This window comes from Geotrypetes seraphini, chromosome 7 (assembly GCF_902459505.1).
Source record: "Geotrypetes seraphini chromosome 7, aGeoSer1.1, whole genome shotgun sequence".
Classification (NCBI taxonomy): Eukaryota; Metazoa; Chordata; class Amphibia; order Gymnophiona; family Dermophiidae; genus Geotrypetes; species Geotrypetes seraphini.
In genome coordinates this window covers 179,081,497-179,202,676 of record NC_047090.1, presented here as the reverse complement: position 1 = coordinate 179,202,676, position 121,180 = coordinate 179,081,497, and the positions used below count along the sequence as shown (strand labels likewise).

Genomic DNA, 121,180 nt, shown 5'->3' with positions numbered 1-121,180 from the left:
TCAGGTTTTCAGGATCTCCACAATAAATATGCATGAGATAGATTTGCATCTCAAGGAAGCAGTGCATGCAGATCCATCTCATACATATTCATTGCGGAGATCCTGTAAACCTGGCCTGGCTCCGGCTCTCGAGGACCGGAATTGCCTACCCCTGGTTTAGGGGGGGGGGGGGGGAACCTCAAGCCATAATTGTGAACTTTCACCACAGGAAATCTTTACACTGAAAGGGGGGAGACGGGGACATGGGGCAGAAGCGATTAGAAACCGCAAGGGTAGCACACACCGCAGCACATCCTCTCCTGACGGCTTGTATCGCATCTAAATGTCCACAGTTCATCCGTTTGTTTCAAAATAAAACACCGCTACCCACAAAACCCTTTCCCGCGGCTCCTAAACCCACCACCTGCACGTGCACTTCCACTGAGGTAAAAAAAAAAAATACTCCTCCCGCCGCCTCGTTCCCGCTCTCGGAGAAAACGGCCGGTGGCGGGGTCCTGGTGCCTCCATTCCTGCCTGCTTCTCTTGCGCATCGCTACAGCTTTCAGACGAATGAAAAAAGCGAGCTATTGGGTTTCTTCGCAGGGAGACGCTTGCCGCCGGGATTTTACTCATTCCTGCTTTACTTATTTATTCTCTATACAGGACTCGTGTTTGTAGCAGGCAGCGCGTGAGGCTACTTCACGGCCTCAGGGCCCTGCTGAAGGGTTGCTGGGCGCTGAGGACACCACAGGCCCCGGGTCTCTGGGAGGGGGGAGAGGGAGAGAGAGAGAAAGGCGCCGCGGCCTCCCGGGCTGGTACAGAGCCGGGGATGGGCCTGGACATGGACCCGCTGCTCCAGGCTTGGAGTTATTTCAGGCGCAGGAAGTTCCAGCTCTGTTCTGAACTCTGTGGCCGGATTCTAGAGAAAACGCCCCTCGATCAGGTAGGGAGATGGACTGGGAGAAGTAGCAGCAATGGATGGGGATGACGGGGGAAAAAAACCCCCACAACAACTTTTGAGTGCTGAAATGCGCGCGCAGTTTTGTTCATGTCCATTCTAAGGCAGTGGTTTTGGGGATAGCCCTAATGAATATGCATGGGGCAGATTTGCATGCCGGTCACCTCCATTGTATGCAAATCTTTCTCGTGCATATTCATTAGGGCTATCCCCAAAACCCGACTGGCCTGGTGGTCCTCCAGGACAGGGTTGGGAACCACTGCTCTAAGGCACTGGCTCCCCACCCTGTCCTGGAGGAACACTAGCCAGTCGGGTTTTTGGGATAGCCCTGATGAATATGCATGAGAGAAATTTGCATATAATGAAAGGGACAGGCATGTAAATCGGGAGAAAGTTAAGTTTACTCTATAATGGAGGGTTCCAACCCTCCCCCACGGCAGCGCGAAAGTATGAAGTAAACTGGGAGGGGGGTTCCTCACTCACACCCCGCGTCAGAGCTATTTAAAAGTAATTTTTTAGGTGGCGCGCTGGGGTCTTGCGCCGATTTGTCAGCACGCCAAAGTCCCACACGTGAATGACTATGAACCGGGAACCACTGCTCTAAGGGGTTCATAGTCTAAAGTGCGCGAGGACAAAGGTGCGCCGACAACCGAGCGCAGGACTTCATCGCACCGAAGAAAAACCGTATTTTAAAGGGCTCCGACGAGGGGTGTTGGTGGGGAAAAACCCCCCCCCCACTTTACTTAATAGAGATCACGCTGGCGTTGTGGGGGTTTTAGGGGGTTGTAACCCCCCTCATTATACTGGAAACTTAACTTTTTCCCTGTTTTTTTAGGGAAAAAGTTAAGTTTTCAGTATAATGTGAGGGGTTACACCCCCCATGCCCCCCCAACATGGCAGCGCGATCCCCCCACACCCCTCATCAGAGCCCTTTAAAATATGTTTTTTCTTCGCCGCGATTAAGCCCTGCATTCAATTGTCCGTGCTCGGTTGTCGGCGCGCCTTTGTCCTCGTGCACTTTTGACCCATCACCGCTCTAATGCAGTGTTTCGCAACTCGGTCCTGGAGTAACCCCTTGCCAGTCAGGTTTTCAGGATATCCACAATGAATATGCATGAAAGAAATTTACATATGCTTACCCATCATTGACTTATAATGACCCCTATAGTCACGGCTGTAGCAACTTCCACAATCCCTATGTACTTTTGGGCTGGGTCATGACCCAAACACAGCCTGTGCGACCTAGTTTTGGAAGCCCTGCTCTAGGAACAGAGAGGAAGATTCTCCAATATTGGCTGCTGTTGCGGCCGTAAATGTAATGATTTCAAAAAGGTAAGTTGTTCTCGAAAAACCGTGCATGCAAATGAGGTTTGCAGAGGGTCGAAAAATTTACATGAGATGAGTCCCTGCTGATAGCAATCGGCATGTGCACAGAATAGACCACATTAAGAGATGTGCAGGTGCCGGGGAAACAGCCGTATACACTAACCCCCTGTTTTACTAAGGTGCACTATGCATTTTAGCACGCGCTAACTGCTAATGCGTCCATAGACTAACATGCACGCATTAGCATTTAGTGTGTGGTTAGCGAGCGCTAAAATGCTTAGTGCACCTTTGTAAAAAGAGCCCTAAATTTAACCAAAACAAAAAATGTACTATTGATTTGTTTAGCAGGAATTCACATTAATCCAGTAAAACAATCAAAAAGACAGAAAATAATAATCAATACAAAAACTGAAGAAAAACTGGCCTCATATGGACAGCCAGACAGAATAATAATAATAATAATAACTTTATTTTTGTATACCGCCATACCAAGGGAGTTCTAGGCGGTTCACAGCAATTTATCGAAGTTATAAACATATCAGAGTTACAAATAGTGCACAAACAATAATGAACAATTGACAAAGAATGATGTCGTTAAGGTTAGCTGGAGAAGGGAAGTATAGGTTATTGAGGGTAGCGGGAAAGGATAATATAGTAAAGGAGGGGGGGAGGGGATTTCAGAGCATTGAAGAGGGGGTGGGAGTAGTGGGGGACGGGGTATCAGGGGTTGTGTACGTGGAATAGGTGAGTTTTGAGTAGCTTTCTGAAGTCGAGGTAGGTGGGGGCCTCGAGTACCATTTGGGCTAGCCATGGGTTCAGTTTAGCCGCCTGAAAGGCGAAGGTTTTTTCGAAGAACCTTTTGAGGTGACATAGTTTTAGTGAGGGGAAGGCGAACAGATGAATTCTGCAGGAGTTCTTAGTGTTGTAATTCAGGTTGAAATGTGGGTTGAGGTAGGTTGGAGATAAACCGAGTACTGTTTTGTAGCAGAAGCAAGCAAACTTGAATATGACTCTGGATTCAAACGGTAGCCAATGAAGTTTGAGATAGAAAGGGGTGATGTGTTCCCATTTATTTAGGCCAAATATAAGGCGGACAGCGGTGTTTTGAATTAGTTTTAGTCTTCTGATGGTTTTTTTTGTGGAGCCCAAATAGATAATATTGCAGTAGTCCAGGATGCTGAGAATGGAGGATTGTACCAGCAGTCGGAAAGAGGAGTCGTGAAAGTGTTTTTTTATGGTGCGGAGTTTCCAGAGTACTGAGATGCTTTTCCTGAATGTAAGATCAGTGTGTTTCTCTAGGGATAGGTGTTTGTCTAGCGTGACTCCCAGTATTTTTAAGGTTTGTTCAAGGGGGAAAGCTGATCCGTTCACTTGAATTTTGGTGTCTGATTTTGTCATTGGGGGTGGCTAGGAAGAATTTAGTTTTGTTGGGATTTAGTTTTAATCTGTAGAATATTTATGTATGGAGTTTTTTCAGATGATATGGATGGCTTAGAGCACTGTTCTTCAACTCCGGTCCATGGACTGGTGCTGGTCCGCAGAAAATTCCTGCTGGTCTGCACAGGACCAGCAAGATCAATGAGCTGCAATTTCCTGCCGGTCCGCGCAGGGCCAGCGAGATCATGGAGAGCCTCCGACAGTGGCTTTCTCCCCTCCCAGCAGCTCTCAGTACTTGACAGCGCAGTGATTCACTAAGGCAGCCTTGGGGCTTTTGCTGAGTCGCAGCCGCCTCTGATGATGCAACTTCCTCTTTCCTCAGAGGCAGCGCGACCCATCAAAGGATCCAAGGCTTCCTTAGTGAATCGCTGCACTGGCAAATACGGAGAGCTGTTGGGAAGGGAGAAAGCCACTGTTGGAGGCTGGGAAGCTGCTGGACAAGGGGAAAAAAAGAGACAGCTGCTACTGGACTTGGAGGGAGGGAGAAGGAAACATAACTGGGGACTGCAAAGACCAGGCAGTGCTTCTTTAGCTTCCAGCTAGCTTAGGGCTCTCTCTGACCAGGGGGCAGTTGCCCAAGTTGCACTCCCCTAACACTATACCTGTCATGTGTGACTGCAGTATTCAGTTAGCATGATATTTCTGTTTAGCATTGTGTAATAATTTGGCTTATTCAGTTTTCTTGATAGTAGAGAGGATATATGTGAAGGGGAGGGGAGCTAGGGGTTTTGTTGATCCTTGCTCTGTATTATTTGTATTTATAAAATGACAATTGTACAGAATATTGTTTCTTTTTATACTTTAATAAAATATATTCAATATAAAATCATAACTGAGGCTTGTGCGGATGGGATCAGATGGGTTGCGGGGACTGAGCTCGTGGAGACGGGGCGGAAACAGGTTTTTAAAATTTCAGTCCTAGTAGTTTGCCAGTCCACAAAATAATTCTTTTATTTCCGCTGGTCCATAGGTTTAAAAAGGTTGAAGAACACTGGCTTAGGGTACAGTGCAGTCCCAGCTGTCTGTGCATGTGGTCTGGTTTTCTCCAGTTTTTTATATTGATTATTATTATGATATGCACACATCATAGGATGGTATGGGTGGATATGAAGGGCGGAGAACTATCAGCAAACGCAAAGTCATTGTATCAATCGTAGGTGTTCCACCACTATTGGATGAAGATGAAGGGAGGGATTGGTGCAAGCGTCAGCTTTCAACAAGCGCACATAAGATACATCTATACACGCGCTCAAGAAGTGTGCTTTTTAGATCTTTTTTTCCCCAAAAACTACTATAATTTATGTGAATGATGTATTTTTCTTTTGAGGAGCCACAGCCAGAAACACACGCCTGAGACATACTTTGCACAGTACCGGCATCCCCAGGCCAGAAGGTAATTTTTGGTCGTCAAAAGCCAGCATTGTGCTTAAGGAATCACCCGGCAATTATAGAGAATCGCCTAGAGTGCTCCTTTAAATATTGATGAGCCCATTTTACTACTACTTTAATAATTAATTTATTACCTTGTTGTAAAGTCAGAGTCTGCCAGGACACTTGGAAAAGGGCTATTCTGATAATCGGCTAATAAAATACTGCCATGCTAAACTGGAGAGATGGGGATTATGACGAACCTCCCTCCGCACAAATCATTAGCATACAAAATTTTTAGTGCACCAATAGCTCTTTTAGAATCAGCCAGAAATCATATTGGGGTGGACTCACACGATCTTTACTGATCCTGTTTAGTGCATCTGACCCCTAATTCCTTCTTCTCCAAGATCCTGGAAAAAACAATGTTAAACCAATTACACTCCTTCATCAATGAACAAAGGGCCCTATCTGCCTTACAGTCGGGATTCAGGAAATTCTATAGTACTGAAACCGTCCTTCTCGACATGATCGACGACTGCTGGATACTCACGGTAATGATGTCCTGGTGCTGCTGGATCTCAGCATGGCGTTCAACACTATTGACCCTTAGCTGGATAGGACGAATTTTCGCAATCAAAATGATGATTCTACCTAAACTGCTTTGTTTTTCTGGCATTACCAATTGCGCTCCTGGAGGATTTCTTCTGTCCAATATCTCACAAAATTTTTCTGTACATTTGGCGGAAGAAGCATCCCAGGGTTCGCCACGAGGTGTTGTATCAGGCAAAGTTAGATGGAGGGATGGGGGTACCGAAATCTAGCTTGTACTACGAGGCAGCACTGTTACAAGAAATAACAATGTGGGTAACCTATGAAAATCGCCCTTGGATACATATTGAACAGCATTTTGTACCTCAAATTTCCCTATGGAAACTGCCTTGGGTGCCTAAGAAGCGATTACGAGCGACAGTGCGGCTCCCTAATCCCTTTTTGAAAACAATACTTGCAGTCTGGTACAGACTTAGGAAACAAATGTTCCCTGAGCGCCATTATTTCTTTCAGATGGCAATAGCGGTGTTACCTGATTTTTCACCAGGGAGGGAAATAGTGATCAGTCATAGGTGGGTAAAAGCCAGCTTACGTCTCTTGGGACAGCTTTGGGGAGAAATGCAGATGCTCCCCTTTGATGTCTTGCAGGTACAAATAGTGATGCAGTCACATCTAATCTAAGGCCCTCTTTTACTAATCGCTAACGTATGCATGTTAATCTATGGGCGCGTTAGCGTTTAGTGAGCGCTAATCGGTTAGCGCACCTTTAGTAAAAAAGGGGGTAAATCTAAATCTTAGACTTATATGTAATGTAATGTAATTTATTTCTTATATACCGCTACATCCGTTAGGTTCTAAGCGGTTTACAGAAAATATACATTAAAATTATAAGTAAGAAAGGTACTTAGAAATTCCCTTACTGTCCCGAAGGCTCACAATCTAACTAAAGTACCTAGAGAGTAATAAAAAAGTGAAAAGTAGAGATAGAGGAAAAATAAGAAAATAAACATTCTAACACGACTGTATTGAACTAAGTACTTTGGAAGGTAGAAGAGAGGAGAGAAAGGAATAGATGCAGAAGGAGGAACCGTTGAACAAAAGAATTCTGGAGAAATTTAAATGATAGAAATAGAACAAAACAAAAACAAGTGGCAAAACAATGAATAAGATTAAAAATAATTCATAAACTGGAAAAAAAGAAAAAGAAAACATTGTCTTCAATCCACGCAAGTAAGTTTTGGAGGAACGATGACGTTCCCAGAAAAAGGACTTCTTCAGGTAAGAGATTTGGTTGATATACCAGATAAGACTAAACTTTTCCAGCCCTCTCCACATAATTGTGAAGACAATAGTGTGATTTTAAATAGGATCACTTATCCCATTCTATCCACCATCAAAATATTAGCTGTCTGTTTGGACAGGAATTTATCTATGACTACTCAAGTTGATTCATTGCTTAAAAATGCTTTTTTTATTCTTTGGAAACTTACCCCCCTGTTTTACTAAGGTACGCTATACATTTTAGCATGCGCTAACGTGTCCATAAACTAACATGCACGTGTTAGCATTTAGCGCGTGGTTAATGTGTGCTAAAACGCTTATCGCACCTTTGTAAAAGGAGCCCATAGATTGTTTAGATCATATTTACATAAGAACATCAGAATAGCCTTACTGGGTCAGACCAGTGGTCCATCAAGCCCAGTAGCCTGTTCTCACTGTGGCCAATCCAGGTCACTAGTACCTGGCCAAAACCCAAAGAGTATCAACATTTCATGCTACCAATCCAGGGCAAGCAGAGGCTTCCCCCATGTCTTAATAACAGACTATGGACTTTTCTTCTGGAATTTGTCCAAACCTTTCTTAAAACCAGCTACACTAGCCACTTTTACCACAACCTCTGGCAATACGTTCCAGAGCTTAACTATTCTCTGAGTGAAAATTTTTTTCCTCCTATTGGTTTTAAAAGTATTCCTTGTAACTTCATCGAGTGTCCCCTAGTCTTTCTAATTTTTGATGGAGTGAAAAATCGATCCACTTGTACCCATTCTACTCCACTCAGGATTTTGTAGACTTCAATCATATCTTCCCTCAGCCGTCTCTTTTTCAAGCTGAAGAGCCCTAACCGTTTTAGTCTTTCGTCATACGAGAGGAGTTCCATCCCCTTTATCATCTTGGTCACTCGTTTAGACCAGTGGTTCCCAACCCTGTCCTGGAGGACCACCAGGCCAATTGGGTTTTCAGGCTAGCCCTAATGAATATGCATGAAGCAAATTTGCATGCCTATCACTTCCATCATATGCAAATCTCTCTCATGCATATTCATTAGGGCTAGCCTGAAAACCCGATTGGCCTGGTGTTCCTCCAGGACAGGGTTGGGAATCACTGGTTTAGACTATTGGTTCAGTCTTTTGTTTGAGTACCTTAGACTATTGAAATATTGTGCGTCTGGCAGTCAACCAAAAAAACCTGTTTCGACTTCGATTAATACAGAATACAGCAATTCGTCTGATTTTTAAATTTAAAAAATCAGACCATATAACACCTTATTACAGGGAGCTGCTTTGGCTCCCTATGGAAGCTAAAGTGCAGCTTAAGTTTGGTTGCTTGTGTTACAAAGTAATATCTGATATGGCTCCAGCCTATTTAGTTGATCAATTTATTTTTTCCCATCATAGACGTTCTACTCAGATAGCTTCCCTTTTTGATTTTCCATCGCCCAAAGGTTACCGCTATAAAATATATAATCGACTACTGTCATTTCAATCAGTTACTTTGAATATTTGATTTTTGGCAATTATTATTTATAGCTACATTATATCAAAATTTTAAGAAACTATTAAAGACTTATTTATTTAGGAAATTTTTGAAAGATTGAAAATGTATTTCATTCTGTATTGTAGCAGTATTTTAGTTTTGTTAAACTGCATAGATCTGAAGGGCAATGCAGTATACGAGAAGTGTGGCTTCTTCGTGGGCGCTAGAGCGGTCTCTCCAGAGGAGATTTGCAGGGCAGTGATGTGGTCCACTTTGCACATGTTTGCTAAATTTTACCGAGTGGATGTGGCAGCAAGACAGGACTCTGCCTTTGGGTCCAAGGTCTTGAGGGCCGGCACAGTCAGCCCGCCCTAGATCTTTGGGACCTGTCTAGAGTGTCTCACCTATTGCACTGGAAAAAGAAATTATGTTCTTACCTTACCTTGATAATATCTTTTCTAGTAGATAGGTGGGATATTCTAGACTCCCGCCCTGTCCTTCCTGCGCCTGCATACTGTCTCATTGTCTTTATGCTTCTCCAGCCAGCCCTTCGGGATTTTGAAGACTTCTGTATATATGTTTATGTGAATGCAGGGGTCTTTCCTGAGCTCCTTTAATGCCTTTGTTAGCTGTTTTTGAGTTGATGTTTTCATGTTCCTTTGTTGAGCAGAACAGTTGCTTTTTGGAAATGTTCCCATTGGGGTTTCTACTTCACGTACTTTCCTTGAAACTCTTTGTGCTTGGGTACTAACTACAGGTGGTACTAGAGCTCCCAGTGAAGTAGAAGAGTCACATAAAAAATCTGGAGTGAATTCCTTCTGCATATGGCACGTGGCCATTTGGAGATAACCCACAAGTTTAGAATGTCTTGCCTGTCTGCTGGAAAAGATATTATCAAGGTAAGAACATAATCTCTTTTTTTAGGTAAAAGAGCAAAGCTCGGATCCTTAATGAAGGCTATCCTGAGTAATTGTTAAGGTATTAATGTTGGTTTTATTTTGTGGAAAGTAATATAGAAACATAGAAACATAGAAATAGACGGCAGATAAGGGCCCACGGCCCATCTAGTCTGCCCACCTTAATGTCCCTCCCCTACCTTTGCCCTGTGAAGAGATCCCAAGTGCCGATCCCATTTGGCCTTAAAATCAGGCACGCTGCTGGCCTCAATCACCTGTAGTGGAAGACTATTCCAGCGATCAACCAATTTCCTGGTGTCACCTCGTAGTTTCCCGCCCCTGATTTTCAACGGATGCCCTCTTGTTGTCGTGGGACCCTTGAAAAAGAAGATATCTTCCTCCGCCTCGATGCGGCCCGTAAGATACTTGAACGTCTCGATCATGTCCCCCCTCTCTCTGCGCTCCTCGAGCGAGTATAGCTGTAATTTGTCAAGCCGTTTTTCGTATGGTAGATCCTTGAGTCCCGAGACCATCCGGGTGGCCATTCTTTGCACTGACTCCAGTCTCAGCACATCCTTGCGATAATGCGGCCTCCAGAATTGCACACAGTATTCCAGGTGGGGCCTCACCATGGATCTATACAATGGCATAATGACTTCCGCCTTACGACTGACGAAACCCCTTCGTATGCAGCCCATGATTTGTCTTGCCTTGGACGAAGCCTGCTCCACTTGATTGGCAGACTTCATGTCCTCACTGACGATTACCCCCAAGTCTCGTTCTGCTACCGTTTTTGCTAGGATCTCGCCATTAAGGGTATAAGACTTGCATGGATTCTGGCTGCCCAGGTGCATAACTGCATTTTTTGGCATTGAAGTTGAGTTGCCATGTCCTAGACCATCGCTCCAGTAGGAGTAGGTCGTGCATCATGTTGTCGGGCACTGAATCTTCGTCTGTTGTGCATAGTTTGTATTAGTGGCTGTAGTATGAATTAGTTACCAAGTTATAGAGAAGGTAGAGAGGGACAGATTCTTTAGACTGGCGGGAGAAACAAAAACTAGAGGGCACTCAAGAAAATTGAAGGGAGACAGATTCAGAACAAATGCTAGGAAGTTCTTCTTCACTCAGAGGGTGGTGGATACCTGGAATGCGCTTCCAGAGGAGGTGGTAGAGCAGAGTACGATTTTGGGTTTCAAAAAGGGGTTGGACAAGTTCCTAAAGGAAAAGGGGATTGAATGGTATAGTTAGAGGGGTACTATACAGGACAAAATGTCTTAAGTAAAAGGTCACTTACAAGTCAAGGACCTGGGGGGCCGCCGCGGGAGCGGACTGCTGGGCACGATGGACCTATGGTCTGACTCGGCAGAGGCGATGCTTATGTTCTTATGTCCCCTAGCAATAGTCTTAGGGTACTACCACTAGGAGTCATCTTTCCACATTCAAGTTTTGTTGTTTTTTTTTCAAGTTTTTTATTAGGATTTTATATACCGCCTATCAAGGTTATCTAAGCGGTTTTACAATCAGGTACTCAAGTATTTTTCCCTATCTGTCCTGGTTGGCTCACAATCTATCTAATGTACCTGGGGCTATGGAGGCAATGAAATTATGGCAATGAAATTATACTTGCACAAAACTAACCTCCTCTTTTACAAAACTGCGATAGTAGTTTCTAGCGTGGGAAGCCGCGCTGCTACTGATGCTCATAGGAACTCAGTGAGCGTTGAGAGCAGCGCGGGCCATTCAGCGCGGCTCCCTGTGGTAGAAACTGCTATCGCAGTTTCATAAAAGGAGGCCTAAAGTTTAATATAAACTACTTGTTTTTCATAGATGTCAATATCTTTTAATATGCAATCCCCTTTTCAGTGTAATCTGGAAGAGATGAGCTGTCAATATAGGCAGAATATCTCTTCTGTTTTAATGTTGCCTTTTAGAATATTTTGCTCTGCATTAAAACAGTTGATCATCTCAGCTGCATGTAAACATCATCCACATTTTTAATTTTAAAATGCCCCATTTGTTTGTTCATTTGTAAAATGTTCAAGGCTTTCATGCTTAAAAGTGATGTGACCTAGAGAGAATCCTTGTTTTCAGTTGCTGACTGCATTGATCATCCTGATTAGATACTTAATCGGATTACTGTTCTCTTTGTGTTCCATATGTCATGTGCATAGGACTAAATCAGCAATGACTAGCTTAAAGAGAGATCCTGCAGAATAGTAGACTTGTTCATGTATGTAATGAACATGGATTTCTTAATCTTTATCACTCTTAAAACCGCCATTTTATGAAGAGATTCACCCAAAGCGGTTTACAATACATTGAATAGTAATCAGGTACTCTTAAGTAGTTTTCTTATCTGTCCCAGCAGATTCATACTCTAACTGTGGTACCTGGGACAATGGAGGGTTAAGTGACTTGCCCAGTCACAAGGAGCAACCTCGGGGTTCTGAAGCAGCAGCCGTAACTATTATACCACTCCAGTCCAATCCAAATTATGTCTTTCTAAAGATTGAAATATTTGATTTCATTGTTCATAGGGATCATTTTGTGCTGATTTGGTCAATGCTAAAAATTATTATCAAAAATAATTATTCCTTAATGTCCAACTGCACCATCCTAACAATTGGGTTTTAGAGATCTCTTACATCTTCTTCTGTAAAGACCAAAGCAAAAAATTCATTCATTCTCTGCGCTAAGTCCTTTTCCTCCCTGAATGCCCCTTTTGCTCCTTGATTCTTCAATGGTCCCACGGATTCCCTCACAGGTTTTCTTTTTTTGGCTCTAATAGCCTCTTTCACTTCACCTTTTAACCATGCCAGCTCTTGTTTCCTCTTCTTTCCACCTTTGTTGATAAGTGGGATACATTTGGTCTGGGCTTCCACAATGGTATTTTTTAAATAACATCCACACCCAGTTTATAGTCCTAACCTTTGCAACTGATCCTTTTAGCTTCTTTTTAACCATTTTCCTCATTTAATCATAGTCACCCTTTTGGGGAAATCCTGAAAACCCGACTGGAATACGGCTCTCGAGGACCGGAGTTCCCTACCTCTGCTGTAAAAGAACACAATGAAATTGTTTTAATGAAAACAATACATTTATTTCACCTATGAATGTGTACAAGATTCTTGCAAAATATTTCATATATAATATATTTTCAAAAAATTAAACAAAAATTCTGCCATCCTAGTGAAAAACAAAATTGTCTTACCTTCCAGAGTTTTTATTGGCAGTGCTCACTTGTAAAGTGAGGTGCCCAAGGTTTGTCTTGATCCCCAACAGGCATGCTGAAAATATGCCTTGTAGGCATTGTATATCTTAGTAGAAGCTTCTATGGCAGCCTCTCTCAAACTGTTTTAGCTCCGGCACACTGAAAGGATCAAATGTTTTTCATGGCACATTATAATTGAAATTATAAAATTATAAATTTGAGAGTTATTTATTTAAAGTGAAACTAAAGTAGATAGACTTGCTAATCAATGTGATGGTCGTGCTTGTTTTTGAGTGCAAATTAACTCAAAACGCAGCTCAATAATCAACAAGCACATATGCATTTCATCATGCATTTGCAGTTGTTCTCTTTTTTTAATTGAATTTCTGTCAAAGCTGATATTCCAAATTTGCAAAGATAAGAAGATTCACACAGCAACAAGGCCTTGAATGCTTTGTTGCTCAAGTTAGGATAACTACTGAATAAAAATAAAATTACTTGTCGTTAATTTTCAAGGACCAATCAAGTCAAAGAATGATGCTTGTCTGGATGGTTGTATCCTTATGCATGCAGACACTCGTAACATTGACAGACTGTTGCGTATGTAATGTACATGTCATCTGTTCTAGTGTAATAGAACACACTTTCACAAAAAAGAAATCAATGTCATCTATGAATGTAGGCAGAGCTGCTTTAGTTCAAAGGAGAAAGTTCAAACTGAACTGGAGGAAAAGCCTCAGACAAAAGCCCTCCCACCACCACAATGGTGGATAGAGGTGGTAGTGTGGTAACCTCACTGGCAAAAACCTCCGTTTTACTCCCAAAATAGAAAGCTATAAGCAGGGCTGTCTATGCGTGGTAGATAGAAGAAAAAACTTTCCACTTATCTCTGTTGATTGGTACACCGACAATGGCCAGCGTTTCACTAACTTGCTGCCTCAGGGTGTATCAAAGTCCGATCAAAACTAGGGCCAGAAAAGAAAATTACTTAAGCAAGACTTCACGAATTACTTACGAAGCCACTATGACATACCTTATAAGCAGGACACCGTAACGTCTCATCTGATCAAAAAGATGGCTGCACCATAACTGTACCAGGTTATGAACTCCCGGGGAATAACGTCAAACCCCGGAAGTGGTTGTGCTGTAAAAATGCTGACTGAGTTACTGACAAAGAAACTGACAAAAAGAAAGGATATTGCGGTCTGAAAAGAAAACTTACTGCTGAAGATAGTTTGTCATGTAATTTTATTTTTATTTTTATATTTATACGTTATTATATGTTGATTTTATTATTTTCATTTTTAATATTTTCATTTTTAATGATTTTTAAATTTACTATATTTCAAGCAAAAAGGGAAAAGTGACAATATCTGACAGACTCCGCATTACAATCCAACAGTAAAAAGTCAGAAGGACCAAAAGAAAACGATCAGAAGAAAACATTCCACTCTAGTTTTTGATTGAGCCCATTCGGTTCCTCGCTGTTCAGTTTATAAATCCATGCTTGTTCAGCCCGCATAAGTCGCTGTTGTTGGTCAAAGCAGCTGTCAATAATGTGATCAATCACACAACATTGCAAATCAGTAAATAAATAAATAAATCAGGCTTTAGATTAAGTGGGGATGGGCGGACCCGCTATGCCTAAGGCCTGATTGGTCCAGGCTTCTAGAGCCTGGGCCAATCAGGCCTTAGGCTTCAGTGGGATGGGCCGGGAAGGGGCGGGCCCGCCTCATTTCGACGAGGCAGGCCTGCCGGCTGGACGGGCAAAAACCGGCTGGCCTTAAGAAAAGGTTAGTTTGGTGGGGTGGAGGTTTGGGGGTTGTTAGCGCCAGGGGGGGGGGAGGGTGCGTCTTCGGGCAGGAGGGATTGGGCACCCTCCTGCCAGCGATCGGTAGTGTCGGGGTGGGAGGGAGATCGGTAATGTCCGGGGGGGGCAGTTGGTAGTGTCGGGGGGGGGCGGTCGGTAGTGTCGGGGGGGCATATTCTGGCAGGAGGGTTTGGGCACCCTCCTGCCAGCGATCGGTCAGGGGGCCGCGGCCCGCTATACTTATAGCGGCAGAGAGATCCCTTGCCGCGATAAGTGTAGTGGGCCGTGTCTAATCTAACCCGATTCTCTAACCAGCGTCTGTAACATGGATGCCGGTTACAGACTTGGGGTTTAGTATAGGCCGATTCTGAATAGGACGCCTCTCCCGGGCGTCCTATACAGAATCAGGGCCTAGGTGTCTTGCGGGCCTCGCCTTCAATATAGGCGGCCTGCCTGGGGAGCATTTTTTTAAAAAAACGTGCATCCCGATTGGCTGATTAGACAGCTGTAGGACGCCTACAGCTGCTTAAAATCGGGACGCACTTTGGAGAATCAGGCCCTAAGTGACTTGGCCAGGGTCACAAGGAGCAGCATGGGTTTGAACCCACAACCCCAGGATGCTGAGGCTGTCGCTTTAACCACTGCGCCACACTCTCCCCCTATGTTAGTTAGCCACCATGAACTACTTTGTAGATTTAACTGAGATATATACAGGTAGCCATTTTGTTTTTATTTGGTTTAGGGAGGTTTTTATTGATGAATTTACCCACAAAAAGAAGATGAAATGCTGTAGCTATTTCTGGTTTGTTACTCTACATCCTCCTAACAATCCCCATGAGCATTTTGATTCTGTCATGCTTTTGTTGTAGTCATGTCATGTATATATTGTTTGATTACATTGTTAGTACATTTTAATGCATATTGTTTCATTAATCCATACCTATCTTTCCTTAAGCTTTTGCTATTTCTTGTTTCATTTTTCCATTTTCTTCTTAATGCATCCTAGGATCTTGAATCTGAACGTTTTTTGACCCAGGTAAAAAAAATTTTCAGGCAACTAAAAGCTGTTAAAACTGAGCTCTCAAAAATGATTTATTTTCAGAACTTTCTGTGTAAAATGTTCCTATATTTTAAAAATAAAACCATATAGAGTGCCTACTGTAATTAATACCTGCAAAATCTCCTTTAATGGAGGCTTTAGTGGAATAGTTGAGCCCAGTAAGGCAGTCTCTTAATGGCAGAAGGAATGCATTATTCAGTAGATATTCTCTTTTTTTAAATTTTTATTTATTGAAAAATCAAATAGAAAATAATCCAAGTACAGCATAGCATACAATTGTAACTTGTCTCTTAATTACAATGCAACGTACACCTCGACATATGTACCACTACCCCCACCCCTCCTCCCCCAGTGGCTCTGGACCTAAGAAAGAACAAAAAATACCCTAATCCAATATTCTAGACAGCAATCCCCCTGCGCTCATTCAGTAGATATTCTAATCAAATCTTCTCACTTTACATATCACTCTGAAACTGGATGTTATTTTTTCCCCCCACAAATGCCTTCCAAGAGGTAGCATTTCTTGTAAATTTTCAGTTTTTGTGTTTTGGTGAACTAAGGCCTTCTTTTACTAAGGTGCGCTAACTGATTAGCGTGCTAATCACTAACGCGTGCATGTTAGCCTAGGGACATGTTAGCATTTAGCGTGCGAAGGTGTGCTAGAGGTTTTAGCGCACACACCGGATTAGCGCGCGCTAGCCGAAAATCTACCTCCTGCTCAAAAGGAGGCGGTAGCAGCTAGCACACGGGGCATTTTAGCGCGTGATATTCCCAGCGATAAGGCCCTAGCGCGGCTTTGTAAAACTCATTTGTCTGAGTTTCAAATTAAAAGTACCCCATCTCTCTCTGAATCACATTCCCTCAATGAACTCTTCAGCCTTTATACAGAGGCCTTTACTATAACAGTCTGGATTTTTTTCCCTTTAATGTAATTTGTTTGCTTGCCTTTTGTCATTATAGTTGCAAAAAGAACATTAAAAATAATTATAATTAATAATAATTTAACATATAATAATAATTATAATTTTATAGCTTAAGCCAGTATTTTTTCAATTTAAATAATTCAAGTTTCAAGTTTAATAAAATTTTGATATACCGCCTATTGAACTTCTAATTGGTTTTACATAATAAAATCATTAAACAGGGTAACAAACATTAGACAAACGGAACTTACTGGAACAATAGGGTTGGAGGTAGGAAATACATTTTATATTAGTAAAGGTAATCATCTAAGGGAAATACAAAAAGGGGGAAGGGAATCTCATCTGAAAGTTAGCGCAAGAAGGATGACTGTTGACGTTTGAGCGGAAGGGGTATTAAAGATTAAACACATCTATGAAGAGGAATGTTTTTATTCCTTTAAATCTTTCTAGAATACTTTCGTCACGTAATTCAGGGGGTAATGAATTCCAAAGGGTCGGGGCAGTAACTGCGAAATTTGATGAACGTGTAGTGGTATTAATACAAAGTGAGGGAACAGTAAGAAGGTTTTGTGACTGCGATCTGAGTGTTCTGCATGGGGTATATGGAATTAAGATATTATTCAGGAAATCTGGTTGATTTTTCTAGGTTATTCTATGGGGTATAGGAAACCAGTGTGCTTTTAATAGAAGTGGTGTAACGTGATCAAAATTTTTTTTTGTATGATTTGTAAACGCCTGATCTCCTTCTGTGTTATTCCTTTGTATAATGAGTTGCAGTAAGCCAGGCATGAAATTACCAGGGAAACATAGAAACATAGAAAGATGACGGCAGATAAGGGCTATATAGCCCATCAAGTCTGCCCACACTATTTACCCACCCTCTTAAGTCTTCTGACCCCTTAAGTATAATTGTAATTATACTGTCACTCTACTGACCCGCTCATTCAAGTCCTAGTGACCCTATCCCTTGGCATGACCTCGTAGGGATCCCACATGGGTATCCCATTTGTTCTTGAAGTCTGGGATGCTGCGTGCCTCGACCACCTGCACTGGAAGCTTGTTCCAATGCTCGATCACTCTCTCCGTGAAGAAGTACTTCCTGGAGTCTCCATGAAACTTCCCTCCCCTGAGTTTGAGCGGATGTCCTCTTGTGGTCGAGGGTCCCCTGAGAAGAAAGATATCATCTTCCACCTCGACCCGTCCCGTGATGTACTTAAATGTCTCAATCATGTCTCCCCTCTCCCTACGCTCTTCAAGAGTGTAGAGCTGCAATTTGCTCAGTCTTTCCTCGTACGGGAGACCCTTTAGCCCCGAGACCATCCTGGTGGCCATCCGCTGAACCGACTCAATTCTGAGCACATCCTTACGATAATGTGGCCTCCAGAATTGCACACAGGTCTCACCATGGCTCTGTACAATGGCATCATGACTTCAGGTTTCCTGTTGACGAAGCTTCTCTTGATACAACCTATCATCTGCCGTGCTTTAGATGAAGCCTTCTCCACTTCAGTGGCTGCTTTCATGTCAGCACTGATGATTACTCCTAAGTCTCGTTCTGCTGTAGTCCTGGTTAAAGTTTCTCCATTCAGGGTATAAGTTCTGCAAGGATTTTCGTTACCGAGATGCATGACCTTACATTTCTTGGCTTTGAAGCCCAGCTGCCATATCAAGGACCAACTTTCTAAAGTACGCAGGTCTTGCTCCATAGCATCCTGTAGATTATAGCCGTTTACTATATTGCATAGTTTGGCGTCATCAGCGAATAAGGTTACCTTGCCTTGAAGCCCTTGAGTCAGATCCCCAATGAATATGTTGAAGAGGAGTGGGCCCAGGACCGAACCCTGTGGCACTCCGCTAGTCACCTCCGACATTTTAGAGAGGGTACCGTTAACTACCACCCTCTGAAGTCTGCCATTAAGCCAACGTATCGGGTAATGTAAGGGAATGTATCGGTGCGTTCAGAGCAGAGGACTCGAAAATCTTAGAGAGTGAACGAATTAAGCAAAGCCTAGGGAAGCTTTTTTGAACAACTGCACTGATTTGCTGGTAGAATGTTAGTTTACTGTCCAGGATAACACCCAAAAGCTTTATTGATGATACAATAGTCAGTGGTGTGGAATTTAGGCAGATAGGAGAAGGCAGGGCCGCCATCAGAAATTTCTGGGTCCCTTACTGAGCAATCCTATTGGGCCCCCCACGCACCCCTTCCCCCCCCCCCCCGACCCCCCTTCTTCCATGGGCCGAATACACACATACTTTTCTCTGTCGCCGCACTCTTTGACCAAAAGATTTGTAAGCCTGCAACCACGTCAAGGTAGACTATTTCAGCAGGGCCCTAACCTAACCTAAACTAAACTAATCTATACCTATCTATTCTAAACTAACATATGTCTAATACTGAAGTAATAACAAACTAACAAACATCTGCATAATAAATAACTAATAAATAATAGTGCTAGTAGTTATAATTCACTTTTAAATGTAAAATCTCAGTTAAGGTTCTTTGTAGGCCAGAAGTAGATCACAATTGCACAATATTTTTTGTAACAAGTATTAAATGTGTTTTTATAAATATTGTAAGCTTAATAAATATATCAGAAAAACTACACATCTGAGCGCATATCTGAACATACACATCTGTATGATCCCATCCTCCTCAGCTTGCCTATAGCTGCATCATGCATGTTAAAAATGTACGATATGTTGATATGTGCACCTTCTTTCCTTCCCATCCATCCTCCTCAGCCTGTCTTTACACATCCACAGCTGCATGTTAATGATGATATGTATATGTTATGATGATAAATAAGTGCATATGAGCACATCATTAACATGCAGCTATGGATGAATATAAAAAAGAAACAATATTCTGTACAATTGTCAATTTATAAATCAGCGTCTTCTCCCCATTCTCTCTTCCCCATTTCCCTTCAGCGTCCTCAGCCCACTCTCTTTCCACTTTCCTTCAGCTCACGCACAAAAAAACAAGCAAGTAATTTATATCATTTTCATTCTATTCATTCATAGAAATTAGAGTCTAAATAATGACAGTCACATAACAAAACATGATTTTACAAAAATAATTCCCTGCACAGTCAAGCCTGCAAGGATTACTAGATGTCTTTCAGCAGCTACCCTCCCTCCCTCCCCCTTACCTTTGTGGCCAAGTCAAAATGATCTACCAACAATAAAATTTTAAAAACACAAAGCATGCTGTACGCAGAGAAAATGTTAATTATCATTTATATTCCGTGGGTTTTCAAAGAGGTCAAGGCAGATGACTTTATGCAATGTCACCTCAGTAACAACTATACAAAAATAGACAAATATTTCCCCTCCCTTTTTACTAAAACGCTATAGCGGTTTTTAGCGCAGGGAACTGCGCTGAATGCCCCACGCTGCTCTCAACGCTCATAGGCTCCCTGCGCTAAAAAACACTATTGCGGTTTAGTAAAAGGGGGCCATAGTGCAAAATATAGACAGCATATATAAATTCTCAAAGCAGACACATTTTGATCACTAAATTGAAAATAAAATCATTTTTCCTACCTTTGGTAATTTCATCAGTCTCTGGTTGCACTTTATTCTTCTGACTGTGCATCCAATATTTCTTCCCTTCTTTCAGCCTCCTGTATGCTTCCTCTCCTCCAGATCTCATTCCCTCCCCAAACTTTTTCTTTGTTTCACCCTGCCCCTTCTTTCTTTTTCTCTCTCTCCATACCCCCTTTCTTTCTGTATGTCTGGTTTTCTCTCTCACCCTACTCCCTTCTTTCTTTCTCTCTCCACACCCTCTTTCGTTCTGTATGTCTGTCTTTCTCTCTCTCTCCGTGCCCCATTTTTCTTTGTTTCACCCTGCCCCCCCTTTCTTTCTTTCTCCCTGCCCTCCCCTATGCCACCACCATTGGGAAAATGCTGCCACCGCCACTGGGGAATAGGCTGCTACTGCCGCCATCGGGAACAGGTCGGCGCCGAGTTCGCCCTGCTTCGCTTCCCCACGCGGCCGACCAATTCTCGCCACCCGACGTCAATTCTAACGTCGGAGAGGACGTTCTAGGTCAGCCAGGCAGCAATTGGCTGGTCCAGAACGTCCTCTCCGACGTCAGAATTGACGCGAGTGGCGAGAGTTGGTCAGCCCCACAGGGAAAAGCAGGGAGAACTTGGCGCCGGCCTGTTCCGATGGCGGCGGTGGCACTCAAGTGGCTATAGAGCCGCAGTTTGCCGGCCTAGAGAGAACACTGGAGGGTGGCCAGCTATGCACCCCCTTGGGTCGTAAACTCGGGGCGGGGCGGACCGCCCCCCCCTCCCCCACCTTGGTTTGCCACTATCTGTACCTCACTCCCTCCCTATGACCAAAAATTCTCCTTTCTTCTATTCCTCATGCACACAACCATCTCTTTCCCTCCCTTCCTCACTCCCAAGTCCATGCCTTCTGTGTCCAAAAATACATTCCCTCCCCCACCTCAGCATCTCTTTCCCTCCCTTCCTCTCTCCCAAGTCCATGCCTTCTGTGTCCAAAAACCCATTCCCTTCCCCACCTCAGCATCCCTTTCCCTCCCTTCCTCTCTCCCAAGTTCATGCCTTGTGTCCAAAACGCACTCCCTCCCCCTTTTGTGTTCCGCGTTTGCCTCCCAGCCCATCTTTGCAACTTTCTCAGCAAAACGAAGCTTGAGCCGAGAGGCTTGTCTCCTGTTTCCTGCCTGCCCTGCCGCGCACAAATAGCCGACCAGAAGTATTTTCCGATGTCAGCGCTGACGTCGGAGGGCAGGCTTTGCTTAAGCCCTCCCTCCGACGTCAGCGCTGACATCGGGGAACACTTCCGATTGGCTATATGTGAGCGGCAGGGCAGGAAGAAACAGAAGACGAGCCTCGCGGCTCGAGATGTATTTAACTTCGCGGGTCCCCCGTCTAGCTCTCTCCTGCGCACCTGGGGCGGACCGCCCCCCCCCCCCCTGCACCGGTCCGCGGACCGGCGGTTGAAGAACTGTGGCCTAGGACCCTGGGGGAGCCCGGGCCCCCTGTCAGCTCCGGGCCCCTGAATGCAGGACTGGTAGTACTGCCCTGATGGTGGCCCTGGGAGAAGGAAGAGTAATTCCTTCCTTGCACGGGAAAAATATTGTTGAAGATTTTGCAATGTTTTCCATATTTCTAACTGAATCCATGCAGTTATTGGGATCCCAGTTATACAGTACTAATAGTTGATCATGGCTGGTATCATCCCTCAAGTGCTGCTACTTTAGCATCTAGCTGCCCTTTGTAGATGATTATCTGTATATTATTTATTTATTTATTTAGACTGTCCTTCCAAAAGACCCCAGAACGGGTTTTGCAATAAGATCTGTTGCTTCATCTGTTTGAATTTGCATGAATTTATTTTATTGAAAGTTAAGCCAGAGTAAAATTAAACAGATGTCTGTAGGCTCTAGTATTAATTACAGGCGCTAGGGCAATGCTGTTAGTGTAGTATCAAGGACATGGTAATTATGATATTATCAGACTTAAATTTCAGCTTTCTTTTCACAATATCTTATCACCAGTCCATAACTTTAGGCAATCTGGAAATGGAGTTGGGGGGGTGTCGGGTCAAAAGCGCGCCGGGACAAAGGCACGCGCAGACAACTGAGCGCAACGCGGAGGCGCGTGCCGAAGAAAATGACTGTTTAAAGGGCTCTGACAGGGGGTGTGGGGGGGAATCCCCCCACTTTACTTTATACAGATCGCATCGCGTTGGGGGGTGTTTGGGGAGTTGTAACCCCCCACATTTTACTGAAAACTTCACTTTTTCCCTAAAAAATAGGGAAACAGTTAAGTTTCCAGTATAATGAGGGTGGTTACAACCCTCCAAACCCCCCACAACACCGCCGCGATCTGTATTAAGTAAAGTGGGGGGGGGTTCCCCAACAAAACCCCCCATCGGAGCCCCTAAAAACACTCTTTTTCATCGGCGCGCACTTCCATCTTGTGCTCAGTTGTCGGCACGCGCCTTTGTCTTTGGCGGTTTTGTCTATGAACCATTGGGGTGGGGAGGAAGGGTCTCAGCAACGCTGTGCACCCTTATATAGAGGGCTTAGGTTCTATTCTCAGCGCAAATTTTCTCACTCAGTGGGATGACTGAGAATACCCTTTTCGAAAGGTATTCAGGGATTTCCTAATGATCAGATTTAGAACCCATGATTGTAAGATTCCAGAAGGAGCCCTTGTGAGTTTATCTGGCTGAGAAGTGTTTGACTGTGCTAAGTGAGTACGGAGACCATATAAAATAAGAGTAGTTGTAAATGAAGATTCATGGCACCTGATCTCCCATCCTTGGTTCCAAGTTTGATGGAAGTCCAAAGAAACAGGGTAAAACTACTATACCCACCTAACCCCTCTGTTCCCACACTCCATCCAAAATAAAATCTGGTACTTTTTAAAATAAATAAAATGGCAAATTTTCTATTTAGTATGTACCTGTTATATAATATTTAGGGCTCCTTTTACTAAGGTATGTGCGCACTACAATGCCACGCGCGCTAAACGCTAACACCTCCATAGAGCTTGCATTAGTCTTTTTCATTTAGCGCATGGTTTGCGCGCGCTAGTCTTCAGCATGCGCTAAAATCTCTAGTGCTCCTTAGTAAAAGGAGCCCTAAATATTGCACATAAAAATGGGCAAATAAATCATGCAATTAGGTAGGCTGCATTATTGTGGAACCTATGTTGAAGTTTCTCAGTTCTTGATTCACACTTTTGGCAGCTATGGCTTAAAATAAAATCTCACCCTCTTTGCTGAGGACACACATCAGCCATGCCAGTTTTAATTGGCTTCATAATACTAATCTGTATCTTTGCATATATGCCAACTGGTTTCAAGGCAGCTTTTACAATTTTTGACACATCACACAGCAACTAGATTACACAAAGATAGAAGTATATTAGCTCTGCGGTGGCACATATATCTCTTCGCTTTGTTTATCATTTGGCCACTTACTGATGAAAAATAATAGCCAAATCATCCTTTCTGGATTCCAATTATTTCTATCATAGTACCTTTCAATCTCCTGGGCTCTTTTGTAAACAAAGAAGAAACTAGCAGGGAGGAAATACTCTGAAGACTAGCCCTTGGTCACTATTCAATGAAGGCTCTCGACAAAGTATTCAAAGACAAGGAGGTAACGCTCCAAAAGAAGATCAGACTTGTACACGCACTCATTTTCTACTCTGTTGCAGATTGTGGTATCATCCGCAAAGAGGCAAATCTTACCTTGTAGCCCTGCAGCAATATCATTTATAAAAATGTTAAAAAGAACAGGCCCAAGAACAGAACCTTGAGGCACACCACTGGTAACATCCCTTTCCTCAGAGCGATCTCCATTTATTACGACCTTCTGTTGCCTTCCACTCAACCAGTTCTTGACCCAGCCCGTCACTTTGGGACCCATCACGGGGGCACTCAGTTGATTTACTAGACGTCTGTGTGGAACACTGTCTAAGGCTTTGCTAAAATCTAAATACACCACATCTAGTGCACATCCTCTATCCAATTCTCTGGTCACCCTGTCAAAGAAATTGATCAGATTTGCTCTGACAAGACCTATCTCTAGTGAATCCATGTTGCCTTCGGTCCTGTAATCCACTGGATCCCAGAAACTTCACCATTCTCTGTTTTAAAAGCGTTTCCATTAATTTGCTTACCACAGAAGTCAGACTTATTGGCCAGTAATTCCCTACTTCTTCTTTACTTCCACTTTTGTGGAGAGGGTCCACATCCATCCTTCTCCAGTCCTCCGGTACCACTCCAGACTCTAGAGACTCATTGAAAAACTCAGTCAGCGAAGCTACAAGAACTTCCCTAAGTTCCTTCAGCACCCTCAGATGTACTGTACACCATCTGGCCCCATCGCTTTTACCTACTTTTATTTTATCTAGCTCCTCATGAACACAACCCTCTAAGAATTAATCAGGGTCTACAACTCCTCCATCCCTATTCATGTTTGTCTTCTGTGGTCCCGCTCACTGCGCTTCAGCAGTGAACACAGAACAGAAATATTTGTTAAGCAATTCAGCCTTTTCTTTATTAGTTTCCACATATTTCTCCCCTTCACCTTTGAGTCTCACAATGCCACTTTTGCACTTCTTCCTATCCCTATATCCAATATCTAAAAAATGTCTTGTCTCTCTGTTTTACCATGTCAGCTATTTTTTTTCTTCCATTTGCATCTTTGCTTTCCTGACCACACGACCAGCCTCTATTAACTTTTCCAGATATTTTTGCCTGTCTTCCTCTTTCTGCGATTTTTTGTAGTTTATGAAAGCTAACCTCTTATTCCTTACTTTCTCAGCTACTACTCTTGAGAACCAAAAGCGGCCTTCTTTTCCTCGTACTTTTACTTACTTGCCTCACAGAAAGGTTTGTAATTCTTACAATTACTCCTTTCAGTTTAGCCCACTGCGTTTCCACTCCATCCAGACAACAATTCCTTGATGTAATCCCCCCATCCATATAACGCTACTCCCTCTCCTTTTCTTCCTACTCTGTCTTTTCTGAACAGATTATAGCCCGGTATAACTACATCCCAGTCATGGTTATCCATGAACCACGTCTCTGTGATTGCCACTTTATGCAACTCATCTTTTTCCATCACAGCTTCTAGATCTAGAATCTTGTTTCCCATACTTTAGACAGTGCCCCCTTTCCCATCTGTTTAGAGGTTTTCAGTGATTTACTTACCTGAGAGGTTATACTCACCTGGGGTCTTTGATCACCCTGCCCCATCACTTCTAGTTTAAAGCCCTCTTCATTAAATTAGCCAGCCTGCTGCCAAAGACACTTCTTCCCGTCCTACTCAGCAGCCCTTGGAAAATCATCCTATGGTCCAGGTAGCCAAACACTCTCGATGACACCATCCATGTAGCCATGTAGCTTCTCTGCCCTTTGTTCTGCAATTCAGAACAGTAAGGTGCCAAAGCTCTCCTTTTTCCAGGGACTTCTGCAGAGTAATCATTGAACAGAAGCAATGGGGTACCATTATACTCTAAACCGTCCCTTCTTCCTGTACCAGGGCCATTATGCACTCCTTGTCTATGAAGTTGAGAATGTGGGTCACCACAGGTCTAGGACTCGGGGCACCATCTTTTTGGGGGGCCTTCCCTATGAATCCTCTCAGTCTGCACATACATGCTCGACAGCATGAGGTGCACCGCCTCCGGTATCCAGGATTCCATGAGGGATTTCAACTCAGAGTCCTTTATAGTTTCCGGGAGCTCCACCAGCCGAATGTTATTGCTCTGGCCCTGGTTCTCTTGGTCTTCAATGCAAGAGTGCAGCACTTGACATCGTATCTCCAACTCGCGTAGCTGAGCTTCCATCGCAGTAGACCGATCTTTATTGTGCGAGAGCCACTGTTCTGTTTGAGTGAAGCGACATCTCCGACACTCTAGTCTAGACCATCTTTAATTATCCTCCACCATCACCTGCAATTTCTAAAGGCGATAATCTATTACTGCAAAGAGGCTCTTTTAGTTCTTTGACGGCCTCATCTTGCAGGGTAACTATTGGGGTTGGAGTTCGTGCAGACGCCATAAGAACATAAGAATTGCCTCTGACGGGTCAGACCAGGGGTCCATCGTGCCCGGCAGTCCGCTCCTGCGGCGGCCCCCCAGGTCCATGACCTGTAAGTGTTCCCTACCTAACCTAAAATGTCCATACCCTGTTCGTTCAATGTCCTGTAAGGTAAACCTTTATCTGTACCCTGTTATCCCCTTCGCTTCCAGGAAGTCATCCAGTCCCTTTTTGAACCCCTGAATTGTACTCTGACCTATCACCTCTCCGGGAAGCGCATTCCAGGTGTCCACCACCCGTTGAGCGAAGAAGAACTTCTCTGCATTCGTTATAAATCTGTCTCCTCCCAGTTTTTCCGAATGACCTCTTGTTTTTGTTGTCCCCGCTAGTCTAAAGAATCTGTCCCTCTCCACACCCTTCATGACTTTACAAGTCTCCATCATGTCCCCTCTCAGTCTCCGCCTCTCCAGGGTAAAGAGCCCCAGCCCGTCCAACCGCTCGGCATATGAAAGGTTCTCCATGCCCCCTATCATCCTCGTTGCTCTCCTCCGGACCCTCTCGAGTATTGCCACGTCCCCCTCGAGGCACGGCGACCAGTATCAGACACAGCACTCCAGATGTGGGCGCACCATCGCTCGATACAGCGGCAGGACAACTTCGCTCGCTCTGGCAGTGACACCTCCCTTGATAACGCCCAACATTCTGCCCGCTCTCCTTGAGGCCGCTGCACACTGCGCCGCCGGCTTCATTGTGTTATCCACCAATACCCCCAAGTCTTTTTCTAGGTTGCCTTTCCCCAGTACCCTCCCTCCCATCGTAGAGCTGTACATGGAGTTCCCCTTCCCTATGTGCAAGACCTTACATTTCTCCACATTGAAGCCCATCTGCCATCTTTTTGCCCACTCACTCAGTTTGTTCTATGAAGTTTTAGAATGTGAGCCCCTTGGAGACAAAAGTACTTGTGTATACCAAATATAAACTGCTTTGGGTTCTTGCATAGAAAGAGAGTATATCAGATCCATGACTTAATAAACAGTCTCCCTCTCAACCCCATCCTGGTTAGCATCTAGTTCACTAGATTAAATTGTTAAACTAGGATTGGATCACAGACAGTAAGTGGGGGGCCATCTTGATAGAATCCTCCCTGCGCTTCTCTCTAGTTGGCCTTGGAGTTTTCATTTGCATACAACGGAGTCCCAAGAAAGAGATCCCTCCACTGCCCCAGGGATCAATCTGTCAAGTGTCCTGTACAGTTAGCAAAGGTTCTTGTGCACCGTTTGCAGAAAATAGCTTGGTATAAGGCAAGATTTAGATGGAGGGGGTCAAGAGCTGAAGTGAAGAACCACCGCTCAGCTGTATATGATTCTTTTTAATGTTTTTGTAAATGAATATTGTGAAAGAGCTGTTAGGTATATCTCTATATAGAAAACCATAGAAGCATAGAAAAATGAAGACAAATAAAGACCATTTGGCCTATCTTGTGTGCCTATCCTTTACATCTACTATCCCTTGCTCTCCGTTAGAGATCCAGTGTACCTGTCCCAAGCTTTCTTGAATTCAGATATACAATACTGTGGTGGGACCGAGATATGCCAGCCAGGCAAGGGCCTGACTCAAGCTACCGGCGCACAATCCAGTGCTCCCTGGAATGCCAGTCAGCCCAATATCAGTTCCAAAAAAAATATCTTTATTTCTCAGTTTCCAGCCCATGGGCCTGACCTCTCCATAAGTCTGATAATCCTTATTTCAGACATCTACCGTACTTTAGCAACACAGTTCATAACTGAAACCTTTTAAAATGTTCATCATGTTAATCCACTTTATGTCAAAATACCGGCTTTCTGTGTACAGTCCGTCTGCTTGCTTTAACTCAGATCATGCAGCCGTTTGTGCAAGGACTTCCTCTCCATGTTCATTAGCTACCAGGCGGGGCCTGGCAGTCCCCTGCCTTTACTTTTCCTTCTTCAACGTGGACCTTAGGAAATTGGAAGACTGGGCATCCAAATGGCAGATGAAATTTAATGTGGACAAATGCAAAGTGATGCACATTGGGAAGAATAACCTGAATCACAGTTACTGGATGCTAGGGTCCACCTTGGGGGTTAGCGGCCAAGAAAAGGATCTGGATGTCATTGTAGACAATACGATGAAACCTTCCGCCCAATGTGCGGCGGTGTCCAAAAAAGCAAATAGGATGCTAGGAATTATTTTCAAAGGGATGGTTAACAAGACTAAGAGTGTTATAATGCCCCTGTATCGCTCCATGGTGCGTCCTCATCTGGAGTATTGTGTTCAATTCTGGTCTTTTCTCAAGAAAGATATAGTGGCACTAGAAAAGGGTCAAAGAAGAGCGACCAAGTTGGTAAAGGGGATGGAACTCCTCTCGTATGAGGAAAGATTAAAACGGTTAGGGCTCTTCAGCTTGGAAAAGAGACAGCTAAGGGGAGATATGATTGAAGTCTACAAAATCCTGAGTGGAGTAGAATGGGTACAAATGGATCGATTTTTCACTGTCAAAAATTACAAAGACTAGGGGACACTCGATGAAGTTATAGGGAAATTCTTTTAAAACCAATTGGAGGAAATTTTTTTTTTTTCAGTCAGAGAATAGTTAAACTCTGGAACGCATTGTCAGAGGATGTGGTAAGAGCGGATAGCGTAGCTAGTTTTAAGAAAGGTTTGGACAAGTTCCTGGAGGAATAGTCCATAGTCTGTTATTGAGAAAGCTACAGGGGAAGCCACTGCTTGCCCTGTATTGGTAGCATGAAATATTGCTAAATCTTGGTTTTTGGCCAGGTACTAGTGACCTGGATTGGCCACCGTGAGAACGGGCTACTGGGCTTGATGGACCATTGGTCTGACCCAGTAAGGCTAGTCTTATATTCTTACTATAGAAACTATACCAGCATTCCACAAACACTCTGGCTGCTTTCTTTAACTCAGTTCATGCAGCCGTTTGTGCAAGGACCTCTTGTCCATGCTCATTAGCCACCAGGTGGGACCTGGCAGCCCCCTGTCTTTACTGTTCTTTCTTCAGTGCTACTATAAGTACTATACTACATTTTTTGGGCACTATTTTAGGAGACTCTGTCCTGACCTCCTAACACTTTCCCACTACTGAGCTGTCTCTAAAACCTGGGCTAGTGTGGAAGGGATCCGTGCCACCCTTTTATTGATATGATAGTCGATATCCTGCCTAAGTTCTCACTGTACAGTGCCTCAGTGTCTTTAAGCCAGAATTCCTACTACCACAGTTCTGGCTAACTTATTCACCCTCACCCGAAGTCATGTCACATTCACTTTTAAAACATTCACTCACATTCACAGACATGAGAGAAGCCACTACTTGCCCTGGATCGGTGGCATGGAATTGGGTTTTTGCCAGGAACTTGTGACTTGGATTGGCCTCCATGAAGACAGGATACTGGGCTAGATGGGCCATTGGTCTTATGTTCTTACATCTTTATATTTCACCTTTAACCTATTTATCAAGTATATTTACTCACTCAGTTCTCAGGCATACTTTCTTCAGCTTCCGAGATTTGTTCCATATCATATTCCTCCTGATACATATCTGTGAAACTTCCTTCTATTTCCATGAAGTTTTCCTCTCCAGGCAGCTGTTCCCGAGGGGAGGGGGGGGACAAATGTTGCCATGGGACAGCTTCTGGACAAACCTCCTCTAAGGAACCCTCCCTCCAAGTAAGCCTTTCACTTGGAGCTCTATTTCTGCCGACTGTCCCCTTTACGAGGCGGAGGTAAAAGAGCTAGTTTCTTTTCACAGCGTTCTAGCGTGGCTCTGAAGTTTTCCTCCCTCAGCGTTCCAGGCTCACAGTTGTGTCTGATTTATTCCTGTAGGGTTCCTATGCTGCTCTGTCTCCCGTGGCAACAGAAGGCTGTACACTGAGCACTGCGGCTCTCCCTGTCGCGCCGCTTCCTTTAAACCTTTTCATGGCAGATACTACTGTGTGGGTTAACGGGAGATTTTGCAGACTGCTTCTAAAAGGAACGATAGGGAATCATGGCAGGACCTTTAGACTTTTCTGTGTTATCCCCTATCAGCTGCACTTCTGGTCTGTTTCTAACATTCATAACTGGTTTCAGGGATCTGTTCCCTTCCCTAGGAATGGGAGCAGTTTTAGCCAGAGCTGGAATTGTTTCAGGATTTACGCTAGGCTCTTCCCTGCCACCATTTCCACGCATTCGCCACCCTTTCTGTGGGAAAAGTATTTTCTTTTCTTTTTTTTAATATGGTTTTATTGAGAATGGCAAATGGCCCAGGCAGGCAAGTACAAGCAGCAGATTAACAATAACAATAGGTTACTTCTGATTCTATCTTCTTTTACCTTCATCCTATGCCCTCTCATTCCTGAGTTTCCTTTCAACAGAAAGACTCGCCTCATATGCATTTATGCCATGTAGGTATTTAAACCTCTCTCGCATATCTTCCCTCTCCCACCTTTCCTCCAAAATATGCATATTGAGATATTTAAGTCTGTGCTCGTATGCTTTATAACGAAGACCACTGACCATTTGTAGTAGCTGTCTTATAGACCAGTGGTCTTAAACTCAAATCCTTTGCAGGGCCACATTTTGGATTTGTAGATACTTGGAGGGCTGCAGGAAAAAAATAGTTAATGTCTTATTAAAGAAATGACAATTTTGCATGAGGTAAAACTTTTTATAGTTTATAAATCTCACCCCCCCCCCCTCCGAAGGCCTACATGTTCTCCCCCTGCTTTGCAGCATCCTCCAGCTTCCCCCTGGCCTCCCAGTCTTAGTTTTAGCTAATTACCACAGCCTGCAGAGAGGATCACCGGTGCTGTAGCATTCCTTGCAGGCTGCTATCGGCCTCCGCAGCATGTTCCCTCTGCAGCAGTCCCACCCCTTCCCTGACGTCAGGAGCAGGATCGTGGCAGAGGAAACGTGCTGCTGAGGACTGCAGTCTGTAAGAATCACTACAGCACCAGCAATCCTCTCTGCAGGCTGCGGTAATTATCTGAAGGTAAGAGTGGGAGGCTAGGGGGGAAGCTGGAGGAAGCTGCAAAGAGTGGGCATCACTAGTACAGACCGAGGGCCGCAAAATAGTATCTGGTGGGCCGCATGTGGCCCCCGGGCCGCAGGTTTGAGACCACTGTTCTAGACTGACCATCCCGTTTTATATCATTTTGAAGGTGCAGTTTCCAGAATTGTTCTCGATATTGTAATCAAGCCTCATAAGTCTAATACAGGGGCATCATTACCTCTTTTTCCTACTGACCATTCCTCTCCCTTTGCATCTGAGCATCTTTCTAGCTTTCGTTCAACTTTTCTACCTGTTTGGCCACCTTAAGATCATGCGTATAATCCTACCCAGGTCCCACTCTTCTCTTGTGCACAGAAGTTCCTCACCCACTAAACTGTACCTTTCCCTCGGGTTTTTGCAGCACAAATGCATGTGCCTGCATTTCTTAGCATTAAATCTAAGCTACCAGATCCAGGTTTTGCTAGTTCCTTCCTCATGTTATCAGGGATGTCTTCCATATTGCAGATTTTGATATCATGTACAAAGAGGCAAACTTTACCAGACAGTCCTTTGGCATACAATATCTCTTAGAAAAAAGTTAAAAATAACAGGTCCAAGTACCGAATCTTGTAGCACATCACTGATAATATCCCTTTCCTCAGAATGAGCTCCATTTACCACTACCTTTTTTGTTGCCTTCTCTTCAATCAGTTCCTAACCCAGTCCATCACTTGGGGCCCATACTGATACCAAAAATACTCAACAGAATAGACAACCTGGAAAATCTGGATAAGATGAGGAGGGATCTAATGAATCTTAGAATTTGGCAACTAAGATATAATGGTCAAAAATGCAGGGTATTGCATTTGGGCTGCCAAAACCCGAGAGTGGACTAGGGAGTAAAATACTTTTGTGCATGAAAGAGGGAATGATCCTATAAGATGCTCTTAAAATGCCCAAATGAATAAAAAAAAAAGTCAGAAAGGTGCTTGGGAGCATAGGAAGAATAATAACCAATAGAAAAAGGGAAGTGATAGTGTCTGTCTTAAGCCACTGTTCAGACTTCATTTGGATACTGTGTACAATTCAGGAGATAGTACTTTGCAGAACAATATAACCAGGATGGAGTCAGTCTAGAGGACAGCTACTAAAAAGGTCAGTGGTCTTTGTCATAAAACATGTGGGGACAGACTTAAAAGTCTCAATATGTATTCTCTGGAAGAAAGGCAGATGAGAATAGATAAGATAAGAGACATTCCTCTGGATAAATGCACATGGAGTAGGCCTTTTTCTACTGAAAGGAAGCTTTGGAGCACAGGGACTTATGATGAAAGTGAGAGGAGACAGACTCAAGAATAATCTACAGCAGTGTATCTCAAACTGTGCTTCCTGAGATTTCAGGTGTGCCACGGCACACTGGGAAGGAGGAGAGGCGCTGGCACCAGCGACTGCCTACAGGCGGCGAGAGGCATGTCCTGTAGGCAATCAGTGGGTGCTAGCACCTCTACTCTCTGGCCCTCTTCCCTGCTAGCACCCCCCATTGGCATCTCAGGGCCCTTCTGTAGGGCCTTCGTGCATGTGTGGCCATCGAAGTGATGAAGTCGCACATGATGTCATCACGGTGACATCTGCACACTTCCAGGTGCCTCGTGCCGCGGCCAGTAGCTTTAGTGTGCCATGGCTCAAGAAAGTTTGCGGGACACTGATCTATAGGAATTGCTAATGGAAAGGGTAGAGAGTGTGTGGAATAGCCTCCAGTGGAGGTGATGGAGATGAGGACCATATGTGAAGCTAACTCAATGATTAAGCTAAAGCACTTCATTCATGTGTAGCAAAGTGATAACTCCAAAACAATAGGCAATTGAAGCAAAGTAGCAAATCTCTAAAATGGAATGCCACTTAATTGAAGCTCTTTAACAATCTTAACAATGAGATCCATCTACAAGCATTGAAGTGGCAAAAAAAAAATAGTGACTCTCTAATAAAGAAAACCACTTAGCTCAAAACTTCAAAAAGACATCTTGAGCTCCTTCATGAAACTTTATAGAGGAGCAGAGCCGCACCAAATGTTTGTACTGCTGATGCTGTGTGAACCAATGATTCGATGGGACCCATTTCGCCAAAAGAGGCTTCTTCAAGGTAAATTATTAGCCCTTGTGTTTTACACACAGAATCCGGCAACCCAAAGAAAGCGCACTACTTCATGTTGTTCTTCAATGGTGCAATCTTGCAATGGAGCGTCCATGTTTCTGACCTCGTGGCTGCCACATGACTAAAGGCCGAGCGCTGCACTGTGCATGGACGAACTGTCCAACATAAGAATTGCCGCTGCTGGGTCAGACCAGTGGTCCATCATGCCCAGCAGTCCGCTCACACGGCGGCCCTCTGGTCAAAGACCAGCACCCTAACTGAGACGAGCCCTACCTGCGTACGTTCCGGTTCAGCAGGAACTTGTCTAACTTTGTCTTGAATCCCTGGAGGGTGTTTTCCCCTATAACAGCCTCCGGAAGAGCGTTCCAGTTTTCTACCACTCTCTTGATGAAGAAGAACTTTCTTACGTTTGTACGGAATCTATCCCCTTTTGCATTTCGCTAGCTTTGTTCCGGTTATTGCATAATTTAGCAATTGCCTTTTAATTTTTGATTACAAGTTGTTTGTCGTACAAGTTACTTGTTATTGCCAGTATGAAATCTGCCGACGACTACTTAATGGTTATAGACCAGAAATACATTGTCTGCAGACTTTGCTACCTACCCGTGTGGACTAGTTAAAACCAGTTCATCAATACTGTACATGTCTTCCTGATTTGTGGATAGTAGTCTAGAGCAGAATAATGTTACTATGCCTGGAACAGAATGAGAGGAGATTCTCTCTCTTTCACCACAGACTAGGGAAGCGGGATGTGCTCATGGAAATTATCCATTTAGAGGAGAAAACCTACACCACTATTTTTAAAGACTGTATGTCATATAGAGTTCAGAGCTCCATATCATGTTGCACAAAGGTAAAATGCCAGGTCAGTGTACAGAAGGCTTCATCAGATAAATCTCATAATGTTCCAACTAAATAAATATTTCAGGATTCTAACTGGAGCTTATTTCAGTAATATATTCATATTGTGCGCTAGTCTTTTTTTCTTTTTCATGTAAGTTTCGTGGGTAATTCCTAGGCAGGCAGGAAGGTTTGCTCTATAGTTTTTCTTGCAACCAAAAATGTATTGAGGTCACAGGTGTTTTACTACTCTAAAAACCTAGGATTGGCAAAAGAAAATGTGGTCTGTACTAGAGCTTTAGGGATTAAACAGCTGTGGAATAATGTCCACAAGCAAATAAGAGTTCAGAGGTATGTGCTAAGATATGCCGAGATGCTACAGGTAATATGAGCTCTATCTGCATGAAATTGTGAAATGACCATTTTTTATCATTTTATTTTAGAAGGAAATGTAGAAGATATTGTCATGTATTTTGCCATAGCTTCAATTGTATTTCTCGTTAAAATAATGTTTTAAGTTGCTTTGCTAGCAATGTACATGTTTGTCTTCTGCTTTCTAATGCAGGCTGCTTGGAGTCTGAAGACAAGAGCACTGACTGAGATGGTTTATGTGGATGAAATTGATGTAGATCAGGAAGGGATTGCAGAAATGGTCTTGGATGAGAATGCTATTGCTCAAGTGGCACGTATGTATAAGATTTCAGATTAACTAATTTCAGAAAATACACTTTACAGCACCCAAAGGTACTAGGGTAGAGAACATACCTCTGATTCATTAACACCGTGATTGAAGGATTGAAGCCTGAGAGGCCAGCAACGTGCTCAAGAGACGATTGGACAAATACATGGGGTTGTTACAGCGTTATGCTTAAAAGATGGATTCTCGTAGGAGAGGGGATTCTAGAGTGGGCAGATTTGTTGAGGGAGGGTTCTTGAATGGGCAGACTTGTTGGGCCGCCGGCCCTTATCTGCCGTCATACTCTATGTTTCTATGTTTCTAACCTTCTTGGAGGTCACCCCTTCCTCCCGCAAAGGAGCCAACTGAAATTCCTCTGAACATTTGGATTTTATTTTTGCTTGGAGCTTTCACATGTCATCCAAATAGTGTTTACCAAAATCCTAAATAGTTGGACCAAGAGGGATTTAACGCCAGCTTATACAAAGCTGTGTGGGCTGGCAAGGTAAATGCTTCGCCGCTCATAGAATTCCTATGAACGTCGGAACATTTACCTCATCGGCCCATGTTAGAAACCTCTACTGCAGCTTTGTAAAATGAACCCTAGATCTTCTATGGAATAAACAAACTCGGATGTTGCAGCTACCATCTTTCAAATAGCAAACAGGATCTGCAATGTCATCTTTTGCTTTGACTACATTTTAAGTTGAATGTTAACACCTAAATGCTAATCAAATAATGTCAGGGAATAGGACTTGATGCACCGCCTTTCTGTGGTTACAATCAAAGCGGTTTACATAATATATACAGGTATTTATTTTGTACCTGGGACAGTTGGGGAGGGGTGTTAAGTGACTTTCCCAGAGTTACAAAGAGCTGCAGTGAATGAACTGTTGTACTTTCTCTTACTGTACAGGTCCTGGAACATCTCTGAAGCTCCCTGGCACTAGTCAGGTTGGAGGACCCAGCCCTGCTGTAAGGTAACAGCACAAAAGTTATGTGTGAAATGTTTTGTATGTTAATTTCCAGCAGATCATAACCAGTGACCACTAGAAGATACTGTCTTGATTTTTTTTCTAAATAATGACGCCCAAATGATGAGAGAGATCACTGGAGAAGGACATCATTTTTGGGAAGATCAAAGGAACTAAGCAAAGAGGGTGACCTGCAATTAGATGGCTGGACACATTGAAAACAACCATGGGGATGACGCTGGAGGACCTTTCTAGACTAGTATAAAACCGATTTCTTTTTAGATCCGCAATTCATCAAGTCACTAGGACTCGAACACCATTTTTTGTTATGGAAGCTTCGGATGATCAGACCTTATTTCACTTTCGATGCATTTAGACTTTTGGTCCAATCCTTAGTTTTAAGTACTCTAGACTATTGTAACCTGATAAATTTAGCTACAAATAAAAAGAACATCAAAAGGATACAGATCATCCAAAATACAGCCATTAGATTGATATTCAACTTAAATAAATTCAGTCATATTTCAGAATACAATACTACCGACGTTTACACTGGCTGCAGATAGAGGCCAGAGTACTTGGTTGCTTGTGTTATAAGATAATAAATAGTCTGATTCCAATTTATCTTCCTGATCATTTTAAGTTTGCAGGTACCTTGCATTCTGTTCGAGGCCCTAGATCAGTGTTCTTCAACCGGTGGTCCTGCGGACCAGTGCCAGTCTGCAAAAATTTCCTGCCGGTTCGTGAAGAATTTGTGTCCCCTGTAAGCGGTCCCCTCCATGCAGTTACCTCGACCGATGGACACCGTCTTCCTTCCAGCTTGGCTGCTCCTTATCTTCAGCACCAGCTGCAATTGTTTGCTGGGACAGCACACAGTGGCTCTTGCACGCTGCACATGGCTGTCCCGGAACTGAAACCGGGTCTGGAGCGTGCAAGAGCCACTTCGCGCTGTCCCAGCAAACAAGTGCGACTGGCGCTGAAGATAAGAAACAGCCAAGCTGGAAAGAAGATGGTGTCTGATGGTTGAGGTAACTGCCTGGGATAATCGGCTCTGACATCGGAGGGAAGCCCTCCAGTCGGCTTCAGCGGGGCCTGGTTTGAGGGTTGGGGGACTTACTATATGAGGTCATCTGATTTGCTTTATTCCTTGATTGCTGGCAGGGCAGTGACTAGTTGAATTTTAATAATGTCTTATCTCATGGACTGGACTCAGGGGCAGTTGCAAGAACGAGGGGAGCTGCCAGTCCTGCTCCGGCTTTGGCAGAAGGGGGCATGCCCAGCTAGATGGCCCTGAATAAGTAAGGGAGAGAAGGGATAATGTGGGACAAAGGGAGAAAAGAGGAGGGGAGGAGTGCGTTGGGACATGGGAGGGGCATGAATTTGGGACAAAGGTTGGAAGGCAGGGAAGGAAGACATGAACTCTGGACACAGAAGGAAGGGAGGAGGCATGAACTGGGACACAAGGAAGGGGATAGAAAGGGAGAATTGTTGGGGATGAGTATGTAAGTGAGAGGGAAAGATGGTGCACATGGGGAAAGGAAGAAAGAGGAAAATTGTTGGGCATAGAGAGAGAGGAGTGAGGTAGAGATACATGGGGAAGAGAAGGATGAGAGGGAGAAATGTTGGATATGGTGGTTGAGAGGGAACAGAGGGACAGATGGAAGGGGAGGAATGTTGGACATAGTGATGGAGGGAGAGGTGTGGCATGGTGCTGGAGAGGGGTGAAAGAAGGAAAGATGTTGGGCATGGGGCTGGTGGCAATAGTGAAAAATGCTGCACATTATCAAGGGAAAAATGTTGGACGGGATAGGGACTGAGCTGTGGGAATGGGGGAGAGACGGGGTTTTTTATTTCAGTCTTAGTAGTTGGTCCGGTCCACAAAATAATTCTTTTATTTCCGCCGATCCATAGGGGTAAAAAGTTTGAAGAACCACCATATCCATTATTTTACTCAAATAATAGGAAATAGGTATCTATATTTCCATTCAAGTTTCATCATGGTGCTTTGCCGTCTCATATTTTAAAGATTCACTCATTATAATTAGCAGTGATCCACACGTCTCTTCATAATGGACATGTCTGATTTTAGCGTTTGAATTTTAGTACTATGGGTTTGGTCTTTTCTGGTTTCCCTTCTGTAGTTTTCTTTTCGTCTGGAGTCTTTTGAGTTTAGAATTACATTTTATGACATATTTTTGTGGTTATAATTGTATGACATGTCTAAATCGGCTTGTCAATATTAAGGTTACAGTTATCCATTCTTTTTATTATTTTTTGTCCCCTCATACAGTGGCATACCAGGAGTGGGGGGTGCAGACCGGGTGCCGGCCCTAGGAGGGTGCACAGCCGGCCGGATCCGGAACCTCCCGAGCTGTTCTAAATGGCAACTGCACCTCAGCGTGGCTGCTGTACTTATTCCGAAGCAGAGTTGGCAGCCACACTGAAGTGCAGGAAGGTCCCGCGATGACTGCATCCACTGCCTCTGCCTCCAGAAGATGTAAGTGACGTCTGCTGGCCCACCCCTTCTGATGTCACTTACATCTTCCGGAGGCAGAAGCAGTTATCATGCGACCTTGCTGGTTTGGAGGGAGAGAGGAGCATAGAAGGATGGTGGAGGGAGAGAAAGGGGGTCAGGGTGGTATGGAAGGGTGGTGGAGGGAGAGGAAGGGGGTCAGGGTGGTATGGAAAGGTAGTGGACGGAGAGAAAGAGGTCATGGTGGTATGGAAGGGTGCTGGAAGAAGAGAAAGGGGCAGGGTGAAATGGAAGGGTGGTGGAGTGAAAGAAAGGGGGCAGATGCTGATGGATTTGATGTGCAGAAACAGGAGAGAGAGAAATAAGGGGGAAGGATACTGAATTAAATTGGGTTGGAGGTAAAGAAAGGGAGCAAATGCTGATGCAATTGGTGTGCAGGGAAAGGATACTGGGTAGAATTGGATTGGAGGGAAAGAAAGGGGGCAGATGCTCATGGAATTGGTGTGCAGGGAATGGATACTGGATGGAATTGGGTTGGAGGGAAAGAAAGGGGGCAGATGCTGATGGAAGGGGGGAAGTGAGAGGAGAGAGTGAAATGCCAGACCATGGGGGTGTGGGAGAGGGAAGGGAAGGAAAGGAGAAGAGAGAGATGCCAGATCATTGGAAGAGGGAAGGGAAGAAGATGGATGCCAGACCAATGGGGGTGAAAGGAGAGATGGAAGAGGGAGGCATAAAGTTTCTGGAAGGGGAATAGAAGGAGAGAAGATGCCATATAGAAGGGGCAGAGAAAGGGTAGACAGTGGATGAAAGGAAGAGAGTGACAAGAAGATGAGGAAAGCAGAAACCAGAGAAGATAAAGGTGGAAAAACATTTCTATTTATTTATTGCTTTAGGAGACATGTGTCATTGTTACTGTGGTGTTGCATTGTATGCAGAGTCCAGCTTCTTGGTGGTTCAATTTAACCTTTGTCTACGTATTTCTATTTTATCCTCCCTTTTAAAAAACTGTAGAGCGTTTTTTAGTGCCGGCCGTGGTAGTAACAGCTCTGATGCTCAGAATTCTATGAGAGTCTGAGCTGTTACCACCATGGCTAAAAACCACACGACAGCTTTGTAAAAGGGGGAGGGGATAGTTTGTGATTACATATTCCATACTAGGTGAAGGTGTTTTCTGTGTTCTGTGTGTTCGAAAGACACGGTTTTCAGTTAGGATTGACTGTGTAGGATTGATCTGTACTAGTCTGGCTTGTTTAGTTTTACAATGGGTGTATTGATGTACTGCTCACTGCAGTATGTAAGATGCTGCTTTTTTCTAGATACACTCTTCTGTGACGTGTGGATTGTTACTAAAAATCATGTTTTTCATACAGATCAAGTTTATTAGTATTTGATGAATCGCTTAATCGGTTTGCTAAGCGATGTACAAAATTATAAAAGATAGTTAAATTACAAAAAGACAAACCAAATGACATAATTTGTAAAGACGAGACAAACTTGAGTTGTGAGGAAAGTGCTAAGATAGTTTGTTTAACTACATCAGTTAACATGGATGTTTAAGCAAATACAAGAATTCATATGCTATAATGTTATTGTTTTGGTTAAATAAAACTATTTAAATTGTTGTTAAGGTAATGATTATTTTTCTCCTGTCAATAAACTACAGCAGAAATGTTAATTGGGGATAGTTCACCTTGCAATAATTTCATAATTATATATCTATGCATTTCTAGTAGTATAACCAAATCAGTAATTTTTGATATAACTGTAAAACTAATCTGAAAAGTTATTTTTCAAAAACTGAAACCTTCATCTGGTTATAAATATTAAGATTATACCAGCAATAATGAGCCTTTATGTAGAAACCCATGATTTAAATCAAGTCATTCCTGGCATTAAAACTCTGCCATTTGTTGCTCCAGCAGCCCAATGAACTTACTGGACTGTGCTTATACTACAGTTTTCTGATAGTCCTATCAGGTTATCTGAACCTAGCATAGTATTGTTTTGAGTGTGAACTATTCACCAATAGGGAAATTGAATTTCCTAACTTTGAATCATTGAAGCAGAATGATTATAAATGTTAAATATAAATCTTAGAGCAAATACACTTTTATATATTTTGTTCTCTGCGCTAGACATTTTTATGGCCTATTGTCTTTTTTGAACTGTTTTCAGTGTGACACTGGTTTGTTCTCTGCAGACCTATAACTCAATCAGGAAGACCCCTAACTGGGTTTGTGCGTCCCAGTACCCAATCTGGACGACCAGGCACTATGGAACAAGCCATTAGAACTCCAAGAACTGCCCACACTGCTCGCCCTGTTACCAGTGTATCTGGAAGATTTATCAGGCTGGGAACAGTAAGCAAATATGGCAATGCTACTACAAAAATGATTTTGTGGTTTAATTTGATACCTACAAAGCCAAAAACAATCTAAGCAGACGAAGAGGTAGTTTTTCAAACTGTTTTCTTCCACAGGTATATAGCCATTCGCATATGGAAATTTGACAATTGCTCCTCTAAATGCTAAATTATGGTCTTGCTCCTTTAATTTTCATTTAAGTGATAATATAAAACTGGGCCCTATCTACTTCGAGAGCAGGAGAGGGATATATGGACCGGGTCTGAAGTAGTCTTCTGCTTTTCTCTTCACATATTTAAGTGTTAGACTGGGTCTTTGTGAGGGTGTGTCTGAAGGCTCATCCTTTGGTTTGTGTGAGGGTGCGTCTGTGCAGGGCTTCTTATTGACAAAAAAAGTGCCTCTGCTAGGTTTTGCAAGTATTTGGGAGCGTCCTCCAGTCAGAGGACATTCTAGGGTCAGAGACAAAAGTTCAGGAACACCTGGGACTTCCTAGAAACAACAATGATGCCAGGACAGCGTCCATTGACCAGCAGGTAGAGATAGAAAAACACAGAAGTGTGCCCTGGTTTATGATTTATTAAAATTTCCTTTACTGCTAGACTTGAACAGATCACAGCTGTTTATCAGTCTTTTAAGAAAATATATAATCAGACTGTGAAAAGTAACTCCATTTATAATAGGAAAGATAAATACATCCATTCAGAGTCAAACAATAACAATCTAACCAAACTTTGACGATGCACTGCATTCTCTATTCAAGCACTAAATGGGAAAATTCACCCATTGCCCCTTACCTGCTAGATTAAATGCTAATGTAAAGATATAACTTTTTAACAAAGATTTAAACTTCTTAAATGAGCATTTGCTACAAATAATATTGGTAACCTATTCCATAAAATTGACACCAGCCATAAAATACCCCATCTGGTGTAGCTTTCCATCATATTTCGCTCATGGTAAAACAATCTATGTGTAAGAGCTGATATTAACACCCTTCCTGTAGTATAAAGTACTATCAATGTAATATAAGGAGGTTCCCTATCGTATAAAGCCTTATAAAGTTTTCATTCTAAACTGAAACTTACATCATCATCTATGAGACAAACTTGGTTCTTTTTATTACATAGAGCTTTTTGGACCCCTACACGTTTGCAAAAATTAGACAGTTCTAAGTCCAATAAATGCTGGCACTGTAATCTGGAACCAGGGACATTAGATCACTTGCTATATCATTGTCCCTACATTAAAAGTTTTTGGAATTCAATTTGGCCACAAATTAATAAATTAATGGAAATCATATAGCAATATCATATGATACAGTATTATTTGGAATGATGATGAGGAAAAAAAATCAAATTTCACCAGAAAATAACAAGCTTTTATTAATTATGACAGGGGTTGCCATTCAGCATATAACCAATAATTGGAAGAATTATAATAACCTAAATTATACATTTTGGTGGAATACAATATGTCATATATTTAAAATGGAAAGAACAATAGCAATACAAAGAGGGACATATACTAAATTCATAAAAATATGGGGGCCATTGACAAAATATTGCAATGAATAAATAGTAGAATTTTTCTTCTTCTTTTCTTCTTTTAAATATCTTCTTTGTGACACACATAGAGGGAGGGCAGTAAAAATAATTTTACATAATAGACTATAATATGATATACAATATGTAATGTATGATTGAAAAGTAATAGAAGGGTGGGGGGAGGGAGGGGGGATAAAATACATTTAGAATATAATGTATTAGATATAAAAGTGATATTGTGTATATATCAATTGTATTTTAATATTTTGTACACTTTATGTAAAATTTGAAAATAAAAAATAATATAGAAAAAAAAAAAAGAAACTTACATTGTGTGAGTAACCAATGATAGCACAAATAAGAGACGTGACATGCTCTTAGCTATGAAGATTCCTAATTGTTGAATAGCTGTATTTTGTAGGATCCATTTCTTGTGCAACAGGGCTGGATGTCTTGACCATTGGGTTAAACCTTCATTAATCACAAAGGTTGTAGAGAGCTCACTGTTTTGTTTTTGTGCTCCTTCCAGCACTTTAGGATGAGCTCAACCCCTTCAGTCTTATTCTCTACAAGTGAGGAGTAGAGAGTCTTTCTGTTCTGCTGGAGTTTAAATGTCGTTATTTTGGAGGGATTTTATTATCTGGTCAGAGGCTTTCGGTGCTGCAGAGGATCCTAGTCACCCCAGGGCATCTCTAGCTGTGAGAAAATACATACTCTTAGGGCTGAGGTCTGTAGCCCACAGGCACATGCCTCACGTGATTCCCGTGTAGCCAGTCTGTATCAGTAGTTCTCAGAGCTCAGGGAATATTCTTGCTCAGGTTCATCCAAAGTGAGCTTGAACACAGACTGAGTGGTTCCCTTGGCTGTTTAATCCAGGATTGGTGCTGACTCTGGGGATCTGAGGACATGTCTGGAACTGGATGACAGTCCGAAGAAACAAGTTATCTGTTGAACTCCAGACTTGTCTGAGGCAGAAATCTTCTTTCTTGTACAATCCCTTTGGAGGCTAAATTGGTAGGATCTTGCATCCTCTTTAGCCTCAGCTGCAGGGCTAATAAAACTTGTTCCCTCCCCTCTAGGCTATCTGCCTGGTAGCTTCCTGTCATGCTCAGTTTGTCGAAAAGCCACTTATATCCAGTGCAAATAGGAAACAGAAAAAGAGAAGAGGGTAGGGGAACTCCTACTACCAGTCAATTCTGCTCATGAGAACATCAAACACAAAAAACCATGGCCAAAAAGGCCAAGTTTTATATATAAGAAATAGAAATGTGAACATGTACAAATTGCAAAACAGATAAATCCACCTAAAGTAGACACAACCTGAAATTCAGATGGGGCCCCACCCAGGAACCCCGGCAACCCTTGAACCCAACTTAAGGGAACATATGAAATTCTTAGTGAGTCTGGTCAAAGACAGGAATCCAACTTTCCAGGAACTGAAGAGGCAATCTGCGAATCGGACAAAACAGATGGGCGGAAGTTCAGCCTCCAGAGGAGATTTACAAGAAGGAAGATTAGCAGAAGTAAGAAACCTAATCTTTCATTCTTGTACAATCCCTCTGGAGGCTGAACTGGTGGGATGTATCAAAGCAGTCCCAATACTCAAGGGGGGGGCTCATTGAGCTCGCCGCCAGAACGAATCCCACCAGTTCAGCCTCCAGAGGAGACTTACAAGAAGGAAGATTAGCAGAGGTAAGAAACCTGATCTTTCACTCCCCTCTGATCAGAGGTTTCCCTATGCAGGCAGCCAAGCACAGCAGCATTGCACAGTGAGTAAGGCCTATGGGAAAAATTGGGGGGAGAGGGGGTCCTTAAAAGTAATTCTTAAAGGTTTCTGTGGTTAGGGTCAGGTCCCCCACTTCCCAAAATCCCTTCCCTGCATTTTTTGAGTTTGCATTTTTTTTTTCTTCACAGGCTGTTTTAGGTACCAGAATCACTATTATGACAACCATCTTGGATTTCCAATCCAGATTTGTGTTTTAATAGCCTCCATCTACCTCAATACCCCTCATTTTTGTCAGAAAACAGTATAGATGGACTCCTCAGGTGGAGATACTTTGGATTCATGCCAGAGGATGTCTGTCTGAAGGGGTCATTATTCTATGTGCCATGCTGCATGTGAGGGGGTTGGTAGTTTTGAGCTTCACCTCCCCTTATGCTTCTGGTAGCTTAGATGCTTAGCTGGAGCGTTTTCTGGCCCAGAAATTCCAGTAGGTGCCGTAAAAAGTGGACTTGGTATCCCCAGTGAAGCGCAGCTGCAGGCCAGTGGACAAATACTAGAGGCAAGTGCAGGAGATCTTGCCAGGAACCCCTGGACAACCTGGGAAGTGGTTTGCTTCCGAATTCATACACATGATGTATGAAGCCTTTTTAAGTTTCAAAAAAAGTTCCAAGAAGTGGGGTGGGGATTTCTTGGTTTTCTAGGGAAAAGAGTCCCAGTTTTTCCAATATGCTGAGAGATTGGAAAAACTGGGACTCTTTTCCCTAGAAAAGAGAAGATTAAGAGGGGATATGATAGAGACTTACAAGATCATGAAGGGCATAGAGAGAGTAGAGAGGGACAGATTCTTCAAACTTTCAGAGAATAAAAAAACAAGAGGGCATTCGGAAAAGTTGAAAGGAGGCAAATTCAAAACTAATGCTAGGAAGTTCTTCTTTACACAACGGGTGGTGGACACCTGGAATACAATTCCAGAGGAAGTTATAGGGCAGAGTACAGTACTGGGGTTTAAGAAAGGTTTGGACAAATTCCTGCTGGAAAAGGGGATAGAGGGGTATAGATAGAAATTTACTGCACAGGTCCTGAACCTGTTGGGCCGCCGCGTGAGCGGACTGCTGGGCGCGATGGACCTCGGGTCTGACCCAGCGGAGGCATTTCTTATGTTCTTATGTTCTTATGTTCTTTGAGAATAACAGTGTGGGGAGGGGGGAGGTTATTATATATTTGTCTTGAGTTGAATGTTATTGAATAGAGAAGGGGAGGGATATGAAATTTGAAATTGAATTTTGTATAATATTAAGTGATGTATGTAAGACCAAATGGATGTTATATACTGTTTCACTTATTGTGAGTGTTAAAATGAATAAAGAATTATTAAAAAAAAAAAGTTTCAAAAGATGACCTAACCCTGTGGAGGTCTCAGTGGAGGTAGCATTGGGGGTTTTAGCGAAAGGAGTCACGCAGAGGTCACGGGGCCCCACACTGGTTTACTCAGAGTCCATGTTTTTAATTCCCCATTCAGAATCCTCAGCTTGTAGAGATTCAGCATCCCAGCTTTGGGGGGGGGGGTTATGCGCTGACCTTGATCAGGTGACAGCCCTGGATCTTGGAGATGACCCGAGGGTGTGAAGGTTGTTCAAACACTCCGGCCTACAAAGCTTAATTGTGGAGGTGCTCCACGAATTAAAGTTGGAACTGCCTCAAGCCTCCATGACTCAGTGCTTGCTCATTAGCAGCACTAAGGAATGGGATACCTGTTTTCCTTCGCATCCAGAGATCACTAAGATGTTAACAGATCACTGGGATGTTTCTGAGGGGCCTTTAGGTGTAGCTAAGTCCATGGCTAAGCTCTTATTTGATGGGGGAGTAGTCCTCAAGTACTCACAGGACTGCAGGATCGACTTTGTCCTCAAAAAAAAATTTGAGGCTGCTGCACTGGGACTGAAAGCAGCAGCAGTGGCATTTTATGTTTTCCAGGCTCTCAGCTAAGCCATGCTCCGGATCTGGACCGGACAGCAGCACTAATCCCCAGTTCCTCTTGGAGGGGGATGGCTATGTTGCAGATGCTCTCTATGACCCTTTCAGGGTCCTGAGCAAGATATCTGCTCATGCCATCTCCGCCCGCAATGGAGTGGACAGGAGACTTGGCTTCTAAGGTAACCCTGAGCAAACTCCCCTTTCAAGGGCAGTTGCTCTTTGGCAAAGGCCTGGACAATCGCATGACTAGTGTGGTAGATCATAAGCCAAAATTCCCACCAGATAGTAGAGCCTGTAATGTGAGTGGATCCAGCAGGGGAAATTTTCATGGCTCTAGATGGTTTTCCAGTATTTGGAAATTTCTGCCATATTCCAACCCTTCAACAATATTGCTTACAAAAATGCTAAAAAGAACAAGCCCAAGAGCTGAATCTTGAGGCACACCTCTAGTAACATCCCTTTCCTTCATTTCATAAGGAGGACATTAGTGTGGAATTTCAGTCCATAAAGTACTTGGATGTATGGAGAGCCCTGATGCAGTATATGGAAGCAAGAAATTAATTTTGTAAATCTATTTGTCCTGCTTGAGAAGAGTAGAAAGGCTGAGGTGGTGTTGGTCAAAGAAGCTGATTTTGTCAGATTACCTCCTGGCAGGGAAACAGCTTCCCTCATTGCTAAGGATGCATTCTTTGAGAAGGGCTGCTATATCTTGGGCAGAACTTAGAGCTGTCTCTTTGCTGGATATTTGTAGAACAGCAATATGGTGTTCATTGCCCACCTTTTTCCAAGTTTTATAGAATAGATGTTGCTGCTAGGCAACAAATACTGGGAGCAAGGATCCCTGATTTCCTCCCTTCGTGAAGACTGCTTTATGTCCCTTGTGCCTTAAAGTGGTCTGGTTAGGGAAGGAGAAATTAAGGCTTACCTGCTAATTTTCTTTTCTTTAGTCTTACTAGATCAGTGTTTTTCAACCACCGGTCCATGGACCAGTGCCGGTCCGCAGAAATTTCCTGCCAGTCCACAGGGCCAGCACGTGTATCAGGCCCAAAACAGTGTTCTTCAACCGCTGGTCCACGGTGCGATCGATGCGGCGTTATCTTTGAGCCAGCTCCCTCTTCCTAACTGATTCAGTGCACAAAGTCACGGGCAGTGGCTCCTTCGGGCATCCTGCGCCTGAACCTGAAGCCTTCTCTCTGACGTTGTAACATCAGAGGAAAGGCTTTCAGATGAGGCACGGGACGTGCAAGGTGCAATTAGTACTATTATGGAAGCGGGGTCTGGGGTGGAGATTGGGTAGAGATGGGCGGGGTCTGGCCCATGACTTAGCCCCGTGTTCTTCAACCGCCGGTCCACAGAATAATTCTTTTATTTCTGCCGGTCCATAGGTGTAAAAAGGTTGGAAAACAGTGTACTAGATAGTCCAACTTCCCACCCTGATTTAAAAATTATATTTCTTCCTCTTCACTTTAATAAATAAATTTGATGAGCTCTTCAATGAAGAATGGACTTAGAATTTCTTAGCTGGATTTCCCACTGCTTTGTTTTCAGAATATTGAAGTGCTAGAACTGTAGACTAGCCTTATCCAATCGGTTACACATCTATGGTTTTTCCATCGCCACCTCCTAATTGATAGACATAATACCCACATCTCTTAGACTAGTCTGGTGAGACTAAAGGAAAGAGAATTAGCAGGTAAGCCTTAATTTCTCCTGCACTGTAAAAGAAGACATTTGAGGCAGGCAAGATGAAAAATTTTCTTTTAAGGGTAACAGGTGGTACAATCTCTATCATGGAAGGGTTTTAGGACCTAAGTGGCCAGGAAGGTTTACTATATACAATTATTTGAGGTCCCTTCCGGCCCTATATTTCTGTGACTCCATTTTACAAGACTTGAATGTTTTAATTCTAATTTTTTAAATTTCATTTCATATAATCTAAGGTGAAACCTTTCGGTGCATTTCATGTGTGTGCTTGTGTATTCTTATAGTCTATATTTATATTTTTACTACTGTAGATATTTTAGGCTCCTTTTACAAAGGCGCGCGACTTTTCATCACGCGCTAACCCCCGCACTGGCCAAAAACTACCGCCTGCTCAAGAGGAGGCAGTAGCGGCTAGCGCGTCCGGCGGTTTAATGCACGCTATTACGCGTGTTAAACCGCTAGCGCGCCTTTGTAAAAGGAGCCCTTTGTTGTCTTCTTTCAATAGATGTTATATTTTTTTCCATAGGCTTCAATGCTTACAAATCCAGACGGACCTTTCATTAATCTGTCTAGACTGAACTTAGCAAAATATGCTCAAAAACCAAACTTGGCAAAGGTATGTACTTCCTGTGTTTATGCATTTTCATTTTTTTTCACTCACAAACTGTTTTGGTCTTAGGCACACAATGAATTTTGAGTTATAACAGTGAACAGCGAGTCCTGGTACAGCAAATGCGACAAAGCTCATTCAATTTCTATGGGCTTTGTAGCATTTGGTGCGCTGGGACTCACTACTTTGACTTTGCAAAAGGTGCCCTTAATTTATGCCAGGTCAAGCAGGCAGCATATTCTTACAGATGGGTGACGTCATCCACGGAGCCTGGTACGGACAGTCCTAAAATGTGGTATCCTTTAACTCTTCAGAAGTCTCAAAACGGCCTGTACCGCACAAGCGTGAGTTCTTCCCGCTCAATGTTGGCTCGCAGGACCATCAGTTTTTCATCTTTTACAGAGCTAAAATAGTTCTGTTTTGGAGTGTCTCCAAAAGCACAGTTTTTCCTCCTAAATTTTTGCCTTCCTGTTGTTTTTATCTTGTTATTTCTTCATACTTCTTCTTCTTTAAGACTCTAGTGATACATTGTTGAATTTTTATTATTTTCATTTTTGGGGCTTTAAGGCGCCTCTTGACGTTTCTTGTCCTCTTGGCCTCAGTGCATCAATCTTCTAGAGCAGGGGTCTCAAAGTCCCTCCTTGAGGGCTGCAATCCAGTCGGGTTTTCAGGATTTCCCCAATGAATATGCATGAGATCTATGTGCATGCACTGCTTCCAATGCATATTCATTGGGGAAATCCTGAAAACCCGACTGGATTGCGGCCCTCAAGGAGGGACTTTAAGATCCCAGTTCTAGAGCTATGAGCAATTCACAATGCTTTTCAGACCTTTTAGGATCGCCTTCTCAACCAAATAGTACTGATATGGACAGGCAATCAAGTATCCATGTACTATGTAAACAATTAAAGGGGTACAGGGTCTCACCCACTTTGCTAAGAAGCAATATAGATCTGGAATTGGGCAAGTCCGCAAAACATTTTTCTCAAGGCAGGCAAACAAAATACTCTGGCAAACAGACTGAGCAGATTCCTTCAACCTCATGAGTGGTCACTCAGCTTAACATTCTCCTCTTTGTTTTCCATTCCTGTCCTGCTAATTCCTAACATTCTATTTGCTTTTTAGCTGCCGCCGCACGTTGAGCTTAGGGTTTCAAAGTATCCTCAACGATGACACCTAGCTCCTTTTCCTGGGCATTGACTACTAACGTGGAATCCTGCATCACGTAGCTATGGTTCAGGTTCCTCTTTCCTACATGCATCACTTTGCACTTGCTCACATTAAGCGTCATGTGCCATTTTCTAGTCTCACAAGATCCAAGTTTCCAAGTTTATTAAATAATTTGATTAATCGCCTATTACAATTTCTAGGCGATGTACAATTTCTTAAATAATCAAGTACAGGTAACAAATCAAACAAACAAAAGTCATGTCAAATTAAAATCACAAATATAAACATTCCTATACATAGTTTAACCTATACATATAATATCAAAACAAAGGGAAAATTATTAATGGATTACAATCAATATTTAGTTTAAATATATTTAGGGAAAAAACAGTAGGAGGGGAAACAAATATAGTTTGTAATAAAATATAAGATAAAAGGAGACAGAATCTTTAAGTTTATTCACTAAAAGCATCTATAAAAAGAAAACTCTTAAGTTTGGTCTTGAATTTATCCAAATTCTTTTCCTCTCTAATAAATAATGGGAGGTCATTCCAAGACTGGGGAGCGGTTATTGAGAAAATAGTGTGACGCCTCGTATTGATAACTTTTAATGAAGGAATGGCCAACAGGTGTTGGTCTTGTGATCTCAACTGTCTTGAGGTAAAATAAGGAATTAGGACTCTAAAAATAAAAGCAGGGGTTTTAAATAATAATGATTTGAAGGTAAGCAAGCATAGTTTGAATAAAATACGGTGTGCAACTGGGAGCCAATGTGCCTTTTTAAGTAATGGGGAGACGTGGTCAAATATTTTGGCTTTATAGATAATTTTAATAGAGGCGTTCTGGATAATTTGAAGACGTCTGATTTCTGATCCTCTTGCAATTTTTCGCAGTCCTCTTGCGATTTAATAACTTTGAACAATTTTGTGTCATCAGCAAATTTAATTATCTCACTAGTTATTCCCATCTCTAGATCATTGATAAATATGTTAAAAAGCAGTGGTCCCAGCACAAACCCCTGGGGAACCCCACTATTTAACCACCAAAAATATATACATCTCACATAAGAACATAAGAACATAAGCAGTGCCTCTGCCGGTCAGACCATAGGTCCATCCTGCCCAGCAGTCCGCTCCCGCGGTGGCCCAAACAGGTCACGACCTGTCTGAATCACTAGAAGGGGCTCCCTTGCCACCTTGGTATCTCGTTTAAGTCCTGCCTTCCTATCGAAGTCCTAGCCCTCCAGTCTTGCACATGCACGACCTGGTTGGTTTATACTCATTACCTGGTTAACATTCTATACTTGTGTTACATCCCAGCTCCTCCCTCAGTATCCCACGATCCCTTTATCCGTCAGGAATCTGTCCAATCCCTGTTTGAATCCTTGGACCGTGGACATCCCAGCTCCTCCCTCAGTATCCCATGATCCCTTTATCCGTCAGGAATCTGTCCAATCCCTGTTTGAATCCTTGGACCGTACTCTGCTTGATCACTTCCTCCGGTAGCGCATTCCAAGTGTCCACGACCCTTTGGGTGAAGAAAAACTTTCTTGCATTCATTTTGAACCTATCTCCCTTCAGTTTCTCCGAATGCCCCCTCGTACCTGTTGTCCCCTTCAGCCTGAAGAATCTGTCCCTATCCACCCTCTCTATGCCCCTCATGATCTTGAAGGTCTCTATCATATCTCCCCTGAGCCTCCTTTTCTCCAGAGAGAAGAGCCCCAGCCTTTCCAGCCTTTCCAACCTTTATCAAAAACTTCTAAGAGAAACTCTTAACTGCTTAATGTGTTTTCATTAATTAATGAAAACACATTAAGCAGTTAAGAGTTTCTCATAGCAGAACAACGTTCCCGAGTGATTCTGTTCAAAATTTCTTTAAAGTTTTTGAGAGAGGTTTTTCGTGAGAACCCCACTATTTACCCTTCTCCATTCAGATTATTGACCATTTAAACCTACTCTGTGTTTTTCAACAAGTTTTTAATCCATAATAATCCTATCTCATGGCATTGTAATTTCCTCACAAGTTTTCATGAGATACTTTGTCAAATGCCTTTTGAAATCTAAATACACAATATCAACCAGCTCACCTTTATTCGCATATTCATTCACCCATTCATAGAAATGCAGTATATTGGCGAGACAAAATTTCCCATGACTAAATCCATGTTGGTTTTCTCTCCATCCTCGCTTGTGTATATGTTCTGTCATTTTGTTCTTTACACTTCCCCTTCCAAATTCGCGGATTTAGTTATTCGCAATTTTTTTTTTTTTGGGGGGGAAGCTTTGTTTTGGACCTTCCCTGCCTCCCTTCCGCCTTCCCCCTGGTATCCCGGCCTTACCTGGTAGTCTATCAGGCTTTCGGGGCAGGAGCAATCTTCTTACACTTCTGCCCCTTGCATATCGCCAATAGGAAATGGCTGCCGTGAGCTCCCATCGTAGTCTCGAGAGACTACAGGAGCTCATGGCAGCCATTTCCTATTGGCAATCTGCATGGGGCAGGAGCGTAGGAAGATCGCTCCTGCCCCGAAAGCCCGCTAGACCACCAGGTAAGGCCGGCACAGGCTGCCCAGCCCAGAGAGGAATGATTTTCACTCTGCCCGGCCCGACACCAAAGCAGAAAAAGATGAGACCGAAGCACCCGCACTGGCCCCTGCAAACACACATGGAAGGAGACGATCAGAGGCGAAGACCACCAGGTAAGGTCCGGGGGTAGGTCAGAGCCGGCACAAAGTTTATTCATGATTTTTCACACTTCGCGGTCCAGCTCTGTCCCGAACCCCCCCGAATACTGAGGGAGAAGTGTATAATAGTGTCTACCATTTTGCCTGGCACTGACGTCAGACTCACCAGTCTATAATTTCCTGGATCACCTCTGGAACCCTTTTTAAAAATCGACATCATGTTGGCCACCCTCTAGTCTTCCGGTGCAATGCTGGATTTTAGAGAAAAATTGCAAATCAGCACATAGGTTAAATATTTAAAAGGATTTAACTAAGTATGAGAGCACCTGCCTGGTTCAGTCAAGCTGCCTAGCCCAAACCCATATATTCAGTGGCACTTACTCAGCCTGCGCTTTCTGAGAGGCGCAGGATTGAGAAAGAGCTGTTTTGATCTTAATTGATCAATAGTTCTTTTGGCAAACTCAGTCTAAACTTAACATTGGATATAATTTGACAACCCCTGAGACAGGAGGTTTCCCGTCAAAACATGGTACTGTTGGGTTTCTTGAATGAACAAAAAACTTAACCCAATAACAAGGAAAAAGTGAATAGTGCAACAAAATTTCCTCCTATAGATGACAAATACACTGGGAGATCACTACCGAGAATAAATAAATAGTGATAATAGGTTAAATTAATTAATGAAATTGTGATGGATCCTCAGTTTACACAATTCGCAATCAGGACCAGCCTGTAATATGGAGTTGAGAGAGTGTAACATCCCTGGACCCATTGTGAATTTTGTGAAAAAGGTGCCAAAACACATCATTCATCAATTGTAATCTCTCCAGTGTATTGTGTGCAATAAAAATTGCTACAAAATCCAAAATGGTAATATTCAACTTTCAAAGTTTTGTCCTCCTCCAATATTGAAACAGTTATATAAGATGTGTCCAACTTTAAAGAACTAAAGAGTACTTATCTCACAATCGCTGACAGTCCGTTTGTTCCTGCCTCAATATTCTCCATGCCAATCAAATTGAAAAGCTCTACAGGGCTCCGTTTCGGAGGATCTCAACCTCCTTCGTCTGGAGCTAAAGCACAGACCTCCGATTCAGAAGGGAACTGCGTTGTAAGAAGTTGATTTCCAAAAGGAAAATGGCGCTTCGGGTTTTTTGAATGTACATGAGATGCTATCATATCAGGCAGCATTAAGGGGTAAAGATCTGGAACAATTGCATCTGCTTACTAACACTTATAGGGAATTTAGGAGACACCTCAAAACATATCTGTTCCTGATGTACTTAGGTAGCTGATTTGTTTAATCTTATTACACAATAATTGATCTTTACGGCTCTTAGTTACTAGTTCTTAATCTTTGTAAGTTTTACTTAATTTGTAGCATTTTTAAACTATTATAGAACTTTACGGTCCTGCGGTATATAAAATTATTATTAATAAACATTGATATTGAACACTAACCCAGGAGGAAAGTCATCTTTACTACCCTACTCTCATTGCTGCACACCACTGCAATATCTGGGTAGACCACTATGACATTATCCAAGGCAAAGTCTGGACAGAGCCAGGATTTACCTGATTAGTGCCAATTTTCAGTCTATTAACAGGGTTAGTCCCTTTAAAAAGGTTGCCGGGTATTATTCATGGACTGATTTGAATATTGGCTGGTACTCGGATAACTTTCCACAGCTGCCGATGATCTGCATATTCAGTGATGGAGGCCTGGATTAGGTCAGGCATTGAATATTCGGGTCAAATTCAACCAGCTGCAGTCAGTGTCTTTGAAAATTCTGGCTGCTGCCAGATGAATGTGGGAGGAATAATTTATAAAATATGTACATATTTCACTCATGTACATTTTACACTTGCATTTTGGCAGGTTTTGTGAGGCTTTATTTATTTATTTATTATTAACAGGTGCCTGTCTGGCCTCCCAACTCAGGCCATCTCTTATTAAATTATCCTCCATGAGTATATTTAAAAGGAAATGCCTTTTGGAATTCGATCTGGGATCAAATAAATTCTTTATTAGAAAATCCTGTAGCGTTAACTTATGATACTGTGATATTTGGCATGTCTATGAGGAAAAAGAGTCGGATATCGGCAAGTAATAACAAACTTTTATTGATTATGACAGGAGTTGCCATTCAATATATTACTAACAATTGGAAAGATCACAGCAGACTTAACTTTAATTTTTGGTGGAATTCGCTATGTCATTTATATAAAATGGAACGTTCAATAGCGGTACAAAAAGGAAATTATAAAAGTTTTATTAAAATATGGGAGCCATTAACATTGTTTTGTAATGAATAAACACCATTTTTCTTTTGAAGATAAATTATTTAAGGAGGGGTGGGGGGAGGGGTTGTTTGGATAAAATGTTGAAATTTAATAATAGGGATGGAGGGTGGGTTATGGGTTTATATATATATACAATTGTTATTATCTTGATGGATTTATCAAGTGTTGTTTTTGAGCCTATGTATGATTTTTCTTGTACACTTGTTGAATGATTAAAAAGGAATAAAGAATTAAAATTAAAAAAAAGGAAATGCCTTTAGAGATACATCTTGTTATATATAGGGGTGCAGTATTTGTAAAGCCTTTGCAGTAAATGCAAGGGGTATTCCATGCCTTACCAATTCTACGCCATGATTTCTTTCCACTTCTCCTGACCCTTTTATAAGAAACAGTCCTGTAGTGGTTTCATAATGATGCCAGCAATTAATTCCACTGTTTTAGACAGAGGTAAATATTGAAAGACTCACTGAGTGGCCAGCATAACTCTCATTTTACCGCTTATGTTTAGGCAACTATTCAGCTGAACCTAACCAATTTGATTTAATCTAGCTGGTCAAAATTTGATTCGCTAGATTAACTACAGCTAAGCTAATCTTTGCAAAAAGTAAATTTGACCACAAGTATAGTATGTCAGGTGTAACTCTGGGAAAGACCGAACAGGAAAAGGACCTGGGTGTACTGATAGATAGGACCCTGAAACCATCGGCGCAATGTGCGGCGAAGAAAGCAAATAGAATGCTAGGCATGATAAATAAGGGGATTACGAGTAGATCAGAGAAAGTTATAATACCGTTCTACAGAGCCATGGTCAGACCGCACCTGGAATACTGCATCCAGCATTGGTCTCCATACCTAAAGAAGGATATAAAACTGCTAGAGAGGGTGCAGAGAAGAGCAACGAAGCTAGTGAAAGGTATGGAGACTACGAGGAACGACTTAGGAGACTGGGGTTGTTCTCCCTTGAGAAGAGGAGACTGCGAGGGGATCTGATCGAGGCTTTCAAAATACTGAAAGGATTTGACAAAATAGAGCAGGGGAAGCAGTTATTTACAATGTCCGATGTGACACGGACAAGAAGACATACACTGAAGCTGAGGGGAGACAGGTCCAGGACGAATATCAGGAAGTTCTGTTTCACGCAGCAAGTGGTGGACACCTGGAATGCTCTCCCAGAGGAAGTAATTGCAGAATCCACCGTTCTAGGTTTTAAGAGTAAACTAGATGGCACATCTCCTTAAGAGTGGCATAGAGTGATACGGGGAAGGGTAAATTAGATACACATCTCCCTTGAGAAGCATACGGTGATATGGGGACTAAAACTAGGCCAGGGTACACCTGGTGGGGCCTCCTCATGTGCGGATCACCGGACTTGATGGACCCAGGGTCTGATCCGGAGATGGCAATTCTTATGTTCTTATATGTCTCCCCGCTTCTGTCCAAACTTCACTGGCATCTACTTAAGTCTAACCAAGAAAAGCCTTCAAAGACTTCAACGGATTCAGAATACCGCGGCTAAGCTAATCTATGCAAAAAGTAAATTTGACCATGTCTCCCCGCTTCTGTCCAAACTTCACTGGCTTCCAGTAATCTCCAGGGTTCACTTTATTTTTTTTTTTCAAAGTCTTTATTCATTTTTCAACTTACATCAAGTACACATTATTACATCATTTAAATTTATACACATCATTTGAACTTCTTCCAATTATTATCTTAAAATACGTAAATTTATTCCCTCCCCATCCACCCTTCCCACAAATATTTTAATCATAAATTCCACCCCTTCCCCATATTATAAATGTACTTTCAGTGGAAAATGGCGTCTAATCATTGCAATAAGTTGTTAATGGCCTCCATATCTTTTTAAAATTATTATTATTTCCTTTTTGTATGGCAATTGTTCTTCCCATTTTGTAAATATGGCACAGCGAATTCCACCAGAAAGTTCACCAGGGTTCACTTTAAATGCGCCTGCCTAACTTTTAAGATCCTTCCTCCCCTTATTCTTGGAATTCCTTGAACCCTGATACCACCAGATCCACCCAAAAATTCAAATTGTCCTTCCCCTCGTTAAAAGATGTATTCTATGCAAGAAAACTAGGGACATCCCTCTCCTTTAGAATCACAGAGCTCTGGAATAACCTTACTATCCCACTTTGGAATCTGGGCTCCCTCCAACTATTCCAAAAATATCTGAAAACTTGGCTATTCTCAAAAATGTAATACTTCCTCCCTATTTCATCTTTATACTAAGTTCCTGTAACCCTTACTTTGGAGTTCCTTCTTTATACTAGTTCCTGTAAACTGTGCCGAGCTCTACGATTGTGGAGATGATGCGGTATACAAACTTAAGGTTTAGTTTACTTTAGTTTAAGCTTAGCTTAGCAGTAGTCACTTGTTAAGCATCTTAAAACTGTTCATCATTTGCTCCTCCTCTGACCTAGCCCTACTTGCATGTCTAATTTGGAAAACAGTACCTATGGTCTTTACACGGTCTGGAGTCAGGAAGAGTATGGGTATTTAGGGTTTTTTTTGTAGAGGGTAGATGGTGTATAAGTACTAAGGGTTATACAATGAAATTACTAAGTAGTACATTTAAAACAAATTGGAGAAAACATGAATTTAAGCTCTGGAGTTTTGCTAGAGAATGATGTCAAAGCAGTTAGCGTAGTTGGGTTTAAAAAGGTTTGGGGCACATTTCCTAAAAGATAAGTCCATAAACCATTATTAATGTAATGTAATTTCGAAAGTGCTATATAATGTCGCTGTCTGTATACAGTCTCTTCCCTTGTAAACCGCTTAGAACTGTTTGTGGTATGGCGGTATATCAAAATAAAGTTGTTATTATTATTATTAAGCTGGACTTCAGGACAATCCACTGCTTATACCTGAAATAAGCAGCATGAAATTTATTTTACTCTTTTGGATTCTTGCTAGGTAGTTGTGACCTGGATTACACACTGTTAGAAACAAGATACTGGGCTTGATGCTCTTATTGTCTTTCCCAGTATGGCAATGAGAAGGGGATTTTAGTATGGCGTGATGGAATTTACCTTGAAAGAATAACAAGGCTCCCAGTGTGTAATCCTTATTATCCACTGCTGCACTGTCTCCTGGTGGAGGCACATGTGCTATTCAAATTTTCATGCATCTGCTGGTTTGGGGATATGCACCAAATTACCTTTTATCGCATTTTGTGTTATATAGTCCAACAAGGATAACTAGGAATTCTAGTTTATTTGCTTATCCAAAAATTATTGGGTTGCAGATATAAGACTTTTTTTTGATAGGACTCGCATTTCAAGCAAGTAAGCATCGGTCCTGGTGGGGTAATTGTATTGGTGGAGTTATGCTGTCTTATGGTGCATTTCGAAAAGTAATCAAGTCAACGTTGTTTGACAAATTTATTTCCTAAATGAGGATATTACTGTTAACTAAAATCTTACATTGAATATTTTAGGAAACTTGTTGTATGTTAATGAATTGTATTTCACTGATTGTCCAGCCTTCTTCTGTGTAAGCCGCCTAGAAATTGTTTGATTATGGCGGTATAAAAGAATAAAGTTATGTTATATTATGTTATGTTCTTTCTGGTTGTGTCTGTGTCATTTTCTTATGACCTTGTTTAATATCTTCTTTTCACAGAGCCTGTTTGAATACATTTTCCACCATGAAAATGACCTCAAAAATGTAAGGCCCAATTTCAAAATATGTTTTGTTCTTGTTGTGGGTTTTGCTTTATTATTTTTATTACTTCCTGATGAATATAACAAGTAAACTTTAATCATCAATATGTACAATTTAGAGAAATCTGTCCTCTGTTAAGCACAATGTACAATCCCCAACCAGAACATAATGTCCGTCTTATCCCATCTCTTAGCACCCTTTATTGGGTTGGGTTGTTTTTTTTTTTTTTTAATATAACACTTAGGAAGTATGACCAATTATAAATTCTAACACAGTGTCTCTCAAACTGTGTGCCCTGAAGAGATTCCAGAATTTTACTTTATTTTGTAAAATTCCCTTCATAAGTATGCATTAGAATAGATGACATGTACGTCACAAACATAAGAATCTGTCAATGTTATGAGTATCTGTGTTCGTAAGGATACAACCGCCCAAACAAGCATCATTCTTAGACGTGATTGGTCCTTGAAACTAACAGCAAGAAATTTTATTTTTATTTTTATTTTTTTATGCAGTAGTTATCCTAACTTGAACAACAAAGCAATCAAGGCTTTGTTACTGTTTGGATCTTCTTATCTTTGCGAACTAGGATTTTCAGTTCTAATGAAATTAAATTTTAAAAAAATAGAACAACGGCAGATGGTGGGTGATAAAATGTGTGTTTGCTTGTCAACTATCAAGCTGTGTTTTGAGTTAGTTTGCACTCAAAAACAAGCACATCCATCTCATTGATTAGCAATGCTATTCTTTGTACTTTAGGTTCACCATTGTTACAATTACCCATACATAGCTTAAAGAACTTTAAATAAATAACTCTCAAATTTAATTTTTTTGTTGGTTTTGCAATTTTAGAATTTCAATTATAATGTGCCGTGAAAAACATTTGCTTTGTTTAGTGTGCCGGAACTAAAAAAGTTTGAGAGACATTGTCTTAACAAGACATACCCAATTCCACCAGCAATGGAAAGAAAAGTTGGCATTATCCTTTCAGCTAGTAATTTATCATCTTCAATGCTAAGGAAGGTAGAAAATCCAGCAGAAGAGAGTCCTCAGATGACAATTTATCCTTTAATACAGTGGACTTTCAGATTATTATGTTAAGGGATAAAGCCACCTTAATTTATAAATCGAGGAGACTATTCTAAAAATAGAAAAAAAATGAACATTGATACAATAACTCTGTCTAGTCTGCTTTAACAAATAAATAGATAAAAACCTGAAATTTTAGCATAAATTGTGTATTTTGCTTAAATTATAAGGCTTTGGATTTAGCAGCTCTCGCAACAGAGTACGCTCAATTCAAGGACTGGTGGTGGAAAGTGCAGCTTGGGAAATGTTACTACAGGTAAGGGGAGAATTTTTAAATTCTTGCTTTTGTTGTGACTCATCTTTCCTTGCCCTTCACTGTGACTGCTTGTGTGGTGGCAGTCTTGGATCAAAGAGTATGCTAGATTGTTCACAATTATTCCTTCTCAGATCCTAATGACAAGTGTTTTAGTTTATGGACTGTGATCAGATTAAACTCAGCACCCTCCTGTGCCAGCAGAGCTAGAATGCACAATTGTTAATCCCTTAGATAGGACAATATAATTCAACTATACAGGCCAGAAAGCTTGTCTTTTTTTCTATTCTTTTCATCTTCCATTTCATTGTTTCTGCAGGTTAGGATTGTACCGGGAAGCTGAAAAGCAGTTTAAATCATCCCTCTGCAATCAAGATATGGTAGATACGTTCCTTTATTTGGCAAAAGTAAGTGAAAAATGACAGTGCTAGTTGCACTGAATTGTCTTTCTTAGAGCAGTGATTCTAAAACTGATTTATTCACAGGAACTAGCAGCCATTTGTACTGATAGCTTCTTAGTGAATGCTTCGCTCAAAATGTCTCCATGTCAAGAATTATCTTAACAGAGCATGCTGATCTAGTCTTACTAAGATTCCAGATCAGTGATGGTGGCTACTAATTTTAAGATGTTAAATGGATTGAATTGCTTTTTAGCAAAGTTTTTTTTTTTTTCTGTTTAAGTTTTTTTATTGATTTTTTTTCATTTAACAACAAGTGTCATAAATTTTCATACAATTATCTTAATAATACACTTGATATTTCTATAATGTATTTTATACATAACATTTCTTATCTTATATTTCTTATGATTTTATATATCATATAACTGTAATTATTTTTCTTAGCAAAGTTTTAATCTAGGGAAAGTGAAGCTAATTTTCATCCCTGGGTAGGAAGGAAAAAGATTTGATTCTTGGTGATCAGATTATTATCCCAGGACAAGCAGGCAGCATATTCTCGCATGTGGATAATGTCATCCACTGTGCCCGGTATGGACAGTGCAAAAAGTGTACTGTCGCTATACATTTTTTGAAGGTCTCGAGAATTCCCATACCACGCAAGTGCCGGTGACTTCCTGCCTGACGTTGGCTTGCGGAGCCATCAGTTCTCAGTTTTCCACGGAGCTGAGAAGCTGCTGTCTTTTGGAGTCAGTCCAAAAGCACAATCAAACTTAATTTATGAGCCTTACCAATAATTATTTTTGTCATTATTTTTACTTTTTCTTTTTTTCAACTTCTCTTTTTGTATAAATTTTAACTTTTCCCAGTTTTTATTTTTGGGCCTTCTGCCTCTACCAAGCCTGTTTTTAGGCTAGGAGCATCGAGCCTTTTTTGGGTTCAAATTTACTCGATCTCTCAGTACCATTGAGTCCTTTGATCTTGCGTTGGCAGTCTTCCCCTCCATGTCAAAGCCTTCCATTGGCTTTAAGCGGTGCACTCAATGCAACAGGACCATTCTGTCACTGATCCACATAAATAGTATCTTCAGTGCCTTGGTCCTGCTCACTGTCGAGACTCTTGTCAGCGCTGCTCTACACTTTAAAAAAGGTGACTGAAGGCTAGACAGCTTCAGTTTGGAATCACCATCGGGAGCTTTGAGGATGTCCACTACGTCCAATGCCAAGCCACAAAGACTATCTTCTAATCTAATCTAATCTTCCATTTGTGAGTTGCACAAACCTATACAAGCTCAAGGCAACAGATCAAAGAAGAAGTGGGAAAGTAGAGGGGGGGCATGGAGAAGCAAGGGGAGGGGCCTAGAATTCAGCACCGATGACGTCCTTGCCGCTACCACCATCGGGAACACCTGGTAAAAAGACTAAGAAGCATAAGTATGCTTTTCTTTCCAGGCATGCATCAGTATCATCTCAAGTGTCCATACTAGTGCTGCCTGATTCAAATCAATTCTCCGATTCACTTTGGGTGAATCGATTTGAATCGGTTTGCTATTGAAAAAAATTGGTCTTACCGATTCGTTGGCCCCCTTGCCTCCGCTGCTTTTGCCTGGCCAGGGAGGAGAGGAGAGAGTCTTGCTGCCCCGATCTGCACCAGAGACCTGTTCGGGCTTTCTCTCTGCCACCGGAGTCCTTGCTTCTGATGTAACTTCCGGTTTTGCAAACCCTGTGAAGGTTGCAAATATAATTACTGCTGAATTTTCAGCCATAGTGGCTCCTATTCATGCAGAGAGAGAAGCTTAAGGAGGTGCCCCAGTCCTGCTGGCTTATTAAAGTTATCCTAATTGCTGTTGTCATTTAGCTCCCCCTCTGTGGAGCTTTTAAAGCATAATGGAAAGAGCCAGTGCACATGTCCTTGCTCCACAGGGTGAACTTAATGTTCCTTATTAGAGAAGAAAAAGACCTTACTTTGCAAATGAGCTGCAAGGACCCTTTGATCCTGGTGAGCTGATTCCTGGCATTTCTGACTTGGATGCTTTTCAAACAAGACAGATGCTGCATATATTAGAGATGGATTAATAATTTATTTATTGATGCACCTGTTTTGAAATGAAATAATAGATTATCTCTGACATATTAATGCCACCTGCTAGTTCTCTGCTTATAAAAAGCAGTTTCTTAACTAATTGAAGGACAATATATCACATCAGACTATGGGTAATGGTATTTGTCACCTGCAGTAAAAAAACAAAACTTTATTTCTGTACTCATTTGTTTAGAAACAAGGGTGAGCAAATAAATTATAAATAATACATTTTTATTATCTTAGGATTCATGTTGAGTCTCACTTTCCTATATTCAGGTAAACTAATGGGACAACCACACTCTTCTATTTAAAATATAGCCCATCTGCATGAACAACTTTGTGATTCTCATCTTAGTCAGGGGCCTGAGCTATAACTGGTCCTAAACCAAATTCTAGTGTAATGTGTCTAGTAGTCCTGAATGCTATGGTTATGTATTTGAACCCGCAAGTTGCTTGCAGAATGTTGTTCCTGTCCCATCAGTTTTTTTTCTGCAAGCAAGTTGCTCAGAAGTGTTTCTGCTCTGCTCTTTGGTTTTATTATTTTCTGGTAATTTTTCTTCATGATCGGTCGGAGGCTCGGTGCCCAGAGGTTCACACTTGTTGGGACCTCTGCCTGTGAGAAGATGCAGACTCGCACTGCAAAAGTCTGCTGCTTTCAGGATCAGCCCTTGGGGACACCTAGCTAGCCAGCCTGCTTTTGCATTTTTTGGAGCTCATGGGTCATCTCCTGTGTAGCTGTTCAAATTACCACCCAATTGCCAACCTCCCCTTCATCGCAAAAATTACAGAAAAATAATATTCAATCAACTTTCCAAATTCGTCAAAAAAACTAACGTGTTGCATCCCAACCAGACAGGACTTAGAGCTAATCACTCCACAGAACATTCATTAATCAGATTAACAACTACAATTTTATACCATATCGAACATCGGAAATCAGTATTATTAATTTCTCTTGACTTTTCTGCCATATTCGACACAATTGATCACTCACTCCTCATACAATGACTGAAAACTTTAGGAATCAGATTTAGCATTAGATTGATTCATTTCCTATTTTTCGGAGTTCGGATTGTTCACCTAAAGCAGTGTCTCTCAAATTGTGTGCCATGGCACAGTGGTGTGCCTCAAAGAAATTCCAGGTGTGCCACAAGAGATTCCAGAATTTTACTTTAGTTTTAAAAATTCCCTTTATAAGTATACACTAGAATAGATGACATGTGCGTCGCTTACGCAAGTCTGTCAACGTTATGAGCATCTGTGCGTAAAGATACAACCGCCCTAACAGGCATCATTCTTTGATGTGATTGGTCCTTGAAAACTTAACGGCAAATAATTTTAGTTTTAGTTTTTATGCAGTAGTTATCCTAATTTGAGCAACAAAGCAATGAAGGCTTTGTTACCATTTGGATCATCTTATCTTTGCGAACTTGGATTTTCAGCTGTGACAGAAATTAAATTTTAAAAAGAGAATGATTGCAGATGGTGGATGATGAAATGTGTGTTTCCTTGTCAACTATCGAGCATCGTTTTGAGTTAATTTGCACTGAAAAACAAGCACATCCATTGCATTGATTAGCAATTCTATTCTATCTACTTTAGTATCACCGTTGTTATGATTATCCATACATAACTTAAAGAACTTTGACTAAATAACTCTCAAATTTAATTTTTTGTTGGTTTTGCAATTTTATAATTTCAATTATAATATGCTGCAAAAAACATTTGCTCCGTTTAGTATGCCGGAGCTAAAAAAGTTTCAGAGACACTGATCTTAAGTAATCAAAGACAAAACCTCATCTTTTCTTAAGTTTAAGATTAATATTATGATCTTTTCATTTTATCTCACTCTATTGAAGTCTAGGATCCAATAATTGTGGATTAGAGATTGTCTTTATAAGGAGAAGATGTTATGATATTTAATATCTTCTATATTGTATTGTAATTTGTATTCTTTTTCTTCATTTGTTTTAATACAATCTTACTGTACAAGATGTTTATGCTTGGGAATAATGTATAAAATTATAAATAAATAAAATAAGACAAAACCTCATCTGATCCCATTCAACAGAATTATGGTATACCACAAGGATCAATTCTATCTCCTCTGCTATTCAATATCTTTACCGCCCCCCTACTCACCCTGGGACAATCCATAGGTTTCACAATTTACGCTTATGCTTACGATATACAGATACTACACCCCATAGATGCAATTCAAAACATCAACCAGAAATTGGAACAAATAAGCCGATGGTTCGACAAAAATAAGCACATAAGCATAAGCACATAAGCATGGCCTCTGCCGAGTCAGATCATAGGTCCATCATGCCCAGCAGTCCGCTCCCGCGGCGGCCCCCCCAGGTCAATGACCTGTAGTGATCTATTACTCAAGAGCATTTTGTCTTGTATAGTAACCCTCTAATTGTACCCCTGGATTCCCTTACCCTTCAGGAATTCATCCAATCCCTTTTTGAAACCCAAAACTGTACTCTGCTCAACCACCCCCCTCTGGAAGCGCATTCCAGGTGTCCACCACCCTCTGGGTGAAGAAGAACTTCCTAGCATTTGTTCTAAACCTATCTCCCTTCAATTTTTTTGAGTGTCCTCTAGTTCTTGTTGCCCCCGCCAGTCTGAAGAATCTGTCTCTCTCTACCTTCACTATACCCTTCATGATCTTATAAGTTTCTATCATATCCCCTCTAAGTCTCCTCTTTTCCAGGGAAAAGAGCCCCAACTTCTCCAGCCTCTCAGCATACGAGAGGTTTTCCATGCCCTTTATCATTTTTGTCGCTCTTCTCTGGACCCTCTCGAGTATCGCCATATCTTTCTTTAGGTACGGCGACCAGTACTGGACGCAGTACTCCAGATGCGGTCGCACCATTGCCCTGTACAGCGGGAGGATAACTTCCTTGGTTCTGGTAGTGATATCTTTTTTGATAATGCCCAACATTCTGTTCGCCTTTTTTGAGGCCGCTGCGCATTGTGCTGCCGGTTTCATTGTTTTATCCACCAAAACCCCCAAGTCCTTTTCTAGGTTGCCTTTTCCCAATGTCATCCCCACCATCATGTAGTTGTACATCAGGTTCCCTTTCCCTATGTGCATAACTTTACATTTCTCCACATTAAAACTCATCTGCCATTTATCTGCCCACTCACTCAGTTTGTCCAGATCCCTTTGGAGTTTTTTACATTCCTCTACAGATCTAACCTTACCGGAGAGTTTTGTGTCATCCGCAAATTTTATAACTTCACACTTTGTCCCTGTTTCCAAGTCATTAATAAATATATTGAATAGCAGCGGTCCCAGAACTGACCCTTGTGGGACGCCACTTGTGACCCCTATCCAGTCAGAATAGTGTCCCTTTACTCCTACCCTCTGTTTCCTGTTTGCCAACCAGTTTTTGATCCATCTGTGTATGTCCCCTTCCACCCCGTGGTTCCACAGTTTCCTTAGAAGGCGCTCATGAGGTACCTTGTCGAAGGCTTTCTGGAAGTCTAGGTATACTATATCTATGGGGTCACCTTTGTCCAAATGTCCGCTTATCCCCTCAAAGAAGTGCAGTAGGTTTGTTTGGCAGGATCTTCCAGTACAGAAGCCATGCTGGCTTGTTCTCATCAGCTTATTTTTTTCTATGTGCTCACTGATACTGTTCTTGATCAATGATTCGGCCATCTTCCCCAGAACTGAGGTCAAGCTGACCGGTCTATAATTCCCCGGGTCGCCTCTGGTTCCTTTCTTGAAGATAGGTGTAACATTTGCTATCCTCCAGTCTTCCAGTATTACCCCTGTTTTCAGGGATAGGTTACAAATCTGTTGCAGTAACTCCGCTATTTCGTTTCTAAGTTCTCTTAGTATTCTTGGGTGAATTCCGTCCGGGCCTGGCGATTTGTCAGTTTTTAGCCTATCTATCTGTTTGAGTACGTCTTCAAGGCTTACCTCCATGCACGATAATTTTTCCTCTTGGTCCCCCTTGAAGAATTTTTCCGGTTCCGGAACATTGGATGTGTCCTCTTTTGTGAAGACCGACGAGAAGAACGTGTTTAATCTGTCCGCCACTTCCTTTTCCTCCTTTACCACTCCTTTCCTATCCCCCTCATCCAGGGGTCCCACTTCCTCCCTCGCCGGCTGTTTCCCTTTCACATATCGAAAGAAAGGTTTAAAGTTCCGTGCCTCCTTTGCAAGTTTCTCTTCATATTCTCTCTTTGCTGTTCTGACTACGCGGTGGCATTCTTTTTGGTGCTTCCTGTGCTTTTTCCAATTTTCCTCAGTTTTATCCTTTTTCCATGTCCTGAAGGATTTTTTCTTATCTCCTACCACCTTCTTAACTTCTCTTGTTAACCATGCTGGGTCCTTTGCTTGATTCTTTCTGCCCCCTTTTCTAAATCTGGGTATATGCTATCTTTAAACACATCCAAATCACAAATAATGCTTTTCCCATATAAAGACACACATTCCATATCGACACCTGTTTATCTTAAGACAACACCTATTCAAACAGTCCATACCGTAAAATCCTGGACCAGAGGGAAGATCCCACAGTGCACCAACTGTTCAAACTTCTGCGCTCTCAGGCATTATATCTACCTCTCTGTGAGAATTGAAACTGGAAGTTCCTCCAGCCCCCTTGTTGCGGTGCTCATGTATGAGCGTCTCAGCTGCATGGGCATAGACTCAGGCAATTTCATCTGAGGAATCTGTAGAGCAGGTACATGGTCTATTCTTCTTACCTTTACCAGGTTCTATACAGTAGACTTAGCAGCCAAGAAATACGCCACTTTTGGGTCCTCCATTTTGAAAGCAGGCTCAGTGGGCCTGTCCTATACTTGGGGGACTGCTTTGGTATGTCCCTAGCATTCAGGACTACTAGACACATTGCACTAGAAAGAAAGATTAGGTTCTTACTTTGATAATCTTCTTTCTTGTAGATGTCTAGTAGTCTTGAAACCCTGCCCTATAAGTGGGCTTCACCTGGCTTCTGCCTTAGGATCAGTCTGGATTTGGAGACTTCTTTGTCTCTCAGAGAAGCTGAAAAAAACATTCAAGAAAGTAAAAGCTGTTCTAAGTTTCTGCTTGAAAGCAGGACATGCAAGTAGCTATGAGCTCTATATAATATTAGTGCTGGTTGCACAAAGTTTTGGTATCTACTTTGATGAGTTACTTGAAGGTTATAATGTTAATTGATATGTTCATTACAGCTTCCCTCTTCACCTAATCTCTTGTTTATTTCTATATGAGGAACAATGAAAACGAAAGTTCTCTTCCAGTGCTTGCTTTTGAATTTTCAGTCTATGTTCATCCTTTCTGGCATCTGAAATCTGGCTAGCCAGCTGAGCCTGGACCTTGCGTAAAAAACTGATTTCTGTTTGAAGTCTCTCAATCTTGCCTTCTAGGTGGGACACATGATCTGTCAGTGGTGGATGAGTATGAGCACATTCCTTGCGACAAGGTTGACTAGAGTACCGCAAGATGAATTTGAGTAGATTTGGAAGGTTGATATCTAAGTCTTCAGGGTATTTCATGCTAAAATCCTTCCTAAGGGAAGAAGTATACAGATAAAATTTTCCAAAAAGTTATACTGTTTAATTCTGATTCTGGTCAAATCACAGAGACCTAAATCATTCTTAATAAAATATTTGCTATTATATCTAGAAAATAGTGACCAATAAAAGTACCAGTTAAGCCTATGTAATTTGCTCAGTTATTCTGATCTATACTATGAGTAAAATGATACAGTACAGGCTTTGGAGAAGATCTACAACCCAGTCTGGCCCTAGGCAGAGAGCTGTTGTGTAAGGTTAGTGTGGTGTAGTGACAGCATTCACCCTGTTTTTGAAGAATGCTTGCTGAATATATTAAATGTATCAGGTTAAATATGTGGGAAGTGTTAAAACAAAACCACCTAACAGAATTCCCTGTGCACCGCTACAGTCAATGATGAGGACTTGGATGTAGCTCTAAAGAGGTTAGGACTTATATATATCTTTTTGACTTAATTTATGCTGCAGCTTGACTGCAGTTGAAGTTACTCTTCATGATCCCAAATGGGCATTTGCCCTTTTAATAGTTGTGGCAAAATACTGTTAGCAGTAGACTTACTGAAAGACAGTTCTTAAAATTATCTATTCGAGTACTTTCATCTTTGTAGAATTGATAAAAGGTATGGAAAACCTTTCATATGCTGAAAGATTAGAGAAACTGGGGCTCTTTTCCCTAGAGAAGCGGAGACTTAGAGGGGACATTATAGAGACTTACAAGATCATGAAGGACATAGAGAAAGTGGAGAGGGACAGATTCTTCAAACTTTCAAAAACTACAAGAACGAGAGGGCACTTGGAAAAATTAAGAGGAGACAGATTCAGAACCAATGCAAGGAAGTTCTTCTTCACCCAAAGGGTGGTGGACACCTGAATGTGCTATCAGAGGGTGTAATAGGACAGAGTACTGTATTGGGGTTCAAGAAGGGATTAGATAACTTCCTGAAGGAAAAGGGGATAGAAGGGTATAGATAGAGAATCATTATACAGGTCCTGGACCTGATGGGCCGCCACGTGAGCTGGGCACGATGGACCTATGGTCTGATCCAGTAGAGGCACTGCTTATGTTCTTAAATATAATTAGAAGAAATGTATATTGGCACTAGATCCCCTGTATAGAGCAAATTCAGATGAACATATTGTTTGTAAATATATCAACTGTAACCTGTCTTGACTGTTTTCTATGTATGTTAAACTGTCATGACTATATTCTATGTATGTTAACCTGTAACCCGTTCTGAGCTCATTGAGGAGAACAGGATAGAAAACAAAGTAAATAAATAGATTTCCCTCCTTCCAGTTATGTCTCTCATTACAGTACTGCTTGATTGCTTTTGTACAAACTGAGGGGGCAGGAGCAACTTCCTGGGAAGGAGGCGGAATTCAAAGATGATTGACAGCATTCTGCAAGCAACTTGCGTTCAGTTGCATAACCCTAGTGTTCAGGACTACTAGACATATCTCCAAGAAAGATTATTGAGGAAAGAACCCAATCTTTCTTTTTAGTGCAATAGGTGTGTCATTCTAGACAGTAGGGTATTCTCCCCATGTTTGCAAGCTGCGAAGAAATCCATTCCAGGTTTTCAGCTCCTCCTCCTTAATCGAAACTTAAACACGTCTAAAAACCCACCCAAGTCGGCACTTGGACAACCTAAAAGGCAGGTCATCCAAGTGCCAATAATAATCTATTTTTTGGGTGTATCCAGGAACTTTTTAGGCCTCTGAATGCCACTGTGCTCCCAGAGCTAAAAGGGGCGTATCTGGAGGAGTGGTTAGGGCAGGATGTGGGCCGACTTACACTTAGTTGTCCTGCAGGGTTTTACGAGACTTATACGTTGTGACAAAGACAATTTAAAAACAGGTATAAGTGCCCAAAAGATATCCAAAGTGGCCAGATAACCACTGCAGAGACAAAGTAAAGACTCCCACACACTCTGCCAGTATTCACTGACCCCCTCACACCCCCTCAAAGATCGGAATAAAAAAGTACATACCTGTCTTCAGAGCATCAGCACCTAGTATAGGAAAGCCCATAAGCTACTCTAACCTAGGTCCTCCTCTCTATGGGGTCCTCCTCTCTATGGTTTACTAGCCCACCCCCCATGCTATTTAAGAAACCTGTGTGCAGATCTACTAGGCTTTCCTATAGTAAGTGCTGATTTTTTGGAGACAGGTTTGATTATTGGCACATACATGGCCTGCCTTTTAGATCGTTCAAGTGCCGACTTGGGCGGGTTTTTAGATGTGTTTTAAGTTTCAATTTTGAGCCCCTTAGGGCCTGATTGATATCAAAATCTCAGTTTTGACTCAAACTTCCTGACTTAAGACAGTAGGCAGGCGGAAAAATACCGACAGGGTAGAGTTCCTATATAGGACTATCACCTTCTTTGGTACAAACTGAAGGGTGTAGCAGAGCCTTCTGGAGAAGGAGGAAGAGTTGTTGAAAACCTGGAACAGATTCCTTCTGCACGGTTTCTGAATGACACACCTATCTACTAAAAATGATATTGGCAAGGTAAGAACCTAATCTCTTTTTTTCCTCATTAAGTTAAACAATTGGAACAACTGAAAATGTATTCAGAATAATGTTCATGTTGAATAGGCAGCAGTTTTGACAGAATAGTATAACTAATTTTGTTTGAATGAATAGCATGACAGGAATAATTCTGCCCGTTATATATAATTAAAATCTTTAAAATGATGGCAAAAAAGAGGCAGTAATCACTATTTGTCAGAATTAGCAAAATGCCTTAAAGTAATCAGTTCGGAAAGAAATTTTCATGGAATTGCTAAATATGATACAAATTTCTTTTGTAGTGTAACAGAATCGTAAAGTGTTATTGCAGGCTTGAAGTAAAATTTGAAATTTTTTGTGTTAAAAAAATGTTTCCTTATCCATAAGCTGTAGTCTTTCTTTTTCATAACTAATATTTTCACTCAGGAACTTGCATCCAGATAACATTGTTGTGGTTATAGATAATCACTGTATTGGGTATTTGTGTGCTTCACATTTTTTAGGTATATACACGCTTGGACCAACCTATAACAGCATTAAATCTTTTCAAACAAGGGTTGGATCGATTTCCAGGAGAAGTAAACCTTCTATGTGGCATTGCCAGGATTCAGGAGGTGAGTATTATTACTGCAAACAGAGTTAATTAAGGAATGTAGGTATCAAGATGAAGTTGATTGCATGCCTACCGTGCCCATGATCTGAGTTTGAATCTCATGCTGGGATTTCTGTCAGGTTGTGCTGGCCTCCGGCAAACTCAGCTGTCCATCCACCTAGTAGATAAATGCATTGCCAGCCTTAACCTGGGGGTAGAGATTGACATGAGGACAAAGTTTGGCCCTGACCCCATCCCGGCCCTGTATCCATCTCTGTGGGATCTGTCTCTGCCCTATCCCCATGAGCTCTATATCTGTCCCTCTCCCCGCAGACTCTGTCCTCATTTGCAGGGCTGTGGAGTCGTAGTCAGTGAAAATGTGCCAACTCCGACCATTACCAAAATTCATAGTGATTAAAAACAAGCCAACCCTTTTCTTTTCTTTTGTTGGTTGGGGAAACAGGAAATGAACATGACAACAGCCACCGAGTGCTACAAAGATGTTCTGAAACAGGATAACACTCATGTGGAAGCTCTTGCATGCATTGGAAGTAACCATTTCTACTCGGATCAACCTGAGATAGCTCTTCGGTTTTACAGGTACACCCAGTTAAGTTCAGATAGACGAGCACAGTTGTCCCAGAGCAAAACTGTGCTCTGTAATTCCAACAGCAATGGCTTGCTGGGAATAATTTTGCTAAATTCTTATGGGGGAAGCACTGAAGAAAAGAGACAGACAAGCAGATTGGTGACTGGAGTAGAAAAGTGATTGATTGGATGATGTCGAAATTCTGGTTAGACACACTGGGGTCAGTTCCATAAAACAGCATTCAGATTAGCATAATGTGGGGGATGAGTCTCTCAATGGGATTTGTGCAACATATATAATTTGAGGGAACATTCTTTTTAGTCGGAGTTGAAAAAGGCAATGCTCCATAATTTTCAAAATAAGTCTACATGGAGAACATCTTTCTGTTGTGTTTCTCTGTTTGACATCCGGATTTGATAGCAGGCAATCCAGCAACCAATATATGGAAACAAACCAAAATTATTGCAACAATACAATTTTTATTCTTTGAGAGTAGCCTGAGAAGCCTTTACTTGTTGCCCTCTTGTGCTACACACCTACCTCCTGACTTCAGAAGAATAAGCAACTGTGTGACCCAGAACCTGGAGCTGTTTACAAGTAAACATAGAAACATAGAAAGATGACGGCAGAAAAGGGCTATAGCCCACCAAGTCTGCCCACTCTACTGACCCACCCCATCAAGTCTGAGTGCCTTACTAGGCCTCTGTAGGGATCCCATGTAGATGTCCCATTTATTCTTAAAGTCAAGCACGCTGTTGGCCTTGGCCACCTGCTCCGGAAGCTTATTCCAGTGCCTCACCACTCTTTCCGTGAAGAAATACTTCCTGGTGTCACCCTTAAATTTCCCTCCTCTGAGTTTGAGCGGATGCCCTCTTGTGGCCGAGGGTCCCCTGAGTAGGAACATAAGAACATAAGAAGTTGCCCCCGCTGAGTCAGACCAGAGGTCCATCCTGCCCAGCGGTCCGCTCCCGCGGCGGCCCATCAGGCCTAGTGCCTGAACAGTGATCCCTGATTAATTTACCTCTAATCCCATCCCTATAATATACCTCTACTCTTATCTGTACCCCTCAATCCCTTTGTCTTCCAAGTACCTATCCAAAGCTTCTTTGAACCCCTGTAGCGTGCTCCTGTTTATCACATCCTCTGGTAGCGCGTTCCATGTATCCATCACCCTCTGTGTGAAAAAGAACTTCCTAGCATTTGTTCTAAACTTCTCCCCTTTCAATTTCTCTGAGTGCCCCCTTGTACTTGTTGATCCCCTTAATTTGAAAAATCTGTCCCTGTCTATTTTTTCTTTGCCCTTCATGATCTTGAAGGTTTCTATCATGTCTCCTCTAAGTCTTCGCTTTTCCAGGGAGAAAAGCCCTAGCCTTTTCAGTCTGTCAGTATATGAGAGGTCCTCCATACCCTTTATTAGCTTAGTTGCTCTTCTTTGAACTCTCTCAAGTACCTCCATGTCCTTCTTGAGGTACGGCGACCAGAATTGAACACAGTACTCCAGGTGCGGGCGCACCATAGCACGATACAGTGGCAGGATGACTTCCTTCTTTCTGGTCGTGATACCCTTCTTAATGATACCCAACATTTTGTTTGCTTTCCTTGAGGCTGTTGCACACTGTGCCGACGCCTTCAATGTTGTGTCTACCATCACTCCCAGGTCTCTTTCAAGGTCGCTCACCCCTAGCGCTGATCCCCCCATTTTGTAAGTGAACATCGGGGTTTTTTTCCCTATATGTACGACTTTGCACTTCCCTATGTTGAAACTCATTTGCCATTTTTTGGCCCATTCTTCCAGTGTTGTCAGATCTTTTTGGAGATCTTCGCAGTCCTCCATGTTATTTACCTTGCGATATAGTTTGGTGTCATCCGCAAATTTAATAACCTCACATTTTGTTCCTGCCTCCAGGTCGTTAATGAATATGTTGAAAAGTAGCGGTCCCAGCACCGACCCCTGTGGAACTCCGCTCGTGACCCATTGCCAGTCTGAGTAATGGCCCTTTACTCCAACCCTCTGTTTCCTGTCCGCCAACCAGTTTTTGATCCATCGGTGGACCTCCCCTTGCACCCCGTGGTTCCATAGCTTCCTTAGTAGTCTTTCATGTGGCACCTTGTCGAAAGCTTTTTGGAAGTCAAGGTAAATGATATCTATGGATTCCCCTTTATCCACCTGGCTGGTTACCCCCTCAAAGAAGTATAATAAGTTCGTGAGGCATGACCTGCCCTTGCAGAAGCCATGCTGGCTCGACTTTAGCTGCCCATAGTTGTCGATGTGTTCCCAGATGCTGTCTTTAATCAGTGCTTCCATCATCTTTCCCGGGACCGAGGTCAAGCTCACCGGCCTGTAGTTTCCTGGGTCTCCCCTTGAGCCTTTCTTGAAGATGGGCGTGACATTTGCTATTTTCCAGTCTTCCGGAATCTCTCCAGTTTTTAAGGATAGGTTGCATATTTGTCGAAGTGGTTCAGCTATTTCGTGCCTTAGTTCCTTGAGTACCCTTGGGTGAATGCCATCCGGACCTGGCGATTTGTCGCTCTTTAGCCTGTCTATCTGCCGGAGGACATCCACCTTGCTTACCTCTAGTTGGACCAAATTTTCATCCTGCTCCCCCTTTACGATCTCCTCAGGTTCCGGAATGTTGGTTGTGTCCTCCCTCGTGAAGACTGACGTGAAGAACTTATTTAGCCTGTCAGCTATCTCCTTTTCTTCTTTTACCACTCCCTTTCTGTCCCCATCATCCAAGGGTCCCACTTCCTCCCTTGCTGGTTGCTTCCCCTTAACGTACCTGAAGAATGATTTGAAGTTTGTTGCTTCCCCCGCCAGTCTCTCTTCATATTCTCTTTTTGCTTTCCTAACCACTCGGTGACACTCCTTTTGGTGTTTTTTATGCTCCTTTTGGTTCTCCTCTGTTTTGTCCTTTTTCCATTTTTTTGAATGATGCTTTCTTGTCACTTATCGCCTTTTTTACTGCATTTGTTATCCACACTGGATTTTTTGTTCTATTTTTTTTTGCACCCTTTCCTGTACTTGGGGATGCACAGGTTCTGTGCTTTGTGCACTGTGCCCTTGAGTAGGGCCCAGGCATTTACTACGGAGTCCATCTTCCTTGTGCTGTCGTTGAGTTTCTTTCTCACCATTTTCCTCATGGCATCATAATTCCCTTTTTTGAAGTTAAGTGCAGTCGTTGTAGTTCTTTTTACCTTTGATGATCCAATCTCTAGCCTGTACTGGATCATGTTGTGATTGCTGTTTCCTAGTGGGGCTAGTACCGCCACCTCCTTAGCGGGTCCCCCTAGTCCGTTGAGGATTAGGTCAAGAGTGGCATCACCCCGTGTTGGTTCCGTGACCAGCTGTTCCATGAAACAATCCCTCGTGACCTCCAGGAATTTGGTCTCCCTCATGCAATTTGAGTGCCCAATACTCCAGTTTATTCCCGGGTAGTTGAAGTCTCCCATCACCACCACACTTCCGCTTTTGCATACCTGCCTCAGTTCAGCCTCCAGATCCTGGTCGATTTCTTCCGTTTGTCCAGGTGGGCGATAGTACAGACCCAATTTTGTGTCTGCTCCAGTTCCTCCTGGTAGCTTAACCCATAGTGATTCCAAGTCGCCCGCCCTTACTGTTGTTTCCATCCTGGTTGAAGGTATGGATTCTTTTATGTATAACGCTATTCCTCCACCCTTCTTGTGTGACCTATCTCTCCTATATAGTTTAAAACCTGGTAAAGTTACATCCCATTTATTGTCATCAGTCCACCACGTTTCTGTGACTCCAATTATGTCTAGTCCCTTTTTGCTGGCTAGGACTTCCAGCTCTCCCATTTTAGCCCTTAGGCTCCTAGCATTAGTGTATAAGCAAAGTAAGTCCCGTTTGTTCGCCTTTCTTGCTGTTTTTCCTCGTGGTTTGGCACTCCTGGTGTCCCCCTCGTGAGTAGCCAGACCCCAAGCCTCGTCTAGGTCATCCTCCTCCTGTGGTGTGTCTGTTTCGTCCTCAGCTTGTTTCCCTGCTTTTGATTGTCATCTTCCACCTCGACACGACCCATGATGTATTTAAACGTCTCAATCATGTCTCCCCTCTCCCTGCATTCCTCCAGAGTGTAAAGCTGCAATTTGTTCAGTCTCTCTTCGTACGAGAGACCCTTGAGCCCCGAGATATTCCTAGTGGCCATCCGCTGAACCGACTCGACTCTAAGCACATCTTTGCGGTAATGTGGCCTCCAGAACTGCACACAGTACTCCAGATGAGGTCTCACCATGGTTCTGTACAGTGGCATTAAGACCACTGTACAGTAATAATGTAATAATGGAACAGTCAGTTTCAAGTTTATTATAAAATTTGATTAATAGCCTATTCCAAATTCTAAGCGATGTACAAATCGATAAAAATTACAGAGTTAGGGGAAACAAATACAACTAACAAAGGGACTAAATCTACTAAACATAATAAAAACCAACTTATACAAACATAATAAAACACAAGGAAAGGCAAGGAAAGAAATACAATCTGATTAATAAGAGAAAAAACAATTAAGGTTAAAAACAATAGGAAAGGGAAGGAAAAAACTCTCAAAAACTATAAAGATAAAAAAGAGAGCCATAAGCAATTCATTTAGTTATTGAATGCATCTTTAAAAAGAAAGCTCTTAAGTTTGGTCTTAAATTTTTCCAAATTCTTTTCCTCTCTTAAATAAATTGGAAGTGAATTCCATGTTTGAGGAGCTGTGATGGAAAAGATAGATTGCTGCCGTGTGTTAATAATTTTGAGAGAGGGAATGACCAATAAATGTTGGTCATTCGACCTCAGTAATCTGAATGAAGTATAAGGTATCAAGGCTTTAGAAATAAAAGCTGGGGTTTAAAATATAAGAGATTTAAAGGTGAGCAAGCTTAATTTATACAATATACGATGTGCGACTGGAAGCCAATGTGCTTTGTTAAGTAAAGGAGTTACATGATCAAATTTCTTTGCTTTCCCCGGCAAGCTCCCATGAGGACATTCACCTCAGAATACCAGGAAACAAACGAACAAGAAAAGGACCTGGGTGTAATGATAGATAGGACCCTGAAACCGTCGGCACAATGCGCGGCAGCGGCAAAGAAAGCAAATAGAATGTTAGGCATGATAAAGAAAGGAATCGCGAGTAGATCGGAGAAAGTTATAATGCCGCTTTATAGGGCAATGGTCAGACCACACTTGGAATACTGTGTCCAACATTGGTCTCCCAACCTAAAGAAAGATATAAAACTGCTGGAAAGGGTGCAGAGACGAGCAACGAAGCTAATAAAAGGTATGGAGGACTTGGAACACGAGGAACGACTTAAGAGACTGGGATTGTTCTCCCTTGAGAAAAGGAGACTGAGAGGGGATAATAATAATAATAATAATAACTTTATTCTTATATACCGCCAACAATCTTGCGACTTCTAGGCGGTTTACAGTGAGGTGAAACTGTACAGTCGGTGAATTACAGAGTATAACAGTGACCATCTGATATTAACAACATTAATAATAACAATAGTTTATATACTGCCGGACCGGGAAGTTCCGTGCTATTTACAATGAGTTAGAAAAGTTTCATTAATTGATTGGGACATTCATAGTTTAGAGATTAGAGGTTAGAGGTTAACAGTTTGCAAGATCTGATATGGGTGGAATTACGAAGGGGGCTTTTGTCCTTGTTCGTTACCTATGTAATTCAAGAACAGGTATGTTTTTAGGTGTCTCCTAAATTCGCTATAGTTGTTTGAGTGTGTGATTAGTTTTCCTAGGTCTTTGCCCCATAAGGCTGCTTGGTACGATAAAAGTTGTTGATGATGTCTCTTATATCTGCATCCTCTAGCCGGTGGGGAAACAAATTTCAGGTGTGTGCTTCTCTCATGTCTGTTAGTTGGGAATGAGAAGAGGTCTATTATATATTTAGGGGCTAGACCTGATAATACCTTAAAGCAGAGACATCCTAGCTTGAACTTCGTGCGAGCCTCCATTGGCAGCCAGTGCAAGAGTCGGTAGGAAGGGGTTATGTGATCGGTCTTCTTCAACCCGAAGATCAACCTGACTGCTGCATTTTGTATAAGTTGTAGTCTCTGCATTTGCTTCCGAGAGATTGCCAGATGGGTAATGTTGCAATAATCAAGGTGGCTTAGTATTAGGGATTGTACCAGAATTCTGAATGCTGAGGTGTCGAAGTATGCTCTAATGGTCCTAAGTTTCCAGAGGGTAAAAAATCCTTTTCTGACTAGGGAGTCTACATGGTCTTTCATAGTTAGACCTTGGTCCAGTATTACCCCTAGAACCTTCGTTGTTGGTTGAATAGGGTAATTGAGTTTGTTAATGCGTAGTGATTCTGTCGTGTTATGTGGGTGTGGCGAGGCTATAAAGAATTTAGTTTTATCTGAATTGAGCTTGAGTTTGAATTCTGTGGTCCATTGTTCCATCAGGTTTAGTGCTTCTGTTGCTGTGGGGGTGATTTCGGAGGGAGACGTAGTAAACGGGATAATGATTGTAAAGTCATCCGCGTAACTGAATACTTTTATACCTCGCTGGGCCAGCTGCATGCCTAGTGATGATATATAGACGTTGAAGAGTAGAGGGGATAATGGGGACCCCTGTGGAACGCCTGATGGGTTTCTCCATGTTTTAGAGAGGTTGCCGTTGAAGCGTACCTGATAGGTGCGGGCCGTAAGGAATCCTCGGAACCAGTCAAGTACCTCACCTCCAATGCCGATCGCGTCTAAACATTGTAGTAATTTTTTGTGGTCCACTAAGTCGAAGGCCGAGCTCATGTCAAATTGCATGATTAAGGCGTTATGGCCCTTGGTGAATAGGTTGCGTAAGTGTTCTAGGATCGCTGCTATCACCGTCTCAGTGCTAAACAGAGGTCTGAAGCCGGACTGGGTTTCGTGTAGTAGAGAAAACTGGTCAAGGTAGTCCATCAATTGGGTATGTACTAAACCTTCCATTATTTGATATGATCTAGACTTTCAAAATATTGAAAGGAATCGACAAAATAGAGCAGGAAAAAAATTATTTACAATGTCCAGTGTGACACAGACAAGAGGACATGGACTGAAGCTAAGGGGGGACAAGTCCAGGACAAATATCAGGAAGTTCTGCTTCACGCAACGAGCGGTGGACACCTGGAATGCTCTCCCAGAGGAGGTTATTGCGGAATCTACCGTTCTAGGATTTAAAAGCAAACATTACATTACATTACATTACATTCGGGATTTCTATTCCGCCATTACCTTGCGGTTCAAGGCGGATTACAAAAGGTTAGTTTAAAAAAGACAGAGTTACAATGATTAGCTAGAGAGGTAAGTTGTAGGTCTTATAAACATTTAGCAGGTTGTTGAGGGTGAGGTGGTTTGTCAAAGAGTTAATAGGTTGTCATAGTGGAAGTTCTTTTGTTATTATTAGTGCAGTAGTGGGTGGATCAAATGTCAGTTTTAGAGTTACTAAACGGTCGTGGTGTTATTGCTGCTTCAGGAATTTCTTGAAAAGTTTGGTTTTTATTTCTTTTCTGAACGTCCTATAGTCTGGGGTGGTCATCAGGAGGTTGGAGATCTGGTTGTCCAGTCTTGCGGCTTGGGTGGCTAGGAGGCCGTCGTGTAGCAAACTAGATGCACATCTCCTTACAAGAGGCATAGAGGGATATGGGTGACTAAAATTACGCCAGGTGTACATCTGGCTGGGCCTCCGCGTGTGCGGATCGCCAGACTTGATGGACCGAAGGTCTGATCCGGAGATGGCAGTTCTTATGTTGACCTTTAGAAATGGCCTCTGGCATGTGCCCACTGAGTTTCATTTGTCCTGTTCTTTTGAAGATAGAGGGTAAAGGTTTAAATTGTGGGAAAATTTTAAAAGCTAAAGTTTGCCTCCAAAAGGGTATACTTCCTGATGAGCTTAGAACTGTGAATTTCAACTTAGCTAGCAAAAAGTATTTTATCCCAGGACAAGCAGGCAGCATATTCTCACATGTGGGTGACGTCATCCACAGAGCCCCGACGCGGACAGCTTTTCAAGCAAACTTGATTGAAGATTTCAAGTTTGCTAGTGCTGCACCACGCATGTGTGTGCCTTCCTGATCCACTAGAGGGCACATACCCTCCTCATGGTCCTCAGTTCTTAGTTTTCCGCTGAGCCAGAAAGCCCTGTCTCTCTTCTCTGTGTTCTTCTAAGTGCCTTTCTGGCACCGCGGCTTCTTTATTTTGTTAGGGAGTCGCTGTGCGTTTGTTAATTGATCGTGTATTTTCTTTGTTTCAAAAAAAAAAAAAAAAAAAAGGACTTTTTATTGTGTTTCTGCTGGTTCCATCGGCAGGCCCTTCTTGGGCCTCAGCCATGCTGCTAGGCCTCATTTTGCTGCAGCTGTATTTTCTTCTTCCCTGGCCTCTCTCTGGGCTCACCTCGTGTGAGCAGAATGGCCGGGACCCTTTTTCCTTCGTTGGAATCGGACTGAGTAGCTTCGATCCCCGGTAAGTTTTTCTTTCTTTCTTTCTTCTAGGTGTGTTACCTTGGTAACGCCACCGGCTGAGTCTCGGGCATTCCAGGCATCGAGTGCAATCGTGCCCACCTCTACGAGACCTTCGATGCGTGCCTCCTTTCATGGGAATACTCATCTCGAGGTTGCCCTTTATGGAGTGTACTGCTGCACCTTTATTACCAGTTTCATTGGTACGGTGCCGACTTCTGAACCTCGACGGACTTCGGTGTGCCTCGACGTCGACTGGGGCTTCGTGCCTCGACGTAGACTGAGGCTTCGTACGTCGACTGAGGCTTCGTGCCTCGACGTCTCCTGGGGCTTCGTGCCTCGATGTCCCTGAGGTTTTATGCCTCGACGTCGACTGAGGCTTCGTGCCTCGACGTCGACTGAGGCTTCGTGCCTTGACGTCGGCTGGGGCTTCGTGCCTCGACGTCGGCTGGGGCTTCGTGCCTCGACGTCGGCTGGGGCTTCGTGCCTCGACGTCGGCTGGGGCTTCGTGCCTCGACGTCGGCTGGGGCTTCGTGCCTCGACGTCGGCTGGGGCTTCGTGCCTCGACGTCGGCTGGGGCTTCGTGCCTCGACGTCGGCTGGGGCTTTGTGCCTCGGCCTCGACTGAGGCTTCGTGCCTCGACGTCGACTGAGGCTTTGTACCTCGACTGAGACTTTGTACCTCGACTGAGGCTTTGTGCCTCGACCTCGACTGAGGCTTTGTGCCTCATCGTCGACTGAGGCTTTGTGCCTCGACGTCGACTGAGGCTTTGTGCCTCGACGTCGACTGAGGCTTTGTGCCTCGACGTCGACTGAGGCTTTGTGCCTCGACGTCGACTGAGGCTTTGTGCCTCGACGTCGACTGAGGCTTTGTGCCTCGACGTCGACTGAGGCTTTGTGCCTGGACGTCGACTGAGGCTTTGTGCCTGGACGTCGGCTGAGGCTTTGTGCCTGGACGTCGGCTGAGGCTTTGTGCCTGGACGTCGGCTGAGGCTTTGTGCCTGGACGTCGGCTGGGGCTTGGTGCTTCACCGCCGCCTGAGGCCTTGTGCCTCGACGTAGAATGCGGCCTTGTGCCTCAACGTTGTCTGAGGCTTTGTGCTTCGACTTTCTGCCTCTAGGTCGACTGGGGCTTGGTGTCACGATGTCGACTGAGGCTTGGTGTCTCGACATCGACGGATGCTTTGTACCTTCGACGTCGGCTGAGCCGTGTGCTCCGCGTCGCCTGATGCTTGTGCTTCGACGTCGACTGAGGCTGGGGGCCTCATCGTCGGCTGGAGCTCTGTGCCTCGTTGTCGACCGAGGCTTCGTGCCTCGCCGTTGACTGGAGCTTTGTGACTTGACGTCGCTTGGGGCTTTGTGCCCTTTGGTTGACTGTGGCCTTGTGCCTCGAAGTCGACTGTGGCTTGGTGCCGCAACGTCGCTAGGGGCTTTATACCTCGGCATCGGCTGAGGCTTTGGGCCTCGGCGTCGACTGCGGGTTTGCGCCCCGGTTTCGACGGGGGCTTCGTGCCTCGACTTCGTCTGTGGCTCTGTGCCTCGGCGTCTCCGGCTCCTATTCGAGAGGGTTCCCCGTTTTCTCTTCGGTTCATTCCGGGCAGCCTTGACGGATTCTTGTAGTGCGGAGTTTGGTTTCCTGGAGGAGACTCTCTCCCTGCTCCGGCTCTATTGCTCCCGCCATGCGTCATCTCGCTTGGCACAGAGTGTGGCTGAGGATCCGAACCTCCAGGATCGTCTCACCACTTTTACTTGCATGAGTACTGCGTTTCTTGAGGCCTCTCTTGCGGAGGCCACTAACCGCCTTTCAGAACGCGACCGGTCCTTCGCCTATCGGGACGCCTTCAGCTGAATCCCTTCTGCCTTGGTGGTTTGGACTCCTTGTCCGGAGGGGCCCTCCGGATACCTTTCTTGTGTTATCTCGGCCTCCTTCGCAGCATCCGCAATAGCTGCAGCAGCGCCGGGTTATGGTCCAGCCGCCGGCTTCGGCGACTCCTGGCCGTCTTTTTGACTATTCTCGCATAGCCTCCGGGCTGCTCTCTTTCTGGGGATTCCTCCCCTCCCTTCAGGAGGGGTGTCACCGTGTCTACGCACTGGGAGTATAGCCTCGCCTCTGTCGGTTGGGCGTTCCCATCCTCCCATCTGCGTCTGGTCCTGGCCCTTCGTGACCTGCACTAGTTTCTAGTCTGGGAGCGGTTCAGACTCTGTCCGCCCCAGTCTCGGGAGTCCGTCGGGGCGGACCTGGACCCAGTTTGTCTGCGCTCCTTCTTGTCTCGGCCTCAGGGGGAGGGCCTTGTTTGTTTATACCGGACGATGGCCCCTCTGTCCTCGGTCCGCCTCCAGTCTTTTCTGCCTCTGCCTCTACCTCGGCAGGCCGCCTGTCTGCGCCTGAGTCAGCTGGTGTCTCAGCGGTCTTCGGCCTCGGCCGAGCTGATGCTGATGCTTTGGGATCATGGGTCTCCACAGTTCATGTCTCGATGTTCGCCTGGTTTCCTCTTCGTGTTCCCCGCTGGACCCGAGCATCTCAGTGATGGCAGGATCGGGATCCCGCTTCCCAGCGCTTTTGTGGTGCGCTGGTTTCGTTGGTGGGCCACCTCTTCGTATCCCCGCATCAGAAGGTTCTGCCGATGGACTCCTCGGCATCGGCTTAGGGGCGCAACACAACGGCCTTCGGACTCGGGGTCTTTGGTCGGGTGCGGACCGTCGCAGCCGCATCAATCTGCTGAAGCTTTGGGCCATTTACAATGCCGTGGTGGATTTTCGTTATTGGTTGCTGGATTGCGGGGTTCTGGTGCGTCCCGACATCCCGGTGGCGATGTATTCAGTGACCAAGCCAGGGTGTACAGGTTCCCTGTTACTTTGCAGGGAAGCCCTTCGTCATTGGAGGGGGAGTTACACCACTACTTCTTTCTTTGGGCGGTGTATTTCCGGGGCGAGCAGCATTGTCTGGTGGACACGTTGAGTCGCCCTTTTCGGCCGCATGAATGGTCGCTCCATTCTCAGACTCTGCGGCATGTGGTTGTTTGGTGGGGAACCCCACAGGTAGTTCTGTTCGCTTTGCCCCTCACTCACTGGTTGCCTCGATATTGCTCGAGGATGTTCTCCCGGGTTCCCATCGAGGTGGATGTTTTCCTTCTCGATTGGATGGGCAGGTTCCTCTATGTGTTCCCTCCCTTTACTCTGATTCTCAGGTCTTTGATACACCTCCTGTCGGTCTGCGCCACCATGATCTTGATGGCTCCTCTGTGGCCCTGGCAGCTGTGGTTCTCCCTGCTCCTCCAGCATGTCAGGGAGCCTCTGTTCCTACCTATGCTCCCTTCTCTGCTGTCTCAGTGTTGAGGTTTCTGTTGCATTCCAATCTGCAGTCTCTACACTTATCAGCTTAGTTCCTCGCAACGTGCCTCCCTCCTTCTGTTTCTCTCAAGTCGGTGGGGGTGTTTTCGAGGCCTCTCGAAAGATCTCCACTCAGCAATGCTATTCCCAGAAATGGTCCTGATTTGCTGCGTGGTGTTCTGAGCACTGCATGGATCCGCTCTCTGCCTCCTTTTCTTTAGTGCTGGTTTATCTGTTTCACTTGTCTCGGTCTGGTCTCAAATCGACATCTATTCGAGCCCACCTCTGTGCTTTTGCTGCCTTTCATCGGCCGCTTGATGGGACGCTGCTCTCCGTCCATCCGACGGTTTCCTGCTTTATGAGGGATCTCTTCAATGTACATCCTCCGCTCAAAGCCCCTCCGGTGGTTTGGGATCTTTGTGTGGTCCTGACTCAATTGGTGATACCTCCATTTGATTCCACTGATAAAGCTCTTTTGAATTACTTCACCTGGCAGGTGGTATTCCTGGTTGCTCTCGCGTCTGCTCGCAGAGTCAGTGAGCTGCAAGCTCTGGTTGCGGACCCGTCTTTTCCTGTATTTCTTCATGACACGGTGGTCCTGCGTACTCAACCCCAGTTCTTGCCCAAGGTAGTTTCGGACTTTTCTCTCAATCATTCCATTGTTCTTCTGGTCTCTTTTCCGAAGCCCCACTCGCCTCCTGGCGAGGTGGCGCTTTACACACTTGACTGTAAGAAGGCGTTGGCTTTTTATCTTCAACGCACTCAGTCTCCTCAGACGGTTCCTCAATTGTTTTTGTCCCTCGACCCTATTCGGTTAGGACGCCCAGTTTCCAAGCGCAACTTGTCCAACTGGTTGGCTGCTTGTATTTCCTTTTGCTACGCTCAGGCTGGTCTCGCGCTGCATGGTCGAGTCGCGGGACATAAGTCCGAGCGATGGCGGCTTCTGTAGCTTTCCTCAGGTCGACGCCTATCGAGGAGATTTGCAAGGCAGCCACTTGGTCTTCGGTTCATACTTTCACCTCCCACTACTGCCTGGATACTCTGTCCAGGAGCGACGGCCGGTTGGGCCAGTCGGTTTTGCGTAATCTGTTTTCTTGAATTGCCAACTTCCCTCCGTCCCTTTTTTGGTTAGCTTGGAGGTCACCCACATGTGAGAACATGCTGCCTGCTTGTCCTGGGATAAAGCACAGTTACTTACCGTAACAGGTGTTATCCAGGGACAGCAGGCAGATATTCTCACAACCCGCCCGCCTCCCCGAGGTTGGCTTCTTTGCTAGCTATCTGAACTGAGGACCATGAGGAGGGTATGCGCCCTCTAGTGGATCAGGAAGGCACACACATGCGTGGTGCAGCACTAGCAAACTTGAAATCTTCAATCAAGTTTGCTTGAAAAGCTGTCCGCGTTGGGGCTCCGTGGATGACGTCACCCACATGTGAGAATATCTGCCTGCTGTCCCTGGATAACACCTGTTACGGTAAGTAACTGTGCTTTATACTACAGTGCGCTGAAGAACTTCTTTAAAAGAGAAAAGCTACCCATTAAATTACAGTAATAGTCCCAAAACAGTTTTTTGCCTTCATGAAATGTTTTTATTAATGAACCTTCTTGTTTTGCAAAAACTAGTTGCAACCGATCCATAGTAACATAGTAAATGATGGCAGATAAAGACCTGAACGGTCCATCATGTCTACCCATTAGTTATACCCATTAAAAAATACATAATTAAATTAACTTGTCTCTTCTTTGATATTTCTGGGTCATAGACTGTAAAGTCTGGTATTGTCCTGAGTTCCAAATGCTGAAGTTGCCGTCCAAGCTCACTCTAGCCTATACAACCATCCCATTGTTTGTAGGATATCTACCGTAATGTCAGGCCAGTAACATCCTCATGTTCCAGGTTAGTGAAGTTCCCATTGATGCCCACCCCAGCCCATCTCTTCAGGTTGGAGAAGAGACGGTTCGGGAGGATATGGTAGAGATCTATAAAATACTGAGTGGAAATCCACTGCTTATTCCTAGGATAAAATCTGGGATCTAGGTAGGTACTTGGGACCTGGGTTGGTCACTGTTGGAAACAGGATATTAGGCTTGATGGACCTTCGGTCTGTCCCAGTATGGCAGTTCTTATGTTCTTATATGGGACACAGTCCATGCAAGTTTGTCCAATACCGGCCTAGTTCTTCAATTTATATCCTTTGTTTTCTAATTAGAAATCCTCTATTTATCCCAGGACAAGCAGGCAGCATATTCTCTACATGTGGGTGACGTCACCGACAGAGCCCCCTAGTGGACGTTTTCACAAGCAGACTTGCTTGAAGACCTTCAACTTGCGATTGGCCCATGCATGCGCGCGTGCCCCTCCCGCCCGGTCTAGTGCATGCATCTCCTCAGCATGTCCTCAGTTCTCTGTTTTCCACGGAGCCAGAAGCACTGCTCCCTTGCTTCGCATGATATCGTTGTGCCTCTTGCACCGCGGCTTGTTTGGTTAGTTTCTTTTGAGTCGCTGTGCTCGCGTCTGTGTTTTTTCTTCCTTTTATTTGTTTTTCAGTTCGTACCTTTTGACCGGGTTCCCGGTCTTACTCTGGCCGCCTGGCCTCGCCTGGACGTCTTTTTTCTTATGTCCCGGCCTCATTCCGGGTTTAAAAACTGTACTAAGTGCAACCTGGTTATTTCCATCACCGACCCTCATCGTTGGTGTGTGGAGTGCCTGGGTGCAGAGCACCGCGCTGAGTCGTGCTCCCATTGTGTGACTTTGCAACCGCGGGCTCTTCGTCAGAGAGTGACCAAGATTCTCCAACTCTTTGGCCCCATGGATCCTGCGGGACAGGCCTCGAGCTCGGCCTCAGCGCCCTCGTTGGGCGCTTCGGCCTCGAAGTCCTCGGCCTCTAAGTCCCCGTCGGCCTGGAAGGCTCCGGCCTCGGCTCCTGCTGTTACTCCGGCCTTGGGTAAGTCTCCTCTTTCCTCCTCAGGTGTGCTGGCAAAGAAGCCTACCTCCGAATCTCATGCCAGTGCCACCTCATTGGCATCTTCGAGAAATCACTTTAAGTATACCTCCTCACATAGGGAATACTCTTCTCGAGGTCTCCCCCGAAGGAGCGCACTCCTGCACCTAAGACCCAACCACCTTTGGTCTCGGTGCCTATGTTCGAGGATATGCTTAAGGCTATTTTTACCATGCAGCTTTCCTCGGTGGTGAGCCAACTGGTCCCGACTTCGAGGCCTCTGCCCTCGGTCTCGACCCTGTCTCGGTCTGACCAGCCTGAGCATCCCCTCCTTTCTCAAGGCCCTGCCCACAAGACACGCCAGGTTTCCGCGAGTGATTCTTCATCCCCCGGGTCACCTGTAACTTTTCGGGGTTCCAGACCAGGGGGTCATTTTTCCCCTGCTACTTTGTCGAGATTTGCCCCTCCTAAGACGCCTCGGGCTTCTCCATCCCTTCAGGGCAGGTTTCCGCCCGCAAAACCTTCTAGACACACGCTTGTCCTTGAGTTGGACTCGAGGTTGTGTTCCCCATTGAGGCAGCTACCAGCCTCTAAGGGGCCTTCTTCGAAACCAGTGGAGGACTTCTCCTTTAACCCAGTCTTCCCCGAGGCGTCGCCAGTTACTTCCTCGGACCCCGGGGTCTTCCCCGGCCCATCTAGCATGGGGTCATTCCTCGACGCCCCCCAGACACTTTAGTAGGGCCTCTTCGGTCTCCCATTCGCGGGACTCCGAGGCCCCGGCTTACTATTTGAGGGAAATTTCTCCCTCTTTCTCGGTGGCCCCCAGATCTCGCTTGGGGTCTCCTCAGGAGTTTGAGTCTTCTTCTCGACACTCCTCCTTTACTCGTTTCATACCGGTATTGATTCGTGAAGTGGTATGAGAGCCTGAAGAGCATGGTGGGTCTGGATAGTGCGTATGAGAAGCAGTGAAATTGAAACCCCTGACGCAGTGATCAGAGCGAAACGGAGGGTTCCCCGTCGGGTTCAGTGGCTGCCGGGCCCAGGAGATGAAGGACTGAGAGTATCCTGGATGCATCAGCGTCTTAAAAAGAAGGGGCAGAAACAGTATAAAAAAATCAATCATTAATATACAAAAAGAAGGGAAGACCGGGAATAAGTTTTGAAAGTGACAGAGTTAAAATGTATGTCTTAGATCATCGAGTAGCATCAACTAGCGAAAAGACAGTGTGTGGCATTTTCATTGGTTTTCATTCACATTCGGCCATTTTTCTCGCTGGTTTTCCTCATACTGCCTTTTTGTTAGTCACTGATGTAAGCATTTGCCAAAACGTGGCCACATATGGTTTTTGCAAATGAGGTGATTCATTAATAAAATGTTTAGAAATGGGATGGGATGGGAGGGATAGGGAGGGAAAAATATTGGAAATATGTTGTTATGAAAAATAAGGAGATATATGTAATAGGATGGGATATTTATTGTTGTGCATTACTGGGTATAATAAAATGTTTAAAGTGTTTGAGGAAGAAGGATGGGGGGAGGGACAGATTTCATGGTCAGATTAATTGTATTATCAAAAAGGGATGTATAATTATATATAAATTTGGAAGGAATATTTTATTAATATGGAAAAGGGTGGGAGGTGGGGGGGGGGAATAAAAACATGTATAATAATATTGTTTAAGAATGCCAAGTGTGTTATGTAAATTAATTGTAATAATACTGTACACTTGTTGAAAGAAATAAAAAGGAATAAAGATTTAAAAAAAAATAAATAAAGTGTTTTTTGCCAAACTGGAGTACCTATTCATTTTCTGCTGGGACTTTTCTTTGACTGTGCTCACCTCCAGTTACCACCTGCCTCTCATATTTGCCTTCATGAAATGTCTACCAGTAATGCAATTAAACACCAAAAGATGTTTTAAATAGCAAACATCAGCATGCTGCCTTGATCGACACAAACATTTGTCTTAGGGCTTCTTTCACCAGATGCCACCCAATTATTTGAACTATAGTGCCCAATATACTTAGAGATAATACTGGAATAAAGTGATGCAAATGCTATACATAATAGAAAGGGGAATCATTGGCAAGAACAGGATAGTCTCCCATGCAATCAGGAAATCTTATGTGATGTAATGATGGGCATTTCCTAGAAGGTAAACCGGAAAGCACCATATATGATGTTTTCTTTGGTATACTTACACTGGGCTCATAACTGCTGACAACTGGAAAAAAAAAAAAAACTTCTAAAAGAAAAAATCCTTTTTGATACTGGTATTAACATATTCATTTTTAACATCCTCACATAAAATCATCCAAATAAAATTAAATATAAATATATACTTGAATAAAATCAATCAATAAGTATATTCATATAAACTAATTAGTACCCTAAAATTATCTCCTTCTTTATTAATTATCCCCACTTAAATCCCAATTCCCTACACTAATCCCATCACTTAATCAATTATGGTCATTCATATCAATTAATATCTACATAAATATGTAGTATTAATAAAACTCCTAATTAAATTAATTTTCTAAAAAATTATGAACATATCATCTCATTTAATATAATATATTCTTTAAATCAAAAACTGAACTTTAAGGCATTATATTATAAAGTATATTAAATCTCATTAATTCAAAAATAAATATCATAAAAACATTCAAATTCATTTAAGATAATTTGATCCATTACCAACCATCTTCCTAAAGCTTTCCACATAAATAACTTTTAAAGCAAAAAAAAAAAAAAAATTTTTATTGATTACAATAACAAACTTAAAACTTTTCCCTTTTTCTTTCTTTCTTCTTCCTTCCCTTTTCTTCTTTTTTTCTTTTTTTCCCTTCCTTTCTTCCCTTTTTCTCTCTTCTTTCTTCTTCCTTATTCTACAATGATCTATTTGCAAAAATAAACTCATTCATAAATTCATTTTTCCAAGATCTTAACTGTGAACTCCACTCCATAAAATCTGAAAAGTGAGTCTTCTCTTTCTTCTCTTATATACGAAAATTGGTTATAATATGTTTAATTCACTTGTTGTAAGAATTCAAAAATGAATAAATTTTTTTTTAAAAAAAATCCTTTTTAATGTTGTATGTTTCTGATACTGAGCTAGGCGACTCCTGCAGATGGGTGTGTATAACTGCCAGCTGTTCAACAATCTGGGCCTCTGCTGTTTCTATGCCCAGCAGTATGACATGACAGTGAGTTCCTTTGAGCGAGCACTCTCTCTGGCTGAGAACGACGAGGAAGTGGCCGATGTTTGGTACAACCTGGGCCATGTGGCTATGGTAAGAAACTTAAATATATGTAAATACTGCCAGTTTCATTTTTAACTTCGGACTTGTAATATGCATGGTAGACATAACCAGTGTCATGGGGCACTAGTTGCTGGACATGTCCCCCCGTTTCCCCATATTTAGCCTGCTGTGGTCAGCCACTGACCTTTGTGGGCTGAATCTACAGTAACTTGGATAGGTGCAGACCAAGAGTTATTTGAGTGCCAGCCTTTATTCAATGCGAGCACCCACATAGCTAAATGAGCAAAGATGGAGACTGTCTCTTATGTGGTCCTGTGTATCTAGTTAGCACTGAATTTTGGTAGTGACCACATAGCTACCAGCTCTGCCCACAGATTGCCTACTAAGACATTCACATGTACACACCCCTTGATATGTACAAGTGCAGAGAAAAGTTGTACATAACGCATGTAAACACCCCAAGCACTATTCTGTAAGGGCATTTGCATGCATGTGGAGGGATGGAGAATGGCTGGAGCTCTCAGTTATGCATGCAATATGAGCTTAAATGCTGCATGGCAAGAACCTATTCTATAACAACCTCAGAGTACCTAAAAGAAGGTGCCCACTTATAGAATTACTACCTAATTGCATAGGGTGGGATATTCAGCGGCACTGAAGGTGAGGAGTAGCCTAATGGGTTAATGAAGTGGCCTAAGAACCAGGGAAGGTAGAGTTCAAGTCCCACCACAGCTCCATGTGGTTCTGGCCAACTCATTTAACCTTCCATTGCTCCAGGTACAAAATAACTACCTACCATATATACTTGAATATAAACCAACTCGAATATAAACTGAGGTAACCTTTTGTCCCCGAAAAAGATAAACCAGGAGGGGTGGGTTATATTCAAGTGCCCTGCTTTGCATCCAGCCCTCATTTCCTCCCTCCCTCCTTCCTTTCTACCCAGCCCCCAATGCGCGCTACAGGCCTGCCTGAAGCCCTGGTAGTCCAGCAGCAAGCCAGGACAGGAGCAGTCCTTCCCATATCCTGTCCCAGCTGACTCTAAAGCACTCCACCTCCCTCCCACCTGCCTGACCCCTGCAGACCTTACCTTTAAAGCCCTGGTAGTCTAGTGAAATAGGACAGGAGTGATCTTCCTACACTTCTACCCCGTAAGAGCCGTGATCAAAAATGCCTGCTTCAAGTTCCCATTGTAGTCTCGCAAGACTGCAAGAACATGCAGCAGGCATTTTTGATCGCAGCTCTCATGAGGCAGGAGCGTAGGGAGATCACCTCTGTCCCACTTCACTGCTAGATCATCAGGGTTTTAAAGGTAAGGTCTGCAGGAATCAGGGAGGCAAGGTGGTTTAGAGTTGGCTGGGACAGATCAGAGGAAGGATCGCGCCTGTCCCAGCTCTCTGATGGACCACCCAGGCTTCAGTCGGGCCCACAGGAGGCCTGTAACAGGTCAAGGCAGGGACAGAGAGAGGGCACACACCAGAGGACTCGAATATAAACCAAGACCTCCATTTTAGGGCCATTTTTGTGGCCCAAAAATCTCAATTTATATTCAAGTATACGAGGTCTGTTCAAAAAAGTTCCAGGGCAGTTTGAATTATGCGCCAACAGGAAGTTCTTTTGAGGCACCCTAGGCGGTGTTTAGTAGCTTGAAACCTCACGAGTAACCTCCTTTTCTCTGTTTGTTGATATCTGTTTTCGTCTCCAAGCTACAGCAGTTTTTATGAAAATGTGTTTTCATGCTCGGCTATTTTTCATCACGTGTGACGTTCTGTTTTAAATTGGGCAAGACCGCTAGAGAAACTTAAGAAATGTTGAAAGTGGATTATGGGGAACATGTCATGAGTCGTGGAGGGTGTTTTGAATGCGTCACAATGATAGTTCTTCCAAAGCCACCTTACTCTCCTGACTTGGCCCCTGCTGACTTCTTGTTTCCTAAACTTAAATCCACGCTGAAAGGAAAGCGATTCAACCCATTGAAGACATAAAGCACAATTCAACGCAGCAACTTTTGGTGATTCCTGAATATGCCTTTAAGGACTGTTTCCAGAAGTGGAACAATATAAGAACATAAGAATTGCCATACTGGGACAGACGGAGGTCCATCAAGCCCAGTATCCTGTTCCCAACAATGGCCAACCCAGGTCCCAAGTACCTAGCTAGATCCCAAGTAGTAAAATAGATTTTATTCTGCTTATCCTAGGAATATGTACTTATATCTTCAATTAATCACCAAAATAGCAAAACTCTTCCTCAGTTAGCAGTGTAAATCAGTACGAAAGCACCAATGCACAAGCATATAAGGGATTTTCAGATGTCTACCCGGGTAACATATCTTGTGCTGGTAGAGATCCTCATTACTCCCAGCTTGGCATTTTTTATCTTTTTTTTTTCAAATAAATACTTTTTAAACTTTTTTATAAATATAGCTTTTAATTTATAAGATTATTTGATTTAGCTTGGGATAAACTACATACAAGCTAAGTCAAATAATCTTATAATTAAAAACTATATTTATCCTAGGAATAAGCAGTGGATTTCCCCAAGCCATCTTAATAATGGCCTATGGACTTCTCTTTATAGGAAATTAGGAAGTTCTGCTTCACGCAACGAGTGGTGGACACCTGGAATGCTCTCCCTGAAGAGGTAATTGCAGAATCCACCGTTCTAGAATTTAAGGATAAGTTAGATGTGCATCTCCTTATGAGAGGCATAAAGTGACATGGTTAAGGGTAATCTAGATGCACTTTTCCTTATGAGAAGCTCAGAGTGAAATGGGGACTAAAACTATGCCAGGGTACACCTGGCGGGGCCTCCGCTTGTGCGGATCGCCGGACTTGATGGACCTAGGGTCTGTTCCGGGGATGGCATTTCTTATGTTCTCCGGCAACGAATTCCAGAGTTTAATTACACGTAATGTGAAGAAATGCTTTCTCTGGTTTGTTTTAAATTTACTACTTAGTAGCTTCATCGCATGCCCCCTAGTCCTAGTATTTTATAGACCTCTATCACATCACCACCCCTGAGCCGTTTCTTCTCCAAGCTGAAGAGCCACTTTAGCCTCTCCTCATAGGGAAGTCGACCCATCCCTTTTATCATTTTTGTCACCCTTCTCTGTACCTTTTCTAATTCTGCTATCTTTTCTGAGATACGGCGACCAGAACTGCACACAGTATTCGCCATGGGTTGCATAATAACATAGTACATGATGGCAGAAAAAGACTTGCAGACTAGATGGACCTTATTGGGAAGGTGGCCAGAGCTGCACTTTCCATTCCATGCAAGTTACACTCTGACATGATCATATACTGGCATAACAATTAGAGCAATCACATAATACCCTTTAATTCGCTGTATCTACAGTTTCTCTATATTGTAAACCACTTCTCTTTATTGTAAACCGCCTAGAAGTCGCAAGATTGTTGGCGGTATATAAGAATAAAGTTATTATTATTATTATTATTATAATCATGGAAGAGTAGTTTTATATTTTGGCTAGCCACATTTATTGTCAATACTTGAAGAAACCAGCAATTCAACAATGTTGCAAACTGACATTTTACTCTCCATCAGCCCTTAGGTGAGTGTGACACAAAAATGCACCTTTGTTCTTGATCTGTCCCTGCTGTCCTCAGATCACAGACCAAATAAGTCTGCCCAGCTCTGGTCCTATTTACTGATTGCTAAAGCTGCCAACAAAGCCCATTCTTGCCCATCCATAATCGGCCCTGTTTGGCCATATTTGGGACACAGACCTTAGAAGTTTGCCTAGTACTGATCTTACTTTCCTACTACTGGAATTGCCATCTAAGCATAGACAAGCTGCACAAGGCTGTCCTAAATTAATGCACACAGATCCCGACTTGAGAAATCTCTCCTTTCATTATCCTGTTTTTCCCAATGTATACGTAGTAGACATCTAGCTGGATGGAAACAACGTTGGGAAAAGTGAATACGTAGGGAAGGGGAGTACTTTGAAGGGGACCCAATGGAATAAGTTGTAAGATTGTTTAATACATTTTTATGAAATCAGTCCTGGAATTTTTTGAACAGATCTTGTACACGGTATATATAATATGTAAACCCTTTGATTGTAACTACAAGGCAGTATATCAAATCCCATCCCATCCCCTTTCCTTTCCACTGAGCAGTTAAGTGCCACAGAATATCTAGGGATGACCCATTAAGCGGGAAACAAAGAAAATCTCCAAGTTAGTCATAGAAACATGTGGCAGAGAAAGGCCAAATGGCCCATCTAGTCTGTCCATCCGCAGTAACCATTATCTCTTCCTCTCCCTATTGGCTAAGGCTCATAACATTTGCATCTCCTCTTCCTATAGGCTAAAGCTCTTTACACCTGCATTGTGATGTCATAGAGCTTTATGGTTATAGAAACATGATGGCAGAGAAAGGCCAAATGGCCCATCTAGTCTGTCCATCCGCAGTAACCATTATCTCTTCCTCTCCCTATTGGCTAAGGCTCATAACATTTGCATCTCCTCTTCCTATAGGCTAAAGCTCTTTACACCTGCATTGTGATGTCATAGAGCTTTATGGTTATAGAAACATGATGGCAGATAAAGGCCAAATGGCCCATCTAGTCTGCCCATCTGCAGTAACCATTATCTCTTTCTCTCTCCGAGAGATCCCACGTGCCTATCCCAGGCCCTCTTGAATTCAGACACAGTCTCTGTCTCCACCACCTCTTCTGGGAGACCGTTTCATGCATCTACCATCCTTTCTGCAAAAAAGTATTTCCTTAGATTACTCCAGAGCCTATCACCTCTTAACTTCATCCTGTACCCTCTCATTGCAGTTTCCTTTCAAATTTAAGTTATAGCCCAAAAGTATCCTCTTCAGCTGTTGTGTTAATTTGAAGAGCATCATGTGTCCAGAGAAAGAGGATGGATACTAGAAACAGTGATTTTGGAGAAGTGTTCAACATTGGTACTCAAGGGCCACAAAAAGCTCAGGTGCTCAAAATTAAACTATGGCAAGGAAATTGAAGTGCTCCTTACTTGAATTAGAACCGTTGCTTGCAGGATTCTTTGCAATTGATCTTTCTTCATCTAGGAAGCAAAGTTGCAACCAAGCTAATTCATTCCAAAATCCCAGTATATAAATGTATTAACAATAGTTAATTAAAAACCTCACCTTATATTCTTTTTGTTTTTATTAGCCTTTATTTATATTCTTTCATATGAACTATCTAGAAATCTTTCTGTTATTTCCCCAAGTCATTTTTAGCATTGGCCTTCAGTTTTATATTTTCTGGGTATTATGCTTCTTGCTCACAGTATGACTGTTTTTGACATTGAAATGTATTCTTTTCAGAGTAGTTTGCAAGTAAATTAAAGTTTATTCTCTCCTTAGGTAGATAACTTATAGAGTTGCCCTTCTTTCCAAGACTCTTCACCTTGATTTTTACTTATTTTGTCCCTTAACTCTCACTGACCAAAAGCCATCTCCCCAGGTTCTTATACAAAAGAATTCTTTTGTCAGGTGTTGGTCATTGGCAAGCAGGACAATTAGGAGGTACACTTCTCCCTCGGTATTCGTGGAGGTTAGGGGCAGAGCCGGACCGCGAAGTGTGAAAAATCGCAAATAACTTTGTGCCAGTTCTGACCCACCCCCGGACCTTACCTGGTGGTCTCCGCCTCCGATCACCTCGCTCTGTGTGTGTTGTGTGTTTGCGGGGGGCCAGTGCGGGTGCTTCGGTCTTCGCATTCCCCGCTTTGGTGTCAGGCTGGGGGAGCGAAGAGGTGGCAGCGGGAGGATGCAGGTAAGAGGCTCTTGCTGGGGGGGGTTGATAGCCAGAGTTATAGGAAGTTGAGAGAGGAGATCGTTCCTCTCTTAGTGCATAAGACCTGGGCTGGGCAGCTTGTGTCGGGAAAGGTCGGGGAGCGGCTGGAGCCTTCTTGCATGCATGTGTTTAGGTCTGTGCGGGCCCCGACCGTTCTCTCCAGGGTCCGGCCCCTCAGTGCTCTTCGTTTCTCTCACATCGCCGCAAAGATGAACCGGTCTGTTATTGTGATGAGGCCCCCCTCCACCTCCGATCACCTCCCTTCTCGCCCCAATCCAAGTCCCGGGGCCGGGTTTTTTTTTTCAATTCTCAGCGGGGGGGCTGGGGAAAAAATTGCGAATAAGCGAAACCGCGAACGTCAGAACTGCGAATAGGGAGGGGGAAGTGTAGAATTAAATGTATTGATTTGTTTTTAGGGAATTGGAGATGTAAATTTGGCCTATCAGTGTTTCAAGCTGACTCTAGCCAATAACAATGACCATGCTGAAGCGTACAACAATTTAGCTGTGCTGGAGATGCGCAAGAACAACATTGAACAGGTAAGTATCGTAATCCTTGAGCTTGTTCCTTTGCTGCAGGGGGAAAGGTCTGGGTTTATTAAATTGAGTTTGGCTGTAATTTCTGCACTAATAGAACATACAATTCACCAATACCTCCTGTGCAAATGCTGCTTTTAATGCTAATTTTAATAAATTGATGGAAAATCATGTAGCAATATCATATGATACAGTATTATTTGGAATTATGATGAGAAAAAAAAGTCAAATTTCACCAGAAAATAACAAGCTTTTATTAGTTATGACAGGGGTTGCCATTCAGCATATAACCAACAATTGGAAGAATTATAATAACCTAAATTATACATTTTGGTGGAATACAATATGTCATATATTCAAAATGGAAAGAGCAATAGCAATACAAAGAGGGACATATACTAAATTTATAAAAATATGGGGGCCATTGACAAAATATTATAATGAATAAATAGTAGGATTTCTCTTCTTCTTTTCTTCTTTTCAATATCTTCTTTGTGACACACATGAAGGGGAGGGTAGTGAAAATAATTTTTACATTATATGCTATAATATGATATACAATATGTAATGAATGATTAAAAAGTACTAGAAGGGTGGGGGGAGGGAGAGGGGATAAAAATATGTTCAGAATATTATGTATTAGATATAAAAGTGATATTGTGTATTCATTAATTGTATTTCAATATTTTGTACACTTCATGTAAAATTTGAAAATGAAAAAAAATTATTTAAAAAAAAATAAGTGCTACTTTTATAGAATTACCCCCATAAGGTTCAAATATTGGTCAAATTGGGCCAAGGCTTACAAAAGCTCCCCCCAAAATGGTCCAGTGCATTTCTATGGGAGAAGAAATTCCAGCTTCTGTAGCATAGAAACTTACGTACAGTGAAACAGCAGTTAGGTAATTCCTTCCTTCAAACCATAGGTGTCAAAGTCTGTCCTCGAGGGCCGCAATCCAGCCAGGTTTTCAGGATTTCCCCAATGATTGTTAATATGCATTGAACAATTTTGGGATTTATAATGTCAATTCAATAGCTCTGTAATATTAAACTATATTTTATGAACAAAAAGAGCTATATTTAATACAGATTTATAAACTGAATTTCCACACATTCATAAATTACTTCTATTTATTTTGTACTTTTTGTAAAAAGATTTTTTAATAATAATAATAACAGTTTATATACCGCAATACCGTGAAGTTCTATGCGGTTTACAAAAGATTAAACGAAGGAACAAGTTGATTGAACAAAAAGAGAGGTGGAAGAGAGTGATTAATAGGACAAGATAACCATTATTGAGGAGAAAGAGATGAAAGGGTCAGTTGTCTAGACTTTTTCATCTCTTTCTCCTCAATAATGATTTTATTGTCCTAATAATCACTTTTTCACCCCACACATGTGTTAATACTTCATATAATATAAATATACACATAAATAACTTACTAAAACCTTCACAACCTACCCTACCAACCCACTAAAAGTTCATTTCGAAACTACTCCATTGCAGTACTGTCCATATACTGGCCAAAAAAGTTCTTAATATTGTGCAAACTTATCACTTCATGAGAATGTAATCCCAATAGACGTTCTCTTCATATTCCCTGTATCACTGGTTGCCATAAACTGAGCACAATTGCCCAACACAAATCTGTGTTTCGCCTGTTGGCGTCATCTGGGGCGACAGGCTGACCTTGGCTTCAGTAATGAATCTTAGTTCTTGTTATTCATTATACAACATATTTGTGTGCCACACACCAGTGGGAAAAATCCAAACCAGGACCTCTCACTTCACAAGATGAATGCTGTCATTTATCCCAGGACAAGCAGGCATGATATTCTCACATGTGGGTGACGTCATCTACGGAGCCCCGACGCGGACAGTTTTTCAAGCAAACTTGATTGAAGATTCAAGTTTGCTGAGCTGCACCACGCATGTGTGCCTTCCTGCTCCACTAGAGGGCGCATCCCCTCCTCGTGGTCTCCAGTTCGTTTTCTTCCGCAGAGCCACGAAGTCCTGTACTTTTTTGTCTCTGCCCAAAGTGCCTTCTAGCACCGCGGCTTTCTTGTTTTATAACAGAGTTACAGTATCACAAAACGTGTATCTGACTATTTCTGCTGCTCTCACTATTGTGGGGGGTATAAAAATCCTGAGAAAATCTGGGGCTGCAGCAAAATGTGGGGAGAATAAAACCAAATCAATAAAATATGGAATCAAATAGTCTTTCCATGTTGTATCTTTCAGTTGTCATTTATAGCAACAAAAACCCAGCCATCAAATATCTTAATAAAAGGTGTTAGCCTGTGACACCACTTCCCTTTTAATACTTGAAAATCCTAGCTTTTGTTATTGTAATGAGTAAACACCATTTTCTATTGTAATATACACCGTCTAATGATTGGGGGGAGGGGGGAGGTATATTTTACATTTTTCTTATTGGGGAAATAATAGAGGAATGATGGGAGGGGAGGGTGGTAATTTGATGTATTGTAAGATAAATCAGAAAGATTGTCAAGTGATGTGTTTAATTGTATTATTTTATTGTTTGTGCACTTGATGTAAGATTGAAAACGAAAAAAGAATTTGAAAAAAAAAAAAAAGAAAATACTAACTTTTTTTTTCCTGTGCTTTTTACTCTCCACCCACACAGGCACGAGCTCTCCTGCAAACTGCTTCAAATTTGGCACCTCACATGTATGAACCTCATTACAATTTTGCAGCTCTCTCTGACAAGGTAAGAATCCCAAAAGTCTGCCAGCTTAAACAGTGGTCTCATGTTACATGATATGCTCTCAATCCTATCCCTCTACATGAGAAGTGCTTGAGGATTAAAATATGACTTCAGTTCAAATTAATAGTAACAGATCAACTAAAAATCTTAATGAAGGTCAGATTAAAGAAATATGTAGAAATGTAACATCCGAGACACAGATTGTATGTTTAATGTTTCCACACAGTCAATGCCTCATATTTACGGTAGCTTACTTCCTGTTTAGTGAATACATTTAATCTTTGTTAGCTCTGTCAGGCTAGTAGTGCTTCAAAAAGAATCTGATTTAAAACAGAATTTCATTGTAGCAGCATTTCTGATGTTAGCCCTGTTTGAACAGAAATTTCTTACCTCTGCCCAGAAAGAAATCGTTGCTCTCCCTCCTCCCATCCCCCCTCCCATCCCCCGGTGAGACATCTTCCTCCATGGCATATCTTTCCTGTCCCTCTGCAGGGCTGGAGACCATCAATTCCCTCTCACATTCTGCCATACGCTGTCTCCTTTCTCTTACATTCTCTCACCCATATACACACTCCCCTCACATACTCTTCATCATACTCGACACTGGCTAATATCCAGGAAATCCCATATTATATAGGATTTTTCTCCTTAGCCACTAATGATAAGTCCTGTCATTGGCTAACAACAGGCTAACATGGAAGTAATAGAGCTTGGCAATTCAGGATTGGTCCAGCTTAATGAAGATTATGTTTATAATTTCTTTATTCATTTTTTCATATTATAACAAGTGTATCAGAAAAATTTATATGATCTTATAAATACACACTTGATTTACCTTCATGAACACTTTAAGTACAACATATCATATTTATATTCATATTTTATAATGTTTTAAATAATATGTAATTCATGTATGACCAATATAAATAAAAATAACCCCCCCCTCCCAATCCCTCCCTACCTATTTCAGAAAATCTAAGCTAATCCTTTAAAATTTATTAATTAATTAATGAAGATTATGTCATCGGAATTGGTCCTTTGATGCTTTTACAGTAAAGTCAGTTTAGGTAATAGTGTAGTCTTTAGAATATCTATTAGGGTTTTTATATAAAAAGTGTTTAGTCTAGATTAGTATTTTAGGTTGCATTTCAGAGCATAAAATAAGATCAGACTAGGGCACAGATTTCAGTTGAGGAAAGTCGTATTTAGTGTTTAGCATTAGTTTAAAATACAGATAGAAAAAAAGTATCCCTATACAACATATTTTTGCAAAGGTCTTTAATTAGGCAGTTAGAAAATACTCTTTTAGATAGCTCTAAGTCTAATAAATGTTGGCATTGTCATCTCGAAGCAGGGACGTTAGATCATTTATTATTCTACTATCCATTCATTTTGGCTTTTTGGAGATCGATTTGGGGCCAAATAAATTGTTTGTTAGAAAATCCTGTGGCTCTATCCTATGATACTATTTTTTATCCCAGGACAAGCAGGCAGCATATTCTTGACTGATGGGTGACGGCACCGACGGAGCCCCGGTACGGACAATTTTAGAGTGATTGCACTCTAAGAACTTGGAAAGTTCTAGTAGGCTGCACCGCACACGCGCGAGTGCCTTCCCGCCCGACAGAGGCGCGCGGTCCCCAGTTTCTTAGTTTCCGCGGAGCTAAGAAGACGCGTTTCTTTCAACGGCTGTTGAAGACTTTTTTCATATCGCCTTCCCGCTCGCGTAAACCCTTAAGGAAATATTGTTTTCTTCATTTTCTTTTCTTTAAAAAAAAAAAAAAAACAAAACTTTGGTTTTTTTTTTTTTTCACTTCTTTCAATTTCGCCCCGGCGGGGCCTGTTGCCACCATCGAGGCCTCGGCCTTCGATTTGGCAGAAGCCGTTTTTACCATCATGCCCCCTCAACCCGGGTTTAAGAAGTGCCAGCGGTGTGCACGACCAATTTCACTCACTGACCCGCACAACTACAGTGTCTTGGTCCTGACCATCGAGCGTCTACCTGCACCCGCTGTGCGACTTTAAAAAAGAGAACTCTGAAAAATCGGCAGATCCAGCAGCAATTATTGTTTGGTGCCGAGATGTCTGACTCTGCGGCACCGGCACCGACATCGGCCCCGTCTCAGTCGGCACCCACTTCGTCGACACCGCGTGATACCGCGTCGGCGTCACATCCCTCAGGTAAGCCGGCTAAGAAGCCTTCCCCGTTGGAGCGTCCTCCGGTCTCAGTAGCAGCGAGCCCAGTCCTGCCGACCTCGAGGCGCCCACGGAAGCGCTCCGCCCCAATAGAGGTGAGCCCCTCGACCTCGGGTTCCTCATCCTCGGGGCGTAGAGCAGCACCGCAGGTACCGCAGAAGAAAAAGGCGGTACCGGTGCCTTCGCTGGACGAGCAGATTGCCGCTGTCCTGCAGGTGCAGCTTAAGGAACAGTTGCAACAACTCCTTCCTGCACTTTTGGCACCAAGCCTTCTGGTCCCGGTCCGGTCTGAGCCACCGATACCGACAGTGGAGCAGCCCCTTCTTTCGGCATCCACTTTGTCGGTGCCGGTACATTCTGCTTCTTCAGTCTCCATGCCAGTCCTCGCACCGGAACCGAGAGCTCAACACCAGGCTGTTCAGACTTCGACACCGATGCAGCCCTTAACGTCTCCCGGTACCGTGTCTATGAGGTCAGGTAAGTCGGCACGCAAATCCTGACACCTGAAGCCATGGACAAATTTGGCAAGAGGTTGTACCAGAATGCGATGTTAGCCAACAGGTCAGGGAATTACGCTTTCCACTTCTCATTCTATCTCAAGCATCTCATACAAAATCTGACTGCTTTTGAGAAGTACCTCCCTGACCGTAAAAAATCTGCCTTTCGCCAAACTTCTTCATCGCTCTTACAACTTCGAAAGTTCATGGTCAGGTCGATCTATGACACCTTTGAGCTGACCTCTCGGGCCACAGCTATGTCGGTGGCCATGCGCCAACTGGCATGGCTCAGAGTGTCAGAACTTGATGTCAATCATCAGGATCGACTGGCTAATGCACCTTGCCTGGGGGATGAGCTGTTTGGAGAATCCATGGACTCCACTACTCAAAAGCTTTCGGCTCATGAAACTAGGTGGGATACTCTCCTCAAAACGAAAAAGAAGACCCCACCTACCAGGCCTTTTCGTCAGCAATCGGCCTACCAGCGTCGATTTGTGGCTCGTCCTTTGCCACCGGCAGCTCAACAACCCAGGCGTCAGAGGCAACAACAAAGGCAAAACACTAGACCTGCACAGCAGCAACAACAGGTGAAGCCTCCTCCTCCACAAAAACCTTCACAACCCTTTTGACTTGGTTCTCCAGGACATAGCCAGTATCCCTCCATCTGCCCATCTTCCACTGCCTATAGGAGGACGCCTTACTCATTTCATAAGCCATTGGGAAACCATCACCTCGGACCAGTGGGTCCTCAACATCATCCGCCACAGCTACTCTCTCAACTTTCAGACTCTTCCTGCCCAAGGTCTACCAAAAGAGTCTGCTTTGAACACTCCTCAGTCTTCCCTCCTTCTTCGAGAGGTTCAATCCCTCCTCCTTCTGAACGCCATAGAGGAAGTCCCTCTAGATCAAAAGGGGCAGGGATTCTACTCCCGTTATTTTCTAGTCCCCAAAAAGACAGGAGATCTCAGACCCACCCTAGATCTTCGCGATCTCAACAAATGCTTGGTCAAAGAGAAATTCAGAATGCCTTCTCTGGCCACTCTTTACCCTCTTCTCAATCAAGGCGACTGGCTATGTTCCCTCGATCTCAAAGAAGCATACACTCATATACCGGTCAATCTGGCCTCCAGACAGTACCTACGCTTCATGATCAATCGTTGTCATTACCAATACAAGGTGCTGCCCTTCGGTCTTGCCTCCTCTCCAAGAGTATTCACCAAATGTCTGATTGTGGTGGCTGCCTTTCTACGCTCTCACCACCTTCAGGTCTTTCCTTACCTGGACGACTGGTTAATCAAGGCCAATTCATCTCAGACAGTACTCCTAGCCACCAACCACACCGTCCTGTTTCTACAGCTTCTGGGGTTCGAGATCAATCTACCCAAATCTCATCTCATCCCCACTCAGAGACTTCAATTCATCGGAGCCGTCTTGGACACAATCCTCATGAGAGCGTTCCTGCCATCCAACCGTCTTCAAACGCTTCAATCTCTATGTCAGCAGATGCTTCCACAACGTTCCATCTCTGCCAAGCAAATGATGATACTCTTGGGTCACATGGCCTCCACAGTTCATGTCACACCCTTCGCACGTCTTCACCTGCGCACTCCTCAATGGACCCTAGCTACCCAGTGGTCCCAAGCGATGGATCCTTGCTCACGTCACATATCTGTGACATCATCTCTTCGTCAGTCTCTACAATGGTGGTTGATATCCTCAAATCTCTCCAGAGGTCTTCTCTTCCATCTACCTCCTCATCAACTTATCATCACCACCGATGCCTCCCCTTACGCCTAGGGAGCTCATTTGAACGAGTTCCAAACTCAAGGTCTTTGGACAACTCAGGAAATGAAGCATCACATCAATTTCCTGGAACTCAGAGCGATGTTTTATGCATTCAAGGCCTTCCAACATCTTCTCTTTCCTCAAGTCCTCCTGCTGTGCACAGACAATCAAGTTGCGATGTACTACATCAACAAACAGGGTGGGACAGGCTCTCGCCTCTTGTGCCAGGAAGCCCAGAAGATCTGGACTTGGGCCATAGATCACCATCTATACATTCAGGGAGAACAGAATTCCTTAGCGGACAAGCTCAGCAGAATTCTCCAACCTCACGAGTGGGCATTCGATCCTTTCACTCTACAGTCCATCTTCGCTCAATGGGGCACTCCTCAGATAGACCTTTTTGCAGCTCCTCACAATCACCAGCTGCCCCTTTTTTGCTCCAGACTCTCCTCTCCTCACCGTCTGGCAGCGGATGCATTTCTCCTCGACTGGTCCAATCTGTTCCTGTACGCTTTTCCTCCTCTGCCTCTCATGTTGAGAACCTTGTTCAAGCTCAAGAGGGAACGAGCCACCATGATTCTGATTGCTCCAAGGTGGCCCAGGCAACATTGGTTCTCCCTTCTACTTCAACTCAGTTCCAGGGAACCTTTTCTTCTTCCACTGTTTCCTTCTCTGCTTACACAGCGTCAGGAGACCCTTCTACATCCCAACCTCCAGTCTCTGCACCTGACAGCTTGGTATCTCTCGGGCTGGCTTCTCATGATACTCTTTTGTCTCAGCCCGTTCGTTCCATTCTAGATGCCTCCAGGAAACCAGCCACTCTGCAATGTTACCATCAGAAGTGGACACGATTTTCTTCCTGGTGTCTTCTTCATCATCTTGATCCCACTTCCCTGGCAGTGGAGACATTGTTGGATTATCTGCTTTCTTTGTCTGACTCTGGCCTTAAGTCTACTTCCATCAGAGTCCACCTCAGTGCTATTGCTGCTTTTCATGAGCCGGTTCATGGAAAACTTCTCCCAGCTCATCCCTTGGTGTCCAGGTTCATGCGGGGTCTTTTCAATGTGAAACCACCTCTTAAAGCCCCTCCTGTAATTTGGGATCTCAATGTGGTTCTTTCCGCCTTAATGAAGCCTCCATTTGAACCTTTGGCTACCACTCCTTTCAAGTTTCTCACTTGGAAAGTACTTTTCCTTATTGCTCTTACCTCTGCCAGGAGGGTCAGTGAGCTACATGCACTAGTTGCAGATCCTCCTTTTACGGTCTTTCATCATGACAAGGTGGTTCTGCGTACACATCCAAAGTTTCTCCCTAATGGTTGTCTCTGAATTCCATCTCAACCAATCCATTGTTCTGCCTGTCTTCTTTCCGAAACCTCACTCTCATTCTGGTGAACAGGCTCTGCATACTTTGGACTGTAAGAGGGCTCTAGCTTACTATCTAGAGCGTACGAAACCCCACAGATCAGTTCCCCAACTCTTTCTGTCCTTTGATCCGAATAAATTGGGACGTCCTGTTTCTAAACGTACGTTGTCTAATTGGCTGGCAGCGTGCATTTCATTCTGTTATGCTCAGTCCGGACTGACACTGGAAGGTTCTGTCACGGCCCATAAAGTTCGGGCTATGGCAGCATCTGTAGCTTTCCTCCGTTCCACTCCTATTGAGGAAATCTGCAAAGCTGCTACTTGGTCCTCAGTTCATACTTTTACATCTCACTATTGTCTGGATGTTTTCTCCAGACGGGATGGACACTTCGGCCAATCTGTTTTACAAAATTTATTTTCCTAATGGCCAACCTTCCCTCCATCCCTCTTTTTGTTAGCTTGGAGGTCACCCATCAGTCAAGAATATGCTGCCTGCTTGTCCTGGGATAAAGCACAGTTACTTACCGTAACAGGTGTTATCCAGGGACAGCAGGCAGATATTCTTGCGTCCCACCCACCTCCCCGGGTTGGCTTCTTAGCTGGCTTATCCTAACTGGGGACTGCGCGCCTCTGTCGGGCGGGAAGGCACTCGCACGGTGCGGCCTACTAGAACTTTCCAAGTTCTTAGAGTGCAATCACTCTAAAATTGTCCGTACCGGGGCTCCGTCGGTGCCGTCACCCATCAGTCAAGAATATCTGCCTGCTGTCCCTGGATAACACCTGTTACGGTAAGTAACTGTGCTATTTGGAATGTCAATGAGGAAAAAAAGTCAAATTTCTGCAAATAATAATAAATTATTACTTACTATGACAGGAGTTGCCATTCAGCAGATTACGTTTAATTGGAAAAACTGGAATAGATTAAATTACAGTTTTTGGTGGAATTCACTGTGTCATATGTATAAGATGGAAAGAATATTAGCGTTGCAGAAAGGAAATTTTAATAAATTTCAGGAGGTTTGGAGACCATTAATAGAATATTGTAATGAATGAATAATCATTTTTCCTCAGCTGATATAATTGTACAGGGGTAGGGGTGGGAAGAAGTTGAATTATAGATTGATGGGTTGGATTAATAAACAACAATATAGATATGTAATCACGTGTAAGAATAGGGTTGGGAGGGAGGGATTTATTTTTATTTGTGAAATTACTAAGAATAGATACTCAAGTGATATTGTATAAGTTTTACTGTTAATATTTGTTGCACTTGTTGTTAGATGAAAAAATGAATAAAGAATATTAGAAAAAAAGAAAATACAGTGGTACCTTGGATTACGAGCATAATCCGTTCCAGGAGCATGCTCGTAATCCAAAATGCTCGTTTATCAAAGCGAGTTTCCCCATAGGAAATAATGGAAACTCGCTTTGATAGGTTCCCCCCCTCCCCCCGAGGCCAGCAGCGCTGCTCCCCCCCCTCGAGAACCGGCATTGCTCCCCCCGAAGGCCCCTCCCCGCGAACCGGCACCCTCCCCCCCGTGATCCGCAACCCCCCGCCGCCATCGGGCACCCCTCCCGCCGTGACCTGAGGTCCCCCCAACCCACCCGAACCCTCTTCTTACTTTTCTGTAGCCTCCACAGCGGCACCAGCATCAGCATGTCCTGTGCGTGCCGGTGCCTGAAGATCTGCTTCCTGTGCTGGGCCTTGAGAGTTCACGTTCGACGTGAGAGTTCGCGTTCGACGTGAACTCTCAGGCCTGCACAAGAAGCAGATCTTCAGGCACCTGCACCACGCACAGGACATGCTGGTGCCGGTGCCGCTGCGGAGGCTACAGAAAAGTAAGAAGAGGGTTCGGGTGGGTTGGGGGGACCTCAGGTCGTGGCGGGGGGGTGCCCGATGGCGGTAGGGGGGTTGTGTGCCGGATCGCAGGGGGGGCACTCGCAAATCGAAGCGCGCTCGGTTTCCGAGCCGCCGATTTTGCGAATGTTTTGCTCGTCTTGCAAAACACTCGCAAACCGGTGCACTCGTAAAGCGAGGTACCACTGTACTCTTTTGTTTAGTTGCCTTTCAGTTAAACAATAGTGCCCGATTAAAGGGTGGTTCATCCAGGAGGTGTAAGTGACATTTTTCATTTTTTAAAAAAAGTAATTTATATTCCGCATATCCTACAATTCTAAGCGTATTTCAAATTATTCAGGTACTCAAGCATTTTTCCCTAACAGTCGAGCGGGCTCCCACTCTTATCTAATGTACCTAGGGCAAAGGGGATTAAGTGAGTTGCCCAGGGTCACAAGGAGCTGCAGTGCAGGATTCAAACCCGCAACCTCAGGGTGCCAAGGCTGTAGCTCTAACCACTGCACCAAATGGTCCCAGACCTCAATTGCTCCTTGTCCTAAAGAGGTGCTAAGAGGAAGAAAAACCCCATTGGAATATCTTACCTGCCAGCTTTCAAACTTGGTAAAAGGTAAAATTTGGGCTTTAGTAGGTTATTTCATTGTCCTTCTCTTTTACTTTTTTAGTTAAGTACCCGGCTTTTACAGCAAAGTCAGCTCAGCTGATTTCTTTACAATTGACAACATATTCAAAGGCTTGAACATTGAATACTGAACGCTGCTGCCAAAATTGAACAGCAGCTGCCAAAATTACCTTTTGTTTTTGCACATTACAATTGGCACGATGGGAGCAAGTCCAGGGATGTTTCACAAGTAAACCCTTTTCTGGGTATACAGTGTGACAACTTTGCCTATCAGGTTACCTGGCATAAGTTGTGAAAACTGAGGACTCTCCCTTTACACATTAATATTTCTCATTTTGATTGAATTTTTTGCTCTTCTCACTCCATCAAGGAAAGATCTTTTTCCTTGACATTTGTAACATTCTTTCTTAGTGGGTTTGTGTAGTTTAGAATATATACATAAGCATGGATTAATGAGAGAAAGCCAACATGGATTTAGTCAAGGGAAATCGTGCCTCACCAATCTACTACATTTCTTTGAAGGGATGAATGAACATGTGGATAAAGGTGAGCCCTTTCTCTTTGTTTGTTCTGCTGACAGAAAAAGTAAGCATATCAATTTTTGTTGGTAAGAGCTCTACTGAAAGAGTAAACTTTGGCCTTTTTAGATAGAAAACCTCTTTTAAAACTGTAAGATTACCTTTTTGTCACATTAAATTATTTTCATTATTTTTTTGTTACATTTTCCTAAAATAAACATTAACTATTGCTAACTTAAATTCCTAACTACAGAAAATATATGTACATATATACAGTGGTACCTTGGTTTAAGAGCATAATTCGTTCCATGCTTTTAAACAAAAACACTCATATATCAAAGCAACTTTCCCCATAGAAGATAATGGAAACTTGAACAATTCGTTCCACCAACCCTCCTCCCCCCCCGAGGTTATCGGCGCTGCTCCATCACCCCCTACCCTCGCTCTAACCGACATCGCACCCCCCCCCGAACCGGCATCGCAACCCCCCCCCCCCCCCCGCAAATGCCCCCCGCGAGAACCGCAAAGCACCCCCGTGCTGAAAGCGGCATCCGACCGCCCTTCCTCCCAAGCACGGTCCTTACCCCTTCTGCTCGTTGTAAGAGTGAATGCGAGCTCCCGCCTCTTGCCTGGGCTGGGCCTTGAGCATCTGCGCATGCTCAAGGCCTTCTGGCTCTCGTTCTCTCGGACGAGATCTCTGAGAGAATGAGAGCCAGAAGGCCTTGAGCATGCGCAGATGCTCAAGGCCCAGCCCAGGCAAGAGGCGGGAGCTCGCATTCACCCTTACAAAGAGCAGAAGGAGTAAGGACCGTGCTTGGGAGGAAGGGCGGGTGGATGCCGCTTTCAGCGTGGGGGTGCTTTGTGGTTCTCGCAGGGGGGCGTTCGCGGGGGGGGGGGTTGCGATGCCGGTTCGGGGGGATTGCGATGCCGGTTAGAGCAGGGGGGAGGTGTTCGTACACCAGAACATGCTCGGTTTGCGAGGCAAAAGTTTGCTGAGTGTTTTGCTCGTCTTGCAAAACACTCGCAAACCGAGGATCCACTGTATGTTTATTTGCATATAGACAAAGAACTGTTTATGTAACACCAGCCATAAAATCTGTTTTTCTCTTCAGCCTTCTACCAAAAAGGCTTTTGAATTCATTGCAGCTTCATTCAGATCTTTCTTGCAAAACACACCAAGACAGGCAGATTCTCCGAAGACAAGCAGGGTAATGCAGCCCCACTTGTTGGTGAAATCCCTGGACTGAGCCTGTCTCGCGGAATTCTCCCCTAGCTATAGTAGTTTGTTATTTTACCTACTGGGCATGTGCAGCCACCTTACCTCTGGAGCTCCACCTACTTAGCCTGTCAGGTTTTTTTTTCCTTTTCCGACTGAAGCAGGTCGTAGCTCTCCCCTTTTGCCTTGCCTTCTGACTTAAGAAAAAAAGAGTAAAGAAGAAGCAAACCCAAACTAGAAAAATAATAAATAAATTCACGCCGACATTCTACCCCCCCCAAAAAAAAATTTGAATTATCTGTAATCTCCTGATCTGTTTATGAATGATTTACTATCCTGCATCCAATCCAAGGGACACAGCAATAAAAGGTATTTACAGAACAAATCATCTTCAATTACAGTATTCCCCCTGATATTCGCGGGGGTTCTGTTCCAGGAACCCCCGCGAATGTTGAAAAACCGTGAATACGGTTTTTAGCGGGAGAGACGAGAGGGAAGCTGGAGAGGCAGGAGAGGGCAGCCAGAGCGCCGGCGGGTGAAGGAAATCACTTGCGGTATGCTCCGACCGCCTCTTCCTGTACTAAAGTCGGGCCTCACCAATCAGGAGCTGCGTGTCAAAGCAGCTCCTGACTTTAGTGCAGGAAGAGGCAGTCGGAGCATACCGCGAGTGATTTCCTTCACTCGCTGGCGCTCCGGCTGCCCTCTCCTGCCTCTCCGGCTGCCTTCTCCTGCTCGGTCAGAAAATACCGTGCATGTCCGGGACCGCGAATCGCCAACCACAAATGACCGGGGGAGCACTGTACTGCACAATTGTTGTGAGATCTGTTTATACATTTTCAGTACTCTGCATATATCTATGAGAGGTGCTTGAGAATTAATGTTGACTTTTATTTAATTGAAATTAATAATAACACAGATTAACAATCTTAATTAAGGTCAGATTAAAGAAATATGTGGAAACATAACATAACAATCAGCTAAGAACATAAGAATTGCCGTTGCTGGGTCAGACCAGTGGTCCATTGTGCCCAGCAGTCCGCTCACGTGGCGGCCCTCTGGTCAAAGACCAGCGCCCTAACTGAGACTGGCCCTACCTGCGTACGCTCCGGTTCAGCAGGAACTTGTCTAACTTTGTCTTGAATCCCTGGAGGATGTTTTCCCCTATAACAGACTTTGGAAGAGCGTTCCAGTTGTCTACCACTCTCTGGGTGAAGAAGAACTTCCTTACGTTTGTACGGAATCTATCCCCTTTTAACTTCAGAGAGTGCCCTCTCGTTCTCCCTACCTTGGAGAGGGTGAACAACCTGTCCTTATCTACTAAGTCTATTCCCTTCAGTACCTTGAATGTTTCAATCATGTCCCCTCTCAATCTCCTCTGATCGTATACCTCAGGACCAAGAAGCTCTTTACAAAAGATAAGATATACAATTGAATGGAGGAAATTAGTTTCCCAAGTATTTGGTGAATAGGAATGTTTTTAGATGCCCCCTAAATTCTAAGTAAGTACTAGAAATCATAATTGATCGATCTAAATCCTTACCCCATAGAGCCGCCTGTTAGGACAGTAGATGTTGGTGATTTTTTTAAGTTTACAACCTTTTACAGGTGGAAAGATAAAGTTCAAATGCGAGCGTCTCATATGTTTATTAATGGCAAGAGAAAAAAGTTCAGTTAAGTATTTAGGGGTAAGTCCAAACAAAACTTGTAGCAAAGCAGCCAAATTTGAACTTCACCCGTGCCACCACTGGCAACCAATGCAATTCACAAAAAAAAGGTGTTACATGGTCCTACTTCTTCAGCCCCAAATCAAGCTGACCTCAAAAATTGTATGTTTAACGTTTCTACACAGAGTCAATACCACATGCCATATATACTCAAATATAAACTGAGATTTTTGGTCCAAAATGGAGGGGTCTCGGTTTATATTTGAGTCTACTACCGTAGTTTTAAATAATATCCAAATTCAAGCCTACCGGGCTGTGGAGAATGGAGTTCCTCTTGCCCCCTCAATCCAGCATATCCTCTCCCCTTTTTCCTCCCAACACCTCATCTCTCTCTTCCCTCTACCTACATCCAAGATCTCTCCCAATCACCTTTTACCATTTGCTTCTTCCAGTGGTCAGGGGCAGGCCTGACCTGCGAGGCAGGCAGTTGACTCCTCTGAGCGGTGTCATCCACGCTGTTTGCTGGCCGCCGGAGTGAGTGAGGAGTCAGCGGCACATCTGGATTTTGAGCAGCCCTGCCTTTGGTCCCGTCTCGGTCACACTAAACCAGCTGGCAATAACGAAGCAGATGCCACGGGGGCCTTCCCTCTTGTCAAATCGCTAAAGGCTCTGCTGGTTTCGATCCTGCCCCCCTGATTTTGAGGGGCGGGTTCAAGACCGGTTTAGTGGGATCAGGATGGGACCAAAGGCAGGGCTGCTCGCAATCCAGATGCGCCACTGACTCTTCACTCCCGGTAGCCAGCAAAGAGCACCGTCATGGCCACCACCGGGAGAAATCAGCTGCCTGCCGACTGTGTTGGAAGAAGAAAAGGGTATCCTCAAGATACACATATTTTTCTTTCTTTTTTTCTCCTAGAACCTCTTCTTACCTCTCCCAGCACTCCAGCAGCTCCCTCTCCCCTGTTTGCTCCTCCTTCCTCCTCTCATGCTCCAGTATCTCCCCCCTCCCCACAATCTGGTATCTCCTCCTCCTGCAGTCCAATATCCCTCTATCATACTTTCATACACTGCTGGCAGAGCACTGCTGGCCATCTAATCAACTCCAGAATCTCTCTTTCTCTCTACCTGCATTTCCAGCTACACGGGAACAGGAAGTTCAACTTCTTCATCCCAACACACCCCACCTCATAACAGCAAATGCCCCTTTCCATCAACAACATCCCCTTCTCCCCCAACATAACACCTGTCCCAACCTTATTGGGATCACTAAGGTACAATGGATACAGGAGGGATGCAGACATGCTACTGCTTGTATAATCCCTAGTGGTAATCTTGTAGTATTACTGCTAGGAGTCAGACAGAAATACTGTAAGATTAATTCTAGGGGTCATGGCAGCCATTTTGAGACCTAGGTCCATAAGAGCAAGTAGTCATCGCTTCCGATTCCATTAGACACTGGGGACCCTGGGTGATAGAAGACCTTGAAGAAAAATTCTTTCTTCCTGGGGCAGGAGGAAGGAGAACTTGAAAATGAGGAAGGATCTACTGCTATTCCTGGGGGAGGATTGGGAAGGAGTTCAGATATTCTCTCTAGAGGGGATGTGGAAGTGATTGGGGAGAAATGCATTCAAGGGAAGAGGGGAACTGAAGGGCATCAGGCAGGACGGAAGAGGTCAGACCTTCACATTGACAACTTTCCTAGGGCAGGCACTTATTTGTACCTTCGGGCAGGTACGAAAACAGATGAAATATTTTTTCTACGATATGAATCTTCTGGTAAAAAAAGGGGGGTTCCTACATCAGTGTTAGGCCCACCTTCTCCAATCATCCTTCCAAAGTAAATATGGGGGTCATCCCCACATGGAAAAAGTCCCCTTTCTAAAATGGCTTTACACGTGTATCATTCTTTTTTTTTTTTTTTTTTTAATATTTTTATTGTAGGAACAAATCACAAGAGATACAATCAGCAACCAAGCCAAAAGGAAACAACACTGTAGAAACAATAATACAGATAAGCAGTACCATTCTACTATACACATGTAACAGAACTTTCTAGTTTCACACAAGATGCTCCTAAAATAAGGGCCATTAACTAATAAGCAAGGCATAAAATCAATAAACAAATACCACAGAGCACAATTTAAAAGAAACAAATAATCAGGACCTTCCTACCTACAACCCCCGCGCCCCCCCCCCTCCAGTATTATCCAGATCGAACCATACCCACAATTACCCCCACTAACAGAAAATAAAATAGAATTTCTGCATTGATGGAACAGCCAAGCCTTTACCTTATATACTGACTTTGTAGTCAGAAATGATATTTGACGTCTTTGAGGCTAAGGGTTACAGCGCAGAATATAGAATTTAAGGTTAAAGGTAAAATCAGTTTCAGCAAAAATAACATTTACATTGATAGCAAACTGTCTTCTGTTAAAATGACATTTGACTCTGCTACATCCACAGTGGATGGAGTGTACATTTAAGTTAAGAGTGAAATGAACTGCTGTCCTAGCTTTTAATTCTTCCCACTTCTACCTCTAACCCTCTGTTGTAGTTCTTTCCTATTTCATCTACTGTAAACCGCGCCGAGCTCTACGAACGTGGAGATGATGCGGTATACAAACCTAAGGATTAGATTAGATTAGATTAAAAATTCTAGCCGAAACGTGGGCCATCGAGTCCATGATTTGCATTATGCTTTTATGTTTTTCTGATTGACTAGGTCTGCTTTGCACTAATAAAGAGGGTTTTGAAGACCAGGCACCCTCTGCTCGTTTGGATTTTGTTGCTTTTCAACTTCTGTACCATCACTTCTTTGTTTAATACTGTTTCTACTTTTCAGTTAGTACAAGCAGGGTTTTCACTTGTGTCTTACGTATGAATCGTCTGACATTGAACAATCTAAGACTGAGGAATGGCTGTATTAGTTTATTTGTATTTCTGTGTGTTATTGAACAGAGCAGTAGTTGAACTTGTGTGTCAGAATCCCATCCCATGCCTTCAGAGACCCTTTTTCTACTTTTAAACATGTTCGTTGACCCTTGAGTCTCAAAACCCTATGGGATCCTTTTGCTAAGCTGCAATAGCGATTTTAGCACGCACAGAATTGCCCCGCACTCTAGACCCTAATGCCAGCATTGAACTGACGTTAGTTCTAGCTGCGTAACACGGATTTAGCGCATGCTAAAATTCTGCTCACGCTTAAAACGCTATCGCAGCTTAGTAAAAGAGGGGGTACTTTTGCCTTACTGTTTCTCTGGCCCGCCGGACTCCTCCCCCTCCAGTACTTTTGCCTTACTGTTTCTCTGCCGCCACAAAACGGCGGCCCGCCGGACTCCTCCCCCTCCAGGTCAGCGCATGCCCTATTTAGAGGGACTCTCTGCGGCGCACGCCTTGTACAACCAGCACCTTGCACCTACTTGCACTTTACTAAATTATAGCTGCTTATTTTTATGTGTCTTAGTTTCTTATATTTTTAACTTTGCTTACTGTTGTTTTAACTTTATTTCAGTACTTTTGCCTTACTGTTTCTCTGCCGCCAGACTCCTCCCCCTCCAGGTCAGCGCATGCCCTATTTAGAGGGACTCTCTGCGGCGCACGCCGAAGGAGCACGCATAAGGAGCAGATCCTGCTCCTTTGTTCGCTCCTTCGTGCGCGTCCCAAGTGCGCCTCTACTTATGAAATACTTTTAATTTTTTAAATCTTTTTTAGCCACCTGTTTACATTCCTAACTCTTACTCCCCATTTATACAACAACACTAACTTTGCCTTTAAGAAGTCAATTATGAACAATAATATCCCTGTATTTTGGGGAAATAGACCTTTTGAACCTATCCCCTACAAGTCTTCTAAATCTTCCCCGCACTCTCTCCTAACAATCCCTGTTTTGCCTCAAGGTTCCAATAGTCCTACATCAAAAATTTCCTGCACTCTTGACAGAAACTCCTTTTTCATTAATAAACCCTTAAAACTCGGTCTTATCAACTCTAGATCTATACGCAATAAACATCACCTATTGAAAGATGTTATCCTTCACCAGGGTCTTCATATTCTATGCATCACGGAAACCTGGCTTACTACCGGTGACAAAGCTTTCCTTTCTTATTGTTGTCCTCCCAATTTTGATTACTACTGGAACCATCGCCAGAATCGCAAGGGTGGCGGTGTTGCCATTATATTTCAAAAAAACTTAGTTAAGATCTGTGATCAATCTATTAACAATACTGCTATTGAATTTCTACATGTTCAAATTAACCAGAGCCCAAAAACTGATCTTCTTTTACTTTATATTCCCCCTCCTATAGATCATTCTAAACTTCTTTCTTTGCACAATTTAATGTTTGATTTTTGTTCTGATACTACTTGCCCCATTATTCTAGGTGACTTTAATATTCACTTTGATAATTCCAATAATCCTTACACTACTGAAATGATCAACTTCATTAAGACAAATACACATTAGGGAACCCATACATTCCTCAAAACATACACTCGACATGATTCTTACATCCAAATCCCAATTCATATCCTATTCAGTACCTCAAATTTCTTCTGTACCATGGTCCGATCATTATTTAATTGCTCTTAATTGCTGCTACTCTCTCCAAGTAAAAACTATTTCCTCCTCTGCACCTTTAAAAAAAGTTACATTCAGAGATTTCTCCAAAGTGGAAACTTCTGATATTTCTCCCTTTTTTATTTCTTCTATAATTATTCCTAACTTCAATTCTATTGATGATCAATTATCTTTCTGGAACTCTTCGCTAGAATCATGTTTGAACAAAATAGCACCCATAATCTCTAAAAATATTCCTTTCCGTAAAAATTGTAACCCATGGTACTCAGAGGAACTGTCATTCATCAAAACACAACTTCGATCCCTAGAAAGAAAATGGCGCTCATCGAAAACTTCTGCAAACTTAGAAAGGTACAAAGAACATGCACACTTTTATAAAAATAAAATTAATCAAGCTAAAAAAACTTTCTACTCTAACAAAATATTTAAGGCCAAAAACAGTTCTGAATTATTTTCAATTCTTAAATCCATTACACCAGAATCCAAAAACAATAACACTTTAGAACCCACTCCCAAAGCTCAAGACTTGGCCGACTATTTTTGTGAAAAAATTGTTCTTATACGAAAAACCTTCGCTTCACACATATCTGAAGAGTCCACTCACAACAATGTTAACTTTACCATACCAATGTCCAAATGTTCAAACTTCAAACTTCCATCCCTTAAAGATATAGAAGGAGTCTTTCATAGAATTAAATTAAAAAATTCCAGATCCGAACTTATTCCGCCATTTTATTTGAAAAACTTTTTCTCTTGTTTTGGCCCCTTCATCCACTCACTCATTAACAATAGTCTTCTTACAGCTACTGTTCCTACTAATTGGAAGAAAGCAATAGTTACTCCGATAATGAAAAAATTCAACGCCAATCGCAATGACGTATCTAATTACCGCCCAATTTCCAATTTACCTTTTTTAGCAAAAGTGACAGAAAAACTGGTCTTTGAACAGCTATCGGATTTTATCGAATCATCTAATGCTCTACACCCCAATCAAACGGGATTCCGCAAACATCATAATACCGAATATTCCATGCTAGGTCTTATAACCAACATTCATTATTTCCTAGACCATCACAAATCTGTTGCTTTATTTTCCTTGGATCTTTCTGCTGCCTTTGACACCATCGATCACATTCTTTTACTTAATCGTCTGGAATCTTTCGGTATTTGTGGACAAGTTCTAAACTGGTTTAACTCTTTTCTCTCTGATCGTTCATCCACTGTTATTATTAAAGACGATCACTCTACTCCTTATTCTTCATCTTTTGGAATACCCCAGGGCTCTATTCTATCACCTCTTCTCTTTAATATCTTCCTTTCTCCTCTACTTACTATCTGTCAGTCATTGGGTTTCACTTCATTTTCTTATGCTGACGATATTCAACTTCTTCACCCGTTTGATCCCGAAAAAGATGACGAAATCAAAACAATTAACAGTAAACTAGATATAGTAAAAAAACTGGCTTAGTTCCAATAAATTATCATTAAACATACAGAAATCTCAAACAATGTTTTTTACTTGGAAAAAAGATATTACTCCAATATCCTCGTTCTTACTCGACAACTCTCCAATAGAATCAGTATCATCCTTAAAAATTTTAGGCGTGATTCTTGACACTGACCTAAATTTTCATAATCACATTAACCAAATTGTTAAATCCTGCTTTTACAAACTCCGTCTCATACGATCCATTTCCTCATTTTTAGAGCCAAAATCTATTAACATACTTATTCATTCTATGATAATTTCAAAACTAGACTACTGCAACTCTTTACTGTTCAATGTACCACAAAAAGAAAAGAAGAGACTTCAAATAATTCAAAACACCGCAATAAAACTAATCCATAAAGCAAAAAAATACGACCATGTAACTCCTTTACTGATTAAATCCCATTGGTTGCCTATTAATCACCGAATCACCTTTAAAATAGCACTCTTAGTCTTTAAAGCTCTGTTATTTAATGAACCACAATTCATTTCCAGAATGATTATTCCTCATCATTCTCCCCGATCTCTTCGGTCACTATCTCAAGAACTATTGTCGGTCCCCTCTTTGAAAATAGTGGGTACAAGAAGAAATGAGATGTTTTCCGTTTTAGCTCCTGAAACTTGGAACGCTCTGCCACTCTATATTAGAAAAGAAAAGGACCTCATCTCATTTAAAAAACTCTTAAAATCCTTTTTATTCAATGATGCTTTTATTAACTAAAGATCTAATTATTTGTTGCTTTTTTGCCCCGTCCTTAAGTGTTTTTTACCCTTTTGTCTCTTCCTTCTTAGACTAAGAAAATTGTAACTTTGCCCTCTCTTTCCTAGTGTATCTAGTTAGTCATGAACCTCTTAAGTTTTAATAATGTTTGTTATATATATTATTGTTTTTAAAATGTGTTAAAATTTTGTTTTAGGACTGTTTGTTCACTCATTAGATGTTTTAAACTGTACATTGCTTAGAAAATAAAATTGAACTTGAACTTGTATGTGATTTGTCCCGTATCGGACCATACCATATTTTCTCATTCAATGTTCTTTCACACCTTGTCATACTGTTCACCATCTTTGTCCTAATACACTAGAATATTCTCAACTATACGCTAAATTTACCATGCTGTTTGCTATCCTTTGTCTACCATGCCACAATCTACCATGTTTGCAACTCACTTTTTACTGTACCACGTCTTCCACGCTATGCACGCTTGCCCTACCATTTCTGCCAAGTTGTGTCTCGCTTTGCCAGCCGTGCTTGAAATACTATGAGTGCCGTGCTATGCTCTGCCATTCCACACTTGTCTCACCCACACCATGTTTTGTCATTGTATGTTTTTCCATGCTCTGTTAACTGTTTGCCATCTATATCGGACAATGGTTGCCTTGCTATTTTCTGCCATATGATGTCCGAGAGCGTGGGGCAAGGGTTATAACTACAGCCTCGGCACCCTGTGATTGTGGGTTCAGGCCTACATTGTCCCCTGTGACCCTGAGCAGGCCACTTGGTATCCCATTGCCCAGGTAGATTAGATAGATTGGGAGCCCGCCAGGACAGAGAGGGAAAAATGCTTGAGTACCTGAACAAATTCATGTAAACTGTTCTGAGCTCCCCTAGGAGAACAGGATCAAAAATTAAATAAATAAATAGGGTGAAAAGTTTCAGCCTCTGATAACCAGAGCTGGTATTATGATGATGTCATAATGCCTCAGAGCCAACCTCATCAGTGATGTCACAATGGCTTCACTGTCCAATACTTGGCTCACTTTCATTACATTTTGATTTCTAGTGTGGTGCAGTGGTTAAAGCTACAGCCTCAGCACCCTGAGGTTGTGGGTTCAAATCCCTCACTGCTCCTTGTGACCCTGGGCAAGTCACTTAATCCTTCCCTTGTCACAGGTACATTAGATAGATTGTGAGCTCGCTGGGACAGACAGGGAACAATGCTTGATTACCTGAATAAATTCATGTATACCGTTCTGAGCTCCCCTGGGAGAACAGTACAGAAAATTGAATGAATGACTATGTAAACAGTCAACGGTTTGAAATGAACACTTGGTGCCTTTTCTATAAAACTGTCCACATAATGTCATCATTGTACAAGGCAAGGGTGGTGTCTTTTCAGTGGTGAAGTCTTTTTTTAACAAATAATAATCCTTTTTTTTTTTTATAATTCTTTATTCATTTTTGTATGTTACAACATGTGTATCAAATAAACTCATATAAAACTTAAAGATACACACTTGATTAACTCACATATTAGCATCAAATTTAACATTTCATTAGGAAATTAGTATTCTATAATGTTAAATATTATGTAAGAAACCTAAATTTATATCATTCTTATTGAATATAATAATCCCCCATCCCTCCCTCCCTCCCAATTCAATAATACATAAAATCATCTTTATTGTGAATTCATTCAAATATTGATATATTATGTAATAATCAGAAATAAAATCCCACCCCTTTTCCCCTCTAATCAAATATCTTATCATGGGAAAAGTTAATCATTCATTACAAAAATCTGTTAACGAATAATAATCCTAACAAGGATCCCTGTTTTGACGTATGAGACTGCCTTCCTCAAGGGACACTATTAAAAGATATATAGCACAAAGATAAAACATTTAGAAAACATGTATATCAATCTATGTAAAAAAGCATATCTGCACATCACATTAAGAAACGTATATTAAGACCATAAATTCATATATGTAAAAAATAACACATATATCACGGATTATACCATTAAAAAACATATACATGTTTTCTAAATCAGTCTTTTTCAATCTTTTTGTACCTATGGACCGGCAGAAATGGAGGAATTGTTTTGCGGACCGACAGTTAAGGAGTGCTGGTGTGGATTCAGGTGCCTCTATTGGACTGCCAAGGGAGATGGGGGGGGAGTGACTTTTCATATTAGGAGGCTTCTCCTCAGCCTACCTGGGGGCTCGGGAGGTCGTGTCTCACGCTCTGTCTTGCTGCTCCGGTTCTGTGCCGTGTGTTGCAGCAGCGGGATCTTCATTCCTTTTGGCCTGGTCTGGGAGCGGGGGAATGTTCCGGGGAGGACCAAGAGGAGAGCGCAGGTCGGGGAGGCCGTGGCTTTCTGGTGCATGCATAATGGATGCCTTCGGGCAGCATGGTCGGCAGACTCGCCATGTGGCGCCCGCGTCCAGCTCTCCAGTGGCCTTTGACCTAGAGTTGCTCATCGGCCACTGCACCAGGTTCGTGCGAGCTCCCCGTTGGTGGCCCCGGTGCTGCCTGGAGGTGTTGGAGGATGGCTACACTGGTGTTTTTGCCTGGGTGGTTCACAAGGCGTTTGCAGTGAGCCACCTTTTTAACTCTGTGCTTGCGGGGGACGCTAGTCCTTCGTGGACCGGCAGGAGATTTTTGCAGACCGGCACCAGTCCACGGACCGGCGGTTGAAGACCACTGTTCTAAATAGAAACATAGAAACATGTTTTATCTTTGGGCTATATATCTTTTAACAGTGTCCCCTGAGGAAGGCGTTCGCATACGCCAAAACAGGGATCCTTGTTTGACTATTATTTGTTAAATAAAGACTTCACCACTGATTGAAAAGACACCACCCTTGCCTTTCTTTTTTACTGTCCTTTCTCTAAGGCGAGGTGCTCTTCTGTTTTGCCTGACCATTGTACAAGGGACAAGCCTTGGCAATCCTCATCTGACTCCAGCAAACTTCTCAGACAGTAAACATTGCAAGAAAGTCATTTCAGCCTTATAGTTTCTTGTGCCTATCCAAAAGTGTGTGTGCTTTGTGCAGGCAGTGCCGATTGGAAATGTTCTGATTCAGCTATTGAGAGCAGTAACCGTGTGTTCATCTGTGCTGTGCTTCTTGCAGGTTGGAGATCTTCAGAGCAGTTACATCGCTGCAAAGAAGTCAGAGACCGCTTTTCCCAGTCATGCTGACACCCAGCGACTCATCCAGCAGCTAAAACAGCACTTTGCTGTGCTGTGATCCAACATTTAAGGGGAAGTTCTCAACATGAGCACCATTAAAATGGGTTATTTCCGCACAGGTCCCATTTTCTGCTATGCACGACCTGGCTTCACAGTAGCGTACGTGGACAACTTCCCCTCTTAGTTGTGATGATTCTTCTTTTTCCATAGTTTACCAATTTTTATTAAAAACTGCCCAGGGTTTTCTTTCCTGAAAAATGCTGTGATGATCTACACAGCAAAAGAGAAGAAATGAAATCGTAGCCCTGCTAATAGTACCAGCGTCAAACTTTTTTAGGGCTCCTTTTAATAAGGCGTGCTAGCATTTTTAGCACGCGCTAGCTGAAAAATGACTGCCTGCTTAAAAGGAGGCGGTAGTGGCTAGCGCACGCAGGATTTTAGTGCGTGCTATTCTGTGCATGAAGGCCCTAACGCACCGTTGTAAAAGGAGCCCTGAGTGTATGTGTTATACACAGGTTTCTAGGATGTGCAAATCAGAATAGAAGCAGGTCTGGTACCCCACGCAAGGAATAGATGAAAGATTTTCATTTCCTTGAATTAAAGGGAGTTTTTTTTATAGAATCTTTAGCGAGAGTTTCTCTCATTCCACACTGAAACACATAAATATAAGGTCCCTGATGTTCCGCAATTAGCAATCCATAGAGTGCTTTAAAAGGGAGAACATTAGAAGGGTGTCATTAGATGTTTGACTCTGTAGCCCTAACGCAGAAAGCCATGCCCTCTGGGCTCCTTTTACGAAGCCGTGTTAGCGGCTTTATCGGCACGCACATTTTTAGCACGCGCTAACCCCCCCGCGCTAGCCGAAAAACTACCGCCTGCTCAAGAGGAGGCGGTAGCGGCTAGCACGGTCGACAAATTAGCGCGGGCTATTACGTGTGTTAAACCGCTAACCCGGCTTCGTATAAGGAGCCCTCTGAGTATTGTGCGGTATTTTGAGAAGTAAACGTAACCCAAATACTTTTGAAGGTTATTTACTAAGGGTGAATTCATGGTAATGGTGTTAGCCCACATTTAGTAAATTTAGTACTCCTTACTGTTATTACTGTAGTTTTGAATTTCTTTAGGCTGTGGCTCCAAAAATTTCCCAAAGTGCTGGACTTAGTTTTGCCATAAAAGAAATCTTAAAATGATGGGTCCATATTGGTCATGATGATAATTATTTCCGTGGCACATATTAGATGTTTATGACAGGATAACTAGGAAAAATGAAGAAATGCCTCTATTTTGTGCCTGTTGTATAAACACAGCAAACCTAGATCCCAAAATACCTAAATATTATTCACTGCGCCCTTTAAAATTATTTTTTGGTTCTTCATATTAAAAGACTTTCATAGATGTTGTTTTAAAATGCTTCAGTCCTTAAAGGGATTGTGAAAAATATTCAAAAAATTCTTCAAAGAATAACTCAGTGCAAATAGTAAAATTGCTTCGCTTCAGTTGCTAAATAGTCCTTCCAATTAGAGAATGACACGGGGAAAAAATCTGTCCCCGTCACCGCCCCGTCACCGGCCTACCATCCTCTGCACCGCCCCGTCACCGCCGTTCCCTTCACCGCCCCGTCACCGCCACTGCCATCCCATTCACCGCCCCGTCACCGTCCCCGC

At 43.0% G+C, this 121,180-nt stretch overlaps 1 protein-coding gene across 3 annotated transcripts; it reads left to right on the top strand.

The window, feature by feature from the left end:
• Window positions 1-395: 395 nt before the first annotated feature.
• TTC8 (tetratricopeptide repeat domain 8) lies at window positions 396-120,911 on the top strand. Of its 3 annotated transcripts, none has more exons than XM_033953210.1 (14): window positions 396-425; window positions 34,374-34,494; window positions 35,401-35,464; window positions 40,132-40,291; window positions 47,766-47,855; window positions 57,646-57,690; window positions 58,947-59,032; window positions 59,349-59,436; window positions 70,066-70,176; window positions 70,618-70,754; window positions 88,600-88,774; window positions 94,961-95,083; window positions 97,732-97,815; window positions 119,458-120,911. In XM_033953210.1, exons 2-14 carry the CDS (start codon window positions 34,410-34,412, stop codon window positions 119,572-119,574), a joined length of 1,365 nt encoding a protein of 454 aa, XP_033809101.1. In that variant the 5' UTR covers window positions 396-425; window positions 34,374-34,409; the 3' UTR covers window positions 119,575-120,911. The 3 variants fall into 3 exon arrangements, with proteins under 3 accessions (XP_033809101.1, XP_033809100.1, XP_033809103.1); XM_033953209.1 differs by lacking the exon at window positions 396-425 and adding an exon at window positions 445-922; XM_033953212.1 differs by lacking the exon at window positions 396-425 and adding an exon at window positions 5,072-5,093.
• Window positions 120,912-121,180: the final 269 nt, after the last annotated feature.

What these genes read in the sequence shown, in the direction of transcription:
- TTC8 (XM_033953209.1), top strand. Translation starts at nt 809, where the DNA reads ATGGGCCTGGACATGGACCCGCTGCTCCAGGCTTGGAGTTATTTCAGG. An exon ending in ACCTGGGCCATGTGGCTATG is followed by an intron (nt 88,775 to 94,960) that starts GTAAGAAACTTA and finishes ATTTGTTTTTAG; the next exon opens with GGAATTGGAGATGTAAATTT. An exon ending in TTGCAGCTCTCTCTGACAAG is followed by an intron (nt 97,816 to 119,457) that starts GTAAGAATCCCA and finishes TGCTTCTTGCAG; the next exon opens with GTTGGAGATCTTCAGAGCAG.